Source organism: Bombus bifarius, unplaced genomic scaffold (genome assembly GCF_011952205.1).
Source record: "Bombus bifarius isolate JDL3187 unplaced genomic scaffold, Bbif_JDL3187 scf7180000008376, whole genome shotgun sequence".
In the NCBI taxonomy this organism is placed as follows: Eukaryota; Metazoa; Arthropoda; class Insecta; order Hymenoptera; family Apidae; genus Bombus; species Bombus bifarius.
In genome coordinates, this window is record NW_022884626.1 from 4,412 (window position 1) to 148,590 (window position 144,179).

The 144,179-nt window shown below is 35.8% G+C and overlaps 5 protein-coding genes across 23 annotated transcripts; 2 read left to right on the forward strand and 3 right to left on the reverse strand.

The window, feature by feature from the left end:
• Positions 1–24,987: 24,987 nt before the first annotated feature.
• LOC117212785 (L-allo-threonine aldolase) lies at positions 24,988–77,242 on the reverse strand. 4 transcript variants are annotated; one of them, XM_033457820.1, is made up of 7 exons: positions 77,086–77,242; positions 76,833–76,972; positions 76,607–76,661; positions 75,684–75,801; positions 75,312–75,395; positions 46,109–46,513; positions 24,988–25,513 (listed from the first exon to the last, which is right to left on the reverse strand). In XM_033457820.1, exons 3-7 carry the CDS (start codon positions 76,652–76,654, stop codon positions 25,047–25,049), a joined length of 1,122 nt encoding a protein of 373 aa, XP_033313711.1. In that variant the 5' UTR covers positions 76,655–76,661; positions 76,833–76,972; positions 77,086–77,242; the 3' UTR covers positions 24,988–25,046. The 4 variants fall into 4 exon arrangements, with proteins under 4 accessions (XP_033313711.1, XP_033313709.1, XP_033313708.1 ...); XM_033457818.1 differs by having other exon boundaries at positions 76,607–76,969; positions 77,098–77,242; XM_033457817.1 differs by having other exon boundaries at positions 76,607–76,969.
• A 1,307-nt stretch (positions 77,243–78,549) lies between these two features.
• Positions 78,550–106,908, forward strand: LOC117212783 (myosin heavy chain, non-muscle). Of its 12 annotated transcripts, XR_004488528.1 has the most exons (17): positions 78,550–79,187; positions 87,504–87,660; positions 87,945–88,063; positions 91,545–91,568; positions 92,133–92,171; positions 93,680–93,772; positions 94,320–94,482; positions 96,617–97,306; positions 97,574–98,220; positions 98,489–99,469; positions 99,615–100,478; positions 100,676–100,945; positions 101,261–101,275; positions 101,762–103,182; positions 103,527–103,607; positions 104,273–104,379; positions 104,439–106,908. XR_004488528.1 is itself a non-coding variant. In XM_033457808.1 (16 exons), exons 1-16 carry the CDS (start codon positions 78,831–78,833, stop codon positions 104,447–104,449), a joined length of 5,958 nt encoding a protein of 1,985 aa, XP_033313699.1. In that variant the 5' UTR covers positions 78,550–78,830; the 3' UTR covers positions 104,450–106,908. The 12 variants fall into 12 exon arrangements, 11 of the variants coding, with proteins under 11 accessions (XP_033313699.1, XP_033313705.1, XP_033313697.1 ...); XM_033457808.1 differs by lacking the exon at positions 103,527–103,607; XM_033457814.1 differs by lacking the exon at positions 104,439–106,908 and having other exon boundaries at positions 104,273–104,411.
• Positions 106,909–107,792: 884 nt separating this feature from the next.
• LOC117212775 (26S proteasome non-ATPase regulatory subunit 10-like) lies at positions 107,793–112,769 on the reverse strand. The gene is made up of 4 exons (XM_033457799.1): positions 112,543–112,769; positions 112,376–112,474; positions 109,620–109,908; positions 107,793–109,330 (listed from the first exon to the last, which is right to left on the reverse strand). Exons 1-4 carry the CDS (start codon positions 112,642–112,644, stop codon positions 109,146–109,148), a joined length of 675 nt encoding a protein of 224 aa, XP_033313690.1. The 5' UTR covers positions 112,645–112,769; the 3' UTR covers positions 107,793–109,145.
• A 3,243-nt stretch (positions 112,770–116,012) lies between these two features.
• LOC117212776 (guanine nucleotide-binding protein subunit beta-like protein 1) lies at positions 116,013–118,018 on the forward strand. 2 transcript variants are annotated; one of them, XM_033457801.1, is made up of 5 exons: positions 116,013–116,491; positions 116,653–116,828; positions 116,946–117,264; positions 117,401–117,732; positions 117,877–118,018. In XM_033457801.1, exons 1-4 carry the CDS (start codon positions 116,348–116,350, stop codon positions 117,701–117,703), a joined length of 942 nt encoding a protein of 313 aa, XP_033313692.1. In that variant the 5' UTR covers positions 116,013–116,347; the 3' UTR covers positions 117,704–117,732; positions 117,877–118,018. The 2 variants fall into 2 exon arrangements, with proteins under 2 accessions (XP_033313692.1, XP_033313691.1); XM_033457800.1 differs by lacking the exon at positions 117,877–118,018 and having other exon boundaries at positions 117,401–117,781.
• A 7,441-nt stretch (positions 118,019–125,459) lies between these two features.
• LOC117212773 (telomerase reverse transcriptase-like) lies at positions 125,460–129,622 on the reverse strand. Of its 4 annotated transcripts, none has more exons than XM_033457794.1 (9): positions 129,354–129,622; positions 128,628–129,190; positions 128,218–128,555; positions 127,928–128,136; positions 127,607–127,854; positions 127,311–127,504; positions 126,999–127,226; positions 126,624–126,874; positions 125,460–125,752 (listed from the first exon to the last, which is right to left on the reverse strand). In XM_033457794.1, the coding sequence occupies exons 1-9, from the start codon at positions 129,385–129,387 to the stop codon at positions 125,577–125,579; spliced, it is 2,241 nt and encodes a 746-aa protein (XP_033313685.1). In that variant the 5' UTR covers positions 129,388–129,622; the 3' UTR covers positions 125,460–125,576. The 4 variants fall into 4 exon arrangements, with proteins under 4 accessions (XP_033313685.1, XP_033313689.1, XP_033313688.1 ...); XM_033457797.1 differs by lacking the exon at positions 125,460–125,752 and adding an exon at positions 126,340–126,491; XM_033457796.1 differs by lacking the exon at positions 125,460–125,752 and adding an exon at positions 126,361–126,577.
• Positions 129,623–144,179: the final 14,557 nt, after the last annotated feature.

Below are 144,179 nucleotides of genomic sequence, written 5' to 3' on the forward strand. Positions count from 1 at the left end.
GTGCCCAAGAAATACCCTTGAAGTTCAACAATAAAGTTTATTTAACAATTAACAGTCAACAATCAACAATCAATAATCATGCTTCTCGAATGCATTTGCTTTGCTGTTACACTAGACCCTTCGCACTTCACTGTTCGAAACGGAATGGATCTTCTGTTCAAAACCTGACGAATTATTTCTTTGTTAGCCCCGATATCCCCACTACGCACGCGCTTGTTAAACGTCCGCGGCCGTTGCCGCGAATGCATTCTTCTGAATATTCGACGCTAGGACTGTAGGGATATGGATGGTACATTAGGAATATCGGCCTTACACTTTGATGGTATAGCGCTTGGTGTCGCGAAGCCGTCGGAAAGTTCCGTTGTCGAATGCCGCCATAAATAGAAAAATGACTACAAGATAAAGAAATAAAAGCAAACCTCAATAAATGCAACCATATTACATTTACACTAAGAAAACGGAAACCATCAAATATCCAATTGAATGGCACATAATACAAACAAGGCAAACTAAATATCTAGGACTCCACTTAGAAACACAACTTACATGGAAACAACATACTAAATCAATTATAGGCAAAATACGAATAAAAAGAAGACAGATGAACTAGCTAATTAGTCGAAACTCCAAACTTGAGCATGGAAAATAAACTAAAAAAAGGTAACAAAACCAATTTGGACGTACGGAATACCGCTATGGTGGATAGCAGCAATGAGCCACATAAATAAACTAGAGTCGCTAGAATCGAAGATACTGAGAACAATAGTCAACGCCCCATGGTATGTCAGAAACGAGGATATACGCAAAGACTTAAGGGGGGGGAAAGGTTTTAAAATTTTTTTTGCATTTGTTTTATTTTTTTAATTGAATGCATAACATCTTAAGAATATTGTGTCAAAATTTCAAGTTGATTGAAACAAAATTGAGGAAGTTACGAGTATTTTTATACATGTCGGATGATATTACCTACCCGACCCGAGCGTGCTATTGTTACTTCGCAGACATTTTTTTCTCTATATAATACCTAATCTTACACCCAGATCTATTTATAGTACTTAACGACTTAAGTACAAACCTCCTTATACCTGTACTGTATATTTTGTCAGTGTAGAGTAAAAAATTTAGTGTAGGAGTAAATATTCCATTTTCATTAAGTTTTGTGTTAAATTATTACTAAAATGCCTAAAAAAGTTACTAGATCTGATAGACAATCAACTGGTTCGAGATTATATCGACCTAGAAAAATTGTATCTCCGCATAAACGTAAATACGAAGGCACTTCAACAAGTAGCGCGTCAACGAAAAAAATAAAAATGACCGTTGAAGATCAAGTTACGAAGGATCGTGAAAAATATTGTAGGATAATTTACTTTTTATTAGTTTTTTCAACAATTGCTACGCTAGTGAAGAGGTAAGCCGATAAAATTTGCTTATGAACGTTGTATACCAGATTTTTTAGTGTTCAAAACTTTAAAGCGTTTTCCCGACAACTCACGTTTTCAAAGTCGGTGCCCCCAATTACTTCAAAACTACTGCACCGATCCTTTTGAAATTTTGAAAGCTACTTCTGTACATAATTTGCGAGGTAACGCTGTAGAGATTTTTCAAATTTGTTAATTATTTTTATTTTAAAATAACAAATTAGCCGCAAATTTTCGCACAAAATCGCGTTTTTCCCTTCAAAGTGTTCCAAAAAAGTGGAAAATCGAAATTTCGAAAAAACCTTCGCAGCGTTACCTGGCAAAAACTATTGCCTAACGAATGAACTTTAACTTTTTGATTTGTGATAATCCTGCACCATGTTCTGAGGGGCACCGCAATTATACTTTTTTCCGAGACATGTCCGAATAATTGCTGCCATTGCCGTATTTTTTAATATTTCTCCGTGAAAATTTTACACAATATTCCTCGTATGGCACATTTTAATATGCTATTGGTTTTAAAAAAGAAATTTTAACTGTATCGTCAGAAAAAATTCACAAAAACATGCCTCTGTTACGACCGTTCGCGGAGAGACGCGTTCGCTAGGAGAACGCGTCAGCGAGAGGCGTAAATTCTCGCTACGATTATGTTAATCGACGCCGCGAAATAGTCGTTCCCCTGTTTCGGTTAGGATAACAGAGGTGGTTTAATGAATGTAACACTGTATTAACAGGTTAACATAGAACAATATATTTTACAATAATATGATGAAGATGTTACAGAAATTTGACTCGACTTTGATCTCTAGATAAATTCGTTTGCTCGTCAGATTTGTCGAAGTGTCATGTTTGACTCGTCAGAAGGAACTGAACGCCCTTCGATTATTTTCGTTTTTTCTGGAAGGCGACCCCCACTACGTTCGGATCACGCCACATTCTTTTACGCGAGGTAAAATAACGGCCACGAGTCGACGTTTCTGGAGGTCGCCCTGCTTAATGAACCATGCGCTTGCTACTACAATGTTTGTTTGCCGGGCAGCCGCGACGATCCGTCTGCGACGTTGTAGGACCGCGAGCGACGGTTAGAAAATACAGCTTGTGGTAAGCCTCGTGGCGTAACACCCTCCCTTAAACATACCAATGATCAAAGAAGAGATCGACAGGTACGCAGAAAAATCTATAGGATGATCGAGGTGCTCACAGGACATGGCGTGTTCGGCGAGTACCTAAGGAAAATCGAACGGGTGACGGCGGACATCTACCACCACTGCGGGGAAGGCAGGGACACGGCGCAGCACACTCTGGAGCTTTGTTCGGCGTGGGAGCTGTCCTGCTACACCCTGCAGCACGTCATAGGCGAAAGATTGTCCCCTTCGGCGATTGTAGAAGCGATGTTGAGCGAGCCACAGGAATACGAAGCTGTCCGCCTCTTCTGTGAGCGATTTATGCTTGCAAAGGAGCGAACAGAACGGGAGAGAAAGACAAACTCTCACCGTTGTAGGATAAGACGATGGAGGAGGATGGCAGTCAGGCGGCCTAGAGCCGCTTCATCACCGTCCCAACGGACCACGACTAGAAGGGGGGAGGGGGATAGCGCTAGAGGCAATGGCCCCCCTAACGCCAAATTCAACAGTCAGAGAATTATTAGGACTGGCTCGAACAACAGGACGCGGGAAGGGGGTGCAACAGAAGATAATTCATAAGAGGTACCTGGAGCACTCCTGTCAAACGCGTAGGATGGTCATCGTGAAGTTTTAGTCGGTAGAAGTCCGACACTACTCTGCTGTTATCGATTATTAGCAGCAGCGGAGTGTCCATGAGGATTTCTCCACGTGCGAAAAAAAAAGGGTACGGAGAAAAATACAAGGAAAGAACGGCAGAACATCCAAACCAGCTGGCTGCTGAAGCGAGCAAAACTCTCACAGAAAGAAGACTAAAAAGAAAACACCCCACTGAAAGAAATAAAATAGTCAAATTCGAAGATGGTATCCCGCTGAGGGCAGGCATCCACATGTTATGAGGTGGTTGTTGATGAAGGTGCCCACAAGAAATATTCTTGACGTTCAACAAAAAAGTTTATTAAACTATTAACCATCAGCAGTCAACAAACCGTAGGGATATCGATGGTACATTAGGCATGTCGGCCTTACGCTTTGAAGGTATAGCGCTTTGTGTCGCGAAGCCGTTGCAACGTTCCGTGGTCGAGTGCCGCCACAGTTATTTAGCAATTAAGTTAGAAAAATTTATCGCCTGGGTCTCCGTGTGGCGTTGGCGAAACGCGCTGGGCCCCCCCCCCGTGGGGTTCGAGCTTGGGTAGGGGAACCGGACTGCCTGGCACGGCGGCTCCGGCGACGAGGCGCGGTGTGACAATGGTCACACACCGCTCCAACAGCGGTGGTATCAGGCGCGTGGGGGAGGTCCCGTGCGACGCTCACAGCGGTTCCCGGGCCTCTCGATCACAGCCGGGACGGTTATCGTGGAGGTTTTAGTCGGTTGGAGTCCGACGCTACCACGCCGCTTTTCCCAGAAGCGGCCTGGCGTCCGTGCGGATTTCCTCCACGTAAAATATAAAAAAAAAGTTAGAAAAGTTTACCAAATGTCCAGCTGGACAAACTGTAAAATGCAAATTAAATAATAGAAAAGAAAAAAAATTCTAGCGGTGGTTCCCCGCTGGTTCCGTCAGAGTTCGACGGTTCAAGGTCATAGTAACAGCTCGCCGCATTGTCAAGACAATCAACGGCGATCGGTTATTATTTTTCGTCTCGCAGCCACCGTTGGCATTTTCAAATTCGAACACCGAGATAGTTTCAGCCGCTAAATTTTCAAAAATCTAGTTTCTTCAATGAGATGAGATGAGAGTAGGCAGCGCTATAAATCGATGAGCCGCTGTCAGCTCGCGCACTTACAATCGCGAGGTCGCTGTGTACATACAAACCTGCCGTTAAGTACTATCTTTGGTGCGATGACGTAAATCTAGTCTAAAAACTTTTTAATTGTATGCGCTCGGCTTTTAATTAGCATAGGTTATTTTTAAATGAACTCTGGTCCCACATGCTGGACCGCGCGCCTATATTTTACCAAGTGTATTGTATAGCGATTACCTGCTTTGTGTATTCTTTTCATCGGTTGTTATCTGTTCTTTGTGTCCATTTTCCTGTTATGTCTGTTTTTTTATTTCTAATCCCTGTGAACTCTGTGTAGGGCATTAATCTTGAGTGATGATTGCTTCGAAAATTCTGCTATTACGATTAAATTCTAACTTTGGTAGCTAAATGCATTAAAGATAGTTATGCATAAAAGAGGCTAAGCGTTCAACGTCGATCAAATTTAAATATGTTGTGAAAATCATTATGAAGAACATTTTTTTTATGCACACGTCGCTCGACCTTAGTTTCCGAGATATAGGAAACGAAGAAAAACAGAGACTGAATATCGAAACATTCAGTAAATATTAATTAAATGCCCGCGATAACCTGAGTTCTTTAATTAAAAGATCAAACTTTCTTATTTTTGATTCGTGATGGTTGAAACTTTTACCAATATGCTCCTTATATTTTTATGATTAGAATGACACCAAAGACGATATAATTTGAAACATATTAGCTTACATAATAAATAATAATTAAATACATATCAATAAGTAACTATAATTCAAATTATATCATGTTTGGTCTCATATTAATCAGAAATGTCACACAAATACGTTAGTAGGAGTCTCATTTTTAAAAAGTCAACAATAAAAATAAGTTTTGCTTTTGTATTAGTACTTCAGTACATTGTGACATCTGTCATTAACATCAATATCTGACATTGGAGCATGTTACGCTACTCGATCGCGGCGGGACTTCGAGTTTCCCTGTGCGTCATAGAGCTAGCCCCCCTCCCTCGGAATGCAGATAATAACACAGCAATTACCAAATGTTTCGTGTACTTGCAATAAATTACTGCTACTAATACTATATCGAATCCTGCCTATACTTGCACGTTCATGGCAACGTTTGCGTCGGCATAGTGCAACCGCTTATCTACTGTTTCTATAAACACATCGCGATCGCCGGAAAACTGTCTGTATAACAAGTCAATTCGTCCACAAGGTACTTCAAAAAGATAGACTAGAAATACTTTTTAAAGGGCAATGATTGCAGTTAGGAATAAGAAGTTATCGAATGTGGATTGGTTCAAAAGTCGTGGAGAAATACTTTATTTGAAAACGCAAAGCTCATGTTACGTAGGAGACACAAGAAATCGCGAAATTAACAGATCACCGGTGATCTGATCGCGTCTTAGTCCGAACGTTTCACAAGTAAGGTAAAAAATTTGAACTTCAGATATGGTAGTAAAATTTATTGCACGAATACAACAGAGTGACGGTTCAGAGTGTTATAACAAAAAAAGTGCTGAGTGCTGATTTGGGAGGGTTCTTATACTAAGGTTTGGTCCCTCTGGAGGAATTATCGTCGGGTGTATATCAGACACGGCTATTCTGTTACTATTTGGTTATTGTTTCGATGGTGTGGCATGCAGGATGTTTTGTCTGCCCTGTTACTGTTTCTGAGCGTGTGACACTCACGGAGGTTGACGCTCCCTATTTCAATCTACATAAGCCCAAACCTTGTTACAAGAAAATGAAAATATTTATTATCTGTATTGGATATGGATTATTTTTTTTACAATTCGACTGTCTTAGTGAACAAAATGATATTAATGTCAAGTGATAGCCAACTTCTTCACGACAGCCGGATTGGTCAGTATTTTTCATTTTTCTTTTGTTTACCATTTAATAGCGGCTGTCAACACATGTCAGATCTATGCGTCTAAAAGATCCTTTTTCCATTTTCAAAGTAGTTTCAGGTTAGTAAAAGAAAGAAAGAAATATTGAAATGTTTGTGCGCTATAGGAGTTGTTTGCAGGCTGCAGCGATGTGTTTTTAGAAGCAATAGTTAAGTAGACGTAGAATGCGAACACGTACGTTGCCATGGGCATGCATATATGGGCAAGGTTCAATGTGATAGTAGCAACAATCTTTTGCAAATATCTCGAAAACTAAGGCCGAGCGACGGTTATGTACAGGGAAGAGTTCAGAATGTTGAACTTTACAACAAATTTAGATTTCACTAAAATCTGATGTACAGCCTCATTTATGAATAATTACAGAATATCATTGTATCCTAAAAGTTTTTCTAATTAATTTGCGTAAGCAATACCATACGTCATTCTTCATTTTATATTTCATTATTTATTATATGTTATTATTTATCATAATTCAACAATATCAAAAATATATTCTCAGCCGGGGAACCATTTTCATGCGTTACTTTACTACATATCGCATAATAATTGTGGCATAAATTATCGATACTTATACCAATTTATACTTACAGGTATAGGATAAATTACTCCGTTCTAGACTCAATTATGTTTTTACCTTCCTTATTAACATCATAAATGTTAGTAATGAAAGAAGGTAATATAGATATTTATATCATTAATTTGCGCATACACATATCATGTAGCTAACATTAGATCACATTTATATTTATACATGTATTACTTTTTATATTTTATCAATTACATTGCAATCTACATTTATGTCATAGAAGTATAGTAGTATTCCGTGTAGAAATCTAAGAACTAAGTAAGTTTGTGTTACAATAGAATTAAATTCTAATTTTATTAAAGGACACATACATTGTACCTGCAACCGTGCAAACATCACACAAGGCGCAAACATTTTTCAATTTATTTGGATAAGCAAGTAAGCCATATTATAATGGAAGGAAAACAAACTGTGTTCTTTATATCGTATATTACGTTATACATTTTACCGTGGTTCTGTAGAAGGATAAAAAATTTCTTCGTAGTCATGGCAATTGATCCAAGTGAGCGCCATGTAAACACTATGTTCAATATACAGAATGGGACGTTTAAGTGGGAACCCTGTTATACTGTGTCATTTTTTATTTTATGGAAAAATGTTCTCGACAAAGTTAATGCATACAGATATACATATTTACATAATTATTCTGTGCGAAACAAAATTATTTTATTTATATAAATAGTTAGATATGCCATGTGTAATGTTATTAGATTTGTCATTGAGTGTTTTCCTCTTTTCCTAAAAATAAGGAAATCGCTCTGAGATGGATGCAAGCCTAGAATAAAAAAATTAACTTTCAAAATGGTATTCACGGTCATAATATATGAGTGTTTATTTGTTCTATGTATAAGTATTAGTAATGGTTCAATTAATTACATTCCTGTAGCTCGTGTAGGCTCTATACATTTCTCCATGCTGAAAATACAAAGAAAAATCATCTTATTTAGCAAATTTGTCAATTATTGATATTAATATATGCTACTAGTACTGCATTCATTCTATCTAAAATTTCTTTTTTCACCAGTGAAAACAGTCCCAATTCAATTACAACTAATGTAATTAACACATCGATAGAAAGTGAGTGATACATCTTCTGAGCAATCTAACCGAGAATCACAAAGGTTTATTCTAATGAGGTAGAGTAGAGAACAGTAGTCATCGCGATAGTGCTGCGCTGCTGCTGATGTAGAACGTCGCTCTTAAGGGGGGGGAGGGGGGTAAGGTTAATTCGTACAAAAAAAGGCATGTTTTTGTGAATTTTTTCTGACAATACAGTTAAAATTTCTTTTTTAAAACCAATAGTACATTAAAGTATGACATTCGAAGAATATTGTATAAAATTTTCACGGAGAAATATTAAAAAATACGGCAATGGCAGCAATTATTCGGACGTGTCTAGGAAAAAAGTATAATTGCGGTGCCCCTCAGAACTTCGTGCTGGATCATCAGAAATCAAAAAGTTAAAGTTCATTCGTTAGGCAATAGTTTTCCCCAGGTAACGCTGCGAAGGTTTTTTCGAAATTTCAATCTTTCACTTTTTTGGAACACTTTGAAGGGAAAAACGCGATTTTGTGCGAAAATTTGCGGCTAATTTGTTATTTTAAAATAAAAATAATTAACAAATTTGAAAAACCTCTACAGCGTTACCTTGTAAATTATGTATAGAAATAGCAAAGTATCTACTTTAAATAAATAAAGATATTTATTCTAATGAAATTAAGGTGCTATAAAATTTGATATTTTCACATTTTCATACTATTATAACCCATTAATAAACAGAAAAATAAAAAGTTTTCTCAATAATTTTTATTTTTTTCAAATGTCAAACGAAAGATACAAACGATTTAAACGAGTAATAGAAGAAAAGGAGTAAAGAAAATGCTGAAATAAAATTAAATCGATTAGAAAGGGGAACATCTCAAATTACAAAAACATAATCAAACAAAATGTATGTAATATTTTGAAAAGGACATTCATTCAAAAACAAATAGATGTTCTAATAAATGATAAAAAAAAGCGTCAACGTAGAGTGTGGCAACTATGTGTACTGTCATAATATTAAGCACCGTGAGTCCAGAAGCCTATCACGTTTTGAGAAAGAATCATTATCCGTTTCCAGCTTCATCTGCGCTTAGAAAATGTGCTATTCAGATGATGTTTCACCAAAGTATTCTACCCACCCTTTTATTTCTCATGAAACGAAAAACATCAGTTGTTTCAATCAAGTTTACATTTCTCAGAGGATGGAAATAGACAAAAAGAGCGAACAAATTCGCAAAACTGTGAGACCTGTTATTCTCAGATAATTGTCTCAGATGAAAAGAAAAAATAAAATATAAAAAAATAAGTCTCAGATAAGTCTGTTAGATAATTGAAAGCTAATTACTTTCCATCATTGCAACAAATCTCTCATCAAGGATAAAGTAAATGTAAAACGTGATATTCCAATTGTACGAGGCATTGCTACATTGCTGTTGCATTCACCTGCGACTTAGACCAACTATCTTAGACCAAATATTTGGTATTTTACCAAAGCTATCCGATAGCTAAACGAACCGATATTTATCCCGTTGAATAGCTCTTTGAAGTTTTTGCTAAAATTAGGAAATGCTAGCCAAGGCAGGGAGGATACATTTCTCTTATTAGATTACAAATAAATCACGTTTTGTTATGTAAAATTAGAAGATATAAATAGACGAGCAACGACAAGAAAACAAAAGAATTGATTGCAATTCTTGTATTATCTATTACTATCTTAGTATTGACTAAGCTCAATATCCGGATGTATTTCTTAAAAGCGCAAAAAGTGTAATGGTTTGAATCTTTTCTCAATTTGTAATTAGTTAATAAGATAGAGTTACTTGTTTGGAAATTTATTTCGTTAAAATTTAAGGTAATATTGGGTGTAGTTCGTTAAATAATCACTCGGTGTTTAGGTCAACAATATATTTATTAATAAGTGCCTTCTTTTGACCGCGTCGCGTATCGCTCTCGGTTTCGCTAGTCAATCTCGCTGCGCGGTTACAACACGACTTACTCACTTCCAGGTTCGAACTCGACTGTCGATCAGATTCGATTCCTTTCTTTCTCTCGCCCTTCAATATCCCCACTATCCACGCGTTTGTTGCCACTGTCACGTCCGGCACACTTCAAGCCCGATGGACTGATGATGGAGATAAAGATGTGGCGGCACTCGGCGACAATGTGTATCGTCGAAGTACCTAATGAGTCATCGATATCCCAACGGTCCTTCCGCCGAATGTTCTAGAAGAAGGCGCGCGTGGCAACGGTCGCGGATAGTGGGGATATTGAGGGGTGACGAAGAAAAAAAGAAACAGATGCAATCGAAAGTCAAATTGTAAGAGCTTGAGTCCTGGAAAGTCACGGCTGGAGTTCAGAACCAAATCGTAATTAGCGTAAACCAAGTGTTTAGAAATAAATTCTCTTTTTATTTTTTTATATTTTATTTTTTCTTTTCATCTGAGATTTTCTTTTTTTTTTTATTTTACGTGACACCACGCACGCCTTCTTTTCGAACATTCGACGGGAAGACCGTTGGGATATTGATGGCTCATTAGGCATTTTGCTTCGGCGATATACATTGTTGTCGAGTGTCGCCACAAGTTTGTGTTCATTTGTAAATTATTCGTTGGTTATCAAGTTTGTTTAATGTAAATTTACAAGCACGAGCACAGTGTTTCATTATTTCACGGCAGTGTTGGTCAGAAGTTTATTTACATACGAAATAATAAATAAGTATACAATTTCACTTATAATAAGGGTAAAATTTTGTGTTTAAATAAAAGTCATTTAAACGATAGCAGAAATACATTGTTTCTTATTCTTCCCCATTTGCAAATTTTCTATTATTTGGGTTTGTTGAGGTTATTCGGTGTGTAAACAGAGAAAACACGTGGATAAATTGTAAGGTAGAAAAATATATTTAAATAGAAGTGTAATAAGTAAAAATACAGTTTGAGCTGGTCCAGATCCGCACGCTAGCTGTGTTACCTAATAACTGAAAAAACCCCGAAGCCAACGTCGCCTGTCTACTGTTTATGGCCTGACTTCGTCGCAGTCTTTTGTCTACGCGCTGTCGATGGCTTCAGTGCTTGAGAAAACTAAAACAGACCAGATGTAGAGTTTTCTTAGAAGTGGTAACCACTTCAACAGGGTTAAATTGACAGACAAATAATAAACTTTCTTCTGGATTTTTAAAAACGAACAGTAAGCCTAAGGAATGCTTTAAGGAACACTTGTAATAAAAGATATTTGTTTAGTCTGAAGGACCTTAACTATGAAAATGTCAAGATTAGTCTATCCTTAAGACTATTGAGGCTACAAAGTAAAGGTTTTTTTTTTTTTTTAATTATTTACATTTTACAATTTGTCCAGTAGGACATACAAAGTAAAGGTGTGTGGACATCTGGTGGCAATCTTAGCCGTCGAAAGGGGTTTAGGTAGAAAATCACCGAACGTAACATAATAAATAAACAGAAATAAATTGTTAATAACTACAAAAACAATTTTACTGTTTAGTTGGCTCTGTAATATTGATCGCTTCACGAACAAATGTGAAATAAAAGATTTTTTGTCAAGAAAGTATGACCGATTTGAAAGCGCCAAAAATTATGAAATAATTTTCATCCTATTTGCATTTTATTTAAGCACGTATGCAATAAAGTTTATATTAACCATTTATTTACGAAATAACATACTAAACACATCGCAACTTTCTCCAAAGTGGTGCAAAATTAAAAATACAACAAATATATTGCCCATTTCCATTTCTAATTTAATATTAATAACTGTAACGATTGTAGCGTGAGTCAACGACAATCTTGCTGCTATCGCCGGCCACTTAATATCATTTTGTATATTATGGCTTGCAGCCGAAATGAAAAAATTAATTCAAGCGCAATACAGACGCACAACTGCAATTATAATTTACTGGAGTGGTGAAGACATTTTTTTCTGAATATCTGAATAGCCAGAAAATTAATTTCGGATAAAAAAGACCACACCTATCTAACGCTTTTTCTTATTACTAGGTCTTTCAGGGCCGTTGTTAGGCAACACAGAGATTGTACAGGTTCTACGGGAAGATGTATCCGAGGTCACTCGTTTGAGGCGTTGATAGCCTTGTTCTCCTTGGCCAGTTCCATCAGCTTCTCCAGAGAAAACTGGCGCGCTCTACCTCCTTGTATTTCACCGTTTGCTAACATCTTAAAAAGAAAATAATGCTTCACTAAGAATTGGATGGATGGAGAATTGATTGATGGAAATGGAGATCACGATCCATCAGTTAAGAATTCCGATTTTAGAAATTACAATTAAAAGTGGCCAGTTATTTGCTTACGTCTGGTATTTTCACCATCTGGTCTATCCGATGTTCTGAACACCGTCGAAATAGCATGAGGATCACAGTCGATCAGAGAAAATATCGTCAAGATCTCATCTCACGCAAAATGTGGTCTGCCGACACGGCCAGTGCCTCCAGGTTCACCAGTTTCACGATTTGGTCCAGCGATTTCTTCACTTTACACTCCAAAGATACGATAGTCCTTGATTGCTTCATTTTCGTGCCTCGTGTTTGCCATTTGAACAGCGGCTTCGTGTCCTATAAAATTCTAATATTTCTTGGATTAAATTGAATATGTATATGTATATATCAATATGCTTACTTGCTCAATGGCACGCCACGTGCTTTCATAATTCATCGTGATGAATTACATCGTGTTCCAAGGTATATCTAATAGAAAGTTTAGAATTTTCTTCGTCCATTCACGCGGATGTATCAGCGGTTACCTTCCCAGCCAATTTTTTTACACTAGTGTAGAAAAATGATATAGAGCTAGTAGGTTTGATAACGGTATGATTGTTACAATATCGTTTGAAGCTCCGTCAATCTATGTTTATGCAATCACTATTTGTCACTAACTGACTTCGTTACAACGGTTCTTTTTTTAAATACGCTGAAAACACTCCATGACAACGCTGACAACACACACCCGACATCCCCCAAACAATCCGTCCACGATACTAAACTACATTCCTACACTAGTTACGTATTGTGGCTATTGCATGATTCCATTTGATCGACGACTGTCAGTATGAGGATAGACGGAATTTTGTTATAGCTACCTGAAAGAAAATCGTCGTCTACGTGACAGAATACTCCTAATCTATATATTAGCTTGTCCGAAAAATGTCTTTCTTTCGAAAACATGCTTTTTTACAACAATGCACCTTCATACAGACGTGAAGCCAAGTCTGTGAAATGTCACGTTACGTACGTCGTACGTAATTCGACAAAATAATATAAAGCAAAAAACACTGTACGTCTATCTTCTCCTCATAAAACGAAAGAAACTTAACCTAATATTAGGTTGCCCGGAAAATGTCTTTCTTTCGCAAACGTGTTGTCTACGACAATGCACATTCATACAGACGTGAAGCCTAACAATAAGGAAATCTACAATATCAGTCGCTTAATGAACGCGATAGTAAAATTCGAACCACCGCTTGTGAAAAAGAAATAGTGCAATGCAAAAGGTGCCAAAGGTACGGTCATACGCAGAAATACTGCAACCATACTTTCCGCTGCGTTAAATGTGCAGGCACTCACTCCACTGACCAGTGCGCCAAATCACCGGAAACCCCAGTGAAATGCATCCACTGTCAAGGTGACCATCCTGCCAACTACAAAGGCTGCTCAGCCTATAAAACTCTATACACAAACAGGTACCCTAAACTCAGAGCAAAAGAGGTAACCAACCAAACACCCAGCCCGCCGAAATTCACGACTACCCCAATCCCCTCAACCAAAAAAACACCCAGTCCTACCAAATTCATCACCACCTCAACCTCCTATGCCCAAGCAGTACAAGGCATCCAAAATAATCCGAATAGCCAAAGGGATCTTTCTAAAAATAGCGTCCCCAATTCACCTAACACAGACAACGTCTCTAGGCTTGAAAAACTAATAGAGAAACAATCGGAGCAAATAAATAATTTGCTATCGCTACTAACAATCATCATGGATAAATTAATACGCCCCGACGCAAAATAAAAACAAGGCGCATAGCTCTTTGGAATGCCAACGGTCTAGCGCAACACAAATTTGAACTAGAACTCTTCCTAAAACACCAGCAAATCGACGTAATGCTCGTATCGGAAACCCACTTCACCTACAAAAACGAGTTCTGCCCGAGCAGTCGAGCTATGCGGACGTGAAATCTAGTGGCTCCGACATTGTGCGACAAGAGTAGAGCAATAGAACCAATCAAGGATGGAAAAAATACCATCGATAGGAATACTAAACAAAGGAGAAACATACGCTATAAATAGGGCAGTAGACCAACAGAGCCCAAATAAAACAACAAGTGAAGTACAGGACTGCTCAAATACAAAAGAAATAGGGATGGAAATAATACAAAAAGACGACGTAAAGAGCAATACCAACAAGGATCTACCACAACATAACGAAAGCTGGAAGACTGTAACTCCCAGCAAAAAAAGAAAAATAAACACAAACACAAACGATAGGAGGACCACAGAAATAGAAAGACATCAATGGCTACAAGAAATTCCTACACAAAACTCCTTCAGCTCACTGAAGAAGAAGAGATGGACACAGACCCTACAGAAAAACCAAGAACACACACTCCCAAGCCACCACCAATCTACATAGACGCTAAAATAATAGACCCCCTCATTGATCTGCTAAACAGCACGGCAGGAATAGAAAACTACACCATTAAACAGCTCAAACTGGATCAGGTAAAAGTACAAACTAATAACTCAGAAATCCATAGGAAAGTAACAAAAGCGCTAAAGGGAAAAAACGCTGGGTATCATACTTACCAACCCAAATCCGACAAAAGCTACAAAGCAGTAATCAGAGGTTTACACCCTAAAACAAATACAAACAAAATATGCGAGGAATTGGCCAAGATCGGACATCAGGTAAGAACGATCAACAATATAACCAGATTTGGCACTAAGCAACCACTACCGCTATTCCTAATAGAGCTAGAATCGAAAAGTAACAACAAAGAAATATTTGCAATTAAAAAAATCTCAAAAGAATAATCACAGTTGAGCCACCCAGACATAAAAAAGATATACCACAATGCATGTGTCACAGACGAAATTCGAGCAGCTCTATATAACAAACCGAAATTCCGAACGCCTTATCGCGTGTGACCGCCCGGTCAGCATCCGTTCTCAGCCGCCTGAGTGGCATTCGATCACTCCAGCCGTTCTCCGAAGTTTACACTAAGTATAAACAAAACCTTCTCCCACTCCAACGAATGGAAGAATATAAATGCTCCCTTCAAAATCATCCAGTCAGTCTAAAAAAAATTCTTAACTAATCCAAGTATCGAAAGTGTATCATCGCGAACCGAAAAAATTGTATAAATTGAGTAAAAAATAAAAAGAACTTTATCTCCTTTTCGGAAATTAACAAGTTCCTTATTTTTATCTTAATTTTACACGACACATGCGGTGTCAACAATATGGACACACAAAAAACTACTGCAACAGAAACCCGGCGTGGGTCAAATGCGCAGGAAAGCACCTAACAGTAAACTGCCCACACACGGGAAAAATAAATGACGTAAAATGTCACAATTGCGGTGGAAATCACCCAGCCGGCTACAAAGGCTGCGTAGTCAGAAAACAACTACAAAGCAAACTTTTTCCGCCGACTCGAAACAGGACGCACAACAATTTCCACACGCAACAGGACAACACAGAACCTACGTCAACACCAAATACACAGCATGTAATGAACAATAACCACACTAACACCAACACCGTTAGAAATCGAAGCTACGCGCAAGTAGTCAACCGGTCGTCACCCTTAGACAGTCAAGAACAGAACAATCACAGCAACGGTACTACAGAAATCAGAGAGTTAATAAAACATCCCATAAAAAACACCGAAATACTCACAAAAATGATAAGCGAACAAAACGAACTCCTCAGACAGCAAACACAGCAGATAACAGTCATGTTACAATTACTTACTAACATGATGAGCAAAAAATAAAAATAGACACGCTTAAAATAGCAGCCTGGAACTCTAACGGCCTACAACAAAGGGCCCTAGAAACTAAAACATTCCTGTATAGCAATAACATCGATATACTACTCGTTTCAGAAACACACCTCACAATAAAAAGCTATATAAAAATACCGCACTACACCATATACGACACCAAGCATTCCTCAGGGAAAGCACACGGTCGATCACCGAAACCTAGGGAAACAACAAGAAAAGGGAAACATCAAAATCGCAAAAATAATCATTAGCGTACCCCCAGCGAACCACCAGCCCGTGGGGGATGGCATTATAAATAAGCAAGCAACGTAGAGCAGAAAAGACTCGATAACTATCATTTAGCGATTAACATTATTATTCTGGTGAACATTATTACGCTCAATTATCATTTATTATTCCGGTGAATATTCTCATTACGTTGCTCACTCATTTAACATTATCGTTATTATACTCACCAACTATCGATCATCATTAACATCCTGGTGAATATTCTTATTACATTATTCTTTGTTCATTGTTATTGCGATCTTCGTTATTACGGTTTATAATTATTTTGTTCACTTTTGTTAATTATTTCGTTATTACGTTCGTTATTGCGCTCATCTTTAGAAATTTTGTATAGTACTTTGCGCTTCGGAGTCTTTAGTTTTTCGGTCAAGAAAGGAGAGCCGTGACTAAGTAAAAAGAAAATTTTATCTTGAACGCGCATTGTAATTGCGGTATTAATCCAGTCAGTAAATTGTTCTGTCCGTACCGAAATAGATAAATAAAGTAAACGTTGATAGTAAACTGTATTCGAGTTCAAGTAATAAACCCAGTAAAAACTTCGACGACCAACGGAACAGCTGAGGTAAATGGCGCCAGACAGCGCCTACTCCTCAAGGTAAGAGAATTAATTCTGAGAATTTCCTTCTTCTCTGATAATTTCGTTGCCCTCGAGAATCGAATTAGAACTTCCTATCATCGATCTCGTTTTATTTTCGCGAACGGTTTCGAAGATAGAATCATCGTTTAACCTTTAAATAAAAAGGAGTTGTCCGCTGTGTCGGCTTGTGCGAACGGTGTTTTCAGCTACTGAACCACCCACTGATCTTCGCATTCCTCCTCCCATTGTTGGCAGAATATTGCCCGTCTTTGGGCAAGGCTTGCGAAATCACACGAGTCCCACACAGAGAGGATCGTTAGAATCATCCTCGATTATTAAACTCTAAAGGCAAGAAGATCGTCGATCTAAAGGCAACAAAATCCATCGTAGGAAATGAATTGAGTTTCGGTTCTAACGGCAACCTGTTACAGTGAAACTAAAAGAGAAGAAGAAGTCGAACGTAAAAATAAATTTATATATATGTCGGGGTTGCATTGAGGATCAGGTTGGGGGCGTTCGGCGAGTTGCCCTGAGGGGCAGCCATCGTTGCGATATCACGCAAACACCGTTTATTAACACAAATATCGAGAGTACAGAACCGGCGATCAACCCGGGGATTAGATGCTCGCGGTACTGGCGACGATGGTCTCAGGTTCGGTTACGAATACGCGGCCGACGGGGTGATAGATATGCTTAGTAGAACTCAAACGTGCACTGCTCCTGATCGTAAGACGCTCCGTGCTTCCTCGCTCAGATCTCTAGCAAGAGTGCCCCAGTGCCCGTCCCGAGGATGCCCGACCCTCGTGTCTCCATCGGTCGCTTTTGGGACCAACCTGCCTGTCCATTAGGAAACTCTTAATTGGCGGACGTGACCTAGGTTTTATGGCGGGTCCTCGGGCTAGCGGTACTCCTGTCGCGCAAGTGCCTCAACTTTGGGTATTCATTGTCTGAGGGGCCCGTTGGAATGTTTTACTGCCCGGTACTTCCTGTACTGGAGGTCATACTATCGCTCTATACCTTTGCTAGACAAAGCGCCCGTTCCATCGACCGCGGCTACGTTGGGCGACGAGCCGTCGCCCCGAGCCAAAGCTCACCATCACCAGTCTCGAACGATTACAATCGGATTAGCTAACTGTCATTGTTTGCCTACAGCTATAATAGACCCTGGAGTACCCTGTTGCTGGACTATCCCAAGTTCTAGGTGTTCCGGTGTTCTTCCCTCTCCGACACGGCAATCCTGACTGTCACGCGTCCTCGTGTGCCACTAAAACATTGCGTTTTCCCGTTAGACTCGATGTGACCGACATTATTTATCATTCGGACGAGCCAAGGGCCCATTTCCGCAGCGGACCTCAGCTCGGAGATTTGACGGAAAAGAGGAGGGGGAGGAAACTAAGATTAGTAGCGCGTAAGTCGTATTCGGAGCGTAAGTAGCGCCCTGAGAGTTATCGGTCAGACCGCAATGACACGACGGATCGTTTTCGATTTCGTACACCGGTGAGTCTCGGGTTGTTGGATTACAGGACCGCACAGAGCTTGTCGGAAATGCTTAACGGCGTTCACGACCGCTAACGTTTCCAGCTCGTAGGAATGATACCTAGACTCCGCGGGGCTGGACCGCTTGCTGTAATACTCGACTACTCTATTCCTACCTTTGACTTTGTGCATCAGGATAGCTCCATATCCTTCCGAGCTGGCGTCAGTATGTAGTTCTATGGTGTGATTGGGGTCAAATATCATTAGCACCGGCGCGTCGGTCAGGACGGAAATCACCTTCTGTCTTATCTTTTCGTGCCGATCCGTCCAAGTGATATGCTTGCTACTAGAAGTGAGTGCGTCTAGGGGTTTCATCACTTGTGAAAATTTGGGAATGAATGTCCGAAAGTAAGAGGCCTATGAACTGCCTGAGCTGCGTGACGGTCGACGGTGCAGGTAAAGCATTCAGGGCCTGTATCTTTCCCGGGTTTGGACGAACTTCTCCGTTACGAACTACGTATCCCAAATAAAGCACCGACGTCTTCAGGAAGGAGCATTTCGCGAAGTTAAAAGAGAATCCGGCATTCGCGAGGGTGTCCAGTACGACTTGCAACCTTTCTAGTGATTGGTCTATCGAGTCGGCGATGATTAGGACGTCGTCCAGGTAGACAACGACGTAGGAATACGCGAGGTCGCCCAATGCCCGGAGGATGGCCCTCTGGAAGACGGAGGGCGCATTTTTCAATCCAAACGGCATCGTGATGTATCCGTATTGACCATCGGGGGTAACGAACGCGGTATACTCTGTCGAGTCAGGGTGGATGGGAATTTGATGGAACCCGCTGGTCATGTCCAGGGTGATGAAGTATTTCGCGTTTTGTAGTCTCGCGATTTGGTCCGCGATAAGGGGTAAGGGGTATCGATCCGCGACCGTGTTTTTGTTCAGCGCCCGGAAATCTACGCACAGTCTGTCTGAGCCGTCCTTCTTTTTCACGAGTAAGATGGGGCTCGCGAACGGTGAGTTACTGGGTCGCACAATTTTCGATCTAATCAGCTCGCCTATTTTCTATCCTCCGCTCTTCCTCGCTAAGTCTGTAAGGGCTCCTTTGCACGGTAACATTAGGGTCGATTAGCCGTATTTCTAACTGGCCCGTGCTTACGCGGGTACGGGGGAAGCCTGTAATGAACCAATCTTTGAATTGTTTGAGAACCGAAATTAGTCGACTCTTGTCACTACCGACTACGTCCGTGTCGACCGCATTAATATCAACCTCGGCTTCGGGGGTTCTACTACAGGTATTAACTATCTTTGTTTTACAAACCTCAACGCTATTTCGCGTGATATTTACGTCGAACCCCTGGCTCAAAATCTCGCGACCGATCGTGATATCGTACTTCAGATAACTATCGGAAAGGACGTGAAAAGCTATCTCCAATGTAAAACCGTTAATGCATACAGTGGACAAGATCTGGGACGTACTCTTAACACACGTGTTCCCTATTCCTCGCATTACCATCCATCCATCTTCCTTTCACCGGAAAATTTCGAGGCGGCGGATTCCTTGATTAGCGAGCATTCGGCTCCGGAGTCGAAGTAGAACGGGTACGACTCACCCCGATGGCTCAATTCGCCCGTTGGGGACTCCACCGCGCAAACGTCGACTCGCCGGGTATTGTCGGAGTCAGATGCCCGCTCCCGCGGTGATGGACAATCGGACGCGATGTGGCCCTCCCCGCGGCACCTAAAACAGAACACCTTGGACGGTGCAGCCGGTCGACCTCCTTCTGGGCGTCGCGCGTTCTTCGGTGGCCCGCTCTTTATCCTCCTGCGGCAGTCCGCCAGTTTGTGTCCGAGAGCGCCGCAGTAGTGGCACCTGGACCGACTAGCGGAAGGCTTGAATCGTTTGGCTTCTGGGCCCGTCGGCGGGTCGCTCGTCGGGGATGCCGGCCTCTTCGCGAAAGCGACAGCTCTCATTTCCTCTAGAAACTGGTCCTTGGTCTTGATGTCTTTCCCAACCGCTATCTGTTCGATGCGATGGTCTCGTGGGCTCAAATGATTAAGAACGACAGCGTTGATTATTTCAGCCACAGTGGCATTCTGCCACTTCGTCTCCAGGAGGGAACGGACGCGAATGGCATAAGCAGCCATGTTTTCGTCCTCCTGTTGTGGTTCCCGGAGCGTGTTCATCAGCGTCGTCGTCGCCGTCTCTTTGCTACCAAACCGCGTTATAAAAAGCTCCCTGCACTTTGGCCAGGTGAACTCGTCGCCGGTCACTATCTGCGTGAGCCAGTGTGCCGCCCGACCCTCTAGAGCACTATTTAACGCAGAAACTAGCGCGCTGTCCCGTAGAGGGTTATCCTTCATGAGTAAGTCAACGGCCGAGCACCACGCGGCTGGATCGGCGCCCGCGATCGCAGGGTTAAAGCGCGGTAGCACATAATAATTACATACGGAAACAAACCTTTACAGCAGCACAGAGACGCTATGCAATAAAACCACTAAATGGCAAATATTCAAAGAAATAATAGAGAGCAAAATCAGCTGCAACATCCCACTGAAAACGCCTGAACACATCGATCAAGCAGTAACAACATTCACAGAAACTATCCAAGAAGCAGCAAGGGTAACCACTATACCTGAAACAACCAACAGACAAACAAAAACAGTTCCACTAGACATCCTCGAAAAAATTAGAGAAAAAAGAAAAGCGAAAGCAAAATGGCAAAAACACAGAACAAAAGAAAACAAAAAACACCTAAACAAACTCACAAAAGAAATAAAAAACAAAATAAGAGAGCGCAACAACAACGAGTTCACAAAGTTCATCGAGTCACTATCTCCTCACGAAAACTACAACTACTGTCACGTCCCGCTCTCCCGTAAGGATTTGAATGCACAAACGAACACGCGGCATCTCGAAACGAAAGGAAGGATTAACAAACGAGGGCGATTAACAGATCCAACCAATAAATAAAATACATAATACAAACAATTCTAAATAAAACAGGAAATAAGAATAACTACAAAAGGCTGAAATAATTGAAACGCCAGGAATATATATATATATATATATATATAAATATATTTCAATCAATCAATTTGGAGAGTTACATATAAGTATAAAACATATATGCCGAACATGTAATAACCTAGTGAATATTAGAGGCAGTGCTTCCAACACTATGCAATAAATACAAAATTATCAAATTATAAAATATAAGTATACATGATGTCGAAAACTAATAGTTTAACGAATACATAAAACATACAATATCGTATTATTAGAGAAATGAAGGTTACGTTGTCAGAAATATATATATGTGTGCGAATTCTATCAAACCGATAATCTAAGATACATACTCTCCGACATATATATATACGACGAAAATCTCACATTCCTATCCGATCCAGCAACGCTAAAATACATATATCCGGTTAATAAAATATATATATAAAGGTAATAATCTAGGCGATTCCACATTCAAATAAAATCCGTTCAACGAGGACAAATAATTATTAATCCCAGCTTAAATCCTCTCCCGTGCCAGTATTCCTGCACATCGCAGGTTAGCCGAAAAGTGAAATTCGTTTACCAGTTGCATTAAGCATCAGTTAACGCTACCTATTAAACGGAAATTAATAGAAATGAAATATTTTGAAATAGTCCTTAGACTATTTCTGGTGGCAGCAACTACCGTAATTAATTAGAAATCTAAACTAGTATTACATACATAATAATATCATTTCAAATTAATTTCCTTCAGACTAAATTCAAACTCAAGAACAAAAAAAAATTTTCAGTAAACTCTAAATTTAAAATTTGATCGATGTCGATAAACTAATACGTAACACTACTCCCTATGGGAAACCACATAAAAAATAAAGAAGACAATAAAAATGGTACCAGCAATCAGAAGAGCAGACAACACATGGGCAAGAAGCAACGAAGAGCAAGCTGAAGAATTTTCCAACCACCTATGCAACACATTTACCCCACATAACATCAACAACAGCAACCACAATAGTCATACGGACGAGGATGCGCTAACCACTAGTACACCAACTGACAATCACTACACCATACCCAAAGTAACAGCACAAGAAATCAGAAACATAATTGAGAAAACAAAAAATAATAAAGCACCAAGAATCAGCTTAATTAACGGCAAAATCTTGAAAAACCTTCCGCCAAAAGCGATAAGACAAATCGCAATAATAGTTAACGCAATACTAAGAATACAATACTTTCCAAAAACTTGGAAACTGGCACAAATCATAATGATACCCAAACCAGGCAAGGACCTACAACACGAGATCAAATACCACCGACCAATCTCATTACTTCCAGTGTTCTCTAAGATACTAAGATCCAGTGATCTCTAAGATAATTTACGACCGAATAAAATCTGTAATAGGGACGAATCAACTAATACCGGATCACCAATTCGGATTCAGAAACAAACTCCATAACAGAACAAACGCACAGACTCGTCAATGAAATCTTACAGGAGCTGCAAACAAAACAATACTGCACGGCACTCTTTATGGACATCGAAAAAGCATTCGATAAAATAAACCACACGAGCCTACTCCAATCAATCAGGAAACAGTTCCCGGAGCAGATATACCGATTAATCAAATCATACTTAAGCAGCAGCACCTTCATAGTAAAAATCAAAGACACATACTCTGAAGTTAAAGAAATCAAGGCAGGAGTTCCGCAAGGAAGCGTCCTAGGATAAAAAAAGAAAAAAAGGAAACACCCAACAGATCTCACAAAGGACGTAACCTAACAAACACGTACTATCAGAGATGATTAAAGAAATAAATCAATCAAATTCGAAGATGGTATCCCACAGGTGGTAGCCACCCACATGTTATAATACTATATCACTAAGCTATAATATTTTACCAAATGTCCCACTGGACAAATTGTAAAATCCAAGTAAATAAATAAAAAAAAAAAAAAAAGAAAAGAACCTTCTTTGCCAACGAAGATATAATTAAAACAGAAATTAAAGCGGAGCTGGTTAAAATCTGATAAGTTTTGATTCACGTTGTGGCACGCTAATTTTCTGAAGGAAACCTTGGTTCTTTCATACCAGGAAGTTCGGTTTCATATTTTTATACAGCGTTGATAAACGATAGCTTCTCGTATAAGAGCGACGAGGATAGACGATAATTTCTTCTTTGCTTCGCTGTTGACATTTACAAATTACAGACGATAGTAATTGGTCAATGAATGTTGGGAAATTCTGTGAAGATGAAATACTCAAATTATACTCATATGGAGAAAGGTGCAGCAAAATGGCGCCTATATAACTCAAGAAACGCATGTAAGAAACGAACATAAAATGAAATGTTAATCGAAACGAGCTGTAGCGGCACGCGAGCAGGATAATTCAAATCCTGCTGTTGCTTTGCTTCGGAGTATCAAGACCGTTAGGTCACAAGTATTGTAAGGAGTAACGAACTGCGAGTAAAACAATGTCGCCGCTACTTACAGCCGTCAAACGCAGTCGAGTTACAAAGAAACAGTAGAAATAAACAGACGCAATCACGAGCGATGGAGTTCATCGAACAGAGTCGAAGCATTTTGACGCATAAACCAGCATCACTGCGATCTACGAAGTTTCTCTGAGTGTCTAACGAGCATTTATTCCGTGACCTAAAATTGTACCAGCGGACTCGCAATTTATCCGTAATTAATTATTCAATCGAAAATATATTTAACGGATTGTCTTCGTTATTTCGCTACATCAGAAACAGACTTATCCTCCACAGAACTTACCAGGCGACCCAGTATACCGTCTGTTTGTGAAGAGCTGTCGATTTCGAATAGGACAGAATTTTTGATAAGATATATTCGAAGGATGTGTTGGAAGGAGACGTCAATTTCTCCCTTGAAAATATGGAGAATAAAAGCCACGAGGAGATTAGAATTTAGCTCGAGAATAAATCAAATCGCAGCTTAGCTTGTAATACAAATAATTGTTCACAGCAGCGGTTGAATGCCTTTTGTACTTTAAATTTGAATAGAAATGAAATAAAATAAAAAAATGTATTTCAATACTTAACGATCTCATAACGAGATTGCAACGTAAAAATTGTTGGTGGCAGAAGGTAGAATTCCCACATCTCACGAGGATTCTCCGGCCGGCTAACGATCCAACGGCAACTTCACGATTACTGTTTCTCTTGGGGACGGGCCGACGTTCACCAGACATCCTGCCCGCCTCAATATAATCCGCTGGGCGACGCGATGTCTCAGCAATTGGTCCACTAGGTCGCGCACGCCTGGCAGACGGGCCTTTCTGGCAAACATCTTCGCAAACTTTCGTGGCATCAACCGAATCGAACTGAGTAGATCTGATGCTTTTCTATGCTTCAGTCGGTTAAAAAAACGTTGTAACCTATTGCGTTTTGTTGCAAAAGAATATCTCTGTCTCAAAAACTAGCATTTTCGAAATGTGTTAGCACAGCGATGAGCATATCTGGTGTTAGATTTTTGACCTTCGTATGGTACGCCATGGGCTGCGCAAACATCTCCCAACTGAGCGTTTTACATTCTTTAAAACGAATGATGAAATCTTTGGAAAAGGGAATATAATAAAATATCTGCTTCTAAAGCGCGTAGGCCAAATAATAGGGAATTTTTGTTTTCAGATTTATTCTTTTAGATGTTTTTCTCAGATTAGATTTGGTCGATTTGGAAAATCATTTATCATGAGGAGAGGGGGAGGCTGATTGAGAAAGGTTTGATATAACAAAAAGGAATTATGCGTATCCCAATAAATATATTTTAGATAACAATTAGGCACCCTTGACTATAATAATTAGAATTTAGGATCTAACTTTTTAATAACGGATGTAACCTTTTTAATAGCTAACATCAAATCATCGTCTGTAATTTCGAAAGAAAATACAAACCTGATAAGTGAATCGGTCAATCCCAAACACTTGACGACAACGTGTTCGTTCTCGGCATCATCAAATTCTAGCAAACAATGAATGAACTTCGTTGTGTCAATGGTATCAGATTCGATGTTCAGGAAAACAATATTTGTCTGTACAGTACTCAAATCAATCGAAAATATAGACGACTGGATTTCATTTAGCGCAGATGCAAAAGCGTAAGCCCTTCTATGATCGTGAACTAATTTGGGGATATTTTCAAGAGCTACAAGCCCAGCTGCAGCAAGAATACCAACTTGTCTCATATCCCCACCAAGTACTTTCCTGATTCTCCTTGCACTAGTGATAAAATCTTTAGTTCCACACAGAAGAGAACCTACAGGAGCACCTGAATTAAAATAAATATGTTTTAAATTAAAAATAGCTTTACGATTTTGTTTATAATTCAAATTTTGCTTATCTTAATGCAATAATATATAATATAATTTCATTATAATATGATATAATATAATATAATATAACCTCAATTTTCGTTTGTGATATGTGATGTATTTCATGGAAACGCGTTTTATGCTACACTACATATAGTGATTTGATTTATTTAACACTTTGAATGCCATGTCAGTTTTACAAGAGTTTGGCCGTGGCGCCACGATGAATATTTTATTATCCAATACATATAATGTTGAAATATTACCTACAAGAGGTATGTTATGATGTATAATCATCATTAATGTAGTATCGTGGACGAAAAGCCTAAGAGATATCGGGCGAACTATAAACAATGTCGCGAGAAAGTCCAAGTACCGACAGGCCCAACGATGTATCGTCGGTCCTTCGATCGAATAGTTACGCCGAAAAGGCCTACGTGACTCTGGCCACGATCGGTTGCGGAGCACGTGCGTGGTGGGGCTAAGAAAATAGACAAAGAGACGCTAAGGGAAAAAGACGAATTAACGATGAGTGTTGGTCGAGAAGCAGAGTTTGCGAGTGGCGTTGCCGAGAGAGTGTTGATGGCATTTTGTGAAAGTCGAATCTTTATCTAGTTATTTAGTTGTGCTGTTTTCTGTACGTTTGGTGTGAATAGTTCAGGTTGAACAACAATTAACATCCGATTAACATCTGTATCATCCATTCCTTGTAAATATATTATATCACGATATTAATGAATTTATCTCACTGAACCCACTGCGTCGACATCTCGCGACCACGGCCGTTCGAGGGTGGACCGCCAGGCCCCCGGACGTGTTTCTACGCCTGGCGATGGAACAGGAGACAGGAGGAGGACAACAGGAGGACAACCGGAGGACAACCGGAGGACAACAGGATGGAAACGGCGGAGGAATCTCCGAGGAGGGTGACAAGACGTTCGCTAAGAACCGCGGACAGGCCGGAAGGCGTCTTTCTCGCACCAGCAATGCTGGACGAAGGCACGTCACCGATGGCAGGAGGATCACGGGCGCGAGCGAGGTCCGACGACGAGGATTCGGCCGCCTCGATCACCTCGCGCTCGGCTTCGGCGGCGTCCAGGGGGAAGAAGAGGAGAATAACAGCCACAACCCCGGAGGTGTCCGAAGAGTTAGAGATGCAGATGAGGACGAGCTCCCCGGCAGACATCAACGCGGGCCTGACGATGCACGTGTCCGAGATAATGCACGTCGCGACGACGTCGTCAAACCTCAAGGGGACCTACATCAGATCCTTGAAGAACGCGGCGAGCTACATCACCGCCGCCTGGAACACGGAATCCTCGAGGAGGACGAGGCCAGCGCGAGACACCGACAACGTAGACACGAGACTGTCCGTGCTGGAAGAGTAGAACGCAGCCCTCCGCCAGGAACTGAGGAGACTGGCTGCTCGCGTCCATGAGTGCCCGCGATGCACCGACGCGACGCCCGAATACGACCGTCCTCCGCGGGAAGGCGGAAACGACAGGACGCGTCTAGACGCCCTGGAAAGAGTAGTCCGAGAACTAGGATCCTACATTCTCAGAACCATAGAGGAACGATTCGGGGGCACACGATGGCAACACACCCCCGAAGCACGACCGAGCAAGGACCGCTCCGTCGATCCCTGCGCTGCCCAAACGACGTCGCCTGGAGTTCTGTCCGGCGTGGGCGGAACCACGACGCGTCCTACAGCTCGAAATCGGCGAGAGCTTAGCCCCCGAAGCGGTCGTCGCGGCCATGCTCAGAGGGCGCCAGGAGTTCGCCGCCGTCCGCACTTACTGCGAGCAGGTCATGCTGGCGAAGGAGCGGGCGGAAAGAAACCGGGAACGAGCCCGCGATCCGTCCAGGACATCGCAGCACCCGAGGAACACAACGCGCCACAGGGGTGCGACGCCGCCACCGTCGCCGCCGCGGCCACCGTAGGAGCGCGAAGAACCAGGAAGAGGCGTCAGGGGGTGGGGTCCCCAAAGATGACGCAGCAGGAACGAGGCGTTAGGGGGCGTGGTCCCCCCCTAGCGGTCCAAGAAGAGCAGGACGCCTCCCTTCGACGAAAGGAGAGATAGACGCCCGGGGGTAACCGGTAGTAATTCGGGAGAGATCCCGGGTGCATCTCGACTCAGGCGTCAGGACAGGCCACCGTGGAGTTTTAGTCGATAAGAGTCCGACACTACCCGCTAGCGGGTGTCCATGAGGATTTCTCCACGGAAAAAAAAAAAAGGTTGGCAAAGCAGCTCAGTAGGGGAACCGGACTGCCTAGCACGGCGGCTCCGGCGACGAGACGCGGTGTGACGTAGCTGCAGATCGCTCATCTATCGCACATCGCTATATCGTATTATAATAAATAAATTAGTACAGATCACGTACCAGACAGAAGGTGTAAGATTTATACTCATAATATATATCTGCAAATTCTGCTGAATACGGCTTAATAAAGGACAATGTTTTCATGATTATCACAGTAAAGGAAACTACAAACAATAATGGTAAATATAACCAAGAAATTTTGAGAAAGAATTTCGTTTAAGAAGATGTTTACATTCTTTTGTGTCGTTCCCAAAAATGTTCGGGAACACTGATCAGGTCCATTCCAGTGCTCCCGCTCAATTAAATCGTAATGTTAAATTGTAGGTAACATATAATGTGGTCTCATTTTAATGGCGGATGTGACTAATTAAAATCATAACAAAATTGGAATATTTTCCATTATTTTATATTCGCTTATTGTACACCGGAAGAACACATTAATATAGTAACATAATTATATAATAATCTTTGACACATTGTTATCTGACAATAATATTAAGAGAATAATTAGCGTTTTATAATAATAAAAAAATGTAACATGTGTAGAATAATGCAGTAACATTTCGATACCTAGCACCTTTGACTACTGCTTTATTATAATTGAAATGTTCGGAAGTATAAGTAACCTTCATTACGCTGCAATAATTTTGCATAAACTAGAAATGCAAGTAAGAAGAAGGAAACAAAACGACTGTAGACTATGGAACCAGATAATCACAGTCGGAGAACGCTCTACTTCCATTTTCATTATTATTTTAATCCTCATTTTCTCAGAAGTTCTTGTCTGCATTCACCATACACTTGTATATGTCTTATCTGTAGCGGCACGCGAGCAGGACAATTGAAATCCTGTTGTTGTTTTGTTTCGGAGTATCATGACCGTTAGGTCACAGGTATTGTAAGGAGTAAACGTTGGAAAAATTCCGTGAAAATAAACGGGAATTGCCAAAGATAGTCAAAGATCGAAAGGACAAAATGACTCTGTTTTCAAGCAAATTTAATATTTCGAATCAAATTTCTTTTGCGGTGTATAAATGCAAACCAACAAAAAAAGTGTTTGTGCTGAGTTCCATGCATAAAGCGATAGAAATTGGAAAAAGCAATAAACGTATACCGAAAACGATTAGATTTTATAATGATACAAAATTTGGAATGGAAGTTGTAAACCAGATGACAAGGAAACACGTCGTGAAGTCAAAATCTTGTAGGTGGCCCCTCCAAGTATTTTTTAACATTTTGGACCTAGCTGGAATAAATGCCTGGATTTTGTATAAAGAAACAACAGGTGAAAATATTTCAAGACAGGAATTTTTATTCCAATTAGCTACAGAGCTCGCTGTTGAGTATACAGAATCGTGGGAAGAAAATCATGCTATAAAACTATCAACAAGTTCAGATACATTATCACGAAAAACTTGACAAGTGAGAAATTGTAAAGGTTACAAAACTACGAAAATCTGTCCAACATGCGGGAAATATGTATGCGGCAAATGTACATTTGATAATAAGATAATTTGTAAAAAATGCAGCGGAGTTGAATAAGATATCTGTATATAAATTAAAGTGTAATTTTATTTAAGCCTAGAATTGAAATTAATTAAAAGTAAATTTGGACGAAATTTCCTGACAGATCATCATTTTATATACGAATAGGTAATACGAAATGTCGGTAGGTTTAGTGTTAACATGTCAATGTAAAAAGAAGGTAATCGTAGGAGCATTACGAAGCATTGATTGAAAACGAAAACAGTAAAATAACTTCACTACACTTCGCAGATTTTCCATCTTTCACACAATTAAAATCTCTTTACCGGGTTCCTACTCTTAGATCAGTCGCCTCCTTAATCAATATAAAGTTGTCAGAGTAAAATGTAATTAGTACGTGTTAATTCACTGCATACCCAAGTATGACTATTAAGTGCATAATACACTGTAATAAAAAGAAAGTTAATAGTTCTGTTACGTCTCAACCTTCCTGTTTTCCCTATAATCTGAGTTGTGACTTGTGAATTTACGTGACACTGCCGTCGTCCGGTAATAGTTGCTGCCGAATGCTTCCACCAGTAGAATCGCGATGAGATTGAGCAAAAATGAGGTGAGAGGATGGAAACGTTTCATGCACGATGCAAACATGTAGGTGTATCGGACTCGATGACTTGTGCATACTATGCAGAAGTAAGTTACCAAGCAAAAGCTGATCACGCAGTCCGACGACGAAAAAAGGGCTAGGACTATAAATCGCTGAAGAAGAACTGATGAACGCCATGAAAAGGATTGACTCAAGGAAAGAAGATAGCGTCATCTGGTGACCCTGATATACTACGAAGGTCCTAACGGAGCAGCGATCCAGACAGCACTATCCAATAAAATCAATAGATCTGGAAATCTTCCGGCCGTATGGAAGGTGGCGAGGGTGGTCTACTAGCGGAACCGGGAAAGAATCCGTTACTTCCGTCATCCTACAGACCCATTAGTATCTTACCAGCATTGAGCAAGATGTGGAAACACACCTTTATGATGCCCATCGAAAGGAACAGGGAGAGACGTATCTAGAGACTCCTACCATGTGGAACAGTTTGGATACAGAGAAAAAAGGAGCACGATTGAGACGTCCTTGGTAGAGTTTTGTTGGATTGCGGATTCATATCGGAAAGGGAGCCTGATGTGCGTTCTTGTCGCCCAGGACGTCTGAAACGCCTTCTACATTTTAAGATGAAAGAAGATTATATAAGTAATCGACGCATTTTATTACATGACTACCTTTCGGACAGAAGAATTTTAGCTTACTGCGGCGACAGTATAGTCAGAACAAATATACACACAGAAGTCCCACAGGGATCGATCGTACAGGGCCCATTGCTGCTGAATAACTTTTACGACGGCCTGCACCATATAAAGGACTTGGACGGCATAGCTTTCGATGACTTGGCCGTAGTTATTACGATGAGAAAGCTACAAGACATCGATGATAGGATTTGGAAAGCCACGAAAGTCATCACAGAATGGTGCGCGGACACGGGCCCTCATCGGGCCCAAGGTAATACTGAAATTATACTGTTGACAGGGAAGCGCGTCCCGAGAATGATGAAATAATTGCACGCAAAAACAAACCAAAAGCACAGTGATATATTCTGATGTTTCATTGGACAACGCTAGGACGTATTCTCTTCATTCCGAGCAGGTGTGCGGCAAGGCAGAGGCGTTCGTTAGCGTCATTAGAAACCTGTTGTCGAACGTAAACGGTTCCAACAGCTCCATTAGGATGCTGTACTATGGGTAGTATGGGGATGGGAGTCGGTGGTACTTTACGCTGCATCAATATGGGCATCTGCGCTGAGCTATCAAGAAAATAGCTAACATAAAGTGACACACGCGGTCCTATGCGTGGTGACCGGCAGTATGCCCATACCTATTAAGGCCAGGCTGCGAGAGAAAAAATAATCATTTAAGTGTCTCTATTACGAAAAGATACGGAAAAGTTAGTTTTCTCAAGTTTGGTATCTTCCGTTAGCAACTTTCTCTCAAGGGCAGTTAGCACCCTTCCTCACCCACCAACCTAGAAAATTAGCCAATTGACAGCGAAGTCTATTTCCTTTACTCTCCTAATGAAAATTTGTCCTTAACAAATCAGCTTTATTCCTTTCTTTAGACCCACTCATCAGCCTTTCTTCCGCCACAATATCGTCACTGAACTTGACTGATTTTCCATCTTAGATCAGTCGCCACCTTAATTTAGATAAAGTTGTCAGAGTAAAGTAATTTGTACGTGTCAGCTCAGTGTATACTCTATTGTGACTATTAGGTGGATAATAATGTGCAACAAAAAGAAAGTTAATAATTGTGTTTCGGCTCAACCTTCTTGTTTTTATATAATCTGAGTTGTGACGTGATTTTATGTGACAGCGGCGGCGGTGCTGGCGGAGTTTCCCCCGTTTGAGCTGTCCTGCGGTGTCATGAGTCTGTTGGGTGCGGTTGACCCTGCAGGTACCGACGTTAGAGTCCAGGCGCGACAGAACCTGCCAGAAAGTTGGTGGGTAAGCCCCAATAAGACAGCGGCCGCGTACGGACATAGAGTTGTCGAGGTTATCCTGCCAAACTGGGCGTTTAGTTGCACTTCGTGCCATCGAAGAGAGAGGATTGTCATAGTGCTAGGCGGGGGTGGGGGGAGGCTCGTGAGTATGTTCTCGCGGTTCCAGGGCCGCTCCTGATGCGCTTCGGAGGGTTATCGTGGAGGTTTTAGCCGGTATGAATCCGGCACTACTAAGCCGGGCGCGAGGTGTCTATGAAGGTACCGTTCACGCAAAAAAAGAGAAGGATCGAGAAGAGTGTTCCGGCGAGCGCTATAACGAAAGTTGAAACAAGCGTTGCAGCAGTTGAAACAAGCAATATTGTAAACTATAAGCTATAGATCGTTAAGTTTGTAGCGGCACGGGAGGAGGAAAAATTCAAATCTTATTGTTGTTTTGTTTCGGAGTACCATGACCGTTAGATCACAGATATTGCAAGGAGTAACGAACTCCGAGCAAAACAATGTCGCCGCTACTTTCAACCGTCAAACGCAGTCGAGTTCAAACTTTCCGACTGTACCCCTACCAGTATAAATAAACAAACGAAATGACGAGCGACAGAGTGCAGCGATCGCAGCATAAGCATACCGACGCATCATGCGTGTATACGGAGTCTCTTGACACGCGTATTTATTTCGTAAACTTATTATACCTGGACTTGTGCTTTGTGTCAAAGTATTATCCGTAATAAATTGCTCACAAACATACAGACAGTAATTCGTGATATTTGATAAGATACATCCTCTACAAGTTTTTAACACTAAACCTACCGGTGCGGTCTTTTAGACCGTTTCCAAAACTTCTACTCAAATTTAAACATATTTAAACGTTATCATATCGCTTCATATTTCGCGACTTTTCCTAAAACATGCATATATTTTTCGGTATTTATTTCTAGTTTGCTTTTTTCTTTCCCAAGAAAAATTTGTACTTTGCCTTGCCTACCGTGAGCGGTCAATTCGACCGCTCGATGGAATATTCTATTTATTCTTAAAATAAATACAATCAGTGCAAAGAAAAAGCTATATCAAGATCAGTCAAAATCAAAGGCTATATCGAGGTCAATTAGTAATAACAAATAATAACAACTGTTACACACGTAACCTTGTTATAAACCATAATTCGTCCCTCAATCAAGAAGTCCACTCAGTCCCATATAACGACCTTAAGGAACCACCATAAAATTTAGAATTTTTATAACCAATTATTTCAGACATTTTAAAAGTCGAAAAGTTTTTTAGAGTTATTGCTCTAGAAATGACGAGCGACAGAGTGCAGCGATCGCAGCATAAGCATACCGACGCATCATGCGTGTATACGAAGTCTCTTGACACGCGTATTTATTTCGTAAACTTATTATACCTGGACTTGTGCTTTGTGTCAAAGTATTATCCGTAATAAATTGCTCACAAACATACAGACAGTAATTCGTGATATTTGATAAGATACATCCTCTACAAGTTTTTAACACTAAACCTACCGGTGCGGTCTTTTAGACCGCTTCCAAAACTTCTACTCAAATTTAAACATATTTAAACGTTATCATATCGCTTCATATTTCGCGACTTTTCCTAAAACATGCATATATTTTTCGGTATTTATTTCTAGTTTGCTTTTTTCTTTCCCAAGAAAAATTTGTACTTTGCCTTGCCTACCGTGAGCGGTCAATTCGACCGCTCGATGGAATATTCTATTTATTCTTAAAATAAATACAATCAGTGCAAAGAAAAAGCTATATCAAGATCAGTCAAAATCAAAGGCTATATCGAGGTCAATTAGTAATAACAAATAATAACAACTGTTACACACGTAACCTTGTTATAAACCATAATTCGTCCCTCAATCAAGAAGTCCACTCAGTCCCATATAACGACCTTAAGGAACCACCATAAAATTTAGAATTTTTATAACCAATTATTTCAGACATTTTAAAAGTTGAAAAGTTTTTTAGAGTTATTGCTCTAGAAATGACGAGCGACAGAGTGCAGCGATCGCAGCATAAGCATACCGACGCATCATGCGTGTATACGGAGTCTCTTGACACGCGTATTTATTTCGTAAACTTATTATACCTGGACTTGTGCTTTGTGTCAAAATATTATCTGTAATAAATTGCTCACAAGCATACAGACAGTAATTCGTGATATTTGACAAGATACACCTTCTACATTACTTCTACATAAGTGCATTTCAACACAGAGTATGCGAACCGGCTCAAGGAACGGATGGAGAAGGTCAGGTCGCATCAGGCTACGCGTCATGGCGAAAGAAAAATCTTCATTTTTAAGGAATTGGAAACGCCGCCTTATGTTTTCTTGCGTCATGACGCCATAAGAGGCCCTTTACAGCCTCAGTTCGACGGACCGTACACGGTCATAAAACACCTAGAGAAAAATTATATTATTAGAATAAACGATCGCGACGTAACGGTTTCCATAGATCGTTTAAAACCGGCGTTCGGCGTCCCAGATAATATTGAAGAAAAGACCGCCGAACCGCGGGATATTCTTATTCCGGTGAAGCAAGAGAATGCGCGCGAGGAAAACAGCGCAGACAACGACAAAACATAAGAAAAGAAGTACAAGATATAGGTATGTTACGCGGTATGGACGTAAAGTTCGTTTTCCCGACCGGTTCCAAGCAGGTCTTAATATGTCGGATTCAGTTTCTCGGAGATAACGTGTATTTATTCCGTGACAGTGTATTGTACCAGGACTTGCAATTTGTGCGGAACTAATTCTCACATACAAAATATATTTCACGAATTGCATACGACAATAATTCGTCTATATCATTTCGCGATACTGGAATAGACCTATCCTCCACATTGGTGACCCCGACGCGATCGAAGATGGCGAAGCAAAACGCTACACTTATAGCCCTGCAACCAATCCACGTGTCTCCGATGAAGCCGCAGAAGATATCATTTTGGTTCTCCTTATTGGAGAGACAGCTCGAGGCAGCGGAAGTCAAGAGAGAGACAGATAAAGCCACCATTCTGCTCGGGTGCCTCGAACCAGAGTACTTGGAGCGACTAGATAATGTTGATTTGGATTCCTCGGTCGGCAGTCAGTATGACCGGTTAAGGGAGGAGCTGATACGGAGTCTGGCCGAATCCGACAGCGAAAAGGTAAAGAAGCTAGTAAAAAAAGAGCTGATGGGGGACAGTAGGCAATCCCAATTATACCATGATCTGAGGAAGCTGGCCAGTCCCTTGGCCTCGGAGAAGGTCATCTTTATTCTATGGAAAAACCGGAACCCGTATCGCGACATATGGGGCTATCACCTTGTCCCTCGATCTGCCCTTGCGTCGAGATTTTAAGTGGCGTTTTCTGATAGCCGACGTGAAAACGCTCATCATCGGTGTCGACTTTTTGGGCCATTACGGGTTACTCGTCGACCTGCGAAACAGGCGACTCCTGGACAAGAGTACCCAGCTGTTTACAAGGGGATCCGCAGCTGAGACCGACGTAGGATCCATTAGGACCATCGACACGGAATCCCCGTACCATCGATTATTAACAGAATTTCCGGCGTTGACTCGACCATCCGTCTTCAGGCGAAGTACGATAAAGCACGGAGTGCAGCATCATATCTGCACGATACCTGGAAGCCCCGTCCACGCGAAACCACGCCGTCTAGCCCCCGATCAACTCAAGCAGGCAAAGGCAGAATTCGAAATTCAATTCCTTGGCTATACCGTTACCGCGGAGGGAATAAAACCTCTGGCTGAACGCGTTGGAGCGATTATGAAAGTACCGCGTCCCACTACTATTAAAGAACTACGAAGATACCTCGGCATGATTAACTTTTATCGACGTTTCATACCGAGGGTCGCGCAAATACTGCAACACCTCAACGATTTGTTAAAAGGCACTACGAAGTACAACGCGATTATTGAGAGATTCGAGAAATCCGAAAAGAGCTTCCACGAGTCGAAGCGCGCCTTAGTTAACGCGACAATGTTAGCGCATCCGACTCCTGGCGCGCCCGTTAGCCTCGTGGTCGATGCTTCCGATTACGCAATAGGAGCGGTACTCCAACAACGCGTCAATGATACCTGGCAGCCTTTAGGTTTCATGACGAAATCCTTATCCCTCGCGCAACGAAAGCAGAGCGCGTACGACCATGAATTACTTGCGATGTACACGGCGGTAAAGCGACTCAAACACACTGTTGAAGGGAGAGATTTCGCGATTTACACGGATCATACACACCCCTGATATATGAGTTTGAGCAAAATCCTGACAAATGTTCGCCAAGACAATTCCGTCAGCTCGACTATGTGGGATAATTTACGACAAATATCATATTATCAATAAACATTAGCAGAAGCGCAAGCGGATGCCGCAGAGCCACGTCAAATTATTAAGTCAGGCTCTAGCGCGCTGAAATTGAAAAAAATACAATTTCCCGATCAGGACGTTGGAATTTATTGTGATCTTACAAACGAAACGCGACCGTATGTACCGGAGCCGTTGCGTCGCACTGTATTTCACTCGTTGCATGGTCTTTCCCATCCCGGAATACGTGCTACGCAGAAATTGGTGACAACACGTTTCGTGTGGTCGTCCATCAATAAAGATTATCGAAATTGGACGCGACGGTGTATACCATGTCAACGCTGCAAAGTCACCAGGTACGTATCCTTGCAGGTCGGAACGTTCAAAACGGTAGCGGGCCCGTTCGGGTATATCGAATATATATATATTCGATATTGCCTAACGTGTATCGATCTTTTCACGCGTTGGCCCGAAGCTATTCCCATTGTCGACATGGAAGCGGCAACCGTTGCTTCGGCCCTCCTTAATACTTGGATAGCACGTTTTAGCGTACCTTTAAGAATCACGACCAACCAAGGACGCCAATTTGAATCACGGTTGTTCGAAGAGTTGTGCCAGTTGCTCGGCGCCAAACATATACGCACGACCGCCTATCATCCCGCGACCAACGGGATGGTAGAGCGGCTACACAGACAGTTAAAAGCGGCGATAAAGTGCCACGGCACGAGCAACTGGGTCGAGGTTCTGCCAATAGTATTGTTAGGCATCCGAACCGCGATAAAGCATAAAGACTTAAACGCAACGGCCGCCGAAATAATCTACGGCACCGACATACGATTGCCGGCGGAATTTTTCAGTAAAACTAAGCAGCAAGCCAACACGAAGTATGCGAAACGGCTTAAAGAACAGATGGGGAAGGTCAGGCCGCATCCGGCTACGCGTCATGGCGAAAGAAAGATCTTCGTTTTTAAGGAATTAGAATCGTCCCCATATGTTTTCTTGCGTCATGACACCATAGGAAGCGCTTTACAGCCTCAGTTCGACGGACCATACAAGGTTATCAAACGCCTCGAAAAAATTATATTATTAGAATAAACGATCGCGACGTAACGGTTTCCATAGATCGTCTAAAACCGGCGTTCGGTGTCCCAGACGTTATTGAAGAGAAGACCGCCGAACCTCGCGATATACTTATTCCGGTGAAGCAAGCGAATGCGCACGATGAAAACAGCGCAGACAGTAGTAAAACAACGCCAAAAAGCACTAGTAATAGGTATGTTACGAGGTATGGACGTAGAGTTCGTTTTCCCGACGGGTTCCAGGCAGGTCTCGACTAGACGCCTTAATATGTCGGATAGGTGTAAAGATAGTAAGATAGCGACGACAAGACAAACTTCGTATATATCCTAAAAAAATTTTAACGTAAACGTTATCACTGGAAGGGGGGTAATGTAGCGGCACGCGAGCAGGACAATTCAAATCCTGTTATTGTTTTGTTTCGGAGTATCATGACCGTTAGGTCACGGGTATTGCAAGGAGTAATGAACTCCGAACAAAACAATGTCACCGCTACTTTCAACCGTCAAACGCAGTCGAGTTCAAATTTTCCGACTGTCCCCAGACCAGTATAAGTAAACAGACGAAATCACGAGCGTGAAGTTCATCGATCGCTGCAGAAGCATTATATCGTACCAGGACTTGTAATTTGTGCTGAACTAATTTTCATATACGAAATATATATAACAAATTGCATACGACAGCAGTTTGTCCATTTTATTTCGCGATACTTGAATAGACCTATCCTCCACATATCGACTCAACCGGACCCCGCAGTTTTTAACCATAAAATGACTTAGTCTCAAAGCATAGTCTGTCGATGTTCATCGGTTACATTACATGAGATACCGAGAAACAAGAGATTGTTAGATATTCAACACGATCATTCGATAACTGATGACTGAGTGAAAGGAATGCAACAGCGTCGTTCAACAAGAAGAAAGACAATTCCGAGGTTAGTGAGAAGTCACAAGGAACGTAATGAAACAACTGTAAGGGAGATGGCACAAGCGGCGAGTGGGTCGACTCATGATTTAATTCATCACGAGAGCTCGATTGAAAGCTTGAATCTTTAAAGGGGATCTTACAAATCCCTACAGCGAAGAACACCATCCCACGAGCAAGAATATGTACATTTGCACTGCATAGACAGTACTTTGAAATGAAGAAGAGACAGTGCTAGATCTATACATAAAAAGTGTAGCTGACGTTATAAGACGATACGATATGTAACGAGAAACGTAAATGTACAACAACCCGTTAACATATCCATGTAAAAAGAAGTAATCGTAGCAGCATTATGAAGCATTGATGGAAAACGAAAACAGTAAAATAACTTCACTTAATCGCAACAATTAAGAATACCAAATACAAGCGAGGTGAGGGGCAGGTGGTTATAGCGCTACTGCTGTTGTAGATGGCTCTGGGAGGTACTGCTGCTTTTTCTTCTAACTTAAGAATCGTGGAAAGAAAAATGGGACTACGTGGGCCCACTCCCGCTAAATAACATTTACAAAGGCCTGGACCATGCAAAGGGTTTGGACGCCGTAGCTTTCGATGACTTGGCCCGAGTTATTGCGATCAGAAAGCTGCAAGACATCGGAGATAGGGTTCGGGAAGCCACGAAGGTCATCACAGAATGGTGCGTGGACACGGGCCCTCATCTGGCACCAGATAAGACTGAAATGATACTGTTGACGGGGAAGCACGTCTCGAAAATGCTAAAACTGATTAAACGGAAAAACAAACCAAAAGTACAGTGAAATATTTTGATGTTTGATATGATGACGAGGAAGCACGTCCCGAAAATACTGAAATTTATTAGACGGATAAACAAACCAAAAGTACAGTGAAATATTTTGATGTTTGATATGATGACGAGGAAGCACGTCCCGAAAATACTGAAATTTATTAGACGGAAAAACAAACCAAAAGTACAGTGAAATATTTTGATGTTTGATATGATGACGAGGAAGCACGTCCCGGAAATACTGAAATTTATTAGACGGAAAAACAAACCAAAAGTACAGTGAAATATTTTGATGTTTAATATGATGACGAGGAAGCACGTCCCGAAAATACTGAAATTTATTAGACGGAAAAACAAACCAAAAGTACAGTGAAATATTTTGATGTTTGATATGATGACGAGGAAGCACGTCCCGGAAATACTGAAATTTATTAGACGGAAAAACAAACCAAAAGTACAGTGAAATATTTTGATGTTTGATATGATGACGAGGAAGCACGTCCCGGAAATACTGAAATTTATTAGACGGAAAAACAAACCAAAAGTACAGTGAAATATTTTGATGTTTAATATGATGACGAGGAAGCACGTCCCGGAAATACTGAAATTTATTAGACGGAAAAACAAACCAAAAGTACAGTGAAATATTTTGATGTTTGATATGATGACGAGGAAGCACGTCCCGGAAATACTGAAATTTATTAGACGGAAAAACAAACCAAAAGTACAGTGAAATATTTTGATGTTTCATCGGACAACGCTAGGACGTATTCTCCTCATTCCGAACAGGTGTGCGGCAAGGCAGAGGCGTTCGTTAGCGCCATTAGAAACCTGTCACCGAACGTAAACGGTCCCAACAGCTCCATTAGGAAGCTGTACTATGGGTGGTATGGGTATGGGAGTCGGTAGTACTTTACGCTGCACCAATATGGGCATCTGCGCTGAGCTATCAAGAAAATAGCTAAGATAAAGTGTCACATGCGGTCCTATGCGTTGTGACTAGCAGTATGCCCATATCTATTAAGGCCAGGTTGCGGGAGAAAAAATAATCATTTAAGAAGAGTTTTGCCGCGCTCAGGAATACACACAGGATAAACAAGAAGAATATCTGATCGAGGTCGGCCGGTCAACTTGAATCAAGAGGCGGGGAATCGGCGAAAGATTGAACGTGCCTTCTATAAAATTTCATCCAAATTTACTTTTGTCGAATTTACACGTCGTTATTATTGCATTATCTGCTGTTGATAAATGATAAGTATGTATGTGCACACAGTTCGTATATTGTTCGAACGACTTCTCACCCCATTTTTAAGGGGTTAATGTATGCTCTAGAAATTAATACAAAGCATTCATAATGCATGCGTTAAAATTAAGGGGAATTAGTAAGTAATTCGTAATAATGTAATGAAGTTAGAATTATAAATAAACACAAGATTGGTATCTGTAAAAAATTCAATGTAGTTCAAGTTGAAATATATTCAATTTCCTATACGTGTCAATCTTGCGTTTATAAGAAAGACCAACACCTTGAATTGGAAGTAATGTAAATCTACAATCAGTATATTTCTACGTTGTATCCATGCGAAAAAGCAATGTCTTAGTGGCAACGCATTTTCGTAATGTTATTATGGCGGATAGCTTGCCGCTATTTAGCCTTACAATCACTGAGCGTGCGTGTATAAATGTTTGGAAAGTCGGTATCAAACTCGAAGTCGCTGAGCTGAAGTAGAAGAAGTTGGAGAGACCGTGGGGAACCGCAAGGGTCGGTCTTAGAACCAGTCTTCTGGAACCTCACGTACGACGTTGTGTTTTGGACAACAAATCGCGCCCGGAATCGACACTGACGTGACCAGCAAACGACACGTTGGTGCTGGTCTGAGGCTTGATGTGGGGACGGACTATCTGTCACCCAGAAGCGACGGTAGCCTGTTTGGTTGTCTTCATTATCGGATTGGGATTGGAGGTGTCCCTTGAGAAGACCGAAGCCCTGAGGTTCTTGTTGCAGGGCAGATGATGGGACGCCTCCAGCGGGGTACTGTCTGAGGCTGGGGTTAGGTTTGGCCAGACTCGGTAATGTCAGATGAAATATCTGGTTCTCATCCTCGACAGCCATTGGGCCTTCGGTGACCACTTCGTGCGTCTGGTACCGTATATCGAGAACACAGCGAATGCCTTAGGATGTTTGCTGCCACGGATTGGCGAACCCGGAGGCTGGGGGCGCCGGTTGTATGCCGGGATGGTGCGGTTAAACTTCCTTTACGGGGCTCCGATCTGAGTGGTGGACTAGAAGACCAACCGCCGCAGCCTCCTGCTGTGCAGGAAGTTGCATGGGACGATAGTGACGTGATTTTATGTGACAGCAGCGGCGGTGCTGGCGGGGTTTCCCCCGTTCGAGCTGCCCTGCGGTGTCATGAGTCTGTTGGGTGCGGCTGACCCTGCAGGTGTCAACGTTAGAGTCCAGGCGCCACAGAACCTGCTAGAAAGTTGGTGGGTAAGGCCCGATAAATCTACTGCAACCTGTTAACCTATCAATGTAAAAAGAAGTAATCGTGGGAGCATATGAAGCATTGATGGAAAACGAAAACAGTAAAATAACTTCACTTAATCGGAACAATTAAGAATATCAAATACAAGCAACGAAGGAAACGCGATGCTGTGTAATCGTGTAAGCTGAAGGAATTGCCTGCGGTATCTACCACTACATTGATTTCAACGTCACAAACACCTACTCTTGGAAGGATTCAATGAATAGTGGACTAATGAAATATAAAGTAGACTAAATTTCGTGCTGTGTACTGCCGTTGAGTTTTTGTTTAAGTAAAGTTCAACATTGTTACAATACGCATCGTTAAGTATTCTTCTTTTAGTCTAAACGTCTTGGCGTATCGTGGGGCCTCGACAAAATATCCCTGATGAACAAGGCGTTTGGGAGAGTGATAATGAAAAAGATTGAACGGAAGGTGGAAGGTAGAATTAATGATGCTCAACGTGGATTTCATCGCGATAGTTCGACTGAAAATTCATGGATAAGAGCAAAAGGCTACCTTCGTCTGAGTGAATGCAAGTATGCATTGGGGATTTTTCTTGACTTCAGGAAGACGTTGGCAACCTGAAATTGCCTAGGGTGATTGAGAAATTGAATGAAATAAGGTGCAACGAGATTGCTCTGTAAAAAAGCTACTCTCAGCAGAGGACCTCATGTATGATCAGAATAAGAGGGGCTGTTTGGAAAAAGGTAGAGTGTGGATATCCTCAAGAGTCCATCTGTCATCCATTCATCTGAAACCTGATGATGGATAGGCTACCGTGGAAGATGGAGGACAGCAGGTGGACATACGTTGAAGATTATGCTCAATAACTGACACTCGCTCCTTGGAATGGCATGTGACATAACAAATGATAGTTGCTGTCGAGTGCCGCCACAAGTAGAATCCCGATGAGATTGAGCGAAAATGAGACGAGTGAATGGAAAGGGTTCATGCGCGATGCATACATGTAGGTGTCTCGGACTCAATGACTTATGTATACTATGCAGAAGTAGGTTACCACACGAAAGCTAATCCCGCAGACCGACGATGAAGAAAGGGCTAGGACTATAAATCACTGAAGAAGAACTGATGAATGCCATGAGAAGGATTGACTTGAGGAAAACGGTTATCGTCATCTGGTGACCCTGATACACTACGAAGATCCTAGCGGAGCAGCAACCCAGGCAGCTCTGTCCAATAAAATCAATAGATCTGGAAAACTTCTGGCCGTATGGAAGGTGGCAAGGGTGGTCTACTAGCGAAACCGGGAAAGGACCCGTTACTCCCATCATCCTACAGACCCATTAGTATCTCCTTCCATGTGGAGCAGTTTGGATACAGAGAAAAGAGGAGCACGATTGAGACGTCCTTGGTAGAGTTTTGTTGGATTGGGGATTCATGTAGGAAACGGAGCCTGATGTGCGTTCTTGACGCCATGGACGTCAGAAACGCCTTCAACACTTTAAGATGAAAAAAGATTATATAAGTGTAGTATCGTGGACAAAAAGCCTAAGAGATATCGGGCGAACCATGAACAATGTCGCGAGAGCCGAGGCGCCGTCGGGTCCATCAATGTGTCATCGGTCTTTTCAAGTGCATAGTTTCGTAGAAAAGACCTACGTGACCCTGGCCACGAGCGTCTGCAGAACACGTGTGCCTAACAAAAGACAATAGAATGCGACAACGGCCAGAGAGTCAGTCGAGAAGCAGAGTTTGCGAGTGGCGTTGCCGAGAGAGTGTTGATGGCATTTTGTGAAAGTCGAGTCTTTATCTAGTTATTTAGTTGTGTTGTTTTCTGTACGTTTGGTGTGAATAGTTCAGGTTGAACAACAATCATCTTTTTCTGTCTGATTAACATCTGTATCGTCCATTCCTTGTAAATATATTATATCACGATACTCCGTAAGTAATCGATGCATTTTATTACATGACTACCTTCGGACAGAAGAATTTTAGCTTATTGCGGCGACAGTATAGTCAGAACACATATACACACAGGAGTCCCAAAAGGATCGACCGTGAGCCCACTGCTGCTGAATAACTTTTACGATGGCCTGCACCATATAAAGGACTTGGACGGCATAGCTTTCGATGACTTGGTCCTAGTTATTACGATGAGAAAGCTGCAAGACATCGATGATAGGATTTGGGAAGCCGCGAAGGTCATCACAGAATGGTGCGCAGACACGGGCCCTTATCGGGCCCAAGGTAATACTGAAATTATACTGTTGACAGGGAAGCGCGTCCCGAAAATGTGCTTTTAGGTTTATTTTTCCGTTCCTTCAATTTTAGCATTAATACAGTGAAATATTTGGACGTTTTATTGGTCAACGCTAGGAAGTACTCTCCTCATATGGTGCAGGTGTGTGGCAAGGTAAGGGCGTTCGTTGGCCCCATTAGAAACCTGTTGCCGAACGTAAACGGACCCACCAGCTCCATTAGGAAGCTGCATTATGGAGTATGAGAGCCGGTGGTGTTTTACGCTGCACCAATATGGGCATCTGCGCTGAGCTATCCAGAAAATAGCTAAGATAAAGTGACACACGGGGTCCTATGCGTGCTGACCGGCAGTATGCCCATACCTATTAAGGCCACGCTGCGGGAGAAAAAATAATCATTTAAGAAGAGTTTTGCCGCGCTCAGGAATACACACAGGATAAACAAGAAGAATATCTGATCGAGCTCGGCCGGTCAACTTGAATCAAGAGGCGGGGAATCGGCGAAAGATTGAACGTGCCTTCTATAAAATTTCATCCAAATTTACTTTTGTCAAATTTACACGTCGTTATTATTGCATTATCTGCTGTTGATAAATGATAAGTATGTATGTGCACACAGTTCGTATATTGTTCGAACGACTTCTCACCCCATTTTTAAGGGGTTAATGTATGCTCTAGAAATTAATACAAAGCATTCATAATGCATGCGTTAAAATTAAGGGGAATTAATAAGTAATTCGTAATAATGTAATGAAGTTAGAATTATAAATATACACAAGATTGGTATCTGTAAAAAATTCAATGTAGTTCATGTTGGAATATATTCAATTTCCTATACGTGTCAATCTTGTGTTTATAAGAAAGACCAACACCTTGAATTGGAAGTAATGTAAATCTACAATCAGTATATTTCTACGTTGTATCCATGTGAAAAAGCAATGTCTTAGTGGCAACGCATTTTCGTAATGTTATTATGGCGGATAGCTTGCCGCTATTTAGCCTTACAATCACTGAGCGTGCGTGTATGAATGTTTGGAAAGTCGATATCAGACTCGAAGTCGCCGAGCTGAAGATACCGACAATATGACTGTTCAAGGATACGTGAAATATTGCATTGTTCGGAAAGTAATTTCGTTTCTTCCGTCTGGATGTCGCTAGTCGTATCTTTAAGCAGCCAGCTTCGTTCTAACCTATAAAATCATTACACGTTTTCACAAATAATACTTCAAACTTCATTTAAAAACAGAATTGATTTTGCATGTGCCAAGTCGTTTTTGTTTGTTTTGTTGTATTAAAAATGGAAAACCAAAGTGAGCGTTTCCATCGTGTGCTCTTCATTACCGTAAAGACGTAAATGCAGTGCCAATAAGAAAATGCAGAAATTAAAAGGTAATTTCGTCCTTACAAATGTGCCACGTTCTGAAAGGCCGGTTGAGGCTGGTAAAGACCGAATAAATTGTTATAATATTGTGTGCACTATTTTTCAATTGTTAGGTTTTATCATTCATTTTTCTACTAATTTTAAATACATTGTTGCTGTTGAGTCATTGTATTTTTAGCTAGTTCCTTTAATTATAGTGGATTCGTTATCGAAACCTGAGGCCATTGTCACTAGTGTCGCGAGTGTGTGACCGCTGTGGGTTTGCGTCAACTTTGTAACCTTTTTATTTGTGTCAATAAAAATCACTCCCGTGCTGTAAGAAAATGGATAGTTTCAGTGAAGAGTCATTGCCTATCCCAAGCCCTCACAGTGATAGCGACTCGAGCCCGGACTCGAATCGTGACTCGACATATATATCGTGTACATATAATCCTTTGAAAAATAAATCTCCCAAAGAAGAAGTGGCAGAAGGTATGTTTCTTGCAAATTGTAGAAAATACAGAAGTGTAAAATTAACGATATCGTAGGGTTGAGAAAGGTGTGCAGATTCAAATAGCACACGTTTTGTTCGATTAACATTAAGAGCAAATTAAGATTATGAGTAAACGCGTTTTTACTTCGTCCAAAGAAAATGTACATCATTGAGTACTGTAACTGAACAATTGAGGAACCACTGGCCGAAATTTGCTTTTTTGCAATGCTAATTAGTCCATAGTTGTTAAGATAATATAGATATGCTTTCTTAAGTTATGTTAGTTTTTGGAAAAAAAAAATTAAGAAAGTAAAATATATCTAAAAAATGTATTCCAATCAATTTATGTGAGACATAATTAACATTCAAATTGTTAAAGAATGTTAAATGAAATATGTGAGAAAAGAGAATTGTTGTTAAAGGAACACATAGAAAATATCGTTCTAAACATAGAAATAGTAAAAGAACATATACCTAGGCCTTTGCTGAGACAGAATGTTACTGAATCGAAGCCCGAAACAATTTCCTTCCCGGATATTCCTGATCCCACGCTTGCATTCCATAGCCTGGATCCATCCATGTGCAACTTCAAGTTATGTTCTTTGCACAGTGATACTAATTCCTTAATCCAGCTTAGAGGAACAATTTTTCCATTAATTGTATTTTCCACAATTACCAGCTTAGAAATGGGCTCGTAATTTCTGTCATGGCGCAGCTTTGATCGCAGTTCAGAAAGATCAAAAGTGCCATCGTCATTGTTGCGTAACGATCTAAGACTCACTCCTCCGATTTGAACAGCGCCGCATTGTTCGTGTAACAAAATATGAACAGAATCGCCACAATATGCCTCACATCCACGATCGTTGCAATGGTTCATTACTGAAAATTTAGAAAATAATCAAACAAGTTTTCTTGAAAATTAACATGCAAAGTAAGATTTAAATAAATATGCAACTCTCGAGGCCTAGAACATTACGATAAGTCTAACATTTTGTTTGCCTACAAATTTTCGGTGAAGGATAAAGATATTTGTAGAGACCTTTCAGCAACATCTTGACTCTGTGTTTATATCCTTTTTCTTCCTTATATAAAATTTCAAAATAGTGGAATGGTGGCAAATGCGATTGGATTTTGCAAAGTAGAAAGTTTTTATGCCAACTTATACAAAAATAGATTATCTTCGACCGTAGGTACGGTTTTCCGATAATTTTGGAAAATAAGAACATTGAAGGTGCCGTTAAGGACAAGATCTGACTTTCACTGACAAAAGTTAACTTTAAACATTTATAAAAATTCAATTGATTCGGATGTCAACAAAATCGTACGCTACGTTGTAGATAATGTTACAGCGGCCCATGGCCGTAGAGAAAGTTCCAGGGTTGAAGCACATGTGTTGGTCACGTAGCCCGCGAAACGACGTCCTAGGCGTGACCACAACCATATTCAAATCCACATCATTACACACTATCTAACAGCGGACCGTTAGGTTTTGACTTGACCTCTGCATATGGCCCAACATTACATTTTCCCCATTACGAAGGGCAATTAGAATCCGCCCCTTCCCCTCAACGCCTACAAACTCAACCTATAAAAGATGCAAGCATTCGACCAAGAACAGTCTTTTTAGTCTTGAGTCTAATCTTGTGTACAGTTTGGCCGTGATTTGAACTTCATTGTAATATGGTACTTAATAAAAGCCCAGAAAATTATAAAAACACGGTCAAGATAAGTTTATCGTAAATTTTACGTGACATTTTGCCGATCACTGCCCGGACTGCGAAAAGTACTCGTTAGGAAAACGAGATATCCTACTTACGTAGAAAAGGATTCAACTTGGGTTTCGGTCCTCAACGACAAACTCACAATCAGGTAAAGTTTGATACTTTTGTTCAATATAGACGTTCTAGCTTTGACAGCAAAGACTCAGACGAAGTAGCAATTTTCGAAAGAAAATGTCTAAAGTATCAACAAGTAAAGACAATGAAATTAGTCTAAAGCAAGTATTAGAAGCGATATAGAAACAGAACGAAATTCACGCGAGAACTACCGCCAAAATTCTACAACGAATTCGAATACTAACCAAACAAACAACCGAAGGGAAAGCCTCGCTAAAGAAATGAACTGCTAAGTAAAACAGTTGACGAACTAAAGCTAGCTATAGAAAGCCAAGAAACAATTATGACCAAAGATTTTGAATTTGTAACTAACACCACAAAAAAAACCGCGAAATCAAGAAATAGGGATCGTGTACCTCTAGCAAGCGCAGCCGAAACGATATTTGACCTTGATGCGAATATCAAGACTACAATGAACCGCGATACCAGACTATGTCATCAGCAAAAGAAGGCAATTAAGTACATTCCAGTTTTAAACCGTGACGATGATTTTGGATCAGAAAAGCACATGGCCCGGGCCACGTGGCCCGCGAAACGACGTCCTAGGACAGGACGTAAAAGAATAAATCCTGAGACTCAGTAAAAAAAACCCATGTGCCTTAGAAAGGAAAATTTATCGTTTTATCGCCTACGGATTTTTCCATCCCCACCTCGGATGAAAACTCTCTGTTCCGAGGACCTTGGCATCCTATAAAAAGGGGAATGAGGAACAGCAGGCTTCGATAGTCAGTTTTAGCCCGTCATAGTTAATAGTACATAACAGTTTACAGTAGTTGATGGTAACTACATTTTTGGTTCATCAGGAAGATAGACATAGCGTGTTTGTATCACTTCTGTGTCATGCTCATCCGAGCTCAACGCACCTCCGTTACGATCTAAAACGACGCACAATTAACGCCAAAGTAAACATTGTTATAGCTCTACACCGGAGTAATTTGATATCACCCAACACGTCCTTACCACCTCAAATTGATGGCCCCGACGTGATCTGAGCGAAAGAGATGAAGGTGTTTGGGTCACATAGACGCCGTATCTGCATATGAAAAATCATTGGAAACGCTAACGAGGAAGTGCGTGCAACGAACGCCACTGACGGCGAAGACATAGTTAATCAAATCTTCCGCGTACCTCCACTAGAGCCGCAAAAAATATTACTGTGGTTCGTCTAGTCGGAAGGTCAAGCGCTTGAACGCTTCTGATGCGCGCCAATTCGAACTGATCTTCCGACCGGGCAATGCGAAATTTAATACCCTCGCCGCGAACATCGGGTATCAATACGTAAATCTAGTCGGGAACATAGTAGTAAAACCGCGGGCGACAGGACGATATGAGAAGTTGAAAAGTGAAGTAATCAAAAACTGGCCAATTCACACAGCACGAGAGATGAGACACCGGAAACCGCTCCAGTTCTAGAAGGACTTGAAGAAACTGATCGCCCCGTCAATATCGAATGACCTCATCCTGATACTGTGGAAAAACCGTGGAACAGAGGTAATTGTACAAAGTGTTCAATTACGAAAAACGTAGAAAACCTTCACTAGGCGAAACACCTTTTCGACTCCAAACGCAGTATTGGGCAGAAATACCCAAAGCATATCGATGCGACGCCACGAAAAGAAAACCTAACGCAACAAGGTTGTACAAAGCTTGTCATCAACACAGGCAATTTGCCAAATAGACAAATTATAAAGTATAAATTAAATAATAAAAAAGAAAACACAGGCAAAGCCGCCGCTCTGTTTGGCACAACCACGTGACGAAGAAGAACTTCGTGCGAATCTGGACGTCGCTAATTTGAAGCCCATAATGAAGTTGACACCCTGAACTATCAAGATTCATCCGTGAGCCCGAAAAAAACGGACCTATACTATAGGACACTTTTGAGGTTTTGAGGCATTGAAAAGATCAGAACGCCATCTACATCACGGCAAAGAAGGTGGGCAGTCAATTGTACCGAGAATGACTTCGCCCACAAGGGTGTGTATACTCATCGAGGAATGCAGGACAATGATTCGTTAAGGACGTGTGAATTCAGTTGTACACTTTGAACAAACAAAGTGTAGAGGTACACAGAACAAAACCTCGTGGAAACATATGCAGGAGCATAAAAGGACAAGATTGGAATTCGCACGAGATAGCATGTTTCAGCGTAAGAAATGGAAAAGGTCCATCTAGGCAGATTTAACTATCACTGATACGACATACGCGCAGATAGAATATCAATAGACACAATATCATAAATGGAAATTTCGATGGAAGTAGTTTGATATTATGAGTAGCATTTAGTTGTTTCTTAAAAACACCAATTTGTAACATTTCTACATGAATGCATTCGGGACAATACGCAGACTTATTAGAAGATTACTTCATTACATTTGTCAAAGAAACTCAGAAAGAAAAAGCCATTTATCGACACAACGCGACAATTCACACTTCAAAAAATGACAGTCCCGTGAATTTGACAAAAGCATTTACGATTTATCACCAGTAATGCACGATAAGCAATATTAGAAAGTGCTTGCTATGGGAAGGTGATCGGATAGGCAATAAGAACTGAATGGAGCAAAATCGAGACCAAAAGATTATAGAATTTAATTTATAGTATGGAGAATCGAATATTCAAAGTGATTAAACGTAATGGTAGAACTACATGTTCTTAATATTATAATTTCTACGTTTTTCGTGATAATTTAATATATTATTCCTCCACAAATTCCGCAACTATGTGGATGAAATTGACACCTTGCACTTTGAACTGCATAATGAACAAGCTGGACAGTTAATTCCAACGAGTATGACTTCGCTCCTAAGGCACGTTTATCAGATAATGGAGATCTTCGTGCGGGAGCTGTGTACACCTAAAATCGCCTGAGAGCTAACCTCCTCTCCTCCAAGATAGATGAATCTGCCGATAATCAGCCATCCCTTGAACGAACTTGGCTGTAAGCATACAACATGCAAAGAAATACAGAATCGCGGATGCCGCGGAATAGCCGCACACCGTGGAAGTGTATGTGCAAATCGCCCACACTGATAACCATGTTAACCTTCATCTAGTGTCATCGAGTAATGTGTCACCACAATATAGTCACAGCAGGTATTCCACCTATCAAAATTGAAACAGCACGATCTTTTCTCGTTCGGACTGAACTCCTTTCTTACCGAGCTGAGTTTGAGAAGAGTTGGAGGTGCAGATGAGAACGAGCTCCCCGGCGGAAATCAGCGCGGGCCTGACGATGCACGTGTCTGAGATAATGCACGTCGCGACGACGTCGTCGAACCTGAAGGGGACCTATATCAGATCCCTGAAGAACGCGGCGAGCTATATCACCGCCGCCTGGAACAAGGAATCCGCGAGGAGGGCGAGGCCAGTGCGAGGCACCGACGACGACGTGGACGCGAGGCTGTCCGTGCTGGAGGAGGAGAACGCAGCCCTCCGCCAGGAACTGAGGAGACTGGCTGCTCGCGACAGCGAGTGCCCGCGATGCGCCGGCGCGGCGCCCGAATACGTCCGCCCGCCGTGGGAAGGCGGAAACGACAGGACGCGTCTGGACGCACTGGAAAGAGCAGTCCGAGAACTGGGACCCTCCATTCTCAGGACAATCGAAGAACGATTCGGGGACACACGATGGCAACGCACCCCCAAAGCACGACCCAGCGGGGACCGCTCCGTCGACCCTCCCGCGGCCCAACCGACGCCGCCCCGAAGGGAACAGGAGGACGGCGGATGGGAGCTGGTGGAGACGAAGAAGAAAAGGAGGAGAAGCAGGAAGAAAGCGAACGGGACGAAGGCAGCCGCCGCCGCCGCCGGAGGAGAGGCGGCGAGGAAAGGACCGACCGCGCCACCACCGACGCGGGTACGGCAGCAGCAGCAACACCAGCCCGGCAGGACGACGGGCGCACCGAAGGCGAGCGCCCCCGCAACGCAGAGAGGACCACCGCGGACACCCAAGGTGGTCACGCCCCCTCGCGCACCGCGAACATCCGAGGTGACCCTGACGTTGAACGAGGGAGCGAGGATGTCGTACGCCGACGTCCTGGAAGCAGCAAGAACGAGGATCCCGCTATCGGAACTCGGCACGGAGCGCCTCGAGATGAAGAAGGCGATGACGGGTGCCATCATAATACAAATCCCCAGAGACAAGGACAGGGGAAAGGCGACGCTACTGGCGACGCGGCTGGCCGAGACGCTGGACCCGACAGCGGTGAGAATCGCCACACCGACCAGGATGGCGGAGTTACGCGTGACCGGGATAGACATCTCGGTCAAGAAGGAGGAGCTGCGAAGAGCACTGGCCTCAGCGGCGGGATGAGGCAGCGCGGAGGTGCAGGTGGGCGAGATCGGCGCCACCAGAGGCGGCCTCGGGTCGGCATGGGTCAAGTGTCCGGCAGCAGGAGCCCGCAAGCTGGCCCAGGCGGAGAAGATAGCCCTGGGCTGGTCAACGGCGAGGATAAGGGCCATACCGAAGCGGCCGTTGCAGTGTTTCAGGTGCTTGGAACTGGGGCACGTGCGCGCCACTTGCGTATCCGGCGAAGACCGAGGGCACCTGTGCTACAGGTGCGGCGGGAGCGGACACCGCGCCAGAGACTGTCCCGCCGCCCGCGTACAGGCCGATATGCCTGCTGGACGAGGTGGGCAAGATGCTGGAGAGGATCATCGCCGCCCGGCTGGAGGCTCACATGACCGAGAGGACGCCCGGATGGCATGACAGCCAGTACGGATTTCGCCGCGGCCGCTCGACCGTGGACGCGGTGAAGAGGCTGAGGACCATGGCCGAGGACAAGGTCTCCCGAGAAGGGGTGGCGGTGGCGGTGTCGCTCGACGTCACCAACGCCTTCAACTCTATCCCCTGGGGCAGGATCGTGGAAGCTCTGCGCCACTTCGAGGTCCCGGCGTACCTGGTAGGGATCGTTCGAGCGTACCTTGCCGACAGATACATCGTCTACGCCGGAAGGGACGGGGAAGAAAGAAGACGGATCGAGTGCAGCGTTCCGCAGGGGTCGGTGTTGGGACCGATACTCTGAATCACGGCCTACGACTCGGTCCTCCGATGTCCGATGCCCCCGGGAGCTGGAATGGTGTGCTACGCCGACGACACCCTGGTCCTGGCCGGGGGACGATGGTGGCACGACACGGCGAATCGCACGGAGGACGCCGTGGTATGCGCGATGGGCGCCATTCGGAGGCTCGGCCTGACGGTGTCGCCGGCCAAGTCCGAGGCGCTGTGGTTCTTCGACCAGCGACGAAGAGGAACACCTCCCCCCGGATCGACGGTGAACATCGGCGGAGAAGAGGTCCCGGTGAGACGACAGATGAGGTACCTGGGTCTCACGATCGACAGCGGATGGACCTTCGGACCGCACTTCGAGCAACTGGTCCCGAAGGCGACGGCCGCGGCCAACGCCCTGTGCGGCCTCCTACCGAACATCGGCGGAGCAGGATCGAGAGTCCGCCGACTCTACGAGGGAGTAGTTCGGTTCCGAGTTCTCTACAGGGCACCCGTCTGGGCCAGAAGCTTGGCGACCAGTCGCCGCAGCCTGACCTTGCTGCGGAGGCTGCAGAGGACGACCGCTATCCGCATAGCGAGAGGCTACAGGACGACATCGTACGCGTCGGCGACCGTGCTAGCGGCGTCCCCCCCGATCGAGCTGCGAGCCCTGGCGCTCGAACGCGTATACGAACACCAGAAGAAGAACCCGACGAACCAGAACCCGACCGCTGGCCAGCCGGCCTCGAACATCCGGGAGGAGGCGAAGAAGGAGACCTGGGAACGATGGCGCTCGCAGCTGATCCAGGAGGACGCCGTGCGGCCGCACCGGGCCGTTCGCGCCGTGCTTCCCAACTGGGAGACGTGGAGGGATCGAGGCGGAGCACCGCTGACCTTCAGGATGACGCAGATGCTCACCGGCCACGGAGTATTCGGCGAGTACCTGCTAAGGATTCGGCGAGAGGCGACGTCCGTCTGCCACCATTGCGAGGAAGAGGAGGACACGGCGCAACACACGCTGAAGTTCTGTCTGGCGTGGGCGGAACCACGACGCGTCCTACGGCTCGAAATCGGCGAGAGCTTAGCCCCCGAAGCGGTCGTCGCGGCCATGCTCAGAGGGCGCCAGGAGTACACCGCTGTCCGCTCCTACTGCGAGCAGGTCATGCTGGCGAAGGAGCGGGCGGAAAGAATCAGGGAACGAGCTCGCGACCCGTCCAGGACATCGCAGCGCCCTAGGAATACAACGCGCCACAGGGGCGCGACGCCGCCACCGGCGCCGCCACCGGCGCCGCCACCGGCGCCGCCGCGGCCGCCGTAGGAGCGAGAAGAAACCAGGAAGAGGCGTCAGGGGACGGGGTCCCCAAAGATGACGCAGCAGGAGCGAGGCGCTAGGGGGCGTGGTCCCCCCTAGCGGTCCAAGAAGAACAAGACGCCTCCCTTCGACGAAAGGAGAGATAGACGCCCGGGGGTAACCGGTAGTAATTCGGGAGAGATCCCGGGTGCATCTCGACTCAGGCGTCAGGACAGGCCACCGTGGAGTTTTAGTCGGTAAGAGTCCAACACTACCCGCTAGCGGGTGTCCATGAGGATTTCTCCACGAAAAAAAAAGAAAAAAAAAAAGGTCTGGAACCTTACGAACACTAAAATCTCTTTGTTGTGGAACAGTTTGTACAAGCAAAGCTTCGTGTCTTCTGATGTCATCTATAGAAAGGTTGCTTGTAGGCCGCGGTCATTTCGTATATTCTATAAGAAGGATGTTATTTACTTAGTTCCGTCTGAACCTCTATGCGACAGACATTCAAGAGAATCGATATTGTCATTGCTATAATATCGTATTTGTTAACCCTTTACGGACGGGACAGTTCGAAGTCGTACTGTGGGGCACTCTAAGATGTCAAATTGTAGACATATGTACATGCACAAATTCTCAACAGGATAAATAAAAGGATACACATGTGAATCTTTTAGTTCTATCAGTTGTTTCCACCGAACGCATATATGAATTCCTCGGCCAAATTGATGGTTTACGCGGTAGTCCGCAAAGGGTTAAATATATACAGTGATATTTAAAATAATTCCTCTGAAACGAAAATATCACAAGACAAAACCTTAACATCAGAAGGACAAGCAAAAATCGCAGCATATCGCGGTGAAGGCTTTATCTATCTGAGACATCTCTACATCTACTAATTTATTTATTTAAGAATGCCGGAATAGTAAAAACTATACAGGTGGTAATACTAATTCCACAAGACAGGATCGTTCAGCTGAACTATGTAAGGATTAGTGAAGTTTACCCTTACAGTAATAAAAGAGCAAACCATAAAAATGTTTACCCTGGTTTCCATCGTCGATATGACAACAAACAAACATATCTTGATAGATTCAGACATAATTCTTTTTTAAATGAAGCTTGAAATATCAAGTATCAAAGCGTATAACGATTTTATAGACGTGTCATGACTTGTTCAATAACTTTAAAATGAAGATCGTTGCTTAAAGATACGACTAACGACATCTAAATCAAAAAATAACAAAAGTACTTTCCGAACAACCCAATAAGTGGAAATGGTCGATTATTGAGCGCAAATTAAAAAGAATGTGGAAGAGGAAATGTGAATTTGGAATGCAACTCCCCAATCCTTAGCTCGTTTAAAAAAATTAGCAATAGCTATATTATCAATTTTTTTTCTCTACATATGTTTGTGTAGAAGTTCAGTATAGAAACACGTGGTTAATAGAAAGGCGATTATATTTAGTTAGTTACTCGTTATAATTATGTGTTGGAACATCCAAGTAGCGAATTTGATAAAATACATAGTACATTAATTGTCATCAAAAAAAGCTTTGAATAGAATCTAACAATTTTTAAATCGTAAAAATATTACGAAGTTTAGATGCGAATATTTGTCGAATTGAATCGAAATTGGAACAAAATGAGAATAAACTACTGGATTTAAGCAATGGTTTAGTACATCGTAATGCAACTGAGAAAATATTGTTTTATGTTTCGTCAACGACGGAAAATGTTGTATGCGCAACCCACGAAGAGATTCGCTTATCAAGAGATTAATAAGACAATGGAATATATAAGTCAAGTATATCGGTTTCCATTTACGAAAGATAAAATACAGAAGAATATTTCAAATTGTCTCAAATGCATAACATTTACAACCACGGCGAATCAGGTTAAGAGATAGATATCTCTTTGGTGTACTTCATATCGATCGTTGTGGACCGCTGCAACGAATGAAACATTCTCAAAAATATATACAGGAGGGTGTCAATTCGGTATTAGAACATCTTTTTATAAATAGAAAAATTACTGGAAACAAAAGTTCGGTGTATTAGAGACTGTTAATTGATATTTCCGTTACATACGTTTGCTTATTAATCGAAATAATTAAATCAAAACGTCGTTGATATTTGAGCGGCGTAGAAACGCGCGTTTCTTAGCCGCCATCTTTGTGACGTCATAGCTCTGTCTCTCCGATGCACAGTGACTTACGAAGATATTCGAACTTCAAAATAGAATAACTGTATTAAAATTAAAATTGGTGCAAACGACTCAAGCTATTTTGACACGTTAGCTGGATCAGTTGGCTAGATGACGTGTAAAAAATAATTTTGAAGAAAATGCAACTGATCAGAATCGTCAAGAAAGAAGTAAAGGTCAGTTCTTCCAACTTCGTTCAATTTCACTGAAATCGTTTAACGTTGCTATGAGCCACGAAAGTTGAAAGTGATGAAAATAACAGTTTTCTACGATTTTCTATTTTTTGGTGTCTGTTGTCTGTTTCTGCATCAAATTTCAATGAAATTTTCAGCATGTGTATACCTGGTATAACTTAAAAACATGTTGTTTAAATTTTCATTACAGGCCCAGATAAAAATGTTATAAAACATAAACTTTACCATTTTCTTCGCGATTCCGACCAGCTATAATTAATGCGAAATTTTTTCTACACAATGTCAATAAGTCCTTCTAACTTCTCAAAAAAAGTCAAAATCGCCTGGTTCAGTTTTATAAAAATTATTCTGTTCTGAAGTGTGAATTCCTACGTGATCCACTGTAGATACACGATCGTATTTTGATGTGAACGCGTCGGTTATCGGGTTTATATAGCGAGTTAAGAAAAAGTATGTAGCGCCCTTGCAGACTTGTGACGTCACGTGAACTTCGTGTACATTCGGTGCGCGGTCGGAAACATTCGACTTCTTTCATTTCGAACTGCTCATAACACCTTTATTACTAATATTTAAAAAAAGGAGACGTGTCTATTATTTTTGTTTCCAGAATTCATTTACATAATTAGTAAAAAAATGTTCAAATATCGAATTACTCAAATCAGTGTTGCATCGTCGTTATCATTACCAATTCTTGGAATCATAAAGATTATTACTTTAAAAATTGAACTTTCGTAAAATTAACCGTACGTAATTTTCGTACGTAGTGAATAAAATATAACAAGATCGTTCAGCGATCAAAGAATCGATTTTATGTCAAAGTTAATGCATAACTGATTGAACGGAACTACTCAACACCAAACATGTGTTATTTTTCCCTTATCAGCTTCAAACAAATGGAGAGGTCGCCTAAGGTCACAGCATTAAAACATTATATTAGTGAAAAACAGATGGATTGTGACGAATTCAGGTAATTATCGATATCTCAGCCACTTCACCGATCTTGATGATTTATGATTTTGTTATCCATCGAGCATGCTTTTTATTATACATATAATCACCACTCGATCTTAGTTTTTGAGAAAAAACTATCGATGTTACTACAATGAATTCTGCCCATAACACTGTTGTGTTAAAACAAATGCAACAAGTTTGCCACGTGTTCTGTCAAACTATATCGCTTTTACATCAAAATCAAAACATAATTTTCTAGTTTTTCTCGGTATTTCTCAATAAAACTGTCTGCTGTATCGCGTATTATGGTTTTTACTATAGTTTTTGAAACAAACTGGCAGCAACTCGATAGCTGCTACAGTAAAAATCAGAAAACATCTCGAAAGCTGAAAATTTCACATCTTTTTTCGAACTGATTTTTTCAAAAACTGTAGGTTCTAGGAAAGGACGGTTGGCAGATTCGTGTTTAACTCGTAAAATGTTTAGCTCTACAAGAATCGCTCATTGAAAGTTGCAAAATTCTGTACGTGTATGTAACTATGAAATTACATACGAATAAAATTATAAATGAACAGATTATAATTTATTTAGATATTCTCAAGCAAAGAGTTTGAAGAAAACATAGTAAGATAATATGGGCACGTATACTTTATCAAGTAGTAACACAAATTTTTAAAAAATCAATACAATATTGTATGATATATTTTGAAGCAAGGGACTACGCGGAGTCCAACGTCACAACTTTAACATTCGTAGCGTGACCTTCGCCTTATATCGTTTTTTGTGCGTATAACATAATTTCTCAACGTTTTCTTTTTTTTTCTTTTTGTGCATTTATTGTTTTACAAAAAGACAGGAAACGTCTTCCAGCAAAGTTGGCCTGCGATAGATTTATGCCAATTGTTAAAATCGTTATTTTTCTCTCTATACTTCTTTACGATTTCCTTAATTAATTGAAGCTAAAATGTTTTCTTTTTTTTTGTACAAACAAAACGCATTCTGAATGACTGCATCAAGTAGATGGAAAAAATATTTTGTGTACTGCTATATCTACGACATAATGAATAGGGACAGATTATCTGCCGCACCCATGTTTGCAATATAATTTACTGTGCAAGACGATTTTTGGATAACCTCTTTCGTTCACTAATTTAGTCTTCTTGTATTTATAAAATCCACAGAGGGACAAGTGAACGGCATATACACTTTGCGTTTGTCTTGCCATTTGACTGCGAACATATTTGGCGAAGATCGAAATACATTTCACATCCAATTAATTTTTCACTTGTGATAGGAATACCTTTCCTCTGACAATTTACCACATGGGATTTTTTTGGAGATAAGTGCTGGTTAGTAAAGCCAGGTTGATATACCAAATATCAACAAAGTGTGGCATTTTCCTAATGCTAAATATCATTCTAATAATGGAATTACAATTTCGCCTGATTTTCCCACAGGCTTCTCATTTATTTTTGTTTCCTGTATACACAAGAAAACGTAATACGTATCCACTTTTACAGTCACACGGTATAAAAGATTTGATGCCAAATCTATTACTCCGTTTGGATGGAATATACTGTTTGAATGATAATCTCGCCTTATGTAATGATAAACCTTCATTTATGCATAAGTTACTAAATGGGCTAAAATAATTTTCAAATGAAAAACGAAACTTACTACAGAATTCTCTTGCTTCTACTAGCCAATCAGAATTAGCTGTCGTAATTTCGTTAAAATAAAGCATCCGTAACAAAAAAAGGATATCTATCTCTATTCATTATGCGTCCGAAAATATCAGTACGCAAAAATTTAACCTTTGTTCGATATTCGGAATAATGTAACTCTTTTACTGGCGACGTAAGTAACTTGATTGCAAAAAAGCAATACATCTCACTCAGAGTTGTTTCTCCTTCGTGAGGTTTTACAAAAGAGCACATAGAACTTCCTTTTTGTATTTACAATACCGATTTGTTTATTCCACAATAAACGATATTAATACTTCAGAAATAGAATAGTTCAAAGTAATCGTAACGGAGTAGCAAATCGACTAATTTGTATTTTCATTCCAGAATTAATCGAGTTAAATCTACGTATTTGAACTCAGTATCTTTCTTTGCAATTTTCTTACACGTTTCCTATCGTTTATATTTTTGTTCGACGCCTTTCTAAATCCTGAGTCCACTTCGAGACCATCACTAATTGCTCCCTGCTTTCTGTTTTGTATTGATATACTCAAGAATTTAGAGGTTAAGAATTCTACAAAATTATAAATATACGAAGCGGAATGTTAAAAAGGTTATCGACTAATGGTACACATAACAAAATAAAAAAGTAACAGTACTCATAACTGGTGTCTTCAAAAGTAAATACTGTATGGCCTGTTGACATCTCTGGCAGAAGTACTTTTTTACATTCGCTTATAAACCGTTAAGAAACGTGGTTTGAGCGAAAAAATGCGAAACTAAACAAATAACGGTCGTGCGATAATTTACACATATCTACAGACAGGGTGAGCCACTGTAGTGACGTCTCGTTCAAAAAGATGCCATAAGCGAAAGTCACTATATAGATTGTCGAAAAGATCATCTACACGAAAGGCACTACAGTGGCATTAATAGCTAAGAGATTAATCCAAACCTATTTATTATCTTTCGTTCATAATTTATATAGGTTTGGATATTTTGTCTAATGTTAACCAATACTCCGGCACATGCGCTGTCACAGACGCACCATTACAAGCAGAATTCGGAATTTTATAGCAATACTGACAACTTTTTTTCAATATCTCGGAAACTAATGCCGAACGGTGGTTACACGAATAGGGAAAAGTTGTTGGTAATATAGATTTCTACAACATATTTGAAAATCGTCGAGATCGATGGGGTGCATGAGGTAACGATAACTACTAGAATTCATAACCTCTGCGTCGTTAGCCTACGTACGCGTGTTTAAATTGAAATAATCTTAAATATGAAATGCTTTTCGGAACTAAAGCATATCTAGTAATATAATTCAAGGGTCTTGCAACAACTTATTATTATGAGGACTATAGAATCAACTTGAAATGGAAACTAAGCTATACAGAAAAAATAGTTAGAGATAACCTAATTCGATTAAAAATTTACTTACAACTAAGGCGATGATTTAGTATATATCCTAAACAAACAGAATACGCCGATATTAAATAAAAATACTACCACCAAACGACAAAGGTTCTTTACAAAATAATCAAAATCAATTCCAATAATACTGTCCAAATTTTGAAGAACGGAAAGTTAACAGCCTATCACGCCAGTTTTCTGAAACCCTTTGTTTTAGGAGACAATAACGAGTAATAGACATTATTAACACAAAGATAATAGATTCCGGTTTGTCCTAATGACATTCGTCTCAACCATCCTTAACCATGCTCATAAAATTATCGAATCCCGTTACAAAATCTCCCGCTTAAACAATCAAGTAGGATTACATCACAACCAATTAAGCAACGCGAAACTGGAAATTCTACTAACCTACCTCGATCTCACCATCGCAGGCGAAAAACTCGACCGATTATCCAAATGCCACTCAAGATCCGTAAATATGTGTACACACAAGATCGAACATGCGGTATACGGTAACAACGTCTATTTTGGTCAGAGCTGTCTTCGAAATATACAGTCACGCATCTGAACGTTCTCACGCAACTGTGAATAGAATCACACTTATCAAATACAAGACAGCCACATAAATCGAACAAGGGAAATAAAATAAATAAAAGAGGGCGCGTTTGACGGCGCATCGTACGTTTTGCTTTGGTTATTCCCCCGATACCGAAGACGCTAAATTTCATAAGAAGACGATCGACTCGACTCTCTTCAAAGATAGGAATGTTCAAATACCAATGAGACAACAAATTGCAATCACTAAAGATGCAATTCAAAATTTTAGCTCGCCCATCCGTAGTCTCTGCGAGAGGACGAGGGTAAACTTAAGGAAAATATAGAAGCGTGTAATAGTCTTACAAACTCCATTACTGTTACTACCTGAACGAAATCTTCAAACGATATCTTATCTCCGAAGAAGTATTGCCCCTGTCACAGATGTTCTCGGAACCAGATAAATACTGTTAATTATATCTTCCATTACTTTGACAAGACTCGCTTCGAACACGCAGATAGTATCTTCCCGAATCCTTTTCAACGACTTAAGCGATATCGTTCTCCAGGAGGGGGCTGAGTTGGTCCATTCCATTATCATATTCCGGCATGCACATATAAATTAAATAATCGCCTATAACAACAATATCCTAATATCCAGCATCGAAATCCCGTTAGTTGAGACCACAATTCAAACTATGCGAAATATTGCCCTTTTCTCTTCGTTTCCCTAAATACCCGCTTCTACATCTAACTCGGTCGTCCTTACATTCTACTGAGTACCAGTAAGGTCTAGGAAAAATAGCTAGAGAATCTGGAGGAAGAAGGCGTAGTGAGTGGATGAAGCGTTGGAAACTGACGTGGTTAGACCAAAAAAGTAGCATAGTTGATTAGTAATGTCCTAACTATAAGTATGGTAGAATTAAAACACGGATTGGGATTAGGTGAAGGCAATAAAAATAGAGATAGGGTAGAGATAATGTTTGGTTAATACAGGTTTAGGGTAGGAAATATTATATGTGTGTTTGAGTTATGGCAGTATGTGTACATAGGTTTGAGTCATGGTTGCATATGTATATATTTATTTGTAATATAGTGTGTGATATGTGTGTGGGAACGGGGCATTGTAATCCTGTTAACACGTTGATGAATTCACTGTCTGCTTTGTGGGGCGGCGCTGGGTCACATTAACCTGTCGACACAACTGCAATTTTTCAACCTTGACCTTAATTCATACGACATTTAAGAAAATTATATGATTCCTGTTGGGTTCATTGAATTCCGTGGACTTCAACTAATACACTAATATACAATAGTTTGTCAATATCAATTTGCATATATCTATAAATGTTAAGTAAAGCTGACGGGACCAGCTTTGGCCCTAATTCTGTACTCTTTCCGAATTTTCTCAAAAAGTAGACATGTGACGTGAATTCTGACCATCGCACGTAATTCTGTGTACATTTTTCTATAAAAAACGTTCATTGCGCGAATAAAAAAATTTTTCAATTCCGTACAGGAATAAACAATAGTCATGCATGTCCGTCGGAGAACAACGGCGCGCGTTAGGAACATGAACAACGAAAATAGCGTTAGGTTACGCAAAATGGACTGACAAAAGGCCAGTATGTATGCTAGCTAGTTCCAAAAATCATAGGTGTGTTATTGTTCATGGGAAAAATAGTAAATTAAAGCCAGACACAGTTTTTTTTATAATAATGCTAAAAAGGGGGGGTTGATCTGTCCGATCAAACGTCATCCTATTATAGTTGTTTGCGCAGAACCATAAAATGGTATAAAAAAATTGTAATAGAATTAATATGTGGGACTTGCCTCATAAATGCGTGGCAATGGTACATAGAAAATGGGATACTAAAAGTATAAAAATTTTAAAATTTCGGAGAAATTATTTATCACCTTTTAAATATAGTGAATCCCCACAAAGAAAAAATGCCAAGTGACAATGAAGTACTGCCAAAAAAACGATCACATTTTCTGCAGTCATACCAAGGGCCTGCGAGCAAAACGAAACGGCGGTGTAAAGAAAGTTGTAAACGCATTTGTAGAATAAAAGGTAGAGAGTATACCGCGAGAGGAACCAAAAAATATATTGTAATCGTTGTAAGAGCCAGCCGGTACTCCGCCTAACTTGTTTTAAAAAATTGCATGAAGAAAGGAAGTTATGTAGTTATGTTAAGTTTATAATATTGAATTGTTATGTTCTTACTATTGTATGTCTGTTTATAATGTTGAGATAAAATAATATAGACAGACACGTGTGACCTACCGATGGGTCGCACCGGCGTCAACATGTTAAGAAAAACAATAGATACATATTTACTACTGAGGTCTATTACGCACTGTCTTAAAATCTCAAGGTGTCCGACAGTCGATAACAGCGAACACATACATTTAAAGAAGCTATAATTTCGGATATTACGAGACGTTTCAAACTTGAGTGAACAGTAAAAGAAATAATTCGTACAGAAGTCAAACGTTTTCTTCAAAACTCGAATATAATAAACGCAATACACACAGTAAATGTAAGGAAGACGCACGAAAAATCTGCTCTTGAATTTTTATATGACGAAATCAGCGATAAGAATAACGTTTATATTCAAAAAGAAACATATATGACCGAGCCACAGTAACGCTTTGATTTAATTAAATTAAGTTGAATGATGGAAGACTAGCGCAAACAAATACCCAGTAATTTCCGAACTTGCGAATATTTTCATGTGCTGAAAATATTGTAACAAAAAAAAATAAACCATTTACTTGCAATGTTAATACATAAAATGTTAATATTTTAGCTTCCTTATCTCGAAGCAGAAAATTAATAAATTAAACTTTATTAACCAAAACCATAATGTTTCTTATTTTCACCTGCAAACCAAAAAATGAAATCTCATAAACAATTTACATATCTAAATATTTTGATATTTAATTATAAAATAAAACATAAAGTACGTATTAATACACGTGAAACTATACATTTCGATACGTGTATTCGTGAACCTTAGTACATGTACAGCTACATGTATAGATATGATCCGTGCGCTCCTGTATTTTAATACACGTGTACCCGTGTATTGAGAAGTACATGGATTAAAACGCGGATATATTAATTACACGTGTACGCGTATATTTTAAATACACGTGAAATCGTATCAAAATCGTCCAATTCTTCGATCCATACGATCCTGGAATCCAACAAGGATAATAAATATTTTGAAATTTCCGTATGTATAATGCATGGGTATAAATGTGAGGATAATCTATGTATAAATTTCATTGAAATTGGGAAACGCACATCTAAAATAGAATGATTTATTGCAATTAGTAGCAGAACATCAATCGCAAAAGTGTTGAAAATCTGTATAGGATCTTCATAATAATTTCGTTTCGGTCGGTCAGAGAACGTAAACAAAGGTTGGCTAGTTTACAGACAGCTAGTCTGCAAGAAATACTGCGTAGAATTCACGCTGTAGTTTCCCCAAGATCGAGTGCCCATATAATGAAATTTTAGAAGAAATTGGAAGCGAATAAAACAGAAAGAGAATTATTAGTATAGTGGTACGAGGAAAAAAAATCTACAAGCGAAACTGCAAAGCTCCTAGAGAGGAACATTTCTACAATTTATTATATTCTAGGGAAGAAGGTCGTCCTGGATGATATATATTAATAATTTGCGAAATTCAGAGGTACGAGAATAATACAGAACAATAATAATAATAATAATACTTTAATTTTTCATTTGAACCACAACTGTCGACGATGGTAGCAGCATAGTACGATAAAGAAGTACATACAGAATTGTATCGGAGATTATTAAGAAAACGCGATTTAAATGTACGACTTGCGAGAAAAAGACCGTTTATTAATAATGTTATGTAATACTGGAAAGAATCGCTAACCTTATACCACAGTATCGGCACATTTTTAACCTAGTTCCAAAGCACTGGAGTTAGTAGCGTTTCGCAAGGCTAGCAAAACACCAACTCTGTTACCAGCTGTTGTCCCAAAAACAGATAGCGAACGTTGATATAAAGTTACCACTAGTGAGGTCGCCAGGAGTTCGTTAGTTCGTAAATGCGATAATTCGTTCGTTCATTCATCCGTACCAAGTTTGTTAAGAATACACATCCGAAAACCCAAGTTCTTAACATTTGTCTTCGAAATTCTGAACCACTTTGACCAGAAGGGATTCTGTCTCTAAGAAATGTCGTAGATTTCTTACGAAGAATCTTCACATTTTTCAAACTACCTCTGCTGAGAAGCCGCGGCATAACAGTAAGAAGAATAAAATATTACATTTAGAATATGCTAATGAATCTACTAACAAAGATAATCCTCACTGGAGTACGGTATTTTTCTCCACAGTATCTGTTGTTGTATGAAAATAAATTTGACATTTTTGAAAGTTACGTTCGTAAATCTGTATAGAGGAATAAAATACAGAATTAAATTCAAAGAATCTATGTGCCACGGTAAAATATGGTGGTAGATCAGCGATGGCATCGAATTACATGGCAGGCGAATAACGTTGGAAATCTCGTATCAATCGATGGGGTTTTGAATAAGATGAAATATTTGAAAACTTTGAAAGAAAGTTTGAAGGACAATGCGAATAAATATTCAGAACCACAGAAACATTAGAGAATGATCAAGAACTCGTGGCTATTTGCAGTAACGTTTTTAAAATGAAAAATATAAAACGAAAACAAATATTTGCCAATGTAAAAAAAATTAGTTAAAGCTTTATTATGCCTACCTCATTTATCAGCAGCTACCAGGATCCAGCAATAAAAATAAATAAAACTAAAATAAAAGATCAGTTACAAAATCCGTCGATGAATGGAGTTCCTTTGACAAAAGGAAAATTCACACATTCATCGGCTACACACTTTATTATTTCTAAGGAATTAATTCATTTGGCAAAATCTGCTAAAAATAATGAAGTGTGATGGTTGATTTCAGTGATTTTCTTATGAGTGAGAAATATATGTGAGTGAATATATGTAAATAACAATAACTGAAAATTTAAATTTTCTGAATAACTGAAAATTTACTTTTGCTGTATTTTAAAAACTAAAATGAAATTAAAGATCAAATTAATACATATTAAGTGTTAAAATTATAATTATCATTTCTGCTATGAGGATGAACAGCTATAGCTTTTCAATTCGTAGATGACTACTTACTTATAATAAAGTGTGCTTTGACAGTTTTCTTTTCGTATTTTCCATACATTTTAGGATATTCAGATGCTTCCAGGAAAAAATCACGTTATACGTAAATTTTCCAACCCGAATACTCATATACTCGACTATCCGACAAGTAAGTTATTTATCCGAATTTTAAATTAATAATAGTAAATAGTAGATAATAGTAAATAAAATTAATCGGATAATTAAATTGAGTACTCGGGTTAATTCGCATATTTTGTAACACAAAAGCTAACATGTTCGTAACATTAACATGAAAATATTGATTATTCGTGAAACAATGATGATATTTCTTTATTTTTTATTTCCTTGAAACCGTACTTTTACCAATGTATATATTAGATTTTTTCAAAATGATAACAATCTTTAAATTTCTAATTCTTTAATTATTGCTACTATGTCATTATGTAAGTAAGTTTATATCATTAAATAAGAAAATATGTTCTTTAATTACATTGTGTTTGGTCTTGTTTTAATCAGAAAAGCTTCATAATTACATTGGTCAAAGTTTTATTCAATAAAACTTGGAAATAAACAAGTTCCGTTGTTGGAAACATTGCTTAGCCGACATGTTTCTTTTCATCAAGCCCATTCCCAAACATTTTTCTCTTTTACTCGCGCTGTATTTTTCTGAGTCCACCAAAATGGCGAACCGTATTTATTACATGCAATCATACATGATAATCGATTTTTACAACCCCGATTTTCTATCGATTATGCAAAAAATACTGTATTTATGTTTCACTGTAAGAACTTCGACTTTAAAATAGAAATATGTCGATATGAAATACGAGAGAAAGTAAATAAGATGCTACATGATACAGCGACTTCTTCGCAAAATAAAACAAATTTAAGAGAAACAGCTTTAGATTTTATACAGTTACACACATTAATAATGGACACCATACTATTTTTGTAATTATTGCCGTGTGTAAGCGGGAATGATTCAAATATTATATTGTTTATTTTACGAAAGAATAAACTATTGTAGATTAAAAATATATAAACTATTCCAATCTAACAATAACATTTAATTATATATTACTTTTTAAGCAATAAAAATTGTCACATTTTCATGTTACATTAATGTTTGTATTGTATGTTGTGTAATCTAGTAGTCCTCAGAAAAAGGTAAAGTGCAAAATAGATTTGTTTTATATACAAACTGCTACAATATAACTCTATCTCAATACAAAGCTATATTTCAGTGCTAATATTCAAAATCTGACACGCTACGAAAAGTACAGAATAGCAGTTTTAATAATAGACAACTTGTTATTTTTCATAGAGAAAAAAGTAAGAGTTATTATGAAATTGCACAATTAGAGCCATCACAAAGAGGTAAGAGATATAAAGAAGAAGACCGTACTGAAGTTAAGAAACAGAAAGAAACAAATCGAATTTTTTATGAAGAGGTGGTAAGAAGAATAATATGGAGAGTTAAATAAAATTCGCATTGTAGCGAAACACAATTGGCCTCAGAAATTTGTCATGGAATTAGGAAAAAGAGTCAGTGCTGAAACAGCACGCGGAATAATCAGATGCAATAGCTTAAATTGTCGTGTAGCAAGAAGAATATGGGGTGGATTTCGAACGTCGGTGTGGCTGAACTAGTGTTTATCCAACATATATTAGATAAGAATAAATATTTAGACCTTCTAAAACACAATCTGCTAAAAAGTACAAACAATATGAGAATACAAAGTACTTTCAAATTTTATCAGGACAACGATATAAAACATAAAGCGAGAATAGTACAGGAATATTTGTTATACAATTGTCCTAAAGTTTTACATCCACCTCTGTAATCTCTGGACTCGAATCCCATAGAGAATCTATGGGTTCGATTAGACCAGAGGAGAAGCTAGAGAATTTCCAATAAATTGAAAATTTGAATTGCGAACGAGACTAAAAGAAGAATGGGCAACTAGTTCTTCAGAATATCTACAAAAAATTATTTTTAATATGCCCAAATTGTTACTTCAGGTCGTTAAACAAAACGGGCATGCGATAAAATATTAATATCTTAATTTTTCGTAACGTGATCATTGGTGAGCCAACTTTTACTCATCCTTTTTATCAAACACAATATTAATAGCGACCACGCCACCAACAAGATAACCGGTATGTACTTAAGAAAACACATAAGTAGCTGGTGATGATGAAGAAAACAATCTAATGTTGAGATAAAGCAAATTTAATTCCTAAATCCTGTGTATTGCTATTTAGCACATAATAGGAATTCGCTTTATATAGGAGTCTAGTGTATAATATCTAAATTTCCTCTTACAGGCAGCAATAATTATAAATTTTTAATACCTATAATTTTAGATACCTATAATTTTAAAGATAGAAATAATTATAAAGATAGTATAGTAATATGAGTAACTGTATGTCGATATGAAATACGGTAAGAAGTAAATAAGATGCTACATGATACAGCGGTTTCTTCACAAAATGAAACAAACTTAAGAGAAACAGCTTTAGATTTTGTTACTCAACACTCAACACAGAATACTGAAGATACATCACTTACCAAGTTGGAGATACATCAGGAATTGGACATAATCTTGACCACGTAAATTGATAGCAATCGTGACGAAATAATAACTTTCAAAACTTTCGCAATTAGCCAGAAAGCTTCTAGTTTCTATGTATTCCGGTAACTTCAGCGAGTGCCGATTTTTTACACCAGAAAATATTATACACGGGAAAAAATCGTGCTCGTTACCGGGAAATATCAACAAAACTATGAAATTATAAATAATGGTGAATCGAGCAAGACTTACGGTTCAAAGTTAAGGTATTATAGACTACAAAAGAATGAAGGCGAACACGCACTTAAATCTTCTTAAGTAAATTTGCGAAAACCGTGTAATTTGTCGAAAGGCTGAGTAATTTAACAATGACGCAGCCGAACGCGGCTCGTCGATTTATATTGCGTGCTTCTGTGATTCTTTTGAACACAGAGGTCAAAACCGTTTGAACGGCTAATGTACAGGTTAACGGCGGACATAGAAGCGTAAACAATTAGCAGCCGCCGTTATTCGCTATGATAGAGAGACGCCTCGTAGAAGAACAATGGCCGTGCGAAGTTTGCCGATTGGGCGATAACACCGGGGTCAACAAAGCCGAAAATTGCCGAACGAAGCCGTTGGCTACCACCAGTATATTAGAAAAACAAACGCAAGAAAAAAACCGAAAACAAAACCCCGATATAGTTCTTATATGTAAATTCTTCCAAAATTAGAACGCCTTAACAATTCTTGTCCTAAACAATAAAGTCGAAAATCTAATAGACGAAGAAAGTTCTGATAATTATGCATTACTTTGCTATATAAAACCTGTATTAAACGCAATGCGAAAATTAACCAAATTTTTTTAAAATTTATCAGTTCGACCTGAAATCCTGTTAATACTTCAACAACCACACGTTTCGCGTAGATCTTATTGCCAATCGTCGGTATTTTTCGCTTAGTATATCATTATTATTATTATATTTATTAGTATAATTATGACACTTTTTAAGAAAATTGCATTGAATGCACCATCATTATTGAATTTTTGCCGTGTTGCCCTAATTTATTTTGTGCACTTATGCATATATGAGTTTATTTATTTATGTTCTGATTGATCCATACAGTTACAGATATTATAATCATTTTCTGACTATTCGTTATTACTAGAACATTAGACTCGCAAACTGCCGCTTCTCAGTGCATTTAGAAATCATTTCACTTCAATAGAACACTTTCGAATATAGGAATCATTTGTCTAAGGTGTAAGTATCGATTAAACAAACTAAAAGGATAAAAAACCTGGGGTCACGAAAAGGTAACAGCGACCAACAACAGATGACACAGCGAAGTCACGTATACGGGACAGCGGCCGTCAAAAATTTCAAAACATGTTAAAACAGGTAAGACAAAAAGGAAGAAAAAAACTTAAGACTAATTTTAAATGTAAGAACTCGTTGGAATACATTTGCATCAACTATAAATAGATTTTCAAAATTAATTGATTGCATAAATAAAAAATTAATCGATCTTCGTTTGCAATGTTTTGCCAAAAATTACATTACTGTTCTTATTATATTAACTGTAATTATATTGTGTGTAGAATCATATATTAATTGTTCTAGAGCCAACAGTGTTAACAGTTCAGGAACTAAGTAGAGAAAGTGCTAATTTAATGACTACAGAAGTAACAATTCTATGTTTTCAATAAACTAAAATACATAAATATTAAACTGCCATTAAATTTATTAGAAGTAGTAAAAAGTGAAATTGAGAAACGGAGAAATAAAAACATTTTATCATACTTTGTATTTTTACATTGCTGATTATATCTCCATACAAATGAATTTTGAGTTATTCATCCAAACATGTAGTGAAAAATTGTGCAAAACAGCTATTTAAAAGATTGTTCATTGAGAAAGAAAGAAATGAAGATCAAATTGTTAATTGTGAATCAGAATCAGAGAGTGAAATAAAAACAGATGAAATAAAAGAATATGAAAACTTACAAAACAGCATCAAAAGTTAAAATGAATTAAAACAAATCAAATGCAGAAGATTCGATATAGACAAAGAGTTTTAAAGTGTTGAAGGAAAGGAAGGAAAGAGAAGTAACAATATGGATATTTTATGCAATGCTTTATTGACTATATAGACCAACATCAATATCTTGCAAAAGAGTTTTTCTGTTTTAGGAAACACTATTACAAAAATTTGCAGCCGATTGAGTATTAAGACGTTATTAAGACACTGGTCTTCCTAAAGAATCATTTTACCAAACAAAGTTAAAACCAAGACATTTAAAAATTATGAAGTTATATCCTCTTACGCTCCTCATGGATGCATACTACATCATAGAAGTTTTTCTTTTTTAGTAACAAAAACTAAAATTTTATCAAACTCAAGCGCAAAAATGCATACTTTTTTAAAAGGAGGCAAGAGAGCAGGGAAAATCACCAATGTCATTCTCTTCTTCATTGCAAAAGGCAATATGCTTCTATCAAAATTTCGGTAAGTGGAAATCTTCATAGAAGATTTAAATTCTTCCCTTAAGATTAGGATTACCAAGGTTTTACTGTACTAACAAAAAATACAAATATATTTAGGATGTTAGTGATACCGGAGTACCTGAATAAAGAAGTTAGGAGCGAAAGGCTAAAGTTAATAGCGCAGATTAGATGTGGAAACATAGAGAAATGGAACAAATAACGGTAAGACAATAATAAGAAATAATTTGTAGAAGAAGGAAAGAATGAATGGACGAGATATTTGTAACATTGCAAAAAGTATTATAAACCAACTCCTTTCTTGGCTTTGAAGCCAAAATAAAAAAAATATATTATATTCAAATAAAACTGTTCAAATAAAACAACTGATCTTTCATCTTAACTGCAGAAACTCATGTATGATTCATTACATACAGCATTAATTTCTAAATACATCGCATATAAAAACCTATATATTAACATCATTCTTTTTGAGAATATGTTAATGTTTTTTCTGACTTTTATTGTGAAAGATGTTTCACACAAAAGGTGGAGTTTGAGATTGAAAATTTATTTATAATTATTAAATTGCAAAAAATTGTAATCAGTAATTTTAAAAACATATTTTTGTTAAAAGTATGTTTCTATGATTCATATTTTGAACCTTATAGGGAAAAATGCAAAGCAATACTTTTTATTTATGTGCTTCCTATCTTTCATACACTAAATTTGACAAAATCACAGTTAAGATATTTTTCAAATTAGTAGTAATAATTAGACTATAATCTTGATGTAATTATAAGAATCATGGAACGATTTAAGATTTTAACTGATTATTATAATTCTTACATACAGAAGCTATATTTTTTGTCCATGTTGATGATGTCCTAATTGCTTCTTAAGTAGTATTTGTATACCTTTCTGAATCATCAAATAACCAAAAAATTTTACCATTAATTTACAAAATAGCATTTAATTGTGTTGATCACTATTTTATACATTCTCAAGCATATGCAAAAGTCTCAAGTAACATTTTTGTCTGTTTTAAATATTCTTCTGATAAAGCAATGTAAGCGATATACACACGCATTAAATTTAACAACCTAAGGTTAAAATATCTGGTAAACTAATAACTTTTCGATACAAATAGGCTAATACTTTCGTATAGGAAATGACAAGCTGCATATATTAATGCATTAAAAAAATGCATAATACCATTTAATACGTTGACTGCCACAACACCCGTATTCGGGTGTCAGCAAAGTTGTTTTCTTCAAATTCTTTTGTGTCTTTGTTCGGTCCATTCGACGTCTTTTATTTGCATAACATAGTTTGCATGCGCGTCAAATGCTTCTTCCAGAATCATTTTTCCGAACGATATTATGCTGACTCCGTCAAAGATAAGGATTTTTTGTATTTTCAGACAACCCTAATAATTTTGCAACTAACAATTGTCTAAATATTCCAATATTTATATTTTTTCTTGTTGCAATTTTGTAAACCGTCAAAGCGTTTACAACAGAAATTCCCAGAAAGCATTAAATGCCAAGTTTTCTGTACCATTTGATTTTCCTTTTCTAATTGTGGTGACATAAGAAACCATTTGGTCGGAACAATCTATACCACACTTTCCTTCATTATATTTAACAACAGCTAGTGGTTTTAATATTGCGAACAAATGAAACGAAAGATCATTCTTGAGACCACCACTTGAGCGATTCGCATTACTAAAATATCGATGGGAGCACCTAGCAGAGAACGCTTGGTACTGCTGTACGCGTGGCCTGACGGAGATTTCTTTGAAAACACGCGTGGCAATCAACATGTTAAAAAATTAAAGTTGTTCTTTATAGGTCCTTAATGCGTCCACCTACAAAAAATCTAATAGCATCAGAATATGTACCCTTCGAAACCATTCAACATCTATCCAAACATTTATCGCTGAAAATAGTGACAATCACGTAAATCGAAGTGGTAATATCTGATGAATCACCCTGTATATTCAGCCTATATATCACACCATCTTGATCACCGACTAAGAACAACTAGACTTACAGTGGCTCATGTAACAATATTCGAACAAGCCTTAAAATAGAATAATCGCTTTAAAATTGGTCTGAACGACTTGAATTTTTCGAAAGGTTCGAAACATTAGATTATTAGATGACATGCAAAAAAATATTGAAAATATTGCAATTGGTATAACTGTCTCGTCCTCAACGAACTTAATCTTCGAATCAACGATGTTTAGTATTAATCCAATAGCACGTAGTTACGTATCGTGCCTTTTTTGTTCACACTATCTGCTTTGACTATGTTTTACTATGAAAAAATATCATTTCTGAGTCACTACAAACGGCTGTTGATTCATGCTTCATTGCCTTGAATGCTTTACCCGAAGCTTATCGGGTTTCTCATATCATCTTATACTTTATGAAAATATATGCTATCTAGTATAATTTATGGATTGATCAATACGTGAGTACTCATCAAACCTATTTATATTGCCTCATATATTTTTTCTAAATTAATTATTATATTTATTATGTATCTTTTTGTATTTCTATTATGTTTGTAGTTTTATTTGTATTATAAATATTGCACTTATATTCTATGAAAAATTAACATGAATAAAAGGATAAAGATTCCAATTTCTCTTAAACTCGATTATATATATTAATCAAATATTTAACAACAAAATATTGAGAACGAATTTGGTCATAAGGTAAAAACTGTTTTCCTAAGAACTCTCAAAGTATAGTTTTAACATTTTGATAGAACTGCACAGTAGTATTGATTGAAAAACATTAATTATATCTAGTTTCAGGAATAGATGATAAATAGTTTAAGAGTAAAGTTTCTCCATTTATCTTCTGAAATATAAATCTTTCCCTAAGAACTGTTGTGAGATTAAGTATTACAATGATATCTCATTATTAGAGTTTTTCAAATACTTGTAACAATTATTTGTAATTAGCTTCTGCATATTACAATTAAAAAAGTTGTAGTAATCTTCTAATTAATTCTAATTAAGATTCACAATTAAAAAATATACGTTTAGAATAAAAAATTACATATCTATATATTCAATTTAACAATATTTCTGATAAAATCTCTAATAAAATAAAAGAAATCTTTACTTATTGTTTATTTATTATCTTTATTATAATTATAAGTATCTTTATTATAATATGTTTATTATATATGTAATTGTCATGAGTTATATAACTGATACTAATACCATGTTGTAAAACAAAAAGTGATGATTTTTATATATCAATATAAAAATAGAAAGATTATTTGAATAGTCTTGGAAATATATCATACATAGCTTAAAACTAGTGCAAAGTATAATGCTTTTTTTGAAAAGAAAAAGTATAATATACAATCCTAGCCCTTTTCTCTTTTTTTCATTCTACCAATATAGCTACATACCAACACCTTTATAAGATATAAATAAAGCATCTTGTATGAGAACAAAAGTATTCATTGCAATTAAAGATAAAAACATTCTTGAAGAAATTACAATTAGATTAAAGTTTAATTAGACTGTTAATTAAGTGGAAGAAATAATAGATACAACACAGAGACTGAGATGAGTATATAATCTAAATATTAATTTGCATAGAAAATAGTAAGAAATATAGTAGACAATTATTACTATCAACATGATTATAATATACATGCAATGTGTATGTATGTGATATATATTTACCAAAATTAATTTGTTAGCTACTGTTATTATAGAGAATATTTATGTTGCAATATAAGGAATTCTTTAATTGCTAAACATTGTAGATTCTAACACAGCATGTAGAACATAAATTTCTATTCCTTATATTTGTAAGGTATAAATTATATCTAAAGTTTATACTTAAATTATAATTTTAGCTTTTTATAATACTATATTACTATATAAAAATCAAATAAAATTTCAAACATTCCCAGTGTTTACATGCATATTATATGCATCCATGATCTATAGCTCCATATTCAATGATATACCTATCATTTAAAGAGTTGGAAATATTTATATTTTTACAAATAATCATTAAATATAAAATTGATCTTCTTTATGTTAGATACTTAAGAAAGTACAATTAGATACCACTCAATGTTTCTTATTTATTAATAAAGTTTAAATCTACATTAAAGACATAACAATTTGAATTAACAGTATTGTTTATGAATTAATATCCTTTTAAGCTAAGTAATGAAATTAATAAAACTTGTACTACTTTGAATAAAAGTGCAACTTAATGTGCATATAATCTGCTATACCTACTTGCAATTAAATTTGCCATAGTTCCAGAGCATACAAATAATGCATCTTCCATTCCAACCATTTTGGCAGCTGTTTCTTGTAATACTGAAAACCAAAAACTTCTTTACAAAACCTATTTACTGTTAATAATATTGTATGTAATAATTATATTGTTGATATTAATAATTATATCATGTAGGCAAAAAAGTTTATGCCACTTTTAGGTTTATCTCTATTAATTAAAATGGCATAAACTTTCTTGGTTATTTAATGTATTATCTTACAGTTACTTTACAAAGCAATTAAAATATTTAATTTATAAATAAAAAATCATATATATGTGTGTGTATGTGTTAATACTAAACATAATATTTCAGAACAACATTTTCATACCTTTCACTGTTGGATCTTCATGAAAAGCATCATCACCAACTTCAGCACTGGATAGTGCTTCTCTCATCTTTTGGGTTGGTTTTGTTAAAGTATCACTCCGAAGATCAACAACTACTACCTGGAAAAGATTTGATTATTATATTTTATCAAACAGAAAATTGAAAGAATCGTAGGTTGTTCTTTAGGAGACCAAAAATTATTGACCTCTTTGTCTGCAATCTTATAGTTCTCAATGCATGGAATCTGAAAATGCAGGTCTTAAATTGCAGAATCCACTAGATCAAAAATTATAACTAAAAACTTTTTAGGGTATTTGTTGTAATTAAATTCGCAAAGAATTATTTTGTATTAACGTAACTGGCCGCAATAGTTAGAAAATAGATACTATCGCAAATCATAATCAACCTCACTTGCCTATAAATTCCATGGTGTGATTGACTATTCTATATGGAATAAAGAGTAATAAAAAATAAAACAAGAAAAATTTCAAAATGGCAGGAAAAAGAAATTAAACCAGATGAAACGTAACAATACAAAAAGAAAAAGTGAATACTTTGGACACATTTAAAAACTATTATGCGCTTGCCTTGAGTCATGTCAGAGCAAAAAACCAAACATATTCAAAATACGTATAGCCAAACACATATGATTTAACTCAACCACGTTCACTCAGTGCCTTCATAGATTTCACTCATTGGAGAAAACAGATATATAGCTCAATATAGCATCAAAGTAACGTTTAAAATAGCCTAAAATACTTAGTTTTATAGATTCCTAGCTTTTGGACCACTTTATTCCATAATTTTAAATCTACATTTCAGTAGATTCTATGCATCAAAAACTATAGGATTGCATATAAAAGAAATCAATAATTTTTGATCCCCTAAAGTTTGGTTCAATTTTATATACATACTTATTCTTACCTTATCTTTGTCATAAGTTGCATATGAATAACCTTTATCATAATACATGTTTCAACTATAAAATTATATACTTTTTCAAATAGATATATATTGCTGTGTAAATTATTATATTGAAGAAATTTTATAAGTTAACACAATTTAATTGCAAATTGCAAATTAGATATGAAAGAAAATTAAATTTACAACAAAAAATACAGAACGATAAAAACCACTATGATATCCTTACTTTAACGTATTACATCTATCGTTGATATTATTAATATCGTTTTATACTAGCCAAAAATTTGATCGTGCACGTTTCACGTTCTATTACACAATGTTTCTGCGTAGAACACTTTATTACACTTTTGGCACTTTACCTTCCTGCTAGAAAAGTTAAAGAATATTTATCACAAGATTACATATTGCATTATGTAAAACATAAAATTAAATATGTTTATTTTTATGACTTCATGAATTCATTTATATTTGAGTATTACCGATAACGTTACCCTGAACGCACACAGGCGATATTTTATCGTGCGATCCCATTCCGATCGTGCCTTCCTTTGTATTCCTATTAACATACAAAAAAAAATTAATAACGAATATTCTACAGTTGCTCCGACCAGACAAGGCAGCAACTATAAACAAAATGTAATTCCTACGGTTGCAACTATTGGTCGCCAACTAGTGACAATCGAGAGTCATCAGTCTGACCAATAGTTGCAGCCGTAGTAATCTCATTTTGTTCACGTTTACTCCCTTGTCTCGTTAGATAAATTATAGAAACTTTTAAATTTAAAAAGTATTATATACCTGTGTTTAATAAACAAATTTTGTTTATTTGTTTATAGTTTCTTTAAATTTATACAAATTATTTGTGTATATATGTATATAATTTATAAACAAAACATGCAAGAAGTCTATCTATTGCAATAAATAAAGTTAGTTACATAATTTATTAATTTAATATATTTCTTCATAAGTCACTTTATAAAGTAGAAATAACAAGAATATTTACTGTTAATATATTAAAGAAGACTATAAAGAAAAGAAATTCAATCTTAAAAATCGTCATCTCTTTAAATTATTTTTGCTATTAAATATTAAAAATATATGTAAATCATATATCTTTGAAAAATATCTAATTACGGTCTAAATTTCATGGAAAGTAAATAATTTTTCAAAGAATTTTAATAAATTTACATTTTACGTACATATATATATATATATATATATATATATATATATATATATATATAGGCGTATATAAAAAATGTCATCAAAAATATATCTACATAATTTTAAATGAATAAGATTCCTTTATACTAAATACGTATAATAGAGAATCCCTAACAATTAAATCAATTATCAACTGATTCTATTAAAATATTACATTGTTTTATTGTAACTTTCGAATAGAAATTTTATATGTAAAAAACAATGTATTATTTCACCACTATTATTTTTATATTAAATACGGATCTTACATAAAAAGTAAAATATCATTTAATTTGGAAAACACTGTAAATTAATATATTATATGATATAATTAGATGTCTTTATGTTGTAATCTTAGGAAATAAAAATATAATTTATATAACAAACGAATAGAGAAATTTCTATAAAAACATTTTGGGAATAATTAAATTGTGTATCATCGATATATTTATATTTCATTTCAATTGCGCTACTATGAGTTGTCGGTTAAGAATCGTCAGGTGTATATTTAAAATCAGGACATAGAAAAGAATGAAATAAGGATACCTCACCTATGGTCTAAACCAATACTCTTTTTCATGGTATACGAAATATTTCTGATTGGTTGCTGCGTTAATATATTTACCTGCTAACCAATCAATTTTCTATTGAGACGCGTCATATAGCGACATGAGCGCTACTACGCAGCCTACCTTGAAAACAGAACCCCACCATCATTTTATGGTAAGGAGAAAAGAAGATGGCCGCGAGGAGCGAGAAAGAAAACAATCTCGAAGAGCGTTAAAGGTGGTAGAAGAACACGGTGCCTCGAAGGAGAACGAACTACGAATCGTCCAAAACTCTCCAACTTCAGATTGTCTTAACCACCACTAGACAATAGACACTCGAAAAGTACGGGAAAACGAGTGTTGAATAGTTACATGTGTGTCCTTGTTACGAAGAGGTCAGTCTGTCGAGGATCGTCCTTGGAATCGCTCGTCCCTGAAGCCGGCTCGAGGAGCTAGTGATCTCGAAAACAAAAATGGCGGACGTCGACTCGAGGGTGGATCATTCGGATCCCGAATTGCGGTTCCTTTCCGTTGACAGGAATAATTTCAATGATCCTGCAACTCAGGCGGAATGGACGCAGAAAAAGCTGGTTTGGGTGCCTCACGAAACTCAGGGTTTCGTTGCAGCCGGGATAAAGGGTGAACGGGGTGATGAGGTCGAAGTGGAGATTGCCGAAACTGGAAAACGGGTCCTTGTCGCGAAAGACGATATTCAGAAGATGAATCCACCGAAATTTGATAAAGTTGAAGACATGGCTGAATTAACGTGCCTAAATGAAGCTTCGGTACTGCATAACCTCAAAGACAGATACTACTCCGGCCTCATTTACGTGAGTTTGATAGATTTTATCTTTTTCCATTACTAATACTGTCAAATAAAAGCCAATGATTCATTTTTTGATTAGTTTTCTTGAGGGGAATATAACAAATAGATCATAAAAGATTGATGATAAGCCTTAGTGATAAAGTTTTCTTTCTCATCCTTTTATTTCAAATGGAGCAGAAATTAAGATCAATTACAAAGAAACCAATTCTATAATTATTGATAACATTAATTTTTTACTATTAAACTACTGTGTACTAATTGTAGAGTTACTATAAATGCTATATTTATTTTTTTGCATGCAGTCTGTCAGCGTATAAACGCTTTTAGTAAAATTTTATTTTATCATTATGCAATCTTTATTTGTTTACAAATTATTTATTTAATTTATAAATATATATTTGTTGTTTATAACAATAATGTAAAAAGTATAATTATTCTGAATTATATGGTAAGTAACATTCTTTCCAAATGCAAATATGCTTATAATTAATTCTTTATGATTTGCTTCTGATATTAATTAATTTTTATATTTCTTTTTATAAATATCTTATCAATCTACTTGTTCATTAGATTAATATCAATGGGAAAAAAGAAAAATTAATTGTATCAGATATCAAAATTAAGTTATCATTATCTTGATACTATTCAGTAGATTTTATTTAAATTAAAAAAGTATTTCTTTCTTTATCACTTAGATGGAAAATTATATTGTAAACAAAGAACTGAGCATATATATATATACATATGTACACACATATACATGCATACAAAGTATAAAGTTAGCATAATACTTTTAAATTTAAACTAGAAGTGATTTTTGTAAGATTTTTCTGCTTTGATTTAAAAAGATTGAACTGGAATGTACAGCTAAGGCAAATAATAAGAATGCATAATTTTCATTTTGTTTTATATAAGTATATAAATAAATTATAAATATTAATATATTTCACAAACACACACACAAATTTGTGTATGGATTATTGGACAGAAATTTGTAAGACTATGGCCTGTGCAACAGACATATACATTTAGCATTATCTGATATAAATAACAATCATATTAATTTACGTATTTTCATATGCATAAATTGGGGTTTTTTTAATATTAATTCTGTAATTAATTTTAAGGTGTGGCCCAAACTTTTTATGTCATTTATACAGTTGGATATATAGTACTTTATGTCTAAAGTAATTCTAGTCTTCCTTTTGTTTAAATATTATAATATTCTTATATATATGCAAATATTTAGTATATAATATAGGTTATATGCATTGAACTATAATGAAATATTACCTGGAAACAGTATACTGAATTAATAATATGCAGTCTATACTAAAAATTGTGATTATTTTAATATAAATCATGTAATGCCATTATATGTGTACTAATACTACCATAAACAATTATACAAATATTAATTATATAATTATCAAAATATCAAAATTTAATTTCTTTATACCAAATATTTATTTTTTTACAATATTTTTGTCTTTCGAATTCGAAAAATATCTTTAACAAATATTTATAAGCTATAAATGGCTAAAGCTTCTTTTAATTATGTTTTTGCTATCTAATTTAGTTAGTACAAATCAGTTAACAAATTTCTTGCATGAACCGGAAGAATACGGAAAGTAAATCAATCCAAACATTCATTTTGATTGAAAGTTAACGCGAGCAATTGTTATTATCAAATTTTAATGTTACATTCGATTGTTTTGTTTTTTTGTTGTTGTATTACGAGCTAAACATCCAAAATAAATCAAAAGGATTTGTAAACGTAACACTGACCTAACCCAAGGCTCTCGCTGAATTTGATTATCTCACAGTGTTGTGATCAAGCTTTTTCTCGTACGTTTCTAACAATAAACAAAAGTATTCTATTTCTGAGATTACTCTCATTGAACCGTTGCATTTACTTTTCTCTCAAATTTCGTACTCAAAATAATAAACATATATGAATTAACATTACTATTTTAGAAAAACTTAATTGTAAAGGAACACATGATATAAAAACAGAATAATTAAAAAATGGTATTAAGCTGATAATTATCTCCGTCGAAAATCTTTAAACATTATTTCTTTATTCGTAATTAAGTAGTAAATTGAAATGTTTTATAAATATTCCGCTGTATAAATGATTGCATAATTTGCTTTTCAAGAGAGTGAACTTTACCGAAAAGTATTTGTGTGAGAATATTTATCACAATAAAATCTTTTATGAAAGTAAATCAGAAGAAATTATAAACAGTATAATTAAAGATACATTTACTTATTTAATAACTTATTATCGTTTTATGGTAAAACATACCGTCGTTTCGTACATTATATCATTTATAATATAAAATGGACGATATTCTAATACATAAAAAATTAGAAGAATAATCGTTTTATTTTACACTGAATTTTATCCATATATGATTAACGTTTATTGAACCAGTGTAAATAATATTTCTTTATTTACTGTCATTATCAAATTATTAATATGGAAGAAAAAATAATCCCTATACGTGGTTTTATTCATTTTGGTATTATATAGAAATAAAGAATAAACTCAGTAAAATTGGAAAACAATAATTTAATCGACATAGAGAGAGCTATAGGATCTCGAAACTTCAAAGAAGGCTGGAACTCCAATGTTAATAGATAGCACAACTGTAGTTCATTCTTGACTCTTATCTGAAGCTGATAACAGCCATACCTCATTTCCACGTACGTGTGGCACATTGACTCACCGTAATTTTTAGCATACTTTGAAGGTTGCGTTCAAAATTTTGTGAAACCAAGTTGTAAAATCAAAACAAGAAAAATGTGGACCGATTCATACAAATTAATGGATAATATGATCTTTTAATTTTATGTTACGAATGTTTTCGCTTGCTAAGATGTAACATTAATTACTTGTCATTCGCAGTATTTACAAATAGGAAATTTTCGAATAATTAGAACAAAAAAATGAAGCAAAAGACAAGAAACATTTTGCGTTTTATATTTCAATAAAAATTCGGCAAGTAAATTTCAAAAATTGTTTCCCCATAGATGACATAGACGTAAACGTATGAAAATTGTAGGCATTTTCTCTCAAATTTTCTCTTCGTTAATAATTCGATAAACAGTTCAACGGAATCGTAACTGAAGATCGTGCTGGCTTTTATCGGTCGATATTAATTAAAAGAATTGCGGTTTTTATTGGGCCTTACGATATAGAAATATCTGCTTACGTATGGCAAGCATTCTAGGACACGAGAGAATGACGTCATGCATGTGCCTCGTACGTGCTGATTTTTCTTCTTTCAATCCGCGGTATATTACATTCCGTGCAACGTTCCGAAAATCATCAAAATCTTTCAGCTCACAATCGATCGTAATCGTCGTACTGCTACTAAAACAAGAAATTCTATTCCTTGCGCAATAAATAAAATCTGTTATCAACATCTATGGTATATTATAAGAATTCGAATGAATCCATATACCAAACTGAGCCGTAATTTCGTCTGGTTCTTAAATACTTGTTAGTGCTATTGCAAACATTCGTTCGCTGTTGGAACGTTCGATACTGTTTATATGTGCTTTGGTTATATTTTCATGCAATTGCCATAAAAGGATAGTAAATTGAAGTGTACCGTGATAAAAGCTATTAACATAGGACCGAGCGAGAAAGGAAATTTATATATGAAGCATTGGCGTTTCTTCTCTATCGAATTTAGGAAAGGAGAAAAGAGAAAGAGAACGATCAGGGAGGAGTCCTTATAAGGACGAGTGTCCTTAACCTGCTTCCTCGCGGTACCGTAAACGTCCCGATGTAATATACCAGTGACGAGTTAAAGAGGAAAAGAGAAAGAGCCAGTTTCGCTGAAGATTTCGTGCCTTTTATAGTCAAGACGCAGTTTCGGTCTTCTTAGGAAAGAAACCGAACTCTGATGAAACCGTACAGATTCCGGGATTGATTAAACATGTCGCTTCGTCATATACCCTTGTCCTCCTCTCTTCCTTCTCCTCCTCCTCCTCCTCCTCTTTCTCCTTCTCCTTCTCCTTCTCCTTCTCCTCCTCCTGCTCTTTCTCCTTCTTCTTTTTTATGACCGCGCTCCTTTATATCTTTCTTTCCCTCTCTCTGATTTTCGTCTGTTTCCCTCTTCTTTTTCACTCTCTTCTACTCGAATATAAATCGGAAAGTCATACCAAAAAAATGCCTACGTGTCTACTAATTCGGGGCGTATTGAAAACCGGGATACTTTATTTTCATACAGACAATTTTGTATAATGGAAGTTCGTATAATGTAACATTAAATTGATTTTTATTTTATTTCACGTGAACAGTATCGTTTCTTCTATTTTCTTTTTTTTTATTTTTTATTTTTATCTGAACTTTAACTCCAATTCTTTCTTCTATTCTAAACTCTAACGGGTTTAAAGCGAAGAATGGTTGGAAATATTGTTTTGAAATATGTACGAGTCTGATTTTAATACCCGATTTTCGTACGACTGGGTATGAAACATATTATGTATTGTTATGCGTCATTATAATTATAAGCATAAATGCTTATTGTGCGTTACAGTTCTGCGAAGTTTTAGGAAATAGAAAGTACATGATATGTTCGTCGATGATTCTGATAGTAAAAGTGACACGTAACAGCGAAAATATAATAAATACGTTTCTTTTTCTCGTGGCAATCTGTATACGCGTATAATAGCATCGTGTCGTGATCTTGATGCGTGTGTCTAAAACTCGTGATAAATTGTGCAGAAAACGGCGCACTTTAATATGCTTCAATTACTACAGATTTCTGCACGCGCAACCAATTTTAATAGTCAACAACTTGAGAGCTTGATGACTATTAATTATATGAAAACACAGCACTATTATGTTTTCTTATATGCATCAACAAAATGAATGCAGAATTATTTCCATGATATATGCCTTTTGTATTTTTATAAACATGTTCGTTTACAAATATCGTAATAATTATAATTAAATAATATATATACCGCGCATGAAAGAGCATAACAAAGAACATTCCCTTTTTATTAGTCGTGCAATTATCGTGATTTTTTCAGTCTTCATATTTGTTTGGTTTCTTGCTCTTTTTTTCTTTTTTGGCAAATTTTTTTTATTAAAAACGAGAAAAGTAAAAAAGTCAGCTATTAAACGAAAGACAAAGTGAAACAGCGTGATCACCTTGTGCTGCTTCAAAGAAGATCAATGTGAATGATTCATTTCTTCTGAATTGATATGAAAACTGATGTTAGCTTTATCCTACGTCACCAAGTCAAGAAAGACATGCAATTTTTCTTTAGAGGGAGTTAGAGTCAGTGGTTGTTAGTGAGCGATAACCAGGAATGTTAGGCAGGTCGACGACACGACACTCTCAAAGACCGGTTTTGGAGACCTTCGAGGAGAGAGTTCTGTTTAAAAAAAAAGGGAACAAAATAGCCGTGGATCCTTACTTTGCATTGAGACTTTGTTCATCTTTCTTTAGTTTAGATTCATCTGTCTTGAAAAAAAGGGAAGACTGTAAATGTTTTTCTGCAATTAACCTTAACGAACAATATAAATATGAAGGTGCAATTTGTAGACTGCGAAATTGTTATAAAAAATGTGAAGACTAGAAAGTAGTGAATTTATAACGATACAATTTCAACAATAAAGAAGAGGATAATAAATTTTAATGTACAATGTTTTATGCGCGAAAAGCTTTACATTTGTTGAACAGAATTAAGGATTGCTAACGTTCTAACGAAGTGGATGTTATTATTAACATTGCTCTTGCTATTAATTCATTAATGTCCGATGAACGTTTTACTTTCAACATTTAATGAATAAATAATGATGAGACAAAGTCTAGGTTGTTATAATACAGATATATTATATATTTAAATATCATAAAATATTTAAAAAAAGGATATGCCTTTCTTTATTATGATTTTAAACATTTGGAATCATTTTTTTCTTCCTTCTTCAATAGAAAAATTTAAATTGGAAATCTGTAGAATTTAAATTAAAAATTTATTTTAATACAATGTATTGACAATGTATATGTTCTTAGCTCAAACTTCTTAATTTCTTTTCTCGAAAATCTTTCAAGCCTGCGATTTTTATTATATGATTTTTTGTCTGACTCATATTACATAACAATACGATTGTTTGTATCGATTATTAGGTCATCGTCTCATTATTTCAGTGAATGTACCGCAAATCCACCGCCATCCTCTTATCAACGATACTAAAACAGAGCAAAGTTATTTAACCTCTTATCGAACAACTACCGGTACTATTATATGGTAAAATGAGTTGTTGCAACATTTTCGTTAACATAGACAGCTTCATTCGAATATATTTCTTACGCTCTATGTAGCTCTATTATACGACAGTAATGGAAAAATGAACCGGCAACATATAGAAAGTTACAATTTTAAGTCTGGCTACAAAAATCTCCAAGATTCTTTCCTACTTGACATTTTTTCATGATTACACATCGGTATGAACTTGTGGAAAGTGTAAACCGACCCGCTTGCTCATCTTTCCCGAATGGTGACGCATACCTTCAGCTTCTCGTTCCGTTTAACTTGTAAATTATTCATCAAAAGGAAACTATTACCAAATACACGAACGTACTGCAAAATGTAGCTTATAATTCAGCCCTTTATCGAATACTGTTGAAAACGACAACGTGAGTTCGTGCTCGCCATTCGCATGCAGATGCGTTAGTTACAAGAAATAGTAACTAGAAGATAGTTCTAGTTACAATCGATAGATTTAATCGATAGGTTTAAGATGGTCTTTTGTTTTTATCCCTAGTCCATGTAAGAATGTGCAATAAAGGATTTTTTGGCTCAGAACGCAGTGGTAGATTTATCCAAGGAATAAAATAATAACTATTGTGATCCTATCTCTGAATATAGAAATAACAACAAATACAAGTCACATTTTCCGCTACACTAGCCTGCTCAGATTTTTCAACAAAATATATGTAAATCGATCTTCCGTTCGTTTATCTGCTTATATAGCGTAGCCGTTTATCAATTTATGGGGTTATTGATGGTTAAAGTACAACACGTGCGTAGCAAATCGCTTCAAGTTTGTACGCTACGTAAGTTCTATAAGTGTCTGGCGCATGAATTACATGCATTGTAATTGAACGCTTAAGCAGTTGTTGAAACAAAAGAGCTAATATTTGATGAAAATTAGACTGAGACGTCGATATCATTGGATTAGTGGAATTCTTCTGCTATTGATTATACGTTAGCCTGCGGTATAACTGCGATTTATATATTACGTTTGTTACGTGAATTATTAACGCCAGTGGAATCTATTGATTAGCTCATTGCGTATGATTTTCTCGTTAATTGATAATCGAATTCCAAATAAACTTTAACGCGATACTATTCTCGTTAAACTAGTTGCAACTGGTTTCTTCCCCTCGCGCTATTTTATTTTTACGTTTCGTCGATTTCTCGATCGTCAGTTTCTTTCGTCTGATACGTTAAACAAAAAGTCACAATAGCGATTTTGTCCATTTTTTGTATAAATAACGACTAAACACTGCTGTTTAAAAGGCGTGAGAAATATTTTCGCGCAGGGAGAATATTCTCACGATAAACGACGCACAGAAAAAGTACTGAAGCTCTTAATTTCCATTGTATATTTTAGATCACGTTAAAAACTTGAAAGAGAAAAAAAGAAATATTCTTTTTTATAGTATATTCTCTAAGTAATAATTTATATGTGCCTGCTTGTTAACCTTGAACTCGTTACGTGAAAAATGCAAGAGAAATGCTACTCGCTTGGAATTATACAGAAATGTCTGGCTGAGGGAGGAACACTATAACTGCAGTTTCATTTTATAATTCACCAACGCACCAAATCACTCTTACCTTAAACCATCGCGTTAAATGTGATGTATAAAGAAATTTCTTACGCGAATTACACAGCAGAAAGTATTACTCATTGGTAGCTTTTATTTACAAATTTAACCGATTAAATTTTTGTCCAGCTTCGTTTCTATCGATATAGTTCACTCAATAGCCTAGTTTCTTACGTACGTAATACAAATACGTACTACAAAAATATAAAAAGTTTTCATTAGAATTATAAATATATTATTGTAAATTTTATAAATTCCTTTAGGCTGTAAAAAAAACAAAAATCAATTATTCAGTTACAAATTGCACTCATGCTGCTGTCTGTAGCTTTTGTCTGTGAAATATATTGTTGGAACGGTGCTATTCGATTTTCAAGATATTCGAGGTAGAAATCAACGTGATTGAAATTCGTTTTCTGTGATTCGTAGCCAGGCCACTCATCGATTCGTTGGTATGATTGCAGACATACTCAGGACTATTCTGCGTGGTGGTAAATCCATACAAGAGGCTGCCAATTTACACGGAAAAGATAATGGAGAGGTATAAGGGTATCAAGAGACACGAGGTTCCACCTCATGTTTTTGCTATTACGGACACTGCATATCGTTCTATGCTTCAAGGTAATTAGTTTTCTTATTTGACCAGTCATCCACTAATTTATTTGGTCATTAAGCGTTATCGAGACATCTGGTTGTTTGATATTTCATTTAGTCTTCTATTTAATTGTTTGTAATTAATCGATAATTCTATATTATTTTATGATCTTTTAAATGTTTTTACTGGCCAACTCGTAAAATAAAATGTATGTAATTGATTATGCTTTGTTATTGAATTTGAAGGTAAGGCGTATTTGTGTATTATTACTTCGAAATACCAGATCTTTTGTACGTATTTTTGTTTATAGATCGCGAAGACCAGTCCATTCTATGCACCGGTGAATCCGGCGCTGGTAAAACTGAGAACACGAAAAAAGTAATTCAATACCTGGCATACGTCGCTGCTTCGAAACCAAAATCAAATGCGGTAAGTTAATAACTAAATATCTCGATGTTTGGTGAGATTCGATGTGAAAAGAATTTTTCAGCACTTAAAATATTCCAGTAAAGAAAAGGAATCATTGACAAGATAAAATAAATAACTGTATATATGTTGTATACTGATAGAAGGGATACATTCTTCTCTGTACACTGATCTTTTTTTATTATGTTTATGTAGAATAAACGAAACCTATTGCAATGTACAGCATTTCAATGTTAGCATTAAGATGTTAGATATTTTTGTTGCTGTAAGAATATATACTGTTTTACTGGTGATAAAAGGGAATAGGTATTGGAGGGAAATCGTTTACAGATACTCGTTTAGTTCGCAACTCTCATAAATTATTCGATTCTTCTTAAATGAAATTATATATTTCCTCTTTTTTACATCCTTAAAAATTTAAAGAACTTCAGTGCGTAATATCGAGCAAAATATTTAGCCTTAATTTTATATTAATTAAATTATACGTTATAAGTATAAACTGATATGTTTTTTCTACTAGGATTATTTTTTATTTAGTTGTTTGTACAAAAATATTAGTGATTATGAAAACTCTCAAAAAGATATTTCAAAGTACATATTATCGCTCATGTTATTATATTTTATATCTTAGATTGTATATTTTTGTCTTCAATGATATCTTTATAGTCTTAGAAGAAACAGATATGTTTATATCTATCATTCTAAATAACTTCTTGTAATTTACGAATTGATAAACTGATAGACTTGTGAATCTTCTTGTTACGTTTAAATACTATTTCATTCAACAAACAACATAATCTTTACTTTTTAGTGTCTTTTCCGCAATTTTATGGTGTAATAGATGTTATGAATTATTCATTAATAATATACATGTATACACATTTAACTTCATGACATCACAATCGACAATACACTTGATATTACAAAGTCAATCTGTTTATTTTTTTTATTTAATCTTTAATATCGTGGATAGTGAAAATTGTTTTATAAGCTTATTGGGATTTATGTCATATCTTTATATGATGTTTACATCTTATTTAGAAATAGATAGTAATATAATCAAATTCTTTATATCAATTGAAAAGTATGAAATGTTCCATGAAAGAGAGTTTATTGAGATAAAAGATTTCACATATATATATATATAAGTAGTATGTTTTTATAAGTAGTATATATATATAAGTAGTATGTTATTATTTTATAAACATATTATTTACTGTGTATATGATATAAATATTCTCACATTTATTTTCATTGAAACTAATTATCGAGAACATGCAAATACATTGTTATATCTTTTCTTCTAAAACAAAAATCATAATGTTAAAATTAGTTATAAAAGATATATCAATAGCAAATGATTACAAATAATCGATTGTCCATGTCAGTTGTTTGCTCCATTCAGTACTTGTAATTACAAAATTTATATCATGTATGGAACTCTTATCTTGGTTTTATAGGTGAATATTTCAGTAATAATTTTACTTTCAGTTTCATAATTCGAATATATATCCTGGAATAATGATTCTATATTAGATAGACGGTTTATTTTGAAATTTGTTATACAATTGTTTGGATTATATAGGAAAGTAGCTGACTTCCATATATTCCAATGAATATTTTTCAAAAGGACTCAAATTTAGAAAGAGTTTATTTACATAGTAATTGAGAGCATTGTAAATTTCACCCGATGCATGAAAGTTTCTGTAAATACTCTTCCTTTTCTTTTTTCGTGCATGATGCTTCGTAAATTTCATACGAATATAAACAAATACGTAATGCACATATCAAACCAAATTATACAAAAGGAAATTTATATAATACGAAAATAATATTTACATATATATAGAAGTTTGAAATCTCTCAGCTCAATTAAATTATTATTAAGCAATTGAAATAAAAATTATATGAATCCATGTGTTAATAAATAGGTGAAGCTTTTCTCAATTATTCAAAAAATTGTTATTTATCTCAAACATTTATTTTAAAATAATATAAAAAGTTATTTTAAAATTGACCTTTAATGATGAATTATTGAATTTTTCCAGTAAATAAAAATGTAAATATCAAAAATTTTGTCGATAAAATTTTCTCCAATAATCGTATTTTGTACATTTTTTTAATATTAAAAAATATCAACGTAATTGTAATAATCTTAGAATTTTGTGCAAATTAATACATGTACGATATCGTGAACAATGACACAGGAAGGAAATTCAGCCTCAGTTTCCGCAGTTGTAGTAGATAAAATTTGACTACGAAGATAAAATATACCGAACTTCCTAAAGCAAGGAAAGCACTGTGATATTTTGGTATATGGAGAGATATATTTTTAGTACTCTCGATTAAATTGGAAGTTATCTTTATTGAAAAACTGATTAATGAATTGTAGAAAATAAAACATTGACCAGTCTGATTACATAATGTAAACAACTTTCATAAACAATATTTACTCAGAGATATGTTTCGTTCAAAATAATCTTTCATATAATAAGAATGTATTATATATAGTACTAAGAATTCAGTATATACATGGTTGTATTTACATACTAATAATTGTATAATCAAACGAACGTGATTTACTGAAAATGTCGTCAACGTGTTGTTACACGTGATATAGTAAAGAAGAAAAAAAAAAAAAGAAAACGAAACAAAGGACAAATACGTACAGTAAATGTTGATTGTGCAAGGGTTACGTGAACTATTTAAAAACTCGATCATCGAATACTATACGACTGTTTTGCGATCGCGATAGATAATGATAGGCCATCGTAGATCACTGGCTCTCGAAGGATCTTTCCTTTTTCAGTGAAACGATCCACTTATCGGCCTAACTCGGCTTTGACTCATTCTCGTCGGACTGTTCTGAGTCACCGTATGCTTCGAAACTTGTGTTCTTATATAGGAAAAAACTATCGTCGTTCCCTTTTCTCGTGTTTCATAATTCGACATTAACAACGGCACGAATCTCGTTTAAACTGCAAAATCATTAAGAAGGAGTCCCGAGAGCTTTTATAATGCGTGACACGCCACAGTCAGAATATTTAGTTGAAGAATTGAATATCCTCATTTAACGTAAATTATGTTCAAAATAGCTTGTGTATGGCGTTTAGATGGAAACATTATCTTTCTACGAACGTAGAAAAAAAATCCACGTTATACTTGTTGTGAATCAAACTCGAGTTACCTTCAATGACACGTATCAAACAAGTAATTACAAATGGAAACAGGATTTTTCCTTCTTTCTTTTTTTTTTCTTTTTTGCGTAGTCTTACTCGTGACGAACTTTCAAATATTTTGAATTTTACTCGGATTTCACTGATTCACTCCGAGCGATTCTGGATATACATTTGCTGGTGTTTCAGTTGTTTGAGTTTGCCAAAACTTCGAATGAAAATTAGATTCGTGAACTAAGGCTCGTGAATTTAATTTTATAAATTCTTTCATTCCCGGTGCTGACTTTCGGCGGCTACAACATACCTAGACACCAAGTCCGGCATTAATCATAGTAAGTCAACAACAAAATGATCAACATTCCGCTCACGCGATATATACGCTACTGTCTGCCTTCTTTATATTTCCTTCTTATTTTTCTTTTTGCTTTCTGTTTTGTAATATCTATTTGTTTTTAGCTTTGGTTAACACTAACAGTTTGTATTCCCAGGTTTTGGAAGTTTTGTTCCCATTACTTTGTTAACTTCTTCGTATATTCTATGCACGTAAAAATATATGTATGTTATTGCGTCTTCGTTTCATCTATCGGGTATTTTTGATACTTATTTCTACCTAATGATATATGTAAATTAACTATATTTAATATTACCAATCTTAATAGAAACGTAATCTGGCTTGTTCTCTCTTTCACCTTCTCTTCCCTTTCGTCCTTCTCTCCTCCTTCGTATTTTATTCTACGTACTAATAAAGTGGAGAGTTAATTAAAAATTAATTTCAAAATATTGTCTTTAACACGATAGCTTTTTAGTCGATTAAGAAACAAAGTATTTCGAAGTTCTAACATGTTCTTCTTACTCTTTTTTTTTCTTTTTTTTTTACTGCTGCTCGCTGGATTCAGGGTTCCGGAAATGTTTCGGATAAATTTGCGGTAATTAACGTGAGAGTCGATTGATTAAATTATTTATTAATATATTCGCTGTCGTGTTTATGTATGTGTGTGCGTGTGCTGTATGCTTGCCACATATTTTACTTTGCGCTTAATCGTATGAAGTTTTAAATAACGTAACGATATTCTTTGTTTTATAATAATGGAAATGGTAAATATCGGAGATCAATGTTTTCTTTATATTAAACATTAAACACGATTATAACTAATTTAGCCATTTTATCAACTATTGCTTTGATTACATAGATTTTATAAATAGATGAATCAAGCTGAGAAATTAGCTTTATGCCATTTTTTCCTATTGATTGCTATATTTATTAAAATGTTCATATTGATTCTTAAGTTAAATAGAAACTTATAAATTCTGTTATTTAATTGAAAGGTGCCTGTAAAAAATACTGTAAGTGCCAAGATTGAAAAACTTGGATTTTTTATTGGAAAATATTCCACGTACCACTGAGAAAGCCATAGCATAGAATTTAGGTGCAATTTCCCTTACTAAATAATTATCCATAATGCTAGAAGATGGTGTCACAACGTCTCCTTTACAGAAAAATATATAGTGCCAGTAAACATTAGTTAATTGTTTCTTAGCTTTTGTCTATGCCATTTATCTAATTGAATCAAACATTGATTTTTCTTTATAACTAAAAAGTGGCACACATAGGTTTTCCTACAGATACGCTCTTCTTTTTCATAAATTTGGTCCACGTTAATACTTGTTTCTTACAAACACTGTATTTTTTCCAAGCACTCTTCAATTTAAGATAATATACAACGTTCTGTATCCTTTAGATACAATGGGTAATGAATTACGCTTTTACATTATTAATTGTTCTGAAATAATCATTATTATTTTGGTTGTTTGGTGATTTAGACGAGACAATTATTAGCTAATTAGCAACATGTATAGTTGTAGTGAAACAAACTATGATATAATATTTCTTTAAAAAATATCTGTTTATATCATAATTCTTGTTGCATTTTATGCATTGCTCATGTTTTATTTATCGCAATTATTTTGCAAATTTCCTAAAGTATACATAAATGAATTTATTGTTCTATTAAAAATTTATTGTATTTGCGCACGTGCTGTAAATTCGTTTAACGACGTATTATTTATTTAAATATCACTAACTTATAAGAAGCGTTTATTGCTTATATAATAAAGTTATGACTATCTTTACAAATTATCTACAATTCTACAAGTGCTTTGAAAACATTTTTACATTTTACAGTTTTACTATTATTTGCAGATCCATTTGAAGGAAATGCTTTTTTTCTATTTCTATCAATGTCAGTTAACAGTAACTTTGTAGATTAGATACGTCTATATTTTATAACTTCTCCACCGAACTTTTAAAGTATTATGAAATGCGTTTGACAATATAAAATCAGAGAATACAATCTTGCTAAAAACAATACATAAACAGATACATACGTTGCGAGATAAATTAACAATTTTTATGTTTACTAATGTGATTAATTTTTGATGATAGGGTGAATTGGAACAGCAACTCTTACAAGCGAATCCAATTTTAGAAGCTTTTGGGAATGCTAAAACAGTGAAGAATGACAACTCATCCCGATTTGTAAGTTCAACAAATATTGCTCTTTTTCCTTATAACATTTTCTCAAAATTAATATTCGTCTTCAATTAAACCTTTTATGCGACAAAAACGTTTTTGTTTCTTCAGGTAAAATATTTACTTTAAGAAACATAATACACTATTAATTAATTATTTCTATAAATTGATTGCATATACTGTTCTAAAGTTGCATAATAGAAAACAATTATTTTTATTACAAGTATTTTTTATAAGTACTTATTAACAGATATAATACAATGAAATTAATATTTTCTACTGTGATTCAGAAAATAGAAAAAATATACGCACGTGTATATATATATATATATCATTTTTTAAATTTTATTATTAAATATATTATATAAATTATATTTTTTATTTGTTATTGTTGTTTTAATAATTATATACTTATATATTATATTAATTATAATATATATATTTTTTAAATAAGAGTCTAAAAGGAGAAAATATTAAGTAGTGCATTGTACCTAACAAACAATTTGCCTTAATGATAATTAATAATGTTAATAACTGACAATTTATGAAACAGGGTAAATTTATTCGAATAAACTTCGATGCCTCGGGTTACATTGCCGGTGCGAACATAGAGACTTATCTTCTGGAAAAGTCAAGAGCAATTCGACAAGCGAAAGATGAGAGAACCTTCCACATATTTTATCAACTCCTAGCGGGTGCCTCCGCTGATCAAAAAAGTAAGTCGAGATTTGTCATTGGTAATAAAAAAAATCATTTACACTTTTCATAATTTTCCTTTTATGACACAAATTTCTTTCAGTTCTTTCGCTTTAATATGTTAACTGTAAAGATAAATGATATTTGAGGGAACAGCTTCATTTCCACGAATAACTTCGTAAATAGATTGCAAGAAGTATTTTAGAATTTATTGGTTTAATAACAATATGAGATTGAGATTCATGGAAATGATGATATATGTTATCAGTTCATTATCAGTTCAACTTGTCTTATATAGGTTTATTCTGTGCACGTTTATGCCGTGTAAAATGTTATTGACTCAGGCCAAGCCCATAGGACGTACTGTTTATTACTATTCGCAACGGAGAAGTGAATCGATATTCCCGCTTCGAGACACTGAACGTTTCCGCCCATTATGTGTTGTACTTGTTAGGGATATTTTGATCCATAGCCGAATCTATTCTCCGATTAAGCCCGTTCTTTCAGGATACGAACGAATTGAAACAACCTTCTTCATAGATGACTCAGCTGTGCTACCTGACTTGAAGTTCAATTATTCATGCGTGGAATGTCAGGCAACGAATCATTTTGGACGTCGTTTAATAACGTAACGCTATGATGAATGCATCAGTTTCTTCATTCGTCAAAATACAAATTTAGAACGTCCTTGTTCTCCATTTCCTGTTTAAATTTCTGTTTATGAAATGGCATATATAAATCTCTGTCTTAAAGGTTGGAAGAATATATTATCCCAAATGGAATTGATGCAATATGGAAGCCACGTATAAAATAGAACGGTTATGAAATTTAATTGTGTACGAGACAAAATGCAAATGGCTAAATTGTAGTAAAACTGAATTTACACTGTTTGTTATTGGAGAACCACTGGCGATGATTCGTCCACAGAGAAAATGAAGGATTAAAGCCAGATTATTTACACAACTTCACTGGATGAATGCTTCAGATGAAGACTCCAAATGAGCACTGCGGATAAATATTAGTTTTATCGCATTAAGAGGCATTTTTAGCACACTAGGAGTAATGATATGCTTATTAGATATTTTCTACTTAGAATAACACCACAAAATAACTTGCAAAGTTTCGTTTACCCTTAGCAAAACATTTTGTATAAGCGAATACCCATAATAATTATATTCACTAATTTGCAAAAAATCAAAATTCTGATTTATCCGCATTCGTTTCCATATTCATTTTGTACGATGTGTATCATAGAAATGCGAACTAATCGTTCGATTATGCATTCAACATGCGTTTATATGTACTTGTCAGTGGCGTTTCACTATGAGTGTATCATTCATTCTGTAAAGCTCAGCTGTACTCCGTTCACTGTGCACTTTGGAGCAACACTGCAGATGGAGGATGAAAATGACATATTTTGATGAATCATTTCTAGATTCTAATTCTAATTCTAGAATCTAATTTCTAGAAAAGGGAGAAATTGAAATAAAAAATTAATTTTGTAAATACAGATTTGAGTATATATTCAGGCTTTAAATTTTGATCTTTATTCGTTTACGAGTTCATCACGAGTTCAAGCACGAGTTAGCATAAGTTCAGAATAAATGCAATTATATGCAATTAAATATTTCATTCTCTATAAGTTCCAATAATACTGGATCTTGATTATACAAGATCATGGGACAAATAATTTGTCATGCTTATTGTTGTTAAAGAGCAAACTAAAGTATAGTAGAATTCCGTTTTTATGAACTTTATTTATTTCAACAAAATTGTAGTCAGTAGATTAAATACTCTTGTCAGTTTAGTGCACTTACTTGAGCATGAACTCTTTCTGTATGAGCAAAAAATCATAAGTAGAGAAAAGAATCAGTAGACTTCTATTATATCAATTTCAATGATATAAGTTATTCTGAGTGAATTCAAATTTTTGAGTTATTATATTCTGAGTTATTCAAAATGAATATATTTCAAAAAAAGGAAATACTAAATATTATCTATATTGTATGTTTCATTATAGTTAGAAAATAGTAGTTCATTAAGTTCATTAAAGATAATAAATAACAGTTATCTTCTCTTTCGTGCTCTACAATTATCCCTTTAATATATTTAAAAAAAGAACACAAAAATGATTCGATATTTAAAAAATTTCAGAGGAATTTATCTTGGAGGATCCGAAACACTATCCATTCCTTTCCAATGGCGCATTACCAGTTCCAGGAGTGGACGATTCAGCTGAGTTCTTCTCAACCGTAAAGTCCATGCATATCATGGGCATGACAAATGAAGATTTTTCTTCGATCTTTCGTATCGTGTCTGCGGTAATGTTATTTGGTTCTATGCAGTTCCGTCAAGAAAGGAACTCGGATCAAGCCACGTTACCGGACAATACTGTTGCTCAAAAAATTTCTCATTTACTCGGTTTGAGCGTAACAGAAATGACAAAAGCGTTTTTAAAACCAAGAATTAAAGTGGGTAGAGACTTCGTAACGAAAGCACAAACAAAAGAGCAAGTTGAATTTGCTGTAGAAGCAATTTCAAAAGCTTGCTATGAGAGAATGTTTAGGTGGCTTGTAAACCGAATCAACCGATCATTGGATCGGACAAAAAGACAAGGAGCAAGTTTTATCGGTATCTTAGATATGGCTGGTTTTGAAATATTCGAGTTGAACAGTTTCGAACAGTTATGCATTAATTATACTAACGAGAAGTTACAACAATTATTCAACCATACCATGTTCATTTTGGAACAAGAAGAATATCAAAGGGAAGGAATTGAATGGAAGTTTATTGATTTTGGATTAGATTTGCAACCAACTATTGATTTGATTGACAAACCGATGGGTATGTTCAAATTACTTAATGCTCCTTTTTAATGTAGCTTGTACATTTAATACATATCTACATTCCACATTTTCTTTCTGAAGTCAGTCGGTCGAAGTAACATGCTAGTGAATTTAAATAATACATTGTATACATTTTAATATTACTTTTTCAGTGTTTTAAAATTAAATTACTTTTGTTTCTATTGGAAACTTTGTTATTTACAAATTATGTTTATTTATCGTCAATCCTTCTTCAATAACTTAAGCAAATTTTAATTCAAAACAGGCATCATGGCTTTACTGGATGAAGAATGTTGGTTCCCTAAAGCAACAGATAAAACATTTGTTGAAAAATTAGTAGGTGCACATAGTGTACATCCAAAATTCATGAAAACAGACTTCAGAGGTGTGGCAGATTTTGCTATCATACATTATGCTGGAAAAGTTGATTATTCAGCTGCCAAATGGTTAATGAAAAATATGGATCCTTTGAATGAAAATGTTGTTAGCCTTTTACAAAATTCACAAGATCCTTTCGTTTGTCATATTTGGAAAGATGCAGAAATTGTTGGAATGGCTCAGCAAGCATTAACTGATACACAATTTGGTGCAAGAACAAGAAAAGGCATGTTCAGAACAGTTTCTCAACTGTACAAGGAACAATTAGCAAAATTAATGGTTACTTTAAGAAACACAAATCCTAATTTTGTAAGATGCATCATACCAAATCATGAAAAGAAGGCTGGAAAAATTGATGCACCATTGGTACTAGATCAATTGAGATGTAATGGAGTTTTAGAAGGAATTCGAATTTGCCGACAAGGATTTCCAAATAGAATACCATTTCAAGAATTCAGACAAAGATACGAACTTCTAACACCAAATGCTATTCCTAAAGGGTTTATGGATGGAAAGAAAGCTTGTGAGAAAATGGTAAGTGTAATCTTGTTTATATATTGTATTTTTTACTACGAATGAATATCACAATAATAATAATGATGATGGAATACAATATTCAATATTAATAAAATATTAAATTGGTAAAATATTGATTATATTGATTTAAAATTTATATATACATATATAAATCAATAATATATATATGTATTCATATACATAATATAATTTATTATTTGCTCTTAATTGTTCTAGAAATTTAAAACATATATGTATATGTAATTTCACAAAATCTATATTTCAGATTCAAGCTCTTGAACTTGACCCTAATCTTTATCGCGTTGGTCAATCAAAAATTTTCTTCCGTGCTGGAGTTTTGGCTCATCTTGAAGAAGAACGTGATTATAAAATTACTGACATAATTGTTAATTTCCAAGCATTCTGTCGTGGTTTTCTTGCTCGCAGAAATTATCAGAAACGTTTGCAACAGTTAAATGCTATTAGAATTATTCAAAGAAATTGTGCTGCTTATTTAAAACTTAGAAATTGGCAATGGTGGCGTTTGTATACGAAGGTGAAACCACTTCTGGAAGTGACAAAACAAGAGGAAAAATTGACTCAAAAAGAAGATGAATTGAAACAAGTACGGGACAAGTTAGAAATGCAATTACATTCTGCACAAGAATATGAACGAAAATATCAACAAGCTATGGAAGAAAAAACTATGTTAGCAGAACAATTACAAGCTGAAGTCGAATTATGTGCAGAAGCAGAAGAAATGCGAGCGAGATTAGCTGCCAGAAAGCAAGAACTAGAAGAGATTCTTCATGATTTGGAAACAAGAATTGAAGAGGAAGAAGAAAGAAGTGCTGGATTGACTCAAGAAAAAAAGAAATTGCAATTAAATATAAGTGATCTTGAAGAGCAGTTAGAGGAGGAGGAAGCTGCTAGACAGAAATTACAGTTAGAGAAAGTACAATGTGATGCAAAAATCAAAAAACTTGAGGAAGACCTTGCACTTTCTGAGGATACAAATCAAAAATTGTTGAAGGAGAAAAAGATCCTTGAAGAAAGAGCAAATGATTTATCTCAGACACTTGCTGAGGAAGAAGAAAAAGCGAAGCACTTATCCAAATTAAAAGCAAAACATGAAGCGACAATTGCAGATCTTGAAGAAAGGTTGTTGAAAGATCATCAACAAAGACAGGAAGTAGATAGATCAAAACGGAAAATAGAAACTGAAGTATCAGATTTGAAGGAACAACTTGCAGAAAGGAAGACACAGGTATAGTGATTTTTATAAGTTCTGTTTTCCTATTTTCTGTCAATAAAAGCACATTAGAAAAAAGTAAGAATAATTTTAGTCTGAAGTAAGAAATATATTTTTAAGTAAATGTATAAAACAATAGTAATAATATAAATTTTTATAGGTAGAAGAACTTCAACTGCAACTTGGTAAACGTGAAGAAGAATTAAATCAAGTAATGGCAAAAATGGATGAAGAAGGAGCAGCTAAAGCTCAAGCTCAAAAGGCACTTCGTGAATTAGAGTCTCAATTGGCCGAACTTCAAGAAGACTTAGAAGCTGAAAAGGCTGCTAGGGGAAAAGCAGAAAAACTAAAACGAGACTTAAATGAGGAATTAGAAGCATTGAAAAATGAATTATTAGATTCTTTAGATACAACTGCTGCACAGCAAGAATTAAGAAGCAAACGAGAACAGGAATTAGCAACATTAAAGAAGAATTTAGAAGAAGAAACATCAATACATGAAGCAACATTGGCGGATATGCGTCATAAGCACACGCAGGAATTGACTGCTTTGAACGAACAAATGGATGCATTGAAGAAAACTAAAGCTGTTTTAGAAAAAGCAAAGGGAACGTTGGAGGCTGAAAATGCTGATTTAGCTACAGAACTTAGATCTGTTGGTGCGAGCAGGCAAGAATCAGATAGAAGAAGAAAACAGGCTGAACAACAACTTGCTGAAGTAAATGCAAAACTTGCAGAAGTGGAAAGAAACAGGCAGGAACTGATAGAAAGAGTAACAAAATTACAACAAGAATCGGAAAGTATTATGCAACAATTAGAGGCAGCAGAGTTGAAAGCTTCTGCAGCCTTGAAAGCTTCAGCAACTTGCGAATCTCAATTTACAGAACTTCAGCAACAACTTGAAGAGGAAACAAGACAAAAATTAGCTTTAAGTTCAAAATTGAGAGCGTTAGAAAGTGAAAAGGAAAGTCTGCATGATCAATTAGAAGAAGAAGAGGAGGCAAAGAGATGCTTAGATAAACAGGTGTGATTTCTAATTATTTAATTAACTGATGATTTAAAACTTTTTAAATGTAGGTGCACTTAACTAATTTTAATTGTAGTTGCTTATTATAAAGTTCGTTATTTTCAATATCTGGGTGTTAATCAACAAAATTTTGTATGCTTTTAAAAAATCACAAAAATGAAACCTTCATTTATCAGCTTTGTTTTTTAAAATAGGTTATGGGCTTAACTGTACAATTGGCTGAAGCAAAGAAAAGAGTTGAGGAAGAAACTGAAGCTGCTACAGCATTGGAAGAAGCAAGAAAACGGTGCATGAAAGACATTGAAGCACTTCAAAGACAAGTTGAAGAACTACAAGCTGCTAATGATAAATTAGACAAATCAAAGAAAAAGATTCAAGCAGAATTAGAAGATAGTATCATTGAGCTCGAAGCGCAAAGAGCAAAGGTGCTGGAATTGGAGAAGAAACAGAAAAATTTCGATAAGGTAACTGTGGGTGCAGTTTTGATTATTAACTGGAAAAATATAAAATTAAAATTCTTAATTTATATTTAATTTAATACTAATAATTCTTAGTTTATATACAGTACAATAAATTCCAATTTATTAGTTTTATTAGTTAGTATTAGCAAATAAATTCTTAATATTCATATTATACTGATTATTTGTTTCTATTATTAACGATATCTGAATAATTAGATATATTCTTGTTCTATTATTCTATAACTAATTTTTATTCTTTAATTCTATATTAATTTGCAATTAATAGAATTGTTACTTCTTTTTAATTATTAACGATAGTTTGGGGAACTTTCTGTGAGTTTTTCAATTATCATTATTAATGATTCATAATATTTAATGTAGAAAATTTGGTATCCAATAACAATATAAAAATTATTTACACTGAACCATTTTTTATTTTTACGCAATATTGAATATCTTATGGACCATTTATGCACAAATTTTTAATCGGATATAATTATTTGTATATATTATCTAGTAATTCTATTTATAATTATATATCATGATATAATTTATTATAACATTATATGGCTTCAAAAGTTCCACTTCCACAAAGATGTTTATTAAAGCACAATGTGTAATCGTCAGTATGATTTTTTGCACGCTTCTCACAGATTATTCACGGTCTATAAGATGTTAATTACCAGTAATATAAATATCATTCATTTTTACGTTACATTTAGATATAATAAACATTTAATAAGTTTCAAAAGTAATAGTAGAATTAGTATGATCAATTTTAAAACTTCTCTTTCTCTTAGTATTATTATTATTTTTAAGGTGCTGGCTGAAGAAAAAGCAGTCTCTGAACAGTATGCAGAGCAACGTGATGCTGCCGAACGTGAGGCCCGTGAAAAAGAAACTCGTGTCTTATCCTTAACTCGAGAACTTGACGAAATGAATGAGAAAGTTGAAGAACTCGAACGAATTCGTCGAGGTCTCCAATCAGAATTGGACGAACTCGTAAACAATCAAGGAACAGCAGACAAAAATGTGCATGAACTAGAAAAAGCAAAACGTGCTCTTGAATCACAATTAGCGGAGCAACGTTCTCAAGTAGAAGAGCTCGAGGATGAGTTACAATTTACGGAAGATGCAAAGTTGCGTCTAGAAGTAAATATGCAAGCTCTAAGAGCCCAATTCGAGCGAGACTTGCAAGCTAAAGAAGAACAAGCTGAGGAGAAACGAAGAGGATTGGTGAAACAATTGCGCGATCTTGAAGCGGAATTAGAGGATGAAAGAAAACAAAGAGCTGCCGCTATTGCACAACGTAAAAAAATGGAAGCAGACTATAAAGATATCGAACAGCAATTGGAAATGCACAATAAGGTAAAAGAAGATGCACTGAAACAATTGAAAAAACTTCAAGCCCAAATAAAAGATTGCACTAGAGAAACTGAGGAAGCTAGAGCTGCCAGAGATGAACTTGCAGCAAGTGCTAAAGAAACTGAGAGAAAGGTAAAGAGTTTAGAAGCAGACTTGATGCAATTAACTGAAGATTATGCCAGCAGTGAACGCGCTAGAAGAGCTGCTGAGAACGAAAGAGACGAATTACAGGAAGAACTCAATAATAACGCTAATAAGGGTACATTAATGTTGGATGAAAAACGTAGATTAGAAGCTAGAATAGCAACATTGGAAGAAGAGTTAGAAGAAGAGCAATCAAATGGTGAACTGCTAATGGATAGAGCTAGAAAAGCGCAAATAACTATCGAACAACTAACAAATGATTTAACGACTGAGAGATCAACTACACAGAAATTGGAATCGCACAAATTGTTATTAGAAAGGCAAAATAAGGAGTTGAAGGCGAAACTCACAGAATTAGAAACAGCTCAAAGAGCAAAGACCAAAGCTACCATTCAACAATTAGAATCAAAGATTAATAATCTTGATGAACAATTAGAAACTGAAGCAAAAGAAAGATTTGCACAGCAGAAGATTAATAGAAAATTGGAGAAAAAGCTAAAGGAATTAAGTTTACAGCTAGAAGACGAAAGGAGAAATTCAGATCAATATAAAGAACAAGCAGAAAAAGTGAATGCTAGAATGAAAGCTTTGAAGAGACAGCTTGACGAAGCTGAAGAAGAAATTAGCAGGCATAAAGCAATGAAAAGGAAAGCGCAAAGAGAAATGGATGATATGCTTGAATCTCAAGAAGAGCTAACCAGAGAGGTTGCAAATCTTAAAAATAAATTAAGGTAAGTTTTAGTCGTTCAATTTTTTAAATACTTATATCTTTCGTTTTATTCGTTTTATATTTATAATAGAATAGAATTTAAATAGAATGTGAGGTGTTTACTCTCTGGCATTCATATAAACGTGAAATCAAATATAAATAAATATTAAAACCGTTTGATATTTATAAACAATAGTCAATTCTCTGCACTTGTTGCAAAATTTTATTATATAATTTATTTCTTATGAGAAAGATAAATATGTCAAGATATTTAATAGACAAAAGGTTCTAATTCTTTGCCTTTTATTTAAATTACTGGAAATTGGTTTGAAAATAAGAAATGACTATACATATTAAAATATTTAGGCGTCGAGGGAAAAAGAATAGTTCATACCCCACGTGAAAAAAGCGGAATTTCTTCAAGTCTCAAGCATTCCTCGAGTCTTGGTTAGTCTATAAATTAAATTACTTTTAATATCGAATCATGTCATTTATACATATGCATATAGTTTAGATATATTTTTGAACTATAAAATATTCAATTATATAGAATATTTCTTGCAAATATTTCAAATAATTTTCTCCTTTGTCTTGTTACTTCCTTTTTTCTCCATTATACTATGTGAGTTGTGACTATTACTACTTTTCATTTATTTATTTTATTAATTGTATATTATTTTGTAGTGCATCCTTCCTTCCTGACTATTTGATTAATTTTATTAACGATTCTTTTATCCCAAAATCTATTTTCCCTCTTAAAGATATATCACTAATCTTATACGTGTGTATTACATATATAATTTTAGTTACATTCTCATTAACTTTACTTATTCGTTTTCTGTTTCTTTATGTAATTTCAAACATCTTCAAACATACTAAGAGACTTTAAAATAGTTGTTTTAAAATGCTTATCATATAATTTGTTATTACTTTGTTAGTTTTGCGTATATAATTGGTTGACTGGGAAAAGGGTATACCAAGCATCTGTAGATTGAAAAACGACATTTAATTTTGATAATTTAAAAATCGTTTTGTTTATTTTTATGAAACTATTCATCGTCTTTCTTAGATAGCAGGGTATTTGATTAAAACTGTATGAAATGTCTGCACAGACGAGGTGGTCCTCCAATAAGCCTTAGTTCGACGCGTCTGAAACGCGGCTCTGTTCAAACCGGTGGATCCGGCGACGATTCGACGACACAGGATGAAAGCATCGATGGTGAGGAAACTGTCAACTGAACAAGAAAACACACCACTTATTGAACCCTCACAACGCAGGAAACTCATAAAAATATCCAGGTCCAAGAAGTGTGTGCAAGATCCGTTTCGATCAAAGTTAAGTTCGAATCGGAGAACTCCTTTGTATGAGTTCAGAAGTCGATTCCAGTGCACCCAACGATGCCATTACACGAGGGCGGCGGCTTTCTTCTGTACATAAGAAACCCGACAGGGCCGATTAAGTAGTATTTTATCTCCGTTTCTTCCGGAACTCCACAGAAAATGACGAATTTTCTCTGGTCAACTTGATATGAGCGAGTCTTTCTTATATATTTTATAACAAGCTTATTAACGTTTTTCAATGTTAATAAGCAAACAGCAAAAGAAGGTTGTACAAGTAAATTTAATCGAACTTTTTTTTCGATAAATTCAATGTGCAAAATATACGCTTACGAAATATGTATATTAATGCTATAATGCATTAACAGTACTTGAATGCCATACACACTTCATATTTGACATTCTTTCAATTATATCTTACAATGAAGATGTTCGTCATTTTTTTGGAAAATGCTACCACATAGTCGGGTAAGATTCAGACTAGAAATATATTATTGGGGCTGCATAATCGATAACGAATTAACACCGCATTTAGGCAGCATTAATATCTATTATAATTATATTATAGTTATTATTATTATTATTAATTATTATATTGCCGCAGTTTTTATTTTTATCGCGAAAAATATCGTAATATGTTACTTGTAATTATTTTAATAATCAAGTCAATGGCGGACGATTCTAGCATCGTTCCGAAAGATGTGAGATTAATAGAATTTTCGAAAGGCTGAAACTTACTTTTTGTTAATCAAAGTGTTTAAAGAAACTGTTTTTTAAATAATATACTAACAGCATCGAATCAAACGAATAAAAAGTAAATTTAAAACTTCTGAAGAAAAATTGCTTTTATGTTTCACAGAAGTTTAAGGACAGTTCTAAAGGAAATTAAAGCAGATTGAAACGATCGAAAGCTAAAGAACGTCTAAGAAAACTTGCTTTTTTATGTCTAAATACCTTGCACAGAAAAAGATATCTTATTCGGATATCAAATTTCAAAGCGAAGAAAAGTAGTATTATTATTTTTAAGAAAAATTTTATTCTTTATGTTTCGGTCGAATGTGTTAATAATTGCTCTTCTTGATTTCTTTCAAATAATCATTGTATAGTCAATTTTTTTGTTTCCAACTCGTCTGACGGAACGAACTAGAAATCGACGATCGAGAGTTATCAATTGGTACTTAGGGTCGATCGTAGATCGAGAACTTTTTCGTTTCGTATTATTCAATTTTAAATGCATCGAAAAGTCGATGTATGTTTTCATATCATTGTTTTACCATCTGCATGAACTTATAAATATCATACTAATAAACGTCAATTTTTTACAGCTATATATACATATTAAACTTTTTCAAACAGTTTCGAAGGACTACTTTACTTCTACCGGTAATGTTTTTAGGTAGAAAAGCAATGTTCTAACGAATTTCTTTATGCATTTAAAATTGAATCGTCGAAAATCACAAAACAAAATTTAAAAAAGGAAGAAGAGAAAGCCAGCAATGTTTTTATATATGCATTTTTTATGACATGTGCATTTCTCATGCATTAGAAAAAACGCATTTTTAACCTCCTTTTGTAAAGATTTAAACAAAGAAAAGAATTTAAAGCAGGCAAACGACTTTATATGTACTTGCGATGTTCCCTGTTACCTTGAGATATTCATTATTTGATTACACAGATAAATATTCTTAAAGGTATTTACAACCCGGAATGAAAGATAAAAGGAGGTTAATGAGCGATCATATGTATTACACGTACATATGTATACGTATACAGAGTATCGTAAAGTATGGGGTATTTGGTAAACAAGTCTTATACCGAAAAAAATTATTATAAAAAAATTGAATGATACTACTTGATCAATTTATTTTCTACGGATTTACTTCATTCTTCAATTAAACATAAAAAAAAGCTTAATAGATATGTATTTTTTGCGATAAAAGTACCTAATATATAACGTGTACTATCAATTTCGATATTGAAAACAACTAGATTACTTCGTAACTGATGCTGGAGCAAAAACAAAATATACTTTGTACAAAAATATTATTTCCTAAGTGCAACATACTTTATTGCATACTTTATATATATGTCCGGAATATTCTATTTTTTGATATGGCAAAGTGATTGGTGTCTGGACGAAACCGGCCTGTTTTTTACATTAAACAACTTTCTAGTGATTTTTTAGGCGGGCTTTTCAAATTCGCAATTGAACTGCCACTTCACACCATCGTGGACTATTTTCTCCACATAATGATGATGAATTAAATTTGAAAATCTTTTGATTAAATTAATAAACTTATACACATTTTCGACGAATTTACTTAATAAGAAATAAATTATAATTTCATACGTAAAAAGAATCATTGTATTCAATTATATCTATTGAATAGAAATGTCGACGATGTGTGAGTAGAATACAAAAATGAAATGTAAAAGGATACATATACATATTTGTACTTTTTTTAGGTCTGGAAACATAGGTGAAAGCTCTGAACCTCAGGATCTTTTATAAAGTATAGAAAGCTTGAATACCGAACACTGAAACGTCGACAACCTTTTCATCAAATGCATTTCTTTTTGATGGAAATTTGGATGATTGTAAAAAATATACATCTTTAATTGTGCAAAATCACACCACAATAATAATAATTATTATTTTTATTATAAATAATGAATAGAGATATAACAAATAAATAATGTAAAAGGAATTCAATCAACATAACAATTATACTAAAATATCTCCAATATAGCCATAATAAAAATTTTGTTAATTTTTCCTTTATTTCCTTTTTCAATTATTGAAATGAATTTACAATACTTAGTAAAAACAGAATTTTATTTCTTATTCTTAATATACTCATATATATATATATATACATATATATATATATATGTATATATATATATCTATATGTATATCTTCTAAAAATACCAAATTTTCTGATATTCCGTTATCAAAGATGTTTAAGTAATACATTCAACATTTTGAAAAGAATTAATATTTCAAGATAGACTCTTATTATCTTATTTGTTTCTAATTTGAGTGTAAATTTAATATAGAATTAGTAGGAGAAATTATAATATGTATATACTTTTTAAATTGAAAATTTGTTTATATCAAATTATTTATCTAAGATAACAAATTATTAAAAAAATTTATATATAAAAATAAACTAAAAACTCAATAACATATTTTTTATAAACCATCCAAAATTTCTCTGAAGGAAAAGGAAATCTAGACCACCTAATGTTATCTGTGAATTGCTGTGAATTTGTGTAAATAAGCACAGAAAATAATTTTCAACTGTGGTGCATTTTATTTAAGCAATTAACTTTGGAATTGGAAATGTTATCTCTATTTAAGAGTATGAATCCCAATAGGGTTGAAACAGATAAGTATGGAAAAAATAAATTAACTGGAAGAGTAAAAAATGGGAGACAGCGATAATAGGATTTGACCAGCTAAATAATGAATCTTTTTGATACATTTTATATAGGTATAAATCAAATATTAATAACACTTAATTATGTTAAAGAGAAAGCATAATAAATGCTGAAAACTGAGAATAATAAGAAAGTGTTATGGTCAGTGATTTTCAATCGGTTATTTAATTAATGATTGGTATATTATTTCTTTATAATTTTATATTATTATTAGCATCCTTTTAAAAAACTGTAATTTAAAAAATTAGTTGAATTTCAGAGAAATTTGTTGATATAAGAGCATCGAATATTTAATTATGTAATATATTTGTTATTATTGCTTAATACATTTTTTAAATTAACATACATGAAAGATATGAAAAGAATGTTATAAACACACAAATTTTTGAATAATAGAATTTTTTTTAAGCTAGGAAACTAATTCTTTAAATTAATAGTTCTTTAAACTATTTACACATGATTTTGAAGTTTTATAATAATAGATGATTTTAATTTTGTGTAATATATAAAAAGCAAATGAGATTTATATATTATATATTAACATTATTAAGAAACGTTTGTTCCATTTAGTATCCATATTTTTACGAAGATGAAGACTTTTATAAGAAATATTCACCTTCGTTTGACTTTTTTTATTCAAATAAATATGTTAAATTATTTATATCGGATAGACAGCAGATGAAATAGTTTCAACGGTTTTAGATTAAATGATTTTGTTAAATTTTGTTTGCAAATTAATTAATACAATCTTGTATAATAGTTTCTAGTTATATGCCATATATTATTTTGAATATTGGCATTTTGAACATTATCCCATATAAACAATTTGTTTTGATAACATTTTCATGTAGTATGGAAGAACGCTGTATCTTCAAGTTGAAGAAAACATTAATGTTATTTTCATTCATTTTGTATCTCTTACAACTATAAAAATTATTGTACATTGAGATGCTAACTATAATTAATGTAAGTTCTTGTTTTTCTTCCTCTTTTTGAATACTTGTTATTTAAAAACTATATAGGAATTCATTCATATATATCTCATATCTGTATTATCTTTAACATAACAAAATTATTTGTATGAATAAATTAACATAACACACCTTTCATATTATCAAATATTAAGTTTGCATTAACACTAAAAAAACGCAGATTGAACATCACTGAGCCAATGACATTGATGCTTCATTTTATTATTAAAGGTCAATTTCCCTGTAGTTCTTTCAGTTGCCGTACTAATCCTGGACTTGCTAAATCCAGAGGCGTTTTCTTTTGTTTATTCATCAGTGTTGTGGTAGCACCATTTTTCACTAACAACTTAGCTTCATCAACACGATTTTCCTCGCATGCTAAATGTAATGCACTATTGCCATCAACATCTTTACTATCTAGAAAAAAAAGTTTCCTAGGTAAAATATATACATCATAGAACTAATATTTATAACTCATACAAATTATTATCTAATAATTCAAAAAATAAATTTAATTACATTTACTTAAAAACCACAACATCTAAATTGATGTTCAGAGAAATGTAGAATAATAATCTTCATAATTGTTAAGAAATTAAGCTGTTGAAAGCTTACTATTTTTAGATGAAAACATCTATTTAAAGATTATTAGAAAATTAGATGAAATAGGTATTGATTAAACAAAGATTTTAATATAAAAATCTACCGATATCTAAATTTCGTCCATATTCTATGAGAAGTTTCACAATAGCAATATTGCCCTTAGATGCGGCTCTATGTAGTGGTGTAGCACCACGTTTGTCGGTAATATTAATATAAGCATCTTTTTCTAGTAATGCAACACAAATAGATTTCCAGTTTTTTGATGCCGCATATTGCAATGCTGAATGGCCTTCTTGAGTTTTGGCATTAACATTTGCACCTTCATTTAGTAAGGTATTAACAACTTTCTCACGACCAGCTGATGCTGCCAAAATTAATGGTGTCATATCCATCTAAACAACACAATTAAAATATTTAATTAATTTAACATGATGCAATTAAGCAGTAGATGATTCCTCATGTAAAAATGAGTTGATGCTAGGTGCTACCCTACAATATTTTTATAAGCCTTTGGACAACATTAGAACTTGAAAAACTAGAAATAAGTAGTAGTAAAAATAAGTAGTGTAGTTTTGAATAATATCTAGTTTTTAATGTTTCTAAACTATTACTTATGATATATTTGATATGAAATTGATTTTTTAGGTTTTCTTTTTGAAGTAAAATTACATTATCAATAGAGTTAGTAATTTATTCTAAATTGTTTATAAATACAAACAGGAACTAACAATAGTTAGATTAGATGAATAAAGAAAGCTGTATTTAACATATGTCAGCCTACCTTACAATTTTTTTTAAAGAGATAAGACGAATTTTATCTTATATTTTTAACTTTGCATGAAGAAACTTTTTTTTTAGTTATACTATAATTTCATGTATTTTCTATATAATACAAAATATTATATTCTATTATTACTATATTTTATGATATGAAGCGATATTTCATAAGTGAAATTATTGCTAAAATATTTGCTTACATTCCTAAATGTTAATTCAGACTAGATAATAATAATAGTCGCAAAATACTTATGTGGCAAATAATCTCTCATTTAAGGCCTAAGGTATAAAAGACAACAAATATTAGTCGTGCTTGTAGATTTTAAAGTATCAAATTTGCATCTGATGTCTCATGTATATACACATTGATATGTAGCATAAATTTTAATCTTTCAAATTGTATTCAGAGATCTTCTTATAATATCTTTTGAGTTATAAAATGAATCTTGCTATTAATTAAAATCTAAACAATCTAAATTCAAATAATGCCTAAAATATGTCCTCATCACAAAGGATTATATAAAAAGATAATATAAAGATCTAGAAATTGTATGACTGTTTCTATAAATATGTAATTACTTATTATTAACCATTTCATAGTGTATTACGTGAAAGATTCAGGCTAATTAAATGTAGTATTATACATTTCATGTCTTAAATATCATCATATATACATATGTACATAAAACAATTATTAATAGGTATTTATTTCTCATACTAAGTTGAAAATGTGCATTTTTTGTATCTGACATTAGAAAAGCAAGAAATCTTGATAATAAAAAAATAATTATTTTCTAAATCATTATCTCTTTGTACTTTTATTACATTATCAAAAGTTTAATATATAAAAATTTATTTCAAGGTATGCTATTCAAAACAGTGTTCTTCACAAATTTCAATTTAACAAAAAAAGTTACATATGGTAGACAAAATGTTGACTTCATAAATAAGTTCAATGACCTAAAATTTATATCTTCTTCTTATGAAATAACTGTGGTGTAAACAAATATTATTTTACAAAATAATACAAGATTAATATCTGTCGATTTTTGTTATTTTTCATAATAATATACATAATAATATACATGATCAATATCTGTTAATTTCTATCATTTTTCACTTTTCGAAAATACGATAACATGTATCATAAATTACAAATTATGTATAGTAGTTTAGATTTATATAAATTGCGTATCACTAAAATTCACAGAAAAGAAGAGATAAAGGCAATTATAAATATAAAACAAGAGTATAAGCTTCATTACTTAATAGTGTAAATATTAATTTTAAACGACCAAAATTTTATTTCATAGAAACATATTTTTTTGTTTATATTGTTTTTAACTGTTTGAGCTCCAAGCAGCGCGATCGTGCTGTTTAGATTTTGTGTCAAAGAGTCCCATGCTGACGGTATTTTGTATCTCATTGTTATCTTCTCCATACTTTTAATTGAACAAAACTTGGAATATTTATAAACTAATAGTACGCATACATAATAATACAGATAAGTAATAAATATGACGAGCGCTATTGTGTTGTTTGGGATTTTTTCACTCTATTTTTTCAATGACCCCTAGGATTCAAACGGTTAAATATGTTTTTATGTAATAAATCATAACATTAACACTTTATATATAAAAATAATATATATATGTTATTATATATATTATATACTATATATTTATTGTATATACTAGGAAATAACATATTCAATGAAATTGAAAACAATATTTTAGTTCCTATAAGATATCATATATCAAATTTAAACGACTTTAAAATGCTTTTCACATAGTAAGTTTAAGAAATCCCTCAACAATTCAATAGTTTAGTTTAGTTTATTACTTTTCTACTGAAAACAATTCAGTAGAAAATCTGCTTTAGGTAAATATTGCCTATTATATATACTATTATATGTAACATACTAATAAGTAAATATATATCGTGATTTATTTAGAAATAATAGATAGTTAAAATAAATGTTAGGTAACTCTGAATAAAACTAGTAAGATATGAGAAAGCATATTTTGCAGTTTACCATAAAATTATATGACAAATTACTTACTAATGGCTTATTTTACTTACATCATCAGTAGGATCTACCGGTACATCAAGAGATAATAAATATCTTACTAAGTCATCGTGTCCTCCAAGTGCTGCCCAATGTATTAACATTCGACTATTCTGAAGAAATAAATTTGGCTAATAACATAACCTTAAAAAATATTTCATATAAACAACGATGCACTTACACCATCTTTAGCTGTTTTTAATCTTTCATTTTCATTTAATAAATTTTTAACGTCTGTGGTTTTGCCGCGGTAGGCCATATCATATACCGAATTTTCAGACATTTTTGCTGTTTTCTATCTAGCATATAGCACACGACTGATGTTTATGTTTGATTTTAAGTATTAACAAAGAAGCAATGAGAGTCCTCCCATCCATTGCTTAGTTGTTTCACAATGCAGGTGCTGCACCATACAGCCAAGTGTTGTACCACATTAGTATGTATAAGAACCTATAAAATTAGGGTACAGACGAAATATGAGGGTAGACCAATCATGCAATATATTTTTTTGGCCCGAAATCCTGAAACTAGAGCCCTACTACCATTGACTAAAAATAGGATATTCTTGTATTGCTGTATGCTCATCTATGTTATTACCATATTCGTGTCACTCCCAACATTACCAACAGAATACAAAACAGATTGTACCGCTTACTGTAGTAAGGATTACAAATTGTCACATGAACGATACCCACTTTAAAAAGATAAAAATCTACGAAATAATTTGCAATCTAAGATTATTTGGAACAATAGTAAGATACAGGCAAAGAGATAAGTAGGTTAAATTTCCAATTTTCTGGTTGTTTTTAATTAGTTTCCACAATTAGTTAATTACTTTGTTTGCAATTAATTAACTAATCTCTTTCTCTTTGCTTGTTTTATTTCACAATAGTAGTTAGTTAATATAAGCTAGTATTAGATACAATGAAACATCAAAAAGGTAAAAGGAAACATTATAATTTAAACAAGTGCAATTTTTCTAATTCCAATAATTGAAAACATCCAATAACACTCAATGTTTCAAAGAATGGAATTAGAACAAATCAATTACCAAATATATTAAATGTTATTCTAGATGTTTTACACAGCACAGGTTAGAAACTTAGAGCTATTGTTTCCAATCAAAATACAAGTAATTAAAGAATGACAAAAAGACGGGTTAATATTCAAAATCCTTATTTTATTAGAAATAAAAAAATTCACTTTTTATTCGATTATTTACATTTGCTTAAAACCGCCAAGAATAATTGTTATAGAATTTAGAACGAAATGAAATTACAAGAGCATTTTACAAATTAACCGAAAAACAAAAAGCCAGGTGATTTTGATAAAATGAAATGTAAGCCCGAATTCCAAGTATTCAACAAAAGAGTTTCTTTTACTTTGTTCACTGCATGTTCAACTAATTGTATAAAACCGAGCATCATACCAGCTTTTTCGAAACCTTCAATAACTTGTTTGATAATTTAAATAGCAAATCTCCTCGTGATGTATATCAACACAATTACGGAGTATGCCTAATGTTTAGGTTATATAGTGGTTAGTAATGATATCTTCTGGATTAAAAACTCAGCCTCGTTTCTTAAGATTGCAAGAATTAGTAAATGTCATTGTAAGCTTTGCCATGATTTAAAAAAGAAAAATGTAATTTTTTTAATGATTTCTCACTTCAATACAGATATTTTAAAAAATTTTGTTTCAATTCCTAGAATGCACGGTGACACATACAATCGGAATCCTTCTGTAGAAGCAGTGCGCCCCACCATCAGAAAAAATGGTGTTGAATTTGAATAGTAATTCTTATAACAATAATTGTCAACCTGATTGTGACGCAACTTTATTAGAAGAGGATATAATCTTGTCCCAATTCATTACGTCCACGTCAGACGATGTTCCATTAAATAAAATGGAAAAAGAGAACATTGACATCGAAAGTGAAAATATACAATTAGAAATTGACAATAAATTAGCAGTATTGTCGATGTCAACGTGCTCTTTAAAGATGTGCGTTATAGAATATCTCGTCGGATATATTGTCAAAAAAGCACTGAGATATTTAAATAGTAATAAATATAACAATAAAAATCTATATAATAATAAATATAATAATAAACATCTAAATAATAATAAATCGGTGCTTTAATTATTTTGTTGGTAAAAGTAGAGAACATCCGCGTGATGAACAAACAGTAATAGCCCTTCGCGCATATGTTGTTAGTGATGCGATTACTTTCGAACATTTATTAGTGCCATCTAATAACTTTTATAACATTTTCAAAGTTAGAAATGCTATATTCGATTATTTTTATCCGGCACTATGCAGTGAAACGTCTATTTTGGATAAATTATTTCGGATTGTATCTAAAGCTATAAATAAAATATATCTAAATTGATTTATCTAAAACGAATGTGCTGTACATCGGAAAGATATGGTCTATTTAACTCTACAAACAAAATTCGTAAGGATTCGGTTTGGTTAGGTCGGCAGCTGAGATGTTCTACAGGCATTATAGAGCAATTCTAGATTACGAAATTTATGAAATCTATAATATATCCTTCTATATATACATATGCGTGGTTTTTTTATGTGTCACGGTGAAATAAGTAACTATAACGCATGAAGAGTTTTAGACTGCTGATATTTATGCAAAATTATAGTTTTATAAAATTCTTCGTCTTTATACTTCGTACATTCTTGAATATGTAACATACTTTGCATATTTTTGTATATTTGTATTTATCATAATTGCAGAAATATCCGTAATCTAGTTTTTATGCCTAGTACCAACTTAGAAACAATTTCTAATACGTATTTCTAATAAGTATAAGTGTATATATTTACGTTTCGTTCAAATTTTAACTTTTTCAGGATTTACTAAATTGACTTTTATTTTACTCTTTGTTTTAGTTTCACTTTTTATATTTTCTTACACAGATTATGATAGCTGAATCTTATCGTCAGATGTAGCTACTAAATTTTAAAAAGGTTTAAGTTAGGATATGTATATATGTGTATGTAGATAAATTCATAAATCAGTTTTTTTTTATTTATACATTAATGTATGGATTATTATTATAGAAACGTTGGATGTATTCTGGGATTATTAAGCCGTTTTTTATGCCTGTTAACATTATTACATTATTCAGCACATATATATGGTATATGTATTTATATATGTATATATATACATATTTGAATATGTGGTAATAGAACTAAAATGAAAGGAAGGCATTAAAATGAATAAAAATGTCCTCTTTCTATATTAATAACAAGCATAGCTACTTATTCACGCATCAATCCATTGATTTATTATCGTTTGAAATACAAGACTTTCTTTCCTTTTTTAAAAAAATATAATAAACAATTTCTTTTTCTTAAGCAACGAAGTTTAATTATTGCGCGATTATATTATTCTCATATTTGTCTATTTCATATAGAAAAGTATGAACTTCTTCGTCGAACCCTACAATGAAATAGGCTTTTGTAGCGTAGAACAACAGCGAATATACCTTGTTTGCGGTAGAATTAAATAGGTTATTGTATATGTTAGCGTAGAATTAAACAGGGCAGATTTCTAGCTTTATAAGTTCTTATATATGCTAACGTGGAAGGCCTTCAACATTTAACCGCATGGTGCAGCACTAGTCCGGGAACAACTAAAGCGTGAGCACTCTCATTTCCTCTCTATCTCTACTATTGTTAATGTAGAAACACGTACATAATTAAAAACTTGGTGATTAATATACTCCTCTTCATTACCAGAAATTGTGAATTTTTATGTGGTTATTTCAATATATGAACTAAGTTTATTGCTATAAACATTTAACTTAAAAAATATCCTTTTGGTAAAAATTACTGTAATGTGATAAATTTATGTATTTATCTTATTCGCTTGTGTATTTATACATGTTCCTACATAAAACTTGTAATTAAAATCTTTATTTATACTGTATCACAAACATTAAAGTATATAAAGCTTATTTCAATGGCAATACCTTCACCGGATCCAAAATATGTTTTCCGGGGTGATATGGATTGTGTGAATTGTATTCTTTTTCAAATGGCGCCTAATGTGGAAAATCTCTATGCAGGCACTGCTGAAGGCAATGTTCATATCTGGGATTTAAATGTAAATAAAATACTTTGATACTTTTCTCACACTTTATCAAATGACTTTCTAAATTTGCTATAGCTTGAAACAACACAGATATAGATACTATGACATAAATGTATAGGTAATAGGATAAAGTTTCTCTGATATTTTTGTAATGCAGCTTCTTCGTGTTAAAGACAAACAGAGAACTGTACCAAATTAAATCAGAAGAAGATTCTTGTTTAAATTTGCAAAACTTAAGAAATGATACCTTGCTTGTACAACACAAATGTGGTTTAATGAAAATATATAAGAAAAGAGAAACTCAGTGGACTGCATATAAATCCATTAATATATATTGTCATTTTTGCAGGTATATATGTATACATAAAATATTAAATGTAATATTTTATGGAAAATTAGTTACATTTACTTGATATATATTCTACTTATTGTATAAAATAAATTATTAATAAAATATCTGTAACAGGTTTAAAATATTTTCTGAAAATGAAATATTCGTGCCGGTTAAAGAATCCACTGTTGGAATATTGTCTTTAAATACTTTTAGTGTAGAATTGAAATTGAATTCTTGCAATTTCAAGAAATTGGGAGAAGTAATGGCTATCAAACCATTAAAAAATGAAAAATTAGTTTTAGTTGCTTATGAAGCAGGAGAGTTAATCTTATGGGATGTTCGACAAAGTAAAGTATTAAGTTCTTTAACAGTAGAGACATGTCCAATGGCTTTAGACTTTGATACTACTTTATCAAAGGGTGCTATTGCTGGTCCTACTAATAATATACAGGTACAAATTAAGAAATAAGCATAAAATATATAAGTAATTGAATTGGAAATATATTTATTTTCATTGAACACTTTCATAAATAGAAGGCTAACTAAGATTGGTTTTTCTTATATTAATATAAATTTTACATTTTTAGATATTTAGTTTATCAGTTGATCATTTACTGCATAATAAGAACAAAATAACAATGACAAATCCTGGCACTTCTATAATTACAATTAGACCTGATGCTAAAATTATGGCAGTAGGAGGATGGGACAGTCGAATTAGACTATATTCTTGGAAAACTTTGAAACCATTAGCTGTTTTAAATCAACATAAGGATACTGTACATGATATTAGTTATTCTATAGAAAGAATAAAAGCATATGATAATAAATTTATAATGGCCACAGCTGCAAAAGATGGATACATAGCATTATGGGACATTTACAATTGAATCTTATCACAAAATGAAAAACTATTATTGTAAGTTAAACAAAAACATTTTCAAGTAATAAAAAAATCTAGTTTAATATATATAAAATTACTACTATTATTTGCTCATTGTAATGAGACTTACAGCCCAGTACAATCTCCATTGCAGATGTATATTTAATAATAACATTTTAGGTCACCTCAAAGATTTATTTCGTTTCTTTATTGTGAAGCCCAAGAAAGACAGAGATAGAGAACTCTCCGAACCGCTCGGTATTGGACGGACTTGGAAAAAGTCAGGCGGTCTTGAGCCGATACTTACGACATACAAATTAGAGTAACTCTACCCTTCGGCTCTTTTCGTCTCGATCGAGATCGTTCAACTTTATCTAAGTCTGTCTGAAGTCGTAATTTTCTATACTCATACACACTCAGTAAATACAAAATTTCTTTAAACGATTTGGTTTGCTAGCTATCGCGGCTATTCCATAGAACTGATTGCGCGAAACAATTCCCGGTGTTACCTATGACTCGTACCAACGATGACACAATTATTAATAAGTAGCCGAAATAAGAAAAACACACAGCTTTTATATTTTTTACTTCTTTGTTATGAGATAGTTTCAGTTGGATTGTCGAAAATCTTATGAACAAAATGATACCTATAATGACTATATTGAAAGTGGTATTTGAAAATAATGGCTGACTACAATACAGGAGAAGCAGGATTGACCGACGAGCAGGTGGCCCAGATGCGAACATCTGAGCTAAAAGACGAACTGAGAAGACGACGGCTGAGACTAGCGGGCAGAAAACGCGAGCTGGTAGAACGATTGCTTGCTGCGTTACGCATAGAACGGGAACACGGTGCACGAGAAGACGATCCAGAGGATGACAACGACGACGATGAGATTGGCGTGGTTGGGGACCGTTTGGACGTTAACGGCCCAGGAAAGCGCAATCTCAATAGTGAAGACGACGGAGTTCGTGTACCTCCAGTGCTAAGACGATCGAGGCAAGACGAGCCTAGGTGCATGCTGTTAACGTTCAGAGACGTAGAGGACTCGCTAGAGAAGTTCAGCGGGGACGGTCTGCCGAGTGTAAGTCGATGGATCGAGGACTTCGAAGAAATGGCAAAAGTGTGTGGGTGGTCAGACATCCACATGGTAGCTTTCGCTAAGAAACTGCTCACGGGCTCCGCTCAATCCGTCGTGAAGCGAGAACGATGCACGAAGTCCTGGATAAAGCTAAGGGAGGCGTTAAAGGATGAGTTCGAAGACGCAGTAAGTGACCAACAGATACACCAGGAGTTAGCAAATAGAATGAAGAGACCAGATGAGAGTCTGCAACAGTACATGAACAGTATGCGTGAGATTGCGAGACAGGGAACAGTCGATATACCGTCGCAAATCAGCTATATCATTCAAGGCATCCCCGACGAGGTCGCGAACAAGGCCGTGTTGTATGGAGCCAAGAACATGCAACCACTGAAAGAACGCCTGAAGCAGTATGAAGCAATGAGGTGGGACATGAAGGCGAAGACAAAGTTTGGGGGACGCAAGGAGGATAAAGGAAAACGATCGGAAGTGCGAAGCCAGCCGAGGCCAACAGCGAGTGATAAGAGAAGATGTTTCAATTGTGGCAGTGCGGATCGCTTAAGTGCTAAGTGTCCGGAGAAAGGAAAAGGTATGAAGTGTTTCAAATGCAACGAGTTTGGACATGTGGCGGCGAATTGTACAGCGCGACAAGTAAAGACTTACGTAATCTCAAGACCGGAGAGGAAAAAGTACTTGAAGGACGTGTCGATAGATGGCTGCAGGTTTGCCTCGTTAGTGGATACAGGTAGTGACCTCACGTTTATACGATCGGATGAGTATGCGAGGTTAGGATCACCACCTCTGGGAAACTGCAAACTTAGGTTTGATGGTTTTGGTTCCGCTGGCAATAGTACCTGGGGCGAGTTTACATGACGGTCGATGGGTACGAATTTACTGTCACCCTGCATGTTTTCTCGAATGAGGTAATGACAAGACACAGCCTGCTGTTAGGTACTGATTTCTTAGACCAGGTAGAGTTGCGAGTCAAACGGGGCGAGGTGACCTTTTTACGACTCGACAGTCAGACTGACAGTCACGAGGACGCGCCGGATGTACTGAGGGTAAACGCGATAGAACAAACCAACGAGATAGACTTGTCGCATGTACGAGAACCTCATTACCGTGAAGCCATTCGCGATATTATTAAAGGGTATAGGCCGGAGAAGAAGCGAGACGTCGGGATAACCGCAAAAATAGTTCTGAAGAGCGACAAACCCGTAGCACGAAGACCGCGAAGACTGGCGCCGTCGGAAAGAAAGGAAGTAGACGATTTGATGGAAGCGTGGACAAACGAGGGCGTCATCAAACCATCAGACTCGGAGTATGCGAGTCCGATAGTGGTAGTCCGAAAGAAAGATGGCTCCATCAGGGTTTGCGTCGATTTTCGTGAGCTTAACGAACTCATTGAGTGTCCACATTTTCGTTGCCTTTAATTGAAGACATTTTAGATGCGTTGCAGGGCGCCCAGCTTTTTACGACGATAGATCTAAAAAATGGGGTTTTCCACGTAAGTCTAGACAAAGATAGCCAGAAGTATACTTCTTTTGTTACGCCAACGGGGCAATACGAATTTCTGAAGTTGCCGTTCGGTCTGAAAATTTCCCCTATTGTCTTCCAAAAGTATATATTGAAGATTTACAAAGAACTGATGGATAAGGGTATTGTCATCGTGTACATGGACGATATCATTATCCTTGCAAAGAATTTAGAGGAGGCATGGGAACGCTTGCAGATGGTCATAGAATTAACTAGGCAGTATGGGCTAGTCATAAATTGGAAGAGATGTCGTTTTATGCAGAAGGAAATCGAGTATTTGGGGCACATAATCTCGGAAAACACCATAAAGCCGTCCGCTTATAAAACCAAGGCCGTTGCAAACTTTCCCAAGCCAACATCGGTTAGAAAGGTCCAGAGTTTCTTGGGACTTATGGGATATTTCCGAAAATTCCTTAGAGGCTACGCGAAGATTGCCAAACCCTTAACCGATCTGTTGAAAAGGGAGATAGACTTCAGGTTCGGGGATCGGAAATCAGAAGCTTTCGAAACTTTGGAAGCAGCGCTTACCAGCGGGCCTGTGTTAACACTTTATAGAATAGGCGCAGAGACCGAGTTGCATACGGACGCCTCCGCAGAGGGTGACGGAACAATATTAATGCCACTAGATCTAAACGACGGACAATTCCATCCGGTCTACTTTGCCAGTGGGAAAACAACTCCCGCGGAAGCGGAGTACACCAGCTACGAACTAGAGGTGCCAGCAATAGTAAAAACGTTGAAAAGGTTCAGGGTATATCTGTTAAGTGTGCCGTTTACTATTGTTACGGATTGTCAAGCATTCGCCATGACGATGAGAAAGAAAGACTTGTGTGTGCGTGTGGCTAGATGGGCCTTGTTACTGGGCGAGTTTAAGTATCAGGTGTGTCATCGGCCGGGGAAAAGTATGCAGCACGTGGATGCTCTGAGTAGGAACCCCCTGCTGAGCACTATGTATGTAACAGAGAGCGAAGACGGGCTGATTGCACGGTTGAGAAGGGCACAGAACAAGGACATTGAAGTCCGTAGGATTTTGGACGCCGCAACGTGCAGTCAGGCCGATGGGTATGTAATAAGAAACAATATGTTGTATAAGGAGTGTGTGGCGGATCGGTATCAACAGGACGCCGACAGGTCGAGGCATCAACGCGGCGCAACACCTCCCGGGCGATCCGCGGGTACCAACCGCCAACACTAGAGGGCTACGACGACAACGAGTCTGTCTATCTCGCTAGCGGTCGAATATACGAGCGATTGATAGAAATACCGCACCTAGCGAGACTCCCTCTACGTCTAAGGCAGGGACTACCGGGCATAGCCTTACTGACGAGTCCACCGGTAGTCCCGGGACGAAACGCACTCTCTCACTCTCTTTTCATCCGCCTCATTGGTGACCACCGACAACGAACACGCACCTTCGGTGAAGGAGTCAGGAAAGGAGCCAACCACCGACGACGACCAAGCCAGGAAGTGAATGGTAGCCATTGCAATAGTTCATGGGCATCACCTCCAGCAGCACGTCAGAGGCGACAACCACCTCGTCCCCACGACGATCAGCCTTCCATCATCGACGACGAGCCATTCCCTCTAACTTGTATCGCGCTATATAGCTTTGGGGTCACGCTATAGCGCTAGGGGGAGGCTGTGTGGCGGATCGGTATCAACAGGACGCCGACAGGTCGAGGCATCAACGCGGCGCAGCACCTTCCGGGCGATCCGCGGGTACCAACCGCCAACACTAGAGGGCTACGACGACAACGAGTCTGTCTGTCTAACTCGCTAGCGGGTTGAATATACGAGCGATTGATAGAAATACCGCACCTAGCGAGACTCCCTCTACGTCTAAGGCAGGGACTACCGGGCATAGCCTTACTGACGAGTCCACCGGCAGTCCCAGGACGAAACGCACTCTCTCACTCTCCTTCCATCAGCCTCAAGTGTAAGGACGATGTGCTAATAGTAGTACCGAAGGCGATGCAGGTTCAAGTAGTCAGGCAAGCGTACGAGCGTGGGCATTTCGGGGTCACCAAAACAGAGGCTATGGTAAAAAAGGACTCCTGGTTCAAGGGACTACGCGAAAAGGTCGAACACGTGGTATCCAACTGTCTTAACTGTATCCTAGCCGAACGAAAATTAGATAAGCAAGAGGGATATCTTAATCCGCTGGACAAAGGCGACACGCCGTTAGATACTTACCATATTGACCATGTGGGCCCCATGACAGCTACAAAGAAGCAAGCGGCTATTTTTGGGAACCCACGACGAATCATCTCCGATCGGGGAACAGCGTTCACATCCAACGCTTTCCGAGAGTATTGCGAAGGAGAAAATATAAAGCATTTATTAATCACGACGGGGGCGCCGAGGGGGAACGGGCAGGTAGAGAGGGTAAACAGGACTCTCATACCCATTACTAACTAAACTGACTGCCCCTAAACTCGATGATTGGTATAAACATATCGACCAGGTTCAGAAATACTTGAATTCCACCGTAAACAGAAGTACGGGGAAAACTCCTCTCCAGCTACTGGTCGGGGTCGAAATGCAAGTCAAGGAAGATGCGCAAGTTAGAAAGCCTGATTGACGAAGAGTGGGCCGCGAGGTTCGAAGAACAACGCCGCGAGCTACGTGAGGACGCGAAAAGGAAGATCGCCGCAACTCAAGAGGAGAATCGGCGAAATTATAATAAAAAAAGAAAGAGTGCGAAGCAGTACCAAAGGGGGGACCTTGTCGCCATAAAGAGAACACAGTTCGGCGCAGGGTTAAAACTCGGGGGCAGATTTTTGGGTCCGTACCGGATAGTGCGAGCCATGCGAAATGACCGCTACACCGTGGAGAAAGTAGGAGAGTATGAGGGACCCGCGCACACCTCGACGACTGCCGATTTCATGAAACCGTGGGTCCTGAACGCCGAAGATGACGCATCCGACGATAGCGAGAATGAACACAACATCTGAGGGCAAATGTTACTGCAGGATGGCCGAGTGTAGTATCGGGGAGAAGGGCCTAAGAAACGTCGAGCTAACTGCAGACAATGTCGCGAGAGCCGAGGCGCTGTCGGCTCCATCAATGCGTTATCGGGTCCTTCAAATAAATAGCTTCGCCGAAAAGACCTACGTGACCCTGGCTACGAGCGTCTGCGGAACACGCGTGCGGTGGGCCTAGCAAAAGACACAAGAATGCTACAACGGCCAGAGAGTTAGTCGAGAAGCAGAGTGCGAGTTGAGCGGACGCAGAGTGTGCATCGACGTGCGACGATATTGTAGTCCTCTTGTTGTTGAATATCACTTATTAAAATACATTAAACTTTGAGCCTACCATCATTACTTGTCCTTACTCTAAGAATCCATCAGTTACTACATAGATTTCCATTGTGCCCCTGTTTCTCCATCCATTACTTTATTCCTTTCTGTCCCGTCTACTAATCTCTTGTTTATAACTTTTCCAGTATCTTTCCTATGCAATCCAGCGTCCATAACGGTCCAGCGTCTTCAGGAGCCCGTCATACACAAGGTTCCACAACAGCGGTCCTAAAACCGACCCCTGCGGAACCCCCGCGTACACGTTCCTCCTTACAACGCCATCCCGACAGTGTACGACAATCTTCCTCTCGACCAGGTAATCCCAAATCAGCTCCTGCAGTCTTCCTGGTAGCTGCCTTCTTCTAATTTCCTCTCTTATCTTCCCCCAGCTCAGGATATTGAAGGCGTTCTTCACGTCCAAGGCGACCAGAACGCACACCAGACCCTTCCTTCTACATTACTTGGCAATCGCAACCGTCCTATCAAGGGCTTCCAGAGTTCCTCTCCTTCTCCTGAAGCCGTATTGATCCTTGTGGAAGGAATCCCTACCGATGCTCCTCTCAATAAGCATCTTAAGTGTGTGCTCCCAAACTTTGCTCAATGCCGGCAGTATGCTGATCGGTCTATACGACGATGAAATCAGCGGGTCTCTGGCTGGCTTGGGTATAAGGACAACCCTAGCCACCTTCCATACCGCCGGTATTCTTCCTGTATTATTTATTTCGTTGAGCACATCCAGGAGCACTCCCGTCCGTTGTTCCGCGACTATTCTTATAATTCCTCCTGAAATCCCCTCCACGCCAACAGCTTTCCTGGGATCACACTTACCGACGGCTATCTTCAAATCTTCTTTGCCGATGTCCAGGTCCACTTCTCCGTCGGCTGTCCCAGGTAGGATCTGTAATTCTTGGTACATCTCCGGCCGCGATTCCTGTCTGGTGACGAAAAGGTTTTCCAGGATCCCTACCACCCTGTCCCTCCCAAGGGGCTCAGCTGGTATCGTCCGTATCATTTTTGCTAACTAACTAACTTTGGTCTGAAGGACCTTAACTATGAAAATGCCAAGACCCATGCTGGGTCCTTAAGACTATTGATAGTACGCGCCAAGGATGGCTACCATCTTGCCCGCGGTGTGTGGCATGGTCTCTGATGTGGACTGATGTTACACTTTCTTTTTAATAGAAACTTTATTTTAGACAGACTATCACGTGGCATGTGGACGTTGCAACAATGCAGCATAATTATAGTTATAATACATATATTATATCATAATTCATATCATAATATACATATCATAATTATTTGATAATAATATATTGATCGACGACATTGTCATAGATAGCAAATCGATACTCTAGAGCTGGACCTATGCAGATGTGATGTACGTATCACGTAAAGTTGGTACTTAGGTTGTAGTAAGAAGGCTGAGTCGTAACCCAACTACTAATTTTCCTTTATAAAACTTTATTATAAATGTTAACACTTACAAAATAACACCGAACCGGAGAAAAGGGGTTGTATGAGTACAGCAACTAGAAGAAAAACAAAAACTGCCCGAGCTGGGTAAAGTCTCGGTTTATATACGTTTTGGTTTTAGGATGTTGAGGGGCTAGGTGTAGGTTATGATGTGGAAAAGTGTCCATATCCTATCTCTGATGTGGACTAAGGTGCGTCACAGCCTTGGTGTATGCTATGATGATGTGGTGATGTGTCCAAAAGTGTCCGAAGGTCGGCGGTCGATGTCTTATCACTGATGTAGGTTGAGATGTGATTGATGTCACATACGCAAGAATCGACGGGAGCGTCTAAATTTTCATATGTATCCTGCTGTCTAATTTACGGATGATTCTGGATAGTAATTTTTTAATATATTTAATATATTTCGTAAATTCATATATTTAATACTGTACATATAATTTTATAAAAATAGAAATATAGAATATATAAATATATTGGAATAATACTATAATTTATGAGATTTGTTTATTTGTATCCTTTTACGTTGTGAAAAGTATCTAATAAATTTTGGTTGTAAAATTTTGTCCTTCATAAAGACTGTTTTGTAAGACATCCATAAGATGTGTAAAATTTTGCGATTCCATTTGTTGAAACTTAATTTATCTATTGTTCCTATCTCACCTAAAATAAACATTGATATTTATGTACAGTTACTTACATAACCGATCAAACACTCTATCAAACAGAATAACGTTTTGGACATTGAACCAAACAACTTGAGCTTTTTTGAAAAATTAGGAGGAATAGTTTACTAGATGACGCGTAAAAAAAATTTTGAAAAAATTGCAATCGATCAGAATCGCAAAGTACAAAGTAGAGGTTGCCCAAATAATTGTAATGAATATTTAAACTACAGATTTTTTAAATTTATGTCAATTGTACGTGCATACGTATGGGTGTTCGGGTGTAGTTGTAAAAATTTTAAGGGATGCTTCTTGAAGCTGAAATAAGATGAAAATCTAGAACAAAAAAAATTGCGTTATTAGGTTTGTTTTTTATTAATTACTGACAATTAACAATTGGCCGAAATATCCCTGTACATGAGCAAACCTCCTTACACGAACGAAAGTAGGTTAACCTAAACAGCGGGATAACACAGGGATCCTTAAATCGAACGGTACATAGGCAGCAGCTTACCTTGTACAAATCATAGAGAAGAAAATTAAGACATTTAAAGGCGTAACCGTAATCGATTGCGATTATATATTTAACGTTTATATAGCTAACGTATGGTTTAAATTTCATTACAGGTTCAAATACAAAATTTGCAAAAAGAGATCTTTACTATTTTCTTCGCGATTCCGACCAATCGCATTGTTTTCAAAACTTTCTTCATACGTCATCTAGTAGACTATTCTTCCTAAATTTTCAAAAAAACTCAAGACATTTGTTCCAATTTTTAAAACCTTATTCTGTTTTATAGTGTTTGATCGGTTATGTGAGTAACTATAGATAATAATATTTCTTAACATCGCATAATAATATATCTTACCTATTAAAGATGTTTTTATAATGTGTCTTGCAATTCGTTTATCAATATTTTGCATAACTAAAAGTATACCTTGGATATTTCTTGGCTCATTATCAAATAACTCTTTTATCAAAATGCAAGTATATTCTGCCTGTAATAAGCATGCTCGTTTTATGATTCTCATTATAGTGTTTTCAGAATTAATTGTTCTGTTTAAAATAAATTTTGATAATTTTAAACATGCTATATTACTTAACCGCTTTCTTAAATATCTGAAAAAAATTTACAGTTAAAATCTCTATGAAATACTACAAAATATAGATATATTGTAATTATGTAGTAGTATACTTTTTATCATAATATTCATAATATATGTGTGTTTACACAATTACTTACACTAGAGGAGGTAGATCATCCTTTTTAGAAACTTTTATTGTATGACTAAAATTGGTATGTGAATGTTTATATTCTACTTCTAAAGTAGTACAATTAATTTCATAGCCAATGTAAGTAATATTGTCCACAGTTATGTTTCCATCACAAGTCACAACATTAGTACGAGTCTTTGATGGTTTAAAGTAACAATTATACTGTGGGATTCCTTCTTTTGTAAGTTGTAAAAATCTATTCCACAAAATAAAATGATTAATAAAATATATTTTTTTGAACTTTTTAATTATGAACTTATTAAGTGATTTTGTATCTTACTGTCTTGCAACACTTTCACTTTCAGTGACATATAAAATGTCATCCACATATTTTATAATTTTTCCAGTTGTTAAATATGTTGACATTGCTTTATGTAATATAAAATTATAATATATATCTGATAAAACTGATGATGTAATTGCACCTTGAACAACTCCTTTTGTTATAACATGAACCTCCTCATTTATTTTTACCTATAAATCAAAATATTATGTTTTGTAGCTTCAAACACCGATTTTAAATAGTATTTATAGTATTTTAATTACATAATTTTCATAAAATTTTGTTTTTCATACTCTTTGTTGAAAAATAACTTCTGAAATTTTTTCTAGTAGCCATTTTTTTTTTACTTGTTGCCATCTCATATTTGTATTTGAATATAATGTACCAGGTGCTAAAGGTAATAATAAATTTGGATCAGAGAAATATTGTTTATAACATACAATCTCCTCCACAAATTTTTTACTTTTAACTGCATAATACTTGAGTATCAAATTTTCAGGAAGATCTTTACAGAGTGTTTGTATAATGTTATATAATTCCTCTATAGTATAAAATAAAAATGTTAGCACCTATTTGTAAATGTATTAAATATTTAAAATTGAGAATAATTATACCTTGTATTATAGAACCAAAAGCATTTGTTACATCACAAGACACAAAATATAAATGTGTTGTTCCTTCATTACGTTTATGTTGAACAATTGATTCCCATTCATTTCCAAAATTAGTGTTTCCATATATTGTAGTATGCAATTGTTTTAAAAATTTAAATATTAGATTCAAATGATTTGTCTCAGGATTCTTATGGTCAATGGTATAATATCTAGAACATAATTTTTTAATCAATTTTCTCTCTAGAATATGAAACGACATACTCATGTTTAAATACAATTTGATTACATACCTTGGTTTAACGTACTCTGGCTTAAATATAGGTCGCACATCAGAATTTTTAGGAATTAATACATATCTGCCTATTGGTGGCTTCCACCCCTTACAGTTAATATCAGGTTGCAAGGTATTTGAACGTTTTCCTTTCTTAATAAATTTCCTTTGAATGGAGTTCCAAGTTGAACGCATAATATATAATCTTTCATTATTTTTAGAAGCTAATGTCATATGAAAATAAGTGTACAATATCTTTAGAAGAAATCCGACAAAAAGCCATTTTACAACTTTTGCTATAATGTACCATTGTGTCCCAGTAGTTTTAATATCTTGCAGCCATGTAATACTAGAGATCTAAAACATATATTTTAATACTGCAAATTCATTGAATGTAATTAATTTTGTTAAAAGGATGCTGTTACGTACATCTAATTTTTTAATAAAAGGCGTCAAATTAAATGATTTAAAGCATGGTGTGTCCAATAAGTGAAACATAGCTAGTTTTATTTTTTTTAAATTCCGTAACTTTCCAAACAGGCCCAGAGGAATTATTTTAGAGAATATAAGATCAAAAAATAACTTTAATTGCTTCTTGTTAACCTGATATTCGCATTCTGACTTTACTTCGCTAGATTCTTGTTTCTGGGTTAAATGCTTCAGAACACTAAAATAATGGAATTTTGTATGTCTCTTTTTAAATTGCTCTAAAATCGGAGAAACAAGTGGAATAGAACCTTCATAATCAGCAACGATATTATTTGTCATAGTTCTTTCTACAATAAACTGATATATTTCTTTTCCAGTCTCAGCCTTGTCGAAAAGACATTCTTTCAAACTTGTATAACCTTTATAACTTGGTAAACATGAAGATGTATTATACAAAGAAATAGTTAATTCTTTCTTCATATACTGTAAATTATGATACACATTTTCTTTAGGAAACATTTTCCTTTTTTCTGTTTTAGTCTTAGTTCTTATTTGAGTTGAATCTAGAATAATAATTTATTACTATTGATCCATATTATGACATTTCTAACTTTTAATTATATTGGATTTACGTAAGTTTAGGTATACTTAATGACATAAATGACACAAAATTATCAAAGCTTATTTGAAATATCATAAATATGATATTTAGTATGTAATACATACGATTCTTTGCACTTCGTGTAGTAAAATGATCCATCGCTTGTATTTTATAATTAAAACGTCAGTATTGTTTACGTCAGTAAACTGCCGATATTTCTTAATACAAAGGGAGTCCAAATATCAAACACTGGTATCAAGGTATACAAACTGCTTGATTAAAATTAAGAAAATCCCTACATGCATATGCGCATTAACTCCTCGCCGATGAGATACCGGCAACACGTGCTTGACATTACAGGCGAAGAGTAGAAAAGACAAGACAGGCAATAGTTTTTCGCCTGGAGGTCACTTGACGTCCTTACCATTTTTATGTCACATGCGACGTTATCGATTCGATATAGTAGCGGCTTGAATTAAAATTAAAGCTAAAGTCTTCTAAGACATTACAAATAAAATATGGAAGGGATATTCTATAATCGCAAAGGAAGTACTGAATTGTATACTTATATATACATACTACTCAGAAAATAGCAACAAAATCTATAAATAATTTAAACAGACAATTTAAGGTCATGAAAAGAGAAAGAAAAGCAACTAACTTATATGCGTACACATTACATGATGTCTTCCGATATTTTACAATACCTCAGGGTGTCCCATGATGAGTGTTAATAACTTACTTGTTGCCTAATAGAAGAAAAAAGAATTTGAAATGATATGTTATAAAAGATTATATACATATGTCGGAGTTTACATTAGAATTAGGGTTAGGGGCGTGAAACAAATCTTCATTTGTATTACGCATTGTCGTTATGCAATAGAGAAGATATTAACTAGTGCAAATACGATTATTACAGAATTTGACAAGTAACCGTGGTAATTAAATACTCGAGAAGCTAATGACAATGATCCTAGGTTCAATAACGAATCCGCGGTCAACGGGATGATAGATGTACGTGCTCACAAACTCTAAGTCGGACTCTTTGTTAATAAAACGCGTAATATTCACCGATCGTAAGGCGTTACTCTTTTCATCGATGAGATCGCAAGAAAAGAAAGAATTTCCGTCCCGATGATGCCACAGAGAAAAATTATGATGGGATGTGTCTAAGGACACGAGATCAGCGGATTCGTCGAGGATAGCCCTCGTTCAGAAAGTGAGGGAAATTGACGTTGCTGTTAATTGGTCAATCTCCATATCGGTGGTTAGAAAAAGATGCCAGCCGCCTTCGAGGGAAAGTTGCTAGTGGGAGACGCCGTTTGTTGAAAAATAGGTCTCCCCTATCTTCCCGTAGTTGAGACAAAGACTGTTTGTCTGTTTGGAGGACATTAGTTAACTAAATTTTAAGATGTATAACGGGCCCTCAGGCTAGCTGAATATGTACTGCGGAGACGCATCGACATTTGGCAATCATCTTACTCGAAGAATAGGGTCTCCGTGTGGCGAGCCGCGGGACAGAAACCGTTGAAATGTTTACTGTCGCGTGCCGCCACAAATATTTCTTTTAAGGAGAGCTATAGAATTACTTCATACCTTTGTTAGACAAAGCGTTCATCCCTTGACCGCGGCTACGTTTGGCGACTGACCGTCGCCTCGAGCCCAAGCTCATTATCACAAATCTCGAACAATTACAATCGGATTAAATAACTACAATTGTTTAATGACAGCTATAGTAGACTCTAGATTACAATGTTGCGAGATTATCCAAAATTCCAGAGGCTCCGGTGTTCTTTCATCTCCGACACATATATACCTTTTTAGGGGGCACGTTAGTGTGTAAGCGCCTGATGTAAGATGTAAACGCCTCTATCCACTAGAAACCCCTCCTCATTCTCCTCTTCATTGGTACTGTGTAAGCAACCCACTATCTCACTGCATTATTTCGGGTTGGTCTTATTATGCACCCTGTTCAATCTCTTCTTCTTCTTCTCCTTCTCTCGATCTCTTTCTCCTTGCTTTGCCTCGCCTTCATTATCTTATAACAGACATCTTGGAACTCCTTCCAATATTCCTCTTCGTTGGCAACCACTTCCACAATGGCAGTTGTTAGTGTCTCTCCTACTCTGTTTTCTATGGTACGTTCCACTAGGATTTATCCATCTAGGACATTTCAATAAGACATGCTTCGCGTCATCCCCCTCCTCATTACAGTCCCACCATCTTGAGTAGGTCTCCTTCCTAATAGTTTTCCTATATACATTAAATATACCATGCCCACTCAAGATCTGCAGATACTCTAACATATCGCATCTATAGCACCTTTGTATATTCGGGAGAATTCTGGCTGTAGCTATCGTCAGCGGCGTCCTCATTTTAATAACGGCATTCTTCTGAGCCCTGACCTTGCGCCTTTAGATTACCATTTATTTCGTTCTATGCAGAACTCCTTAAATGGTAAAGTTTTTAATGACGCTGACAATGTAAAATCACATTTAATTCAGTTTTTTGCTGGCAAAAATCAGAAGTTTTATGAACTTGGAATTATGAAACTGCCTGATAGATGGCAAAAGGTCATCGATAAAAACGGATAATATCTAATTGAATAAAGTTATATTTTTAAGCAAAAATTTTGAATTATCATTCTGTGGCGGCACGCGCCACGGAACTTCCCAACGGTTTCGCGATACAAAGTGCTACGTTGTCAAAGCGCAACACCGACGTGCCCAATGTGCCATCGATATGCCGACGTTTCTTCCGCCGAATTCTCGGAAGAGCACACACGCGCCAGCCGTCGCGGTACATCTAATGAACGCATGCTAGTGGGGATATCGATGGGCAACGAAGGGAAGAATTCGTTCGATCTGGAACAAAAGCACGGTCTGTCTTGAGCCGTGAAATAAATAAGTCCTCAATGCCATTGCGTAGCAAACGCACCGATTGAACTCTTAGTGTTAATTGTTAATTGTTACCAGTTATTTGTTGATCGTATCTTTTAATTGTTATTTGTTGACTCTGTCTGTTAAATTGTTTGTTAAGGGGGGGTAAGGTTTAAAATTTTTTTTTTTATTTTTTTAATTGAATGCATAACATCTTAAGAAAATTGTGTCAAAATTTCAAGTTGATTGGAGCAAAATTGACGAAGTTACGAGTATTTTTATACATGTCGGATGATATTATCTACCCGACCCGAGCGTGCTATTGTTACTTCGCAGACAATTTTTTTCTCTATATAATACCTAATCTTACCCCCAGATCTATTTATAGTACTTAACGACTTAAGTACAAACCTCCTTATACCTGTACTGTATATTTTGTCAGTGTAGAGTAAAAAATTTAGTGTAGGAGTAAATATTCCATTTTCATTACGTTTTGTGTTAAATTATTACTAAAATGCCTAAAAAAGTTACTAGATCTGATAGACAATCAACTGGTTCGAGATTATATCGACCTAGAAAAATTGTACCTCCGCATAAACGTAAATACGAAGGCACTTCAACAAGTAGCGCGTCAACTAAAAAAATAAAAATGACCGTTGAAGATCAAGTTACGAAGGATCGTGAAAAATATTATAGGATAATTTATTTTTTATTAGTCTTTTCAACAATTGCTACGCTAGTGAAGAGGTAAGCCGATAAAATTCGCTTATGAACGTTTTATACCAAATTTTTTAGTGTTCAAAACTTTAAAGCGTTTTCCCCACAACTCACGTTTTCAAAGTCGGTGCCCCTGATAACTTCAAAACTGCTACACCGATACTTTTAAAATTTTGAACACTATTTCTGTACATAATTTACGAGGTAACGCTGCAGAGCTTTTTCAAATTTGTTAATTATTTTTATTTTACAATAACAAATTAGCCGCAAATTTTCGCACAAAATTGAGTTTTTCCCTTCAAAGTGTTACAAAAAAGTGAAAAATTGAAATTTCGAAAAGCCCTTGCAGCGTTATCTGGGGAAAACTATTACCTAACGAATGAACTTCAACTTTTTGATTTCAGATGATCCAGCACCAAGTTCTGAGGGGCACCGCAATTATACTTTTTTCCGAGACACGTCCGAATAATTGCTGCCATTGCCGTATTTTTTAATATTTCTCCGTAAAAATTTTATACAATATTCTTCGAATGTCGTACTTTAATGTACTATTGGTTTTAAAAAAGAGATTTTAACTGTGTCATCACAAAAAATTCACAAAAGCATGCCTTTTTTGTACGAATTAACCTTACCCCCCCCCCCCCTTAATATTGTTGTTCATTAAACATCAAGAGTAGTTCCTTAAACGCACTATCACCTACTAACCACCTCAATTCTTATTTGTATTAACTATAGTTGCCAACTCAATATGATATATGCCTGGTAATATATGTATAGAAATTTTGGACTGCAGGTTGTGCAATTCTTAAATTCATATCATTATTCAAATAGTAGTATTCAGAAATATTGATAGTTTTATCGCATTCTAAATATATAATAATATTTTGGAATATTAATATTTGGAACCGCGGTTCCAGTTAAATATATCAAAAATTGATACTATTTGTCGACAACATTCCTATACTGCTACGAAATCTTGTATTTTATCTTAACTCAATACATTCTTTATGGATTATAGAATTTTGTATGAAAATAAGCGTCGAGAAAATGTAAACCAGTTAAGTGTATTTTGAGTTTCAAATCTTTTACAACATTTGAAATTTGATATAACTTACTTTGAAACTGATGGTGCTTTATTTCAATCAATGCGATCAGTTTCAAAGATTTTTTTGTAAAATTAATATCTTTATTGGTGTTGCTTTTTTTTTAATAATAATTATGCTGTAGTGAATTCAAAACATAAATCTCAGAGTTGGAACACGTTATAATTGGAATATTAGTGTAGTATCGTGGACGAAAAGCCCAAGGGATATCGGGCGAACCATGAACAATGTCGCGAGAGCCGAGGCGCCGTCGGGTCCATCAATGTGTCATCGGTCTTTTCAAGTGCATAGTTTCGTAGAAAAGACCTACGTGACCCTGGCTACGAGCGTCTGCAGAACACGTGTGCGGTGGGCCTAGGAAAAAGACAACAGAATGCGACAACGGCGAGAGTAGTAGTCGAGAAACAGAGAGAGTGAGTCAAGGAGCCGAGTGCGAGTCGAGCGGAGACAGAGTTTGCGAGTGGCGTTGCCGAGAGAGTGTGGATTGCGCTGTTTTCTGTACGTTTGGCGTGAATAGTTCAAGTTAATCAACAATCGTCTTTTTCTGTCTGATTAACATCTCTATTGTCCACTCTTTGTAAACATATTATATCACGATATTACATTAGTATTCAAGCACTTATAAATAGAATAAATATTACGTAACGCTATAATTAATCAATTAAAAGAAATATACAAATTAAATTGGCACCTATAGAATTATGGCTGTAGCTCAGAAGAAAACCGAAAGAAACAAATACATGTAGTATGTAACATAAGATATTTAACACCTTCCCGTACTTTAGCGGGAAAATGAAGATTTTGGCTAAAACATGAATATCGCGAGTCTGACTCGCGACCAGATACTTGGGCCAAACATAGACATAACAAGTCGAGCTCGCGGACTGTTTTTTTGCCTGTTACGATCGTGACTGAATGTTAGTTTCTGTTTACGAGCATCAGTATGGTCTGTTTTGTCGAACTAAATGGCGCGGGAGGACGTTAAAGAGAAAACAAACCTAATTAGGACCTAAACGAAAAATCTTTTGTAAGAAATGTAATAGTTTTAAATAAAGCTATACAACAAATTACATAATAACTATACAATAATTCTATAATAATTCGCAATATCAAAATAATCCAATTTGATATTGTTTAATTAATATTTCAAGTATTAATATTTTACAAAAAGTATATAAAAGTTTATCAATTAGGCTATAAACAGATAAAAAGCACTATAACTTTTAAAGGACAGGCTGCAAAAATAATAAATCGCAATTTTTTAGCGCAATTTAGTAACATCATTCAGTTTGCATGATATAAAAGTATATAAATAAAATATTAAACTACGACTATTATTAATTCCTGCTTTTTCTCATATTATAATAAATACGTGAAAAAAATAAATGTATTTCAATAGAAACCTTCAGGTTTATCGTTGACAGTGTCACGTAAAATAACAAAATAAAAAAGGAATTTGAGGTAAAAAATAAAAAAAGAAAACTTTATTTTTTTTCTAACATCAATACACTTTACAATCTACTTCCGAACTCTAGGCGTGATTTTCTAAGACTGACTCTTATGATTTTACTTTCGATCGGATCCGATTACTTTCTTTTGTCATCCCTCAACATCCCCACCGTCCATGCATTTGCTAGGCATCCGCGATCGTTGCCACGTGCTCTCTCTTCTAGAACCTTCGGTGGAAGGACCGTTGGGATGTTGATGGTTCATTAGGCACTTCAGCGATATACATTGTCGCCGAGCGCCGCCACATCTTTATCTCTATCGTCAGTCCGTCGGATTTGAAGTATGCCGGTCGTGACAACAGATACGTTAACTACAGAAAAATGAAAACAAAACATATATACAATAAATGTAATTATTTACATCTGCTAAAAGTTTCGAGTAATTTATTATCCGATGTTGAAGTGGGTCTCATTTCTAGGAAAACTCTACATCTTCCCTAAAAACGTTTAGTTTTTGGCACAATGATTCTCTTTACAGCGGCTTCTTTGGTTTCTATTATAGTACCGCCGACATACAGACAATGTCGACGATAAAGCGCAAATGCCGACAAGCCGAAAGGGTCGGAAAACTTCCATAGGGCTAATGGCCATCAATATATTTCGGCACCGCAGCCGTTGATCGTCTGTTAGCCACCGGAAAGTCAAGAGTCGTTAATCGAGAGTTGTCATATCACACTACTGCATTAAGTTCATCCACTGTAAGATATTCATCTATCATTAAATTATTATATAGGATAGAAACCACTGTAAATTCTAATTTCTAATATTTCTGTTAAGGAAATCCTATAATACATTCATCCATGCGTTTGCCCTCTCTATTCTGACATATAAAACCTCAACAATTTTTTAAGCTAAAGATACTGATAATAAGGCACTTGAATAAGTTGTAATTATTAAATGTCAGGCTACTAAACATATTACATCAAAGAATATTCCAGGCTCGTTTATAAAAAAATTAAAAGTTGTTCAGTTTGCTGATTAATAGCAAGAGACTAGTGAAGCCATTCAATTGCTTTACCTCAAAAAGAAAGAGAGAAACAGCGGGCGAATGTCTATGTCTATTTACTAGAAAAGAGGCTTAAGTAAAATTAAAATAGATGGCGAGAGATTTGTTGATTATATTAAAGATTTATCAAAAAAAAAAAAAAAAAAAAATACAAAAAATAGTCCAGCTAATTCAACTAGCAGATAAGGTAAATAAGTGTGTAAATAAGTTGATTTTCATTTCTGAAGGCAATCAAATTGTTAGACAGAAAAATGGAGACATTTTTTATATACCACATACATATGTAGTATATAAAAAGTGTTTCCATTATTACCAAAGACAAAAACATCACATTATGCATTATAAGAGATTTCGTAATAAACATCAAATGTCTATGAATATTCCGTAATGCATCCAATTTGCAAACATTGTAATTCTGAATGTCTTATTTGAGTTTCAAATGTAATTCGTATTAATCAAATATGGCGCGCTTTTCGCGTTAGTTTAATGTCCCTGAGCAATAGGCAAGAAGCGTACTGCGTGGAACGTGTTCACACCTGTTTGCGATAGCGTTCCTTTTGGAAAATAATACAGGTTATTGGGAAAAATGTGAAATAATATTATTATCGTAGAAAATTCGTGAAATTGTAGCGAGATGTTAAAGATATTTTGATTTTTAATTTAAATAGAACTTCAGAGAATCTAGGTTAATGTTGAACAATGAAACGAGATCCGTTTAAATTGTTTGATATAAAAACATAACTAAATATATTGATGAACCTTGTCTATATTCACCTTCGTCTATCTTCTTAGTACTCTTAATAAATAAAAATTATTCGTAATTTTGTTATTAATGGCGTTAATATTACGAGTTATTTGTTAGGAATGTATATAGAATAAATAAATATTATGAGATAATATATATATAGAATAAATAAATATTATCAGATAATATATGTATAGAATAAATAAATATTATGAGATAATATATATATAGAATAAATAAATATTATGAGATATTAATATAGAACACTAAATAAATATTATGAATCATATATTAGAAAAAAGAAACGAACGTATAAATAATGCCTATATTAGAACAAATCAACTGTTACCATATCTATGTTAAAAGCAATCGTATTGACCATCAAGCACCGTGACATGCTTTCGAATTTCATGGTATTTCTCTAATGTCTTTAGTTTTTCCTTGCAATCAAATAATAATGTTCACAAAAGAAGACTAAAGTATTAAAATAAACATATAAAAAGAATACATTATATCAAAATGAAGCAATTGAGGTTAAGTTGCTTCTGAAAACTCATTGTACGAGCTACCAGTAAATGTGACTACAAAAAAAATAATCGAAGGGAGAAAGGTAATTTAAAAATAAATTATGTTAAGTTATTGAACAGCAACGTACGTAAATCAAACGAAGTGGGGAAATGAGACCGAAAACGTAGCAAGAAAAGGGCAGCTGCCGCATAACAATAGCAGCTACGATTTTCATAAATAGAATAGAATATAAATAGAGAAATAGAGTAATGCGAAAGTTCGCTGATAGATCAACAAAATATGTTTTTAACAGTTGGATATTATGTTCGAAACAAAAAATAAGAGTTAGACTGAACGCGGAAATACCCAGAGAAATTAAATACGTGTGAGCTAATATACCTTAGACGAACTAAATAAAAATAAAATATCGTAAAATTATTATAAGTATAAAATTTAACGTTTTTTATCGAATTATATTTTATTAATGATCATATTTCGATGTATCAAAGAAAAGAAAAAGAAAGAAAAAAATATAGCATTTAGATTATCAAGGGAAAAATTCAAAAATTAATCGCATGTACTTGGATGTCAAACAAAATTATCTTTACAGACATACAATCTGAAAAGAATAAGCGGTCTGAAATTATTGATTGATGAAAATAAATATTAAAAAAGAAGTGGCACCCGGCTATTGCTCAAAATTAAAACAATGAAAGAGACAAAATAATGTGTTTTACTCTCAAATATGAAACACACATTCAGATATTTTTATGTAATTGATATAATTACCAAATTTATAGATAAGTAACGTTTAAAAATGCCATAATCGGACACTCGTGTTAATTAAAAATTGTGAGAATGATAATTAAACTTTGTGAATACTGTAGGCATCCGATTACAGCATTTTTAGACGTTACTTATCTATGATTGAACTTATTTTATACGAAAACTTAACTGCTGTTAATCAAATCTTTAAATATTCTAAAATGCAATGTAACACACACGTATACACCGTTAGTGTAACCGCGTAATTATATGTGACGTGTAACCAGAGGGGTATTTTTACAGCAGATTTTTATTCCTGGTAACATTACCACATTCGTTTGTGACTGTACCAATTTTACTAGTTAGATTGAATACAATTTCTACTGTAATTTTGCTGTAAATCGCAGAGGGCGTAAAATATACTCTGATTTGTTATACGATTAATATCTCAGAACATGAGGCATGAAGTCCCATAAAATGCAAGATCTATGCTCTATGCTCTGTGCTATAAGCTTATTCCTGTAACGAAGTATCACGGGCGCTTGATGAGGTTCGAAAATGTCAGCGGTCGCCACTAGAGCGGGATACCGGACGCGCTTCCTCTGCGGCCCAAAATTAGACGGAAAATCGTTGATTCTCGTTGATTTTCGGATGGGGACCGAAGGAACGCGATAGGAGGGGGCCACTAGAGATAATACACTTGTTTCAGTTGCGGACGCGCACTATGTCAGGCAGCCGCCGAACAGTAATGTGCTTTACCAGTGCTTAGTATACATTATAATAGATTATTGAATGTCGTGTGAACACCGGCTAAAAAGATGAAAGAAGTTACCTGAGGTACGTTTGAAGACATACACACACCATACAGCTACAGGTAAGAGCATTCTGATTTGCATTACGAAAAGTGGTCTTTTATAATGTTGTTGTTCCCTCTACTGATTTTGATTGTCAAGCTAATTCTTAGCGATTTTGGAACGTACGTGGCGGCGGTATGCTCTCGCAAAAGACGAATATATGTACTTAGGACAAATTTACACTGTTTCACTTTGTCAGAACACAATAAATGATTCATTTATTGTGAAAAACGGTGCTTTTACCGTAGGATAGAACCTATTTCATTGTATGCTTCGACGAGGAAGTTCATGCTTTTCTATACAAGATAAACAAATATGAGAAAAACAAAATTGCGCAATAATTAAACTTAATTGCCTGAAAACAAGACATTGATTGCTTATTATACTGTATTTAAGAGAAGGAAGCCATTATCTTCCGTTTGAAATGATAATGGATTAGTGAAATGATGCAATTTATTCTCTATATATAATAGCTTTTTAGATTTAATATTAAATTTACTTTCTCTGGAATAATATTTTTGTTATAATAAAACCTAAATTTCATTTTAAGAATAATTTCAATAGTTGATAAGCTGCGAATAATGTATGTGACGTGATGTAACTGTTTTGTCTTTTCAATTAGAAGAATTTTTGCACAGTTGCTAGATATTGCACAAGGATAAATATAATTATGGAAAATTCATAAGCGCAATCAACATAACTCGAATTTTATAATAATAATAATGTGTTTGGTCTCATTTTCAGGAATTAATTGTATTGAAAAATAATATATTTTCGTATTCTTTTTTCTTTCATTTTTCTGTGGTATTTTTATATTTTACTATAATTGCATCTTAATAATGAGCCAATTTAATATCTTTATTATAATTTTTATTTATATCTTTATTATAATTATAATCTTTATTATAATTTTTCCTGGGCATCTTACGGGTATGATGCTTACGAATATATTTTATGTTTCTATGTTGTGTTTTCAGGGCTTCTACTGATAATTTTCTGTAATAGAAACTACTGAATTCGATACAATGTCCATTGAGATAATAATTTATGCATTGCTATCGGCATAATATATCAACTATAATGTAATGCATATAAGCTGTTTGTTTTTTCATTATTTCTCTTTATTCGATATTATTTATCCTTTTTCCAGATGATATAATTTTCAAATAATGCTGAGTTTAAATATCAGCTCGTAATTTATACTTATTATGGGTGAATTTATTGTAGGGTTATTAAAAGATCTGCGTCGGTATTCGCGTTATTTGTACATCTAAATCCTTGTTTTGGCATGCCGACTAGTAAGCTCATTTGTCCTCTAAACTATATTTGTATTCTTTTTTTTGTTTTGACGAAGACTTTTTATGGTCGTTACGTCTTGTCAAGGTAACCTGAAGGGTATGCAAAGTATGTTTTCAAAACATTTTATCCAAGGGTAAAGAGACGATGGTCCGTATTTGTACATATTTTTTTATCTTGTGTCTTGTTAGCAACAGTAGCTTTATTTAATTCTTCGGCATGCCATCACAAATGTAACGTACTTTTTGAGGGTCAACAACTGAGAGTCAAATTTGATATTGACTGACCTCATTGGCCCTACATAATAAACACCCTTGAGCTGCTGACATCTACGTTTCTTTTCCTGTGGCTAGCACAGTTACCCACCTTACCACGGACAAATTTGTTCCGGGTTTGACGCGTACTACGAGCTCTAGACACCACTTAATACGTGATGACATATTGTCGAGATTCGGAAATGCCATGTCTGAAATAACCTGCAACCCCTCCGCATTTAACCTTTCAACCTTTAGTTCTATATCCTAAAAGATTGCGTATCGGGATAGCTTCAACTGGCACTAAGTTATTGGATAATGGGGACCAGTTCCTGAATTTGTGTTCCTCGTTTTGAGCGAGTTTCTTCCATAAATTGACTGGTCGCATAGGGCGACACGTAGCATACGTAGGCATTGTACGTACAATACGTTGTTATATTCTTATTTTACTAATTCTGGTAATTCTTTAACAAATATAAGTTTGATTGGTCTACATAATAATATAGAGATATTTCATATGTAAAGTATTTCATTTACTTAGATAATATTTTTATTATCATTGTTTATCGTATGTAGCGGAAGAATAGTGGATATAGACATAAATTCATCACTTGCAGAACTATCTGTGAACTTTTGCTTATACCTGAAGTTCTATTAAAGCTACACTTGACCAACAACAAGCCATTGTTAAATTTAATATCACTCGGCAAAAGAGATTGTTTATGTTTTTTGGTGACGTAGTAGACGGGAAAAGTTTGAGAATACAGCAAATTAACTGCGTTACGTAAAATTTCGTTTGCACGGGAGAAACGCTTTTAGTCGTAGGGCTTTTATTGGGAGCAAATTCAGAAAACTTAAGATATAATATTATTAACTCTATAGTACTCTATTTTAAATTTTTTGGATTTATTGCCACATTCTGTGAAAAGCTTTTGTTCATATTGCATCCTTGCTTGGTCTAGCTTTAATTATGTTAAGATATATTATAGCAAATTTGCTTAATACAATTTTTGATGGAAATCACGTTGAATTTCGTCGTATCTTTTCTTAATTTTGGAATGAATAAAATTCGATGTTTCTTTAATATTCTTTTTAATTCGATCAAGAGACAGTCAAATTTAAGCTTTCTTCAATAAATGTTCGTATGGCAATAATTTTGTTTGTGGAACATTTCCATACTTCAAAGCATTGCCTATATGTACTTGAGTGACACTGGCCTACGATAATTACATTTAAAGGATAGAAAAAGATTGATAGATAAAAATAAATATATTTTTTTCAGTTTTTTTTCAGTCATTTCATCGATGTTTATTTCACAGTAATACTTACAACTTATAGATTGACAACTTATGTATTAAATGAAGAATATGATACCAAGATTCTTCGGTTTCACATATTTTACCGACACAATCTTGTAATAAAATTTTTATCGTGTGCGAAGAACCAGATATAACTTCCGATTTGTCCAAAAGTCACAATTGCATGCATCTGTCTAAAATTCGTAATGGGTGGACTCGCTTAGCTGGTGAGATATTCGCGAAAAACGGCCGGTACCGCTACAGTGTATTTTTGCCCATAGTTGCACGTTCGTGGCAGCGTGTGCGTCAGTATTGGTGATTGACAACTTATGTTTTTTTTTTATAACCATACGTACAAATTAAAAAATTAATATATAATACATGTATCAGAATGTACAATAACAGAGAATATTCAAAAATACTATATTATAAGTACTGTATAATAAATACGACAGAATAAATATAAATACTCTAGCAAAAATGAATTTAGGAAAAATAACGTGTTTGACTATTCTTCTAAAACTGAAGGGGATATTTGCGGTGAAAGCGATGAGAGATATCGTATCAGCAATTAAGAATAAAGAGATCGAATGTTTAGAGTAACATGCGCCTTATCGCTTCGTAAAAGCATGGGTGGCAGCTTTAAAAGACTACGGCAAAGATCTCGACGCTGGGAACGCGAACGATTTCAATATATTCTTTTTCAATTTATGCAGATTTGTGCACTTAAATTTAACATTACTACAAAGTTTAATGTGCCACAAATTAATATACACAGAATTTCGGGGATACCTTTTAGTACCTTTCTTGAAATTCAATTCAAAGCTGATAAACATTTATGATAAACAATTGGGACAAATTGTTAATATTATACAAAAATTATTTATCAGTTTCAAAGGCATAATAATACTATACACAATTTATAAAAATCAAATGAAATACATAAATATTTATGTAATGGCACATGAAGTTCACCGAAAATTGCAATAAATTTCATTTTTTGTAACAAATTCGAAAATTCAGCAAAAATTACTAATAGTATTAAAATCTGTGTCCTTTTAAATAACATTTTGCGATGTAAGAATTTATGGATCATGCACTTCAGTTTTCTGAATTTTTGCCATTGTTCGAAATACTATGTGTCGATTGGCAACCAATACTGATGCATATGCTGTCATAGACGCACGACTATACGCAGAAATACACTGCGGTGATACCTATAGCTTTTTGGCAATATCTCAGAAGCTAAGCGAGATTGAGAGTTATATGTGCAGGAGAAAGTTGTTCAAAATATTGGTTTTTGTAACATTCACAAATCATCGAAATCGGAGAGGATGAAATGGCTCTACAAGTTCACTATATAGTGTTACATTACCATAGACGTACATCTAGAATCTTCTAACTCAAACTTCACTAATTTTTGTTTCTATTTTTTTCTCCCACTTTTCCCTCGCATCTCTGTCTTCCTTGTCTTCCCCTATTTCTCCTAGTTATTAGTCATCCTGCACGTATATTACCTTGACTAAAACATTAAACATGTATATATAAATATACAGATTCATCTCTATGTAATCTTATACACTATATTCTCGGTTTTGTACGGGTTTTCCTCGTATCAAATCTTATCACAGACATATGTCTTTCCCCAGACATCGGTCTATCGCTTACATTTTAAACTTCCTTGTCTGTTTTATCTAGGAACTTTCTCGTTGACTATCTGCTTTGCTGTATCGTATACTGTTTCGTTGTTATTATTATTGCTAGGACGTTGGCAAAGGCTTGGAATAGTCTGCAGCTCTTTCAACAAACCGTTATAGACGATGTTCCAGAGGAATGGTCCGAAAATAGATCCCTGTGGGACTCTACCAAATACACTTCTCTTTATTGTTCCACTTTTATTTTGTATAATTATTTTTCTATCTTCTAAATAGCAATTGAGAAGTACCCGGAGTCTTTTCTCTTTCTCCAGCCCCTTGGAGGTTCTTATTCCAACTAAGAGTACTAAACGCGTTTTTAATG

Excerpts from the sequence above, each read along its gene's own strand:
- LOC117212785 (XM_033457818.1), bottom strand. The coding sequence starts at position 76,654 with ATGTATTATGATAAAGGTTATTCATATGCAACTTATGACAAAGATAAG. Across the intron at positions 75,802-76,606 it reads CAACTTATGACAAAGATAAG|GTAGTAGTTGTTGATCTTCG; the intron begins GTAAGAATAAGT and ends AATCTTTTCCAG. Across the intron at positions 75,396-75,683 it reads TGAAGATCCAACAGTGAAAG|TATTACAAGAAACAGCTGCC; the intron begins GTATGAAAATGT and ends TTTGGTTTTCAG.
- LOC117212783 (XM_033457806.1), top strand. The coding sequence starts at position 78,831 with ATGGCGGACGTCGACTCGAGGGTGGATCATTCGGATCCCGAATTGCGG. Across the intron at positions 87,661-87,944 it reads ATATCGTTCTATGCTTCAAG|ATCGCGAAGACCAGTCCATT; the intron begins GTAATTAGTTTT and ends TTTTGTTTATAG. Across the intron at positions 88,064-91,544 it reads CGAAACCAAAATCAAATGCG|ACACCAAGTCCGGCATTAAT; the intron begins GTAAGTTAATAA and ends CAACATACCTAG.
- LOC117212775 (XM_033457799.1), bottom strand. The coding sequence starts at position 112,644 with ATGTCTGAAAATTCGGTATATGATATGGCCTACCGCGGCAAAACCACA. Across the intron at positions 109,909-112,375 it reads CGGTAGATCCTACTGATGAT|ATGGATATGACACCATTAAT; the intron begins GTAAGTAAAATA and ends TGTGTTGTTTAG. Across the intron at positions 109,331-109,619 it reads TGGACGAAATTTAGATATCG|ATAGTAAAGATGTTGATGGC; the intron begins GTAGATTTTTAT and ends TTTTTTTTCTAG.
- LOC117212776 (XM_033457801.1), top strand. The coding sequence starts at position 116,348 with ATGGCAATACCTTCACCGGATCCAAAATATGTTTTCCGGGGTGATATG. Across the intron at positions 116,829-116,945 it reads ATATATTGTCATTTTTGCAG|GTTTAAAATATTTTCTGAAA; the intron begins GTATATATGTAT and ends TATCTGTAACAG. Across the intron at positions 117,265-117,400 it reads GTCCTACTAATAATATACAG|ATATTTAGTTTATCAGTTGA; the intron begins GTACAAATTAAG and ends TTACATTTTTAG.
- LOC117212773 (XM_033457794.1), bottom strand. The coding sequence starts at position 129,387 with ATGGATCATTTTACTACACGAAGTGCAAAGAATC. Across the intron at positions 128,556-128,627 it reads CTTTTATTAAAAAATTAGAT|ATCTCTAGTATTACATGGCT; the intron begins GTACGTAACAGC and ends TATATGTTTTAG. Across the intron at positions 128,137-128,217 it reads CCAGAGTACGTTAAACCAAG|ATATTATACCATTGACCATA; the intron begins GTATGTAATCAA and ends ATTATGTTCTAG.